We start from the raw sequence: 130,306 nt of genomic DNA, 5'->3' as shown, positions 1-130,306 counted from the left end.
AATTTGTTAATGAGTTGCTTATTGATTTCTTATAAGCTTATTATGATCTGTAGGTGTGGTTGGCCGAATATTGTAAGGGGTTAATACATAGTTTGTATTTGAATAGTTAGATTAGCGTGTTAGTAATCCAATTGTAGGCGGTTCGTGTGTGGATCTCGTCAACATATCGTCGCAAACAGGTGTGTAACTAACACCCTCTTTCTTAGTCTAGATCGGCAAAAGCCGAAATGCCGAAAACCTGTATTTTGTAGATTTGCGAGTGTGCGAATGCTCGTGAGGTAAATCGATTAATGTTTTTGGTAAGCTGCAAAATTTGGATTGTAAAGTGCATGATTTCTGTGCCCTCGATATTTTTGGGCTTAATGGGCCAAAATTGGAATGATGGGCCAACGGGCCCAATTCGGTAAGAACCCTCGGTAGTGATTCTGTTAGTACGTGAAAGGTAGGAATATGCATGAAAAATCCTAAAATAGATAAATTACTGAAATACCTTTAAAAGTGGAAAATTTACAGTTTTACCCCTAGGAGATAAATTACCGAAATACCTCTAGGGTTAAATTGACTTAAATACATGTTTGACTGTTGTTATTTACTGCATGCCATGTTGTTATTATCTGATGCATGGGATTGGGATATTGACGGAGGAAGTCTTGAAAGTGGCTTGTCCACGTCTTGGAGGCTTTGCCTCAATTCTATGATAATCGAGCAAAGAATCTTTGCAAGAATGTGGAGTGTTAAATTTGGGTGGGTTGAGCTATTCCCACATGGAGTGTATGGCTGAATACGGGTGGAGTGTAGTGGTTGGTGGGTTAAGTAGTCTCCCAAATGGGCTTGCATATGTTTATTGATGTTGCATGTAATTTTGAAATGGGCCTATGGGCCATCTTTATTATCTGAATAAGGGCTAAGGCCCGCTTATTATAATCTGAAAAGGGCTCGCCCAAGACCACTTTACTGAATGGGCTTAGGCCCAATAGGCTTGAGTGACTTGGGCTTTGAATGGGTTTTCCTTACACACCGAGTTTCCCCAAACTCACCCCTTTTATTTTCATCCACGCAGAAATCCCCAACCATAGTGGGCTTGGGTCGTGAGGGAATTCGAGTGGCCACATTGCGAAAGTTTGATTTTCTTCCGTGAACTAGACATCCTTTTAATTACGTTTGAGGTTTTGGGCTTTTAAATGTAATAAGGCCGCTTATTTATTTTTGATGGTTTTTAATATGTATTACTAAGGTAGGTAATACTTATTTTAACTGTTGAAATTGGATAGCTTTAGGGCGCGTTTTCAAAAACAACAGTTGATTTCAAAATAACACGACAATAAGCAAAGCTTCCGCAATGAAAGTATTTTCCAAAATTAATCACTTTTCCTAAAAATGACTTAATCAAATCGGTTTCCTAGAAATATCCATGACGTTAAGGTGTGGCAATGGCGGTATGCATGTCAGGATTGGATCCGAAGGAGCTTGGTACTTAGCGATCAGATGGACTCACCACCTCTTTTCCGTTTCCTACCGGTGCATGCTTCCATTCACTTTAACCCTTAATGAATTAATCTTTTGAACATCAAGTACGATTTTCTGGACTTAGAATGGAAAATTTTTTTTTTAACGTTTTTGATATGGCATGCCGGATCCGGCCATAACCTCTGGGCCGGGTTTGGGGTGCTACAGATGTCAATTATTGATGCAAGGTTTGGTGGTGGAGGTTACAAATGGTTCACGCCATGGTAGTAGTACCTAGAGCCACTAATGGTGTATTCAGATGTCTAATAAAGCATGAGCAGAGTTTTGGTAATAGTGGATGGTTTACCTTCCTTGATGGAGAAAAAGGCTTTTATAAAGAGTTTGGTGCATGTTGTGGGTTCGTCAAGTACAAATTCTACCACCTTCGATGGGTTGTCAAGTCATGGAACATCCGAGTTAACTTGATGTGACCGATCAAAATATAACTTTATTCTAAAGAGTTGCTATTGAAAAGTGATGAATGGACCATTGTTGATCTTCTTGAAGATTTCCTTTAAGCTTTGATTAGTCTTCCACATTAAATCCTAAAGCAAAGTGATTATACATATGAAGATCGCAAGGTCATTCAAATAATTTTCATAGTGGTAATGACACCATATATCTCAAAACATAGGAACATGTCAAACTTATGTTGATTCACAAACTTGATAGGACATGTTCAAAAACAGAGCAAACCTACTAACCAATCATCAAGCTCACTCATGAAAAGACGTGTTAAAACTTGAATGGGACAAACATAAACAAACGGTTCTAATACAAGTGGACATGTCCACCAACATGAATCTCCACCACAAAATTTGCATATAAAAACCAGTCACCAACAAAACACAGTTTGAAATGGAAGGCTTTTAACCTTATTACAACAACATTACAAAACCAGTAACCAAGTTGTAATAAACCATTCAATTTTATTTGAAAAGATTGGATTTGTGTACTAAACTGTAGTACTTTTGCTCTTTTGTGTGGGAGTTGTCATAATTGAGAAATGCTGGTGACCATGTCTTTATGTGAAAAATAAATAAAGCCTTATAGTGACCCAAGAGACAAATTCTTTGTTGCAATCCTTGGAATCTAGGAAAAAATCTCAAAGAGATAAGACATTAGGGATGGGAGGGTGGTCCAATTTATATGAATGATTCTCGTTAAAAAGAGTGTCTTCACCAACATCTTAAGATTAGAAGATTAGATAAGAAATTTTGGATGTGACACTATGTAAATTAAGATATTCCATCATTTATAATCTCTTTTTATATCTTTGAGTAAACATTACATCTATTTAATGATTGAATTATTCGTTTAGATTAGACTTTAGATAAATGGTTTTACATTTAGGGATGAGTCGACTTAATCAAGATTATCATTTATTAAATCTATATTTGCAAAGTGTCTTTTGTAGTAGACTAATTATAGGCTAGGCTATCCAACTCAAGAGGGTTTGGGCAAAACAACGAGGCCCGTTTTCTAAACGGGTCGAGCCACGAGTAAGTTTTTTCTGGAAAAAAACCTTCTACTTTTTGTTGTTGTTTTCATTGTTTTTGTTGTTGTTTTGTCACTGTTTTGGTGTCGTTCCACTATTATATTGCTATTATTTTGTTGTTATTATTTGGATATTGTATATCTCTTGTTTTATATTTTAAATGTATTTGTTTGTTAAGTTGCACCTATGTTAGTGTTATTTAAGTATAACTAATTTTTTTTAATTTATTTTCAATTTGTTGGAAAATATTTATTTTAATATTTTTAGTGCATTTGATGAATTATATTTTTAAATTTGTTTTTATATAAAAATAATAATATGAAAAAATTAATCTTTAGAAATGGGCTAGGCTAGAATTTTAGCATTTTTATCCAGGTCGAACTTGTGCAAAATTTTAGGCTCATTTTTAGGTCAAAATCGAACCTAAAAAATGGGTCTAAAATTCTATTAAGGCTTGGCTCGAACCCAACCCAACTCGACCCATGATCACCTCTATTTTGTAAGATAAAATCATGTTGCAAGCCCACATTTATATAAACAAATATTAAAATAAAAAAAATAAATATAAAATCCCTTTTAAGTAGATGGATGATCATATAGAGTAAAGAAAATGATGAGTTTCTTTGAAGAAGTGAGAGAGATTCTATTCCACAAGCACAAATTGTTGATTCCTTGTGTTCTATATGCCTATATACTAAAGTGAATAGCTCCATTACACTTGTGTTTTTACTTATTTTTTTAAGAAATAAAGTGCTTTGAGAATCATATTTCCTTTCTATAAGAAACTAAACAACTATGTAAAAATATTCAAATCAAGAAAAATAAGGAAAATTCAAGTGTTCACTTGCAAAAATCATTGATAAAAAATCGTTAAATTCTACTATTAGTTGTACTTTATGAAAGTTGTGATTTCAGGGGCCTAGTTAGGGACTGGCAGTGGCCCCGTCCATTCTTAAAATAAAAATCTTTTCATTCAAATCTTTTAAAAAATTTAAATTAGTAATGGTAAAATTGTACTTTGGCCCTCTCAAAATGATAAAAATTTACATTTAATCCTTTAAAAATTATAAATATATAGACTGTTAAAATGGTGAAATAATTTTTTTTTTGCTATTGTAAAAGTTACAATTTAATTTCGACCCCTCTAAAAAATTTTCTGACTTTGTCCCTGTGTGATTTAATTTTTGTACTTTAACTTGACCGTTTTTAATTGTTGTACTTTTAAATTTTAAAATTTCAGTTATCACCAAATAGTAACTATTAAAATTCATTAAGTTAAGTCATGTTATTTCCAAAATCTGATGTGGCAAACATATTATCATATATGTAATGCCATGCCAGCCTGTTATTTCCACATATTACTCACTAAAAATCTAGTTAATGGATTAATGAATATCATTTGCATCAAGATTGAACTTTCAGATTTTGTAAAGTATTGGGGCTTAGAATGATCCAATTGAAGAATATAGACTAAATCTACAACAGTATGCATAGTACATGACTAGTAATTGAATTTACAAACTGTTATTGTTTGGCTTAGGACTAAAATTTCAAAATTCGATAAGTATAGGAACTAAAATTGACCAATTTAAAAATACATGAACTAAAATTAAGCAAATTAAAGTATGGGGACTAAATCTGCAACTTTAATAAAGTACAAAGACTAATAGCCGAATTTAACCAAAACAAAAATATGTCAAATTGGGTATAACTTTAAGAAAATGGAAAGTTGAAAAGGACCTGTTTGTTATATAAATACAAAATTCTCTTTCCTATATAATTTCTCAAATATATAAAAAGATCATAATCATTAATCGAGTGACAAAAAATTTCTGTTTAAGTCTTCACTTAACAATAGAGAAATTACGTCATGAATATGAACTTAAATCTCTATACATGTAGGTCATATTGTTGTCTCGATCTATTCACTATGCTACAATTTGTGTTAATAATTTGGATTAATTAATAACATTATAAAATAATGATCAAATTATAACAAATTAAAATACATAAACTGAATTTCAAATTTTAACATATTAAAGGGATTCAATTTTGAATTTTAACATATTAAAGGGACTAAAACCAGTTTTGTTTTCCATTTCAATTAACTGGAATATGTACATAAATTAAGAACTCACATAATAAATGTGAAATAACAATAAAAGGAAAAAAAAAAAAAGAAGAAGCTTTTTATATGGTGAAGAACTATTTTCATACAAGGATATCAGCCAACCTCATCAGCAACAAGTACATCAGCATGTCCCCCTGATGAATTCCCATGTTGTCGGATTCCGGTCTCCATCACCACTGGTGCAGCTTCGGAACAAGTCACCGCCGGCTCAAGCAACGATTGTCGGCAAGTCGGGCACGACGAGTGCGACAACAACCAAGTATCTATACACCTAACATGGAAACTATGGTTACATTTAGGCAACACCCGAACTTTCTCTCCATCCATGAACTCACCGAGACAAATTGGACAATCCGTAGCCTTCAAATCCATCTCAAAACCGTACACGGCCACTGGAATTTGCCGCAACGCGCTCTTTTTCAACCCGGTAGCCGCCAAGCGCGCTGCAGTCTCGTCGGGAGTCTCGAAAGCAAACCTCCGGCTACACCGTAACGCGCAACGAACGATCGAGTTTAGCCCTAGAGCACATATCAACGCACATAGCAAAGCTGCTAAGATGATGACCATGTTGGTATCGAAATTGGCTTCGTTGGTGAAAGAACTACGGGGTTTGGTGCCATTGTTGTCGAGGAGAAGCCGGTGAGGGCGGTGATAAAGCGGAGCCACCATTGCTACAACCCAAATTAAGCCACTATGAGCTGATTATAGATATATATATATAATATAACCTTTTAAGCTTTGTTGATGAACATAAGCAAATAGGGTTGTTCTTCAATGAATCGAACCATAAAATTTATTGGAAGAAAATAATTCATTGATTTTCTTTTTTTTTAATTTTTGATTGTTTTGGTTTCAATTTCCTTTGAGTGGTTGAAGGGTATTAAAAGCTGAAAAACATGAAATTGATGGTGATATATAGAGCAACTGGGGGCTTATACATGAATGGTCTAATTCCGGATTTCATCCTTCTATTATATGAAAACTTAAAAGTTAGTCCCTCTGTTTTAATTTGCCGTAACTTGTTTATCCTACGAAAATTGAGAAGTTAATCCAATTGTCAATAAACATTTGAGCTCGAACTGCGGATATTTGACAATTTCTTACATAAAAATTGTTTTTTTGGTCATATACATACAAATTGTTGAACCGTTAATATTTGTAAATTTTTTTCACGTAAATTGGTGAACTGTTGATTTTTAAGTTTGCGATATAATAAAAGGTGTAATAGAGTTACACCTGGTTGGACTAACTTTCCGGTTTCTGCAAAGTAATAAGAACTAAAATCAAATAAATTAAAGTAAAGGGATTAATTTATTAGTTTTTGTATATTTGAGGGATGAAATTCACAATTTATAGATATATGTGGGGGTTTTTGAGCTATGGCTTTGTCTGTCAGGATTCCTACCATGACAGAGACACGCCATTAAAAAGCATCTTTTTTGGTGATTTAAAGTGAAGGGGGAAAGAAGGGGGGGGGGGTGTTTCAATCTTTTCATAAGTTGTATGGATGGGTGAAAGGAAAGTGTAAAAAGAAGTTAGGGTAAATATATTATTTAGTACCTCAGTTTTGCTTTGATATTCGATTCAGTACCTAAGTTTTCTCAATTTGATACGGTAATGTCTAGGGTGAGATCTTATTACAGTGGGATCTCGAGAATCTTTTTTAAATCAATTGTTATGGTTAAAAGACAGAAATGAGGAGACTGTAGTCGTTTAATCAAGCCACGTCAAAAACTAGAAAATTATGCTAGTGACTTAAAATATATTAAATCGATTACCAAAGACATTACTTTTCTCTTAAAATAAGTTTCTCTCATTTAGTGTTGAAATGATTGAATTGGTTAAAAGGAAAACTCGTGTTCCTTAATGCAAATCCTACCTGGCATAATCAACAATAAATTGATTTTTTTTTCCCTTTTTATTTCATCAGTTGATTTAAAAAAAATCCCACTATAATGAGATCTTTAAATAGATGTCACTATTTTTCTTTTGTCTCATTTAAGTACTTGAATTTGGTTTTGATGTTCAATTTGGTACCTAAACTTTTTTTTGTCCCAACTAAGTACCTCTATCTTTTTTTACTAGATCACGCATGTCAAATATTCATTAGGACACATGATGTCATTTGATATTATTAACAAATTAAACATTGAAGTCAAACTCAAATATCATATTAAGACAAAAAAAACTCATGTACTAAATCAAACATCGAAGCAAAACTCAGATGCCAAATAATATATTAACCCCAAAAATAATTTATGGGTTTTCATTATGACTCAGTTGAAACTCTTTGAATTCCATAAGATCATCATCACTAAATTAACATGCCTAAAAAAGCAATAAAAAAAAAGTAGGCTGCAAAATGAAGGTCAAATATGGGACTATGAAGATAATGATAATGATTTTTGGGCTTTCTTTATCAATTTTTTTTTAATAATTTAAGTTCTAATTATACCTTCTCCGCAATTAATAAAGAGGAGAATAATGTACTTCAGCACAACTAAACTCATCTCGTCTTACATCGATAACCATACCCATACTAATCGAGCTAAAATTCAATCAACTTATTTTATTAAATTTTACTTCTTTTTTTTTTTTGATAAAATTATCAAAGTTTATTGGTTAGTAATTTTCTAGAAATAGTTGGAATTTCATTGCTTGTTCAGATAGAGAAGATTTAGATCATTGTATATCAAAATGGGCCATAGAAAGAGACAGGGCAGAGGTTATCATAAGTAGAAAGTTGAAAAATAAAAAATAAACCTAAAAATCATTATTTAAATTTGAAAAAAAATTGTAACTGAAATAATTCGAATTTCAAGTTCGAATTTAAATTTATTTTGATTTAAAAGATTCATGTTTGAGATAAGTCCGAGTTTAAATAATTCGAATCTAGGTAATTATCAATTCAAGTTATAATTTAATAAAGAATATTTATTGTTTTAATTTAATTTTAAAGTTATCAATATTAATATAAAAAATTTATTAATTGTAATTGTAATTTTGGTTTTTAACTCGGTTGGATTAAGGTAAAAGGATTGAAAAAAATTTAGGAAAATTTCAAATATGTGGAGTTTATGCCTGTATTTTTTTTATTTTTCTTCTTCCAATTAAACTCTGTTTTTTAGTTTCCACTTCAACTTTGATTAGTGTAAGTTATTTTAATATTATTTGACCTACAAATTTAGCCTATAAATAGGTCATTTTTTCACCCTAGAAAAATAACTCATTACACATTTAGGTATTAGCTTTTACAAACTTTCAGAGAATTTTGTATTTGCGTTTTGAGGGTTCTTATTTTGGGTTTCGTGGTTTAGTTTTATCTCCATCTTTTATACTCTTTATTTTTGTCGTTTTAGTGAAATTATATTTACCCATGGTTTTTTATCTTCTTCGGAGGGGTTTTTTCACATAAAATATTTATGTTTGATCTTTTTAATTTCTTCATTATTTTACTTGTTTGTTGCTTAAACCAAGTTTATCCTCAACAAACTGGTATTAAGAGTTAGTTCGATTTTCGCGATCAACACGTTCAAAGATGACAGCAACAAGGTTTGATATTGATAAGTTCGATGGCATCAGATTTAAATCAGTAGCAAGTTTGGATGATAGCAATTTTAATTCAGGGCGATTTTAAGAAGGTCCTTACAGAGAAGAAGCTTGCAGACATGGTTAAATCAAAATGTGATAGGTTAGATAAAAGACTCTATCAATGATTCAATTATGTCTAACAAATAATGTGTTGCAAGAGGTTTTGATGGAGAAAACGATATTCACCTTATGAAAAAGGTTAGAAACCCTCTACACGACTAAGTCTATGACTAACTGATTAGTACTGAAACAACACTTGTACACATTCCGCATGAACTAAGGTGAGCATTTTGGAGATTACATCAGTCAATTTATTACTCTTTTAAATTATTTAAAGAACGTTGAGGTTTAGATTGACAATGGATATTAGGCTATGTTATTATTGTGCTCTTTACCCCCTTCTTACAAGTCTTTCAGGGATACCCTGATTTATGGCAGAAATAATCTCTTATTCGAGGATGTGAAAGGTCATCTGTTGAGCAAAGACAAAATAGACAATGAGTTTATTTCGGATAGCAAGTTAGATAGGGTTTTGGTAGCATCAATGAAGCAAGATAAGAGATGCCGCTATTGTAAGAAGCTAGGTCACATCAAAACAGACTGTTACAAACTGTGAAATAGAAGGGCTACTAAGAATAACGAGGAAGATTTAGCTAGTGCTAATTTGGCCAATGACAAGGGTGATGATTTCTTATTAGTGTCAACAAGTGAAAGCTCTGAGCTTACATCCGAGTGGATCCTAGCTTTGGGTTATTCTTTCCACATGTGTCCCAATAGGGACTAGTTCTCCACATACAGTTTAGTTGAAGTTGGAGTTGTGCACATGAGGAATGGTTCACCCAATAAGGGAATCAGTATTAGTACTATTCAGATCAGGATGCACGACGGGACAATTAGGACACTATCAGATGTCAGGCATGGACTTGACTTAAAGAAAAATCTCATCTCCTTAAGAATTTTGGACTTGATGGATTATAAAATTAATATCGAGCCAAGTGGCATTAAGGTATCTCGTGGGGCTTTCGTTTTGATGAAAGGTAAAAAGATTGGTAGTCTTTATGTTTTGGAAAGATCAATGGTGACCAGTGAAATAGGACGTCCTTATTCTACTAAAGAGTTGAAGTCGACTCGTTTGAAGTGGAGACAACTTGGTCATAAGAGGGAAAAAGGTATGACCATTTCATATAAAAGAAGTTTTCTTTTGAATGCAAGTTTTGAAAAGATAGGGTACTGCATTCGTGGAAATTAGACGCAGGTTAGTTTGATTTAGTAGTGCATAAGTCGAAGACTAGAAGACTTCCAGCTTTTAAGAATAACTTCGACTCGGTTAATATCCTGCAAAGTTTAAGATAAGCCCATGGTGGGCTTTGGAAAAAAAAGGTGTTGTAGAAATATGAGTCAAGGTGGAGATTTGTGGAGTTATGTCTCATATTTTTTGGTTTTTCTTCTACCAGTTAAACTTTGTTTTTTAGTTTTCCACTTAAACTTTTATTAGTATAGATTATTTTATTATTAGTTTCCCACTTAAACTCTTATTAGTCTAGGTTATTTTAATATTATTTAACCTACAACTTTAGCCTATGAATAGATTATTTTTCCACCCTAGAAAAATAACTCATTACACATTTAGGTATTAGTTTTTACAAGCTTCCAAAGAATTTTGTGTTTACGTTTTGAGGGTTCTTATTTTGGGCTTCAAGGTTTAGTTTTATCTCCATCTTTTGTACTCTTTATTTTTGTTGTTTTAGTTAATTTATTTTACTCGTGGTTTTTTATCCTCTTCAAAGAGGCTTTTCCACATGAAATATTTGTGTTCAATCTTTTCAATTTCTTTGTTATTTTACTTATTTATTGCTTAAAAATAATATTTAGAAATTTTTAAAGGCTTTTTGTAATTTTTAGAGGGGTTTTTAATTTTTAAAAATGGTCGGTTAGTGTTGCTTGACGATGGGAGTTTACGACTTTGAAAGATTGGTTAAGATTCGATTCACGTATCTATGATGGTAGTAGCACAAAGAATGATTGTAAGAGATGGGAAGGACTAAAGTGTCGAAACAAAGGTGATAAGTATGAAGTAAGAACCATACGATATACACATAAAAGATTCTTTCAACGGCACATTATATGGAAACACCAATCTTTCCTTGAATGATTGTAAGGACATATGGTGGAAAGACTGCAAATGTTTGGGAGTTGAAGTAGAAAAGGACCTTGGTTGTTGATTTCTTTTAGGGCATTATGAAGGTGTGTTGGATGGTTTCTCCCATTCTGTTTTGGGGGGTTTTTGAAGGGAAAAAAAAATACGGAATAGGGATAGAAGATGAAGAAATAAAAAACGAAAAAAAAAAAAGGAAAAAAATTGCAGCTACCAAAGAGGTAGAAGACGACAATGGGAAAAGGAAATTTCAAAGGAAAAAAATAAATAAAAAGGTTTTTATAAATATAAAATGAAATAAAAAATAATTAAAGGGAATAGTTTTTAAGCCAAAAGAAGTGGCACGTGACAGTGTGTGAGTGGTCAACGTTGTCACATTAGTAAAAACTTGACGCCGTTAGTCTCAAGTATTAATATAGTGGACAGAAATAGAATTTGAGTCTTAATTTAGACAAAATAAATCAATAAGTATCAATCTAAGAGAAGTGAATAAATTCGAATATTAATTTTATATTTTAAATTTTTGATATTTATAATTTTAAATTTTCAAACTCTGATCTCGATAAGACAAATATTAAATGAAAATATAATTAAGATTAGTTTTAGTTGTCTTTTCGTTGCATTATTTTTAGATTTTCAAAGATAAATAATGACAAGCACAATATAAAGAGAGAGGGAAAAAGGGTGGCCAAGGAAATTTCAATAAAATAAAATAATAAATATAATTAATTATGGAGAGCAAAAAGCTTTTTTTTTAAATTCTTATTCTTTAGCACCAAATCTTTCTATAATTAAAAGTTGAAAGCAATTCATATTCATTTAAGCCCAATTCTCATATTTATTATTTAGATAATGACTTTATTCTTTTGTCCAAAATTAAATAAAATCAAATTTAATCAAATCAAATCTTATACTAATTTTATAGTCCATTCAAAACTTATTCTATTTGATCGATTGAGTCTTAATTTCATTAGTATGGTTATTGTTGTCAATATAAGAGGACGTGGGTTCGAGTATACTGAAGCGCCATTATTCTCCTATTTATGGGTTAAGGAGGGACCATAGGTAGACCTGTTCATGAGCTAGGCCACCCGACTCAACCTGAAAAGTGGAATGATTTGGACAAAAATATAAGCATAAAAAATGGGTTTGGGCAAAAAATAAGTCCGTTTAAAAAACGGGTCAAGCTTCGGGTAAGGTATTTTGGGCTCAGGCCTGACCCAAATTCACAAAATGACCCCAAAAATTCTATTGTTTTAATGCTATTGTCTTGTTGTTTTCTCCTTATTTTGCTACCATTTCACTATTATGTTATTACTATTTGGATATTGTATAATACTTATTTTATTGTCAATTTTTTTACTATTTTAGAGGCATTTGCTTGTTAAGTTACATCTATCCTAGTGCTATTTAAGTATACGTTTTTTTAAATTTATTTTTAATTTGTTAAAAATATTTATTTTAATTTTTTAGTATTTTGATTTATTATATATATTTAAAAATTATATTAAAAAATTTAATATAAGCGTGTTGGGCCAGGTTGGGTTTGGGCAAAATTTGAGGCCCATTTTTGGGCCAAAGCCAATCAAATTTCATGAACACCTCTAGCTATAAGTAGTTCTAAATATTGTATAAAAAACAAATATAATCAAAACTTATAATGAAATTATTAAAAAATTTCTTATAATTATTTCACCAATTTTTTCGTTTATGAATTTAATGAAATCATATATATATATATATATTATAGCAATTTGATGTTTCGAATAAATATTCTTACGTGACATATCTAATATTCTACCGTTTGTCATTATATAATATTATCATATATAATTATTAATTAATTAAAATTTAAATCAATTAATTTAAAAATACAAACTCTCCATCATGCATTAATTATCTAATAGACATAATTATGATTTCTTTCTATGTTCGAGATTCGTGGTTGCTCTCTCAAAATTTTAATAAATTCAAAAGTTAAAATTAGTTAAAAATTATTTTAATATTTTCAATATTTTGAAAATATTTTTAATTAATATGTTTACAATTATAAATTAAATTATTTTTAAAAATATTTTACACAATAATTTAAAAAAAACTTTTAACAAACATATTTAAAACAGATTTAAAACTTTTTTAAAATTATTAGAAATTTTACTTAAATGTTTAAAAAGTGATTAAAAATGTTAAAAACATACCAAAATTTTTACTTAAAATTTATAGAAATTTAAAACTATTAACATGATATTTGCAAATTATATATATCCACATATATTTTCAATAAAATAGTTTTTTTTCAAAAAATATATAAAATGTATTTAAAAATCATACAAATAATTATATTTGGAATAAATTTCAGCAATTTATATATTATTTACATATACATTTTAAAAATTAAACTAATGTTTATTTAAAACATCGTTATAAAAATTATAAAATAATTGAATATTATTTTAACTTATACATATAATCAGTCCATGCATCGTATGAGTATTTAAACTAGTATATTCTATAGCCATATGATGTTGCAAAAATGAAAATAAATAGTCATGTTCAGATTACAGTTTTTGACACATGACACTCTCTATTTGAGTAATCGAGTCACTTATTAACAATTTGGATGAATTACTCTTTTACTCATTGCCTTTTAATTTTTTTAAGTTATTCCATACCTTTTTTTTAATTTTTATATGTTAAATATAAAGTTGATTTTAAATAAATTCTCTCTTTATTTAAAATTTTACTTAATTGAATTAACTTTTAAAGTTATAATATTAAAATTAATGAATATTAAATTGCTGAGCTTAAAATATAGTTTAAAAAAGACGCATATGAATAACATTTATCAAATTAAATTTATATTTTTCAAATATAATAAAAGTTAATTACCTAAACGTTAATGTCATTATAGGTTATTATGATATCTACTCTTTTTGAAACAATATCTAAAACTACCCATAACCCCTCCTCAACCCTTAAATCACTCAAACACACGTCCTCTTGCGTTGGCCACAATGCTAATGCCAATCGAATTAAGACTCAACCGCACCTTCATTGATTAAATTAAAACAAAGATAATTACAAAATTACAAAAATCGAATGTTAACAATTTTAAGATTAAAACAAATTAATTTAGTAATATATAAAATAAATAACTTGTAAGAAATTAGTAACAAATCGACTTTAATATGGTTTTCTTATACACTTCATGTTGGGTTAATTATTTGTTTTTTGACTAAATTATAGTGTAAAAATTTAAAGGTTACAATTTGCTCAAAATTTTGTACTTTTCATATATTTAGAATTTAATCTCCATACTTATATTTTGAAAAATAAAATAAAATAAACTTGGTATCCATGTAACAAAAAATAACATGTAACATACTTGAATTTGAATAAAGTATTTAGACTAACTAATGACAATATAAAAATTGAGGTATCAAATAATGTCAAAATTAAAGTATATGGATTAAATTTCAAATTTAAACTAATATATAAGGATCAAATTGAAATTTAACCATCTTATAATCTAAAAAGTAAAAGGATTGAAATTAAAATTCATCCATAATGTTCTTAAGTCAAAAAAGAAATGGATAGGTGTCTCTTGTAGACGACCTTGGGGCCTTGCTTTTATATATAATTGTATAGATTAATTTCTTCATTAAATTGAATTTGGGTTGAGACTCATTTGATGATAATGAGAAATTATAGAAAAGAAGTTTTTGAATTTCATTATAAAAATGACTTAATTCAAAAATCACCCCTTGAGCTATATTTATTTTTTTTTTAAATGATATCTAATTTTTTTTTGTCCAACGTGTTATTTTGGTTTAGTCTTAACCTCATAAATTAACTCCGACAATAAAAAAAAATTTCCTCCAATCAAGAGCTGCCACATCCCTATACTACAATTTTTTATATTCATTGCAAAAAAAAAAATTATTATTTATAATTTAAAAAATAAAAAGGTTTACTTTTAAATCTGATTTACTCCCTTCTCCAACCCATATTTCTCCATCTCCCTCGCTATCTAGTGTTTCTCTCTCAAGAAATTTGACCAATTTCTTAACATTGATAGCACGTTTGGTTCACTAAAATAGAATAGGGCTATAATGGAGTAGAGCTGTAATCAGTAATTCAATTATTTGGTTGAATGAAATTGAATAGAACTGTAATAGTATTATTGTGTTTAGTTTAATGAAATAGATTTTGTAATAGCATAAGAAAAAAAAACTGAAATGACCAGAGTACCCTTAGTAAAAAAAATTAGGTAGATGATTATTGTTATTAAATTTTAATAGAATTATTATTAAATATAATTTAATAACATTCTTAATGCAATAATTTTTAAAATATGAATTAATAAAAATATATATAATATTAGAAAAATAATATATAGCTTACCTTATTATTTTTAAACTATATTGCATATTTAATGTGCTAGGATATCATTAGTGAAACAAATAATTTAATTATCCTCTAAATTAAACAGCAAAATATTAGAAATAATAAATAGCCAGAGAATTATATTTTACATCCAAACATAATGTTCATACATTAACAAAAAGTTGCATGATGTCATAATCTATATGTTAAATTTTACAGCATAAAAAAGTTACAACAGTCTGTAGCATTCTATCATGTCATTATACCATCCAAATATTACATATACAAAAAGTTACCAAAATATCATCAATACAACCATGATTTTTAATGACTCGATCTTATGTGTGTAATACCCCTAACCCGTATCCGTTGCCGGAACAGGATTTTGGGGCATTAGCAAGATTTACATATCATTTAACAAAAATTTCAATTAAATACTTACCGATTGAATGAATCATCATATTGCTATTCAACCAATAGCTTGGCACTTGTCTAAGTATCAAACATCAACATTGTTAGTATACTTGTACATATTTCATATAATTTCAACATTGATATACCTATTTTCTCGACATATCACACTTAAGTTTAATAATAGTCTCAACTTACATAATTTTCTTGTATCAACATATCAAAGATAATCATATATGTACATGTCATGAAACATATTATTCTCTTACCGTTTCTTCATAAGCATATATCATTCATTTCGTTATATCAATATTTCATGCACCATCATTTCTTTATATCTTATGTATATTTATTTCGGTAATAGTTCATATTAAACTTAACATAAATTAAATTCCATGTACCTATACTTATTTCATTTATCTATCTTTTTAATTATTTCATACAACTATTTTGTACATATATTTCCATATAATCATTCATCATCAGATACATATTACCTGAATATCAATTGTTCAACTGATGTCATAGCATCTCCCATCCACGGTCTTATTTATCTTCGACATGATGACATAGTGTCTTTCAACTATGGTCTTACTCATTTTCTGTCATGTTGCCATGGTATCTTTCAACCATGGCCTTATTCATTTCCCGTCATGTTGCCATGGTATCTTTCAACCATGGTCTTGTGCATTGCCATGGTATCTTTCAACCATGGTCTTATTCATTCCCGTCATGTTGCCATGGTATCTTTCAACCATGGTCTTATTCTTTTCATGTCACGTTGCCATGGTACCTTTCAACCATGGTCTTATTCTTTTCATGTCACGTTGCCATGGTATCTTTCAACCATGGTATTACACATTTCATATCATGTTGCCATGGTATCTTTCAACCATGATCTTACACATTTCATAACATGTTGCCATGGTATCTTTCAACCATGGTCTTACACATTTCATATCATGTTGCCATGGTATCTTTCAACCATTGTTTTACACATTTCATTTCAGAAAGTACACTCCCGCGAACCTCATCCTTATAGCGGGATTACCAGTCCAGGCTAAATCCCCTATAATATAAACTCATAGAGTATTGTCGAGATTACCAGTCTAGGCTAAATCCTCTGCAACGACAATTATTCTAACGAGCTTGGATCTGAATTACTAGTCCAGACTAAATTCAGACCCTAATTCGGATTACCCGTCTGGGCTAAATCCATTTTCCACATATTCTTCGGGAGGACTATATCAGAATAGGATCGGTCGTCTGGGCTAGATCCTTTTTACCGTCAATTCCTTTTTAGAGATCCATCGAATTTTCCTTTCATTCAACCGGGATTTCTTTCCCCCTTTTTATCAAATATATCGATGTTTCATCAATTTTCATACAATGAACATTCAAATCATATTCACATCAATAACATACATTTCAAGCATTTAAGAATATAATTCAAGTTACACGAACTTACCTGGCAAAATTGCAGAAATACTAAGATTTAAGGGCATTTTGGTAAATTTTTCATTTTTCCCCGATTTTCACCCAATCTTAATCCAAATTAATAATTTCATTCAATTTATTAATTTAATCAATAAAACAATTCGTTTCCTTCATTTTGGTCATTTTTGACATTTTTACAAAATTTCCCCTACAATTTTTCTTTTATTCAATTTAGTCACTGAGTCTAAAACATACAAATTATCCATTTTGAATGTAAACCTGTTAAAGGTGGCAACAAACATCAGTATGTATGTTACCCGGATGAAATACTTCTCTCAACTTTTCATCCTTTTTACTTCTACTCGTTTGGTTGCAACTCTCAAGTCCTTGAATTTCAAACTTACTCCATACTTCATCCGAAATTATTACTTTGCTGTTGTAACTTCAACAAGAGCTTCATATTTCATCCGGATAACTTGGTTCTGTTTTTCTTCCTGTGTGAAAAACCCAACAAAACCCTTGCTAGCTGAAAATTCATATATTTATTTTTCCTCCTCCTCCTCTCCATTCCACATCATTAATTTATATAACATGCTACAAGTAACATTATCAATAATTTCATTATTTACTTATATGTATATTCAAAACTGTCTATTTGCATCATATTCACTCAATTATTTATATCTTGAGCTACAGAACTTGAAATTAAGATCCGATAATTTTCCAAGAAACTAGACTCACATATCTTCTTACCATAAAATTTTCAGAATTTTTGATTTAGTTAATAAGTACAGTTTATTCTTTAAAGTCACCCTTGTTCTGCTGTTTGATAGTTCCGACTCTTCTTCACTAAAAATTAATTATCTCCTCGTACAGGATTTAAATGATGTTCCTGTTTATTTTTATTGAAAATAGACTCATTCATAATTCTAAGCATATAAATTTAATTCCCTAGTTATTTTTCTCCAATTTTTGATGATTTTCCAAAGTCAAAATAGGGGAATCCGAAATCATTTTGACTTTGTCTAACTAAATTTGTTATATCTCACAATTTACAATTTCATTACTTACACCGCTTCTTCCATGAAAAAATAGACACAATAAAATTTAATTCCATATTTCATTCAACTTCTAATTCGATTTCCAAATTTTTTGTGATTTTTCAAAGTTAGATCACTGTTGCTGCCAAAAACTGTTTTAGTGCAAGATATTAATTACCATGTTTATAACACTCTTATTTTTTTTCTCTACACTATTTCCCTTTCACTTTCTCTTGTATTCTCTTCACTAACATATCAAGAACATAGGACCATATGCAAGGAAACTCTACATTAACATCAATCACGTGCTTTTTCAATAATATCAAACTTAAAAATATATTGAAATGATGATGTTCTTACCTTATTTTATCGATTTCAATCTTCATCTTGATTTTCTCTCTCCTTCAGCTTCCATTTCTTGAATCCAACTTGATATTCTAACTTCTCGTTGTCTCCTTAACATTTTTCTCTCTTGGTAGCTATGGAAATTCCTTTAATTTTTAGGTGAAAATGGTAAATTTTTGGTAGAATGACCAAATTGTAAAGAAATGAAAACTTCAATTCTTCTCCTTCCTCTCACGTTGGTTTTGCATGGGAAAGATGGATGAGAATTCCTCATCTTTCTTTCTTTATATACTAATAAAATAATAATAAAATATCTTATTAAAATATTAATAAAATATTATTTATCTAATTAAATAATTATAAAATATCAAAATATATCTAGCATCATTATTGCCTTCTAGAATTCTCTCTCTTCCAATTGACCATTTTGCCCTTTGTGATCTTTTAAAATTCCATTCGAGTCATCACTTAATTTGGTAAAATTGTAATTTAGTCCCTCATAATTCTTCACCTATTCAATGTGGTCCTAATTCATCAATTTTCCTTGATTACTAGATCATTCCACCCTTAAAATATTTGCACTATTAGTCTTTCCACTTTTTCATATTTACACTTTAATCCCTTAAATTTTGAGTATTTACTCTTGGGCCACAAAATTTTTTTCACTTTTACAATTTAGTCCTTTCTTGAATCAAGATATCATAATTTACTTCTCAACGTTGTCATAAATCAAAATTTCCTTTTTTGTCACTTTATTTCCCTATTTTATTATATCAAATATAATATCTTACTGTAGAAATTTTTGGGGTATTACAATGTATATATGGAAATAAGTTGGTTATAATAAGGGAAATTGCAATGTCTGAATTGATCAGTTTCTATAAAAAAGAGGAAATCCATATTAGATATAATTTTGGTCAAAACAAAATAATAAAGACAGAAAATAATTCTTACACTTATATATAAGTTCCACACAGTATTAGCCTTTTTTTTTATTTTTGGTATATAGCCTAGGTGGAAGGCAAATAAGGCTTCGTAGATTACTAACTCTGAAAAAGTTTAACAGATAAAGTAAAGATAAAGTAACAACTGTTTAACAGAAGTTTCTAATAGGCAAAGCACAACAATATGGAGGAGAAGTTGATGTTATGGTGAAAACCACTTCAAATGCATTCAATCCGCTAATAACTATACATTAGGAACCAAGTCCTCAATAATGCACCCTGTTTCAACAATGACAACTAGTTTCAGTTATATAAATAAAAATTCATTTAATGGAAAATATTAACCCTTGTCTACCTAATGACATTGATCATGTTAAGATGAAAGTTAAATAGTGTTTATAATACATTTATTTTTTCTAGAATTTGATAAAAATTGAATTAAATGTAAAAGAATTTCCTATAATAATTAACCTATGCTTATAACTAGACCCTTAATTTATGGACTAGATTATCTCCACTCTATTTTCTCTACAAGCTTGGTATATCAATCTCACTATTCTTACAATTTCACTACAATCAATATGTAACAAGATTTATATACTAAAGGGAAAAAATTGCAGTAAACAGAGAAAAAACAATTGATTCATAGGTAATATGATTTGATAATTAAACACTTGCAGTGACCCTAAATTGAAAAGCCATATATTTGTATTATTAATTTATGATAAATCATAGTTTCTACCTCTAATCATTCAATGATGGATTGTAACGCCCTAAATTTCTTAACTTTGTTTCTAAGAATTCTGACACAAAATGAGCATTTGCTTTATTGGTTGTGTGTTTGAGGTCTTAGGTTCAAGTCATATTCTTTGAAAAATCCTGTTATTTTTTTTACCCTAACCTTATCTCTATTGGATGGCCTTATATTATATTTTTGGTAAACTCATATCAGAATGAGTTTGCTAGCTCGTGTGGTAAGGAGTTAGCTTACTGAAGGTCAAGTGTTCAAATCCTTGTGTGAGCATAGATGATAATTTTTGTTTCGGTTGCCTGATAGAGTTTAGGTGGAGTTGAAATCCTGAACTATGATAGTTGGATATGGATTGAAAGGTAGGATTTTATGGGATAAATTGGTTAGTGGATTGAGTAGGGTTAGTTTATTTGAATCTTTATTTTTTATTTTAAATTTTTTCTCTTTCCCAAAATTTTCTTTTGTTTTGACGCACCTTTCTGTTCTTTGAGAGGAAATTTCTTTCTTTTCTCTTTTGGATTTTATCACAATCCCGTAGTTTAGTTATTATACCTTGGTGTTCTTCGTGTGGTTTGGTAAGTAGAGGTGGTGAGGTTTTACGGTTTTGGGGTAAAATTCAAAGCTGTTGTTAACTTGCTTTTCTTTCATTAATGTGGTTTCTGGGTTTTGGCAGTAGTGAATCGTGAGGAACGAAACTCACCTCTAACAGAATCATATTCGGAATCGCTTAGGGAATTAGGTACGTATTGAACCCTTGAATTTTACTATTTTTGGTTTCTTTGGTTCGGTTTAATTAAGGATTAAAACTAATTTTTGAAGCTTGTAATGTCTAATTTTAGGTTCTAGTGGGCTCGAGACTGCAGTGGCATCAAAACTGAACCAGGTATGTAACGAAAACACAAGAAATTGAAGTTTGGCGAAAGTTGAAAAAAGAGCCTGTCGACGCCACACGGGAGTGTGCCCGACCGTGTGCGACACACGATCGTGTGATAGGCGAGTGTGTGGTTGTATGGGCTACACGGGCTAGGCCGAATTGAGTGTGTGGGTTATGGGTCGGGCCATGTGGGCCACACGGGCAAAGCTATTTTGTGCGTGTGGGCCCACACAGGCATGTGGGTCCAAAGTTCTGAAATTTTCCCTACGGTCGCATGAGTCACTCCAATCGACTGTGGGCTTTCCGTAGGGTCGGTAAGGGCTAACCAAACCTTAATGCCTATGATCTATTATCCTAATAGACTAATCTAAATAAGAAAAACTGATATGTATGTCTGATTATTCTGTATAAGCATGTATGATATCTGTACACAAGTATGCCAGGCATGTTATTTATGTATATATGTTATTTGATATATGTATCTGTATATGGGGTGGGATTTGTATATGTGGAGGAAGTGTTCTGTACAGTGGCCTTTCGCCTATTTTTCTAGCAGCTTGCTGCATACTATTCTGTTATGTGTCGTATGGACACTATATGGTGTGTAGGGATGAGTGAGTGTTTTATACCCCACATTGTGTGATGGGATGGTCGGAGATAGTATGTAGAGGATAGGGGTACGATTCTGTATATTTATTCTGATTATTTGATTCTGACATTTGTTTCTATTAAGGACTTAAGTTCATATCTGCATCTATTCTGCATATGAGTTTGTGTGTATATTTGCATGACTATCTCTGTTGGGTTACACACTGAGTTTCCAAAAACTCACATCTATTTTTCTGTTATGTTCAGGTAATCCTCAGGCATAGTTGGATCGGTGCAACGAAGTCTCAGAGGTGACCACTAGTCCACAAACCAGTTTATCTAAAAGTTTTATTTTAATTCTGGATTATTTTGAGAGTTTGTATTTTTTAGACTCTCTGGATTGTTTGGTTTTAAATTTGGTTTTGGTTGTGTTTGGACTTTAATACTGCAAAGTTTGACAACATCATGGTTTTATGCAAACAAATGATTTTCTGAAAACACAAACTCGATTTTACACTTTGATAATATCAAACTTGCGCTACAAAATAAGTTTTCTGAAGGAGCAAATTAACAACATTTTCATAAAGAGAATAAAGATATGTTTGATAAAATGTGGATTCTTTTTAGCAACAATTAAATACTAGAAATTTGACATAACAATATTGATTTCAAAACCTCTTCTTCATAACACTCCCGAATCAAGCCATAAAGTTTAGGCCGGGTTTGGGGTGTTACATGGACAAAATTTTTGGTTCACATACATATGGAACAATGAAGAGAAAATGTTGAACATTTCTATTATAATTATCTTTTTAAAGGGAAAAATGGGTGATTAGAGTCAATCTGTATTCATAGTGTCTTTAAGGGAATGAAGTATGCATCTGAAACCAGTTTTCTCTGTTAGCTTTTCAAGGATCTTAAGGTACTGATCACATGTGGTACGATCTCTGGTCGACAATCCTCTATATACATATCTAGAAATATTCATAACAATCATATATGAACTACAGAACATGTGTGCCTATAATGAAAGCAGTTGTTTCCCTAAGAGCTATAACATCACTAGGCAAAATGTTCAACAATGCGAACAATAAACCTAGTAAGAGATTTTGTCAAATAGTGCAAATTCATCAGTTGTAGATGTTTCTAGCTATTCATTAGTCACTAATGATGTAACATTCAGTGCAACAACAGTTGTGTACTAACAACTACTAAAAGATGAAAAGCATAAAAGCATATTCCATGGAGGATTAAGCAGATTAGACCAAATTTTATTTTGTTCAAATACTTTCAATCTCGTTTAAAAACTTTGAAATAGACCATATCATTGAATGAAATATACAAGTGAAATGCTAAAAGAAGAGAAAAAAACTCACTTCATAAGAATATAATAGTACTGGGGATCTAAAGAACGAAGCATTCTTCAACATCTTTTATGGTCATTAATGCTTTATGCACACCTATCCTGTTCACAGACAATAAATGCCAATGTCCAAATTAAAATGAAAAAATTGGACAAAAAAAGCTTTCTTTTTAGGGTACCAAACCTTGCATCATTTGTCTTGGGGAGGATAACCCTCGCGTACAGTTTTAATAGCTTTAATAGTTTTATACCTGAGATAGAAACAAACCAATTCTACAGAATTAAAGTTTTTTTTTCCTTTCAAACTTTTAAATGGGAAACTCGAATTCGTATTAGAAATTTCAACTGTTTAATTAAGCTCTCAATCTTCATAGATTTGTTTTCTATTTTTGTTAGTATATCATCAGTGTTATCGGATCTCATAGATTTCTCCATTTCTGCCATTATCGCTAATTCGCTTCCTTTCTCTGATCAATCACCTGCCAAACAAAATTTTTTCTTGTTTCATTCAGGACTCTTCTTTAGAGTTAGAGGGATGGACCCAGTATATAAACAACCTTAGATTTCTAAGCAAAGAAGAAAATAGATGAAATTGTAACAAGGAAGTGAGATTGAGGGGAACAATAACCTTACCAGGATCAACTTGGGGGAAGCTTCGAGGATCAACTCTGTCGAGTATCTATATTGAATTGTTTAATCATGTTGAATTTTTATCAAATTCTGTTAAAACCTAATTATTGATTATGCTATAAAATATTCGTGTTAAAATTTTCTATTGGTATCAATTTCACATTTTATCTTTAAAATAACTCTTATTTAAAAAAATCACATTTTTTACATTTAATATATTTTTTAATTTCAAAATATATGGTGAAAAGAATCGTAATATAATTGAAGCATCTAAGCAAACAAAGAATCTAACCCATATATAAAAGATTAATAAATAAATTATGAGGGATGATAGTTGATAAAAAAAATTGATTATGATGGGTGGAAATGGCTACAAGGACCTAAAGTTATTTTTTTAATTTAACTCGAATAAATATATTTGATTCGATTCGATTCAAATTCCATCTCATTCGATTCAATTTGAGAAAATTTCAAATCGAATTAGGATGATAAAATTAGATTCATCAACTCGATTAACTCAAAATTTTTCATTCAATACAATCAATCGAATGCTTACATCTACTTGTATCACATTTTTTAGTCTTGTTTATGCATATAGTCTTGCTTCTAAAAGTGATTTTATGGATGGTTTTGTCGCCGCCCTCTCCAGTTTAGTGGATGCTCGATTCTTTTGCCGATTTTTTCTTGCCATTTTGGACCATTCGAGACTAATTTCCGTATTGTAGGAAGTGCTTGCAATTACTCTAGATATGTCGTTCTTGAGTTGTGACATGTCTAATATCAACATGTTATAATGTTCTATTGATGCGGAAGGTGAAACCTTTGCGGTGTTAATGGAATTTATCCCTCTACGTTTATTACAGATATTTGTGGTTTTTTCCTTAAATTGTATAATCCATTAATGGAATGTATTAATAAATTTTCCTTTAAAAAATTTGGCTTGATCTAATACAATCTAACTTATTAAAGTGAATTTAAAAAAAGAAAAGAAGAAGAAGAAAGATTAATATTAAAAATATCTAAATTAAAAATATTTATTCAAGAACTCCATTTGAGTCCCAAAATCTTGCATTGTTTTATAATTAAGCTATGATTTATATTAAAACGAAAAATTTCATCCATTAGAGGGAAAAGTAAAATAAATAAATTCATTTTTCTTGGGTGAAGCAACTAAACGACATCGTTTAGAAAAATTTCTGAGACATTTCTCTTAGGCTTAAAAAATTATCAGATTGAAAATCAATCTGAATCGAAATATTTAGATAGTTTATAAATTATAAGTTTAAAATTGTGGTTACTAAAATTGAATTAAATTTTATTTAATATATAATTATTTTTAAATTTTTATTATATAAAAATATTTTATTTTAAAATATTAAAAAATTTGAAATTTTATCAAATAATATTAAAAATATAAAATAAAATTTATTTTATTAAAAATTAATATAAAAATTAAAATTAACCGAATCGAAACAATTGGAACAATTTAAAATACCTAATCGAACCGAATGGATATAACCCTAATTTGTTACATAATTTTTCTCAAGAAGAAAGCTAAAGAAAATTAAAATTTAAAACAGTAAAGCTATTTTTATTTTACTCACATTTTATTCTATCTTTGAGATCTCAAATCTAACAAAAGGAACACCAAAATGCAGTATCCTCCGCTTTTAAACCCGAACCCGCTTCCACCCATTCCCTCCAAACCCAATGCATCATCCACCACCCAAACGGCGTTGTTTTTCCCCAACTCTACCCCATTCTGTGGCTCCCACCACAGGCGAGCCCATTCCGAAGTCCAATTCCGGATCCCGGACGAATTGGATCTCGGCTCCGACACTTTCGAAGGGTTGGGATCCGAGGATGACGTGTTTTACAATTACGTGGATATCGAGAAGCTGGGAGGATCATCGAAGGGACCGGACGAAGGAGGAGGTTCCGGGTCTGGGATTTCCGGGTCTTCGAGTGGTGGGTCGGGTCAGAATCAGAAAGGAGAGGAAATCAATGGTGGGTCCGGGAAGGGAGAGAAGAATGATGGGAAAGGAAGGCATAGGTATAGTAATTCAGTTGATGGGTGCTCGACAATGGAGTTGATTGAAGCTAAGAAAGCTATGCCTCCTGATAAGCTTGCTGAATTGTGGAATATTGACCCAAAGAGAGCCAAAAGGTTTGAGAATTAATTATAGTTTACTCCAACTTTTTTGGTTTTTTTTTTTTTTAAAGTGAATTTGGGATTTGGGTCATTTGGAGTTGTAGAAAGAAGTTTGAAATTTATGGTTTTTAGTGGGAAGTTTGTGTTTTTTGTTTGATTTCGATAGATTATTGCGTGAAGCTATTAGAAGAAAGTAATAGCAACTTGTATTTTAGTTTATAAAGTTTGCGGCTTTTTGTGGTTGGTTTTATCCTTATTTTTTCATGGCATTATGATTGTCTTGTTGAATTGTTCTTTTTTATATCGTACTAGTGAAGTTGACTTTTTCTCTTTTCTTGGGTGCGCATGCATGGGGGTATCGAGCACTTTAGGAAGCAAATTCAGAGTTGGAACTTGAAAATAACATTTCCTATTGTGGGGAGGGTAGTGTTTGAATGAAATTCAGAGTTGGTAAAATTAATGAAAAATATGAAATCTTTTATGATCTAATTGATGTTAATAATATGAACTTTTATGATTTAATTGGCGAAATATATTAGTTTTTATGATATAATTGATATCAATTTTAAGTGTTTTTCCCTTCCAATTCTAGGTGCATTTGTATGGATCATGCATACTTTTTAGCTCATCCCTTGTTATATGAGTTAGTATTGAGTAGAATGAATGAAATATATAAATTTTTTAAGATCTAATTGATGTCAATAATATGAATTTTATTATCTAATTAATGAAATATATGAGTTTTTATGATATAATTGGCATCAATTGTAAGTGTTTTTTCCCCTTCTAATTCTAGGTGCATTTGTATGGATCATGCATGCTTTTTAGCTCATCCCTTGTTATATGAGTTAGTGTTTAGTAGGGTGAATGAAATATATGAATTTTTTATGATCTAATTGATGAAATATACGAGTTTTTGTGATATAATTGATGTCAATTATATAGACTTTTCCCCCTTCCCATTCAAGGTGCATCTGTAAGGATGATGCATGCTTTTAGCTCATCCCTTGTTATATGAGTTAGTACCTAGTAGAATTAATGAAATATATGGATTTTTTATGATCTAAGTGATATCAATTATACGGGGGTTTCCCCCTTCCAATTGTAGATGCTCTCGTATGGGATCATGCATGCTTTCTTTTTGGTACTGTACAATTAGAAGGTTAGTACTTACGTACACACGGTAAGGACATACTCACACCATACATGCATGCGCTATGTCCAAAGGGAGCTTCCTAAATAAAGGCCTACCGCTTGCTCCCCCGAAGGGTTGAACCCGGATGGGTTCTTTGGGTGAATAGCCCTCGTTCATATAGTTGTTTTGTTGACAATCTTTTTTAACATCGTAGTGCTTCAGTTGATTTTTCACACCCCTTGGTGAAGCAAGTTTTTGTTATTTTAGGAAGTTCAGTTTTGCGGAACTTCTTAAAAGTTAGCATTTTTAAGAATAAATTCAAGTGAATTACATGGTGTCATCTATATTTATGTTGCTTTTTTATAGAGTATGTTTTTGGCTTTTTTTGGGTTAAAATATGCTCCCAGTCCCTATGCTTCACACATTTGGAATTTAGTCGCTCTATTTTTATTTTTAGAAATTTAGTCCCCTACTTTCGAAATTAAAATTTTAGGTCCAATCGTTAACACTATTAAAATTTTTCTGTTAAACGTGTTGGTGTGATATTTCTCTTTTTCTGCACATTTGACCGCCATTAGTTTTGTTTGAGTTTTGGGCAAATCAGCTGTTCTTTCTGAACTCTGGAACTTGCAATAACAGGTCTAGTAAGGTCATGTGTGCAAATGTTATAACCTTTCCTGGTTCATATTTCTTAGTGTATAAAGCTTCTAAACTCGTTTTGTTCATATATTAATGCTAAGGTGTATCTTGTCTTAAATGAATAAGCATTTAGTGATGTGGCTGAGCTAGAGCAATCCGATCTCTCCACTCAATGCCCCTCAACCCCTCATAGATTTGATAATGTTAGATTGTGTGGTGAGCTTGGGTTCACACTCAGGATTCTGCTAAGAAATTACATAAATTTTGTAGGATCATGGCAAATAGGCAGTCAGCTGCTCGCTCTAAGGAGAGGAAAGCTCGATATATAACTGAACTGGAGAGAAAAGTCCAAACACTTCAAACGGAAGCAACTACTCTTTCTGCACAACTAACCCTATTCCAGGTTTTTCTTGAACACTTACCTCTCTCATTGCACAGGTTTGGAGCCCGTTTGTGGTTGCTATTTGCATTCCTTCCTATGAATGTCATATCTACATATTAAACAACCAAGGAAAAGTATGTTAGCATCCCGTAGTTTCGATACGAAAATACATTTACTTTAAACTAAACGAACTGTATTTTCTATCAACCTATGGGGGTGAGTGTCTTTTACAATATTTGGGGGTCCTACTTTGTAATCAAATAAATTGCTTTTTCGCAATTGGGGTTTTCTATCAACTAAACGAATGAGGATACTTTCCATCTTATGTTACTTTCGTCTTTTGTTTTTTTAAACTAAAATTTGAATTTTAATAGTTCGTGTTTAATTCCAGAGAGATGTAACAGGCTTGACAACTGAGAACACCGAACTTAAGCTTCGGTTACAGGCTATGGATCAACAGGCTCGACTATGTGATGGTATATCTCATCCTGACTGTTTTATTTACCCAATTCTCCCTAAGATTGCATGCTTATTGTAAGTGTATACTCGGCACATCTTGGAAATGCCAATTTGTTACACAAGTTAAAGCTGTTTATTATACCATATTTACTCAATGATAGGATACAATACAAACCGGAATCGAACTAGTTTAGTTGGATCGAGATATTTAGTCATGTTTTCCTGTTATCTGTTTCCGATTACAGCTCTGAACGAAGCACTGAAGAAGGAAGTAGAGGGACTCAAGATTGCTACTGGAGAAGCAACGACACCCACAAACACATTCAATTTGGGAATGCACCATATACCATACACCCAATCTTCCTTTCTCCCTCCCCAGCCTCAGCATATGCAAATCGACACCCTAAACGTACAAATGCCACCATTTCAGCCCTTACAATCTAACACATTGACAACTAATCCGTCCATGGTAGGTGCCACGAATTCATATGCCTTTGCCGATATGATGCAACAGGATCCTCTAGGCCAATTGCAGGGGCTTGATATCAGTAGCGGTGGTTCCCACTCAGTGAAATCTGAAGGACCCTCGATTTCCACCAGTGAAAGCAGTGGAACATTATGATATGAAAAGTGTTTCTCGTCTGCAGCTTGCCCTGCCTTATTTGTTGGATTGTTTATAGGCTGACCGACCTTTATTGACATCGAGAGGTACTATTTGTTTGAATTCAATTCTTTTAATGAATTCATATTCATTGTAGGATTAGAATTTTTTGATCCATAGGAAGTAGTGGGTTAATGCAGCATCTTGGACCAGCTGCTCTGGTTGTATTATTTGTTAAAAGTTTTGTTTAAAAAAGTTGCATTGCTGGTGAATTTCTTCAAATGGCTTTTGTTTGTTTTCAGTTCCTGAAGCTTACTAACTGTTCCTTTATTAAAGTTCTCAAATTTTCGTAGCGAATGGTTGAATCGAGAATTAATGATTCGACAGTGATATATGAGTGAAATCAGCTAAAACCATTTTGAACTGTGGTGAAAAAACTCAAATTTGGGAATTGAAATATCGGATTATTTGTTTTTAATAAAAAATCTAATTTTTACCGAATGAGTCATAACTCGATTGGCATGAGCATTATTGTCAATACAAAAAGATGTAGGTTCGAGTGCCTTAAAATGCATTATCCTTCTATTTACGAGTTGAAAAGGGGTTACAAGTAGTTTTAAGTATTATAATGAAATTATTTAAAAATCTAATTTTTAATATATTTATTTATTTATGATTTTATTTTATTTTACAGTATTTAAAACCAACTTTATCAATTCAAACTTGAATTTAGTAATAAAAATTCATTTAATTTAAACTTGAAATGACTCGAATTTAAAATGAAAATAACTTCAATTTAAATTAATTATATGATTTTTTAAAAATAATTTAATAAAAATTTAAGTTAATATTATGCAGATCCAATTTGACTTAACTTGAAATAAACCTGAGTGGTTTAATTGATAAGTCAAACTTTATTTCAAGGAATAATATAATTTTGACCTCTGGACTTAGCAATTAGGTTTACTGTGGTATTTACACTTTTTTTAATCCATTTTGGCACTTAAACTTGACAATTAGAATCATTTTGGTCCCTAGACTTGACAAATATAAAAGTTTGATGACATGATAATCTAATTTATATAAATTTTTAGGTGATAATGTGATATAATCTTAGAGTGTCACATACAATGTTTTAATAATTAGACTAGTGATTGAACTAGTTAGGCAACTAATTTCCAATTCAATCAGTTTGATCGATGTAATAGATGACCAACAATAATTAAAAAAAATTAAAAAAAAATTATTAAATCAGTTCAACATGTTCAACCTAATTTTTCTCGCAGATTTTTATTTTTAGGTTTTGAGTAGTTTTTGATTCAATCGGTTTAACTATTTTTTTGAACTAATATACCAATTTGTTCTTGGTCCAATTGGTTTGATCGATAGATCCAATCATATTCTGAGAACACTGATCATATCATTAAATTTTGATACAATCTAAGTTTAGGGACTAAAATGGATTAAGTTGCCAAATTCAACTGCAAAAGTGAACCAAAAAAAGGGTACAGCACCAAAGTGGACTGGTTGCCGAGTTCAGGGACTAAAATTTATATTATCCTTTATTTCAAATGACACTACTTAAATTTAACTTTTGGGGTACAATTCAAAACAACAAAAAAGTACAAAGGACTGAAAAAGAATTTAGGGTTTTCAGACTTCAGTGGAGAGATTCTTCGCCTTTAAATCTAAAACATTTTCTTGTCCAAAAGTCTAAGCTTTGGTCAGCCGGCAGAAGCAGAGAGCCTACGCTTAAATCTCAAGCAATGGTTAGATTTCGTTTCATCACTATTTTCTGCATCTGGGTTTTTACCAAAGCTTAAATCTTTTTCACAATACTGATCTCTCTAATTGAATGCTTTTTTTATAGACATTCAAGCGTAGGAATGGTGGCCGCAACAAGCACGGCCGTGGCCACGTCAAGTTCATCCGCTGCTCTAACTGTGGAAAATGCTGTCCCAAGGTACTTCACATCTGGTTTTCTTGTTTGGCTCCCTAGGTTTTCCCATGTATATGTTTCTATTGAAGTTATTTTCGGGGTTTGAAATGTAATAGGATAAGTCGATCAAGAGATTTCTTGTGAGGAACATTGTGGAGCAAGCTGCTGTCAGAGATGTCCAGGAAGCTTGCGTCTATGACAGTAATATTTTTATTTCATTTCATTTTCTTAATTATATTTGAACTTAGTTTCTTATTCTATGCATATATTTGGATTTTTATTGTTTGGTGATTGATTGGTTAATGTTCTGTAGCCTACACTCTGCCTAAGCTGTACGTGAAGATGCAATACTGTGTTTCGTGTGCGATCCACTCTCATGTTGTGAGGGTACGATCCCGTACCAACAGGAGGAACCGTGACCCTCCTCAGCGCTTCATTAGACGCAGGGTATGTCTTTTTTTATCAATTATTTGATGCTTTTTACAATGTTCTATTTTGATGTGAATAGAAGTTCCCCATTGCTTGCCTTGTTTGTTCATCATTTTATTGTATCCTATGATAAAAGCTTAGTAAGCATACAATTTAAGGGTATGCTTTTGTTATTGTGTAGTGTAGGGATGTCGGTGGAATGTGTGCTATTGAAATCCTATGTGTATATATATCAACCTATGGCCATTGTTAGAGTAGTGTGATAGGAGGGTATTTTTGGCAATTCATCAAGGACATACGCATCTGCCCCTTACAAGTTTTTAGTGATTTATGGATGAACCGGTTCCTGATACCTAATAGCTATTTGAATTACTTAGTCTGTTGCCTCTCTTGGTGACTTATTTGATCATTATGGGATGGAACACACCTTGAATCTAATAATACTGATATATTGGAGTCCTTCATAGGCAGGGTAGAATTGGAAACATTTTGCTGGTTGGCCATCATTTGGAGAACTCTCCGTAGTACTCTATAGCATGCAATTCTTAAAGGACTTAACCCTGCTCGTTCTGCTGATTATTTATCATTCGAGGGATTGAAAATGCCTCAAAACTTATATAAGAGATACGTGGAAGTCATTGGGAGATATTAGAATTTGGCTACACCCGAAATCTAGAGAGTCTTACTTTTCAAATGGTGATCCATGAGCATCTTTATAGTGGTTCTTTGCATTTTATTTAGGGACTGCATGTAATGCCCCTTTAGCCGAAATTTTAAGTGCTTTAGGGATGAATCGGTCCCTCATATGTAATATCCATCTGAATCACTTTGTCAGTTGCCTTTTCCCATGGCATGCTGATCATTATAAGATGGAAAATTTCTTAGATGTTATTATTCTTTTGACTTTGGGTCTTTGAGCGGTTTGCTTCTGTGACACTAATTGCCTGTTCTATGTTAATTTGCTTGTTTTCATTGTTTCTTAAATAAGTGATTTTTATTTTACCAGGATGACATGCCAAAGCCTGGACAGCCTGGTCAAGCTTCTCATCCGGGTGCTGCGAATCCACCTCGTGCTTAAGGTTCTTTGAGTTTCGAATGGATTTGTATTTCTGTTTTTTGTCTTGCTATAAAATGGTTACTTGAGTTATGTGAAACTTGGAGTTGTGTAGGAAGTTTTTGATCAAAATTTAATTGTGTCAGACACATTTTTGTTAAGCTATGAATTGTTGAGAAAACTAGTTGGAATCTCATTGTTTCTGCTTCACTTGTTCTTAAAACATCTCTTACCATTTGACATATTGCTCTTTATTTGACATGAAACTGTTTTACCCATGAAGTGTGGGTTGTTTGGGTATGATTGACCCCAATCAAAGTCGAAGCTTGAGCTTGACTGCACACTCAAAGTCGAATGCTTTGCTTGAACTCCACTTGGTAAGGAACATGTCTATTTCTTCTTTTCAGTATGAGCTTGTTTGAGTTTCAGTTTAACTCCATAAATGAGCTCAGCACGATAAGATAAGAAAAATGTTGAGCTATTTGAGCTTCTAGCATCTCTCCTACATACTTAGATTCACATATCTATGGTTCGGAATTTTCAGCATCAGTATAATTCCTTGGAAATCTGATGCGTCCTTTGGCCATGACCATGGAAGTCTGCCTCGATTTCATTGGAGACATAGAATGGTACTTGCAGCATAAACTGACTGCTGGTTTTTAGCAACAACATAAATAAACTTTATTCTTAAATGAAAGTATAATCCTATATGCATGGGGGCAAAGACCACAATAGATTTGATTTAACCAAATGGTAATTAGGGGTTTTCTTTCTAACATCCATTTCAGCACCATTATTTTGCCATTGCAGTGACCAAGGATTGTAAAGTAAAGAAACGGAATATGTACATGCATACATGCACACATGATGTAAATATATGTTATGAAAACCATATTATGCCTTTGATCAAGTTTACCCCATGAAACTGCTTTAGAGTTTTCCATAATGGGGGCCATAGCTGCAGATGGAACAATAATCCCTATCATTTATATGAAAACTGCAGAGAGCACTAAAAAAGAAAAAGAAAAGAGTAAGGACAGGCTTTTTTAGTTATAACCAAGTTTTTCGGAACCGGATTAGTGGCTGAACTCATTTAGGTCATTAAGTCATTGGTTTGGACTATTCAATTAAATAAAATTATTAAAAAAATATAATAAAAGATATTAAAAATTGATTTAGTTGATTTTTTAGTCCGATTGAACTTGGTCTCATTTAAAAAAATAAAAATAAAAACCATTTGCAAACGTATACTTCTGGCCTCAGTTTTTGTTCTATTTGTATTTTTGAAATTTAGTCCATCTATGGATTTACCGATTGTAAAATTTAAGGGTTACAGTATCACAAGTAACATTGTTAAGTGATTTTGTTAAATTTAAACATTTTTCAATTACATTTTTAATTTTTAGAACACATCGTGGAATATTAAAATGATATAATATTGATAGTTTGAAGATGTACTTATAACATTTTGAAGTTTAGGGACCAAATTGGAATTAAAGTTATAGTTTGGGGACATCTTATGGAATTAACTCTTCATGAAAAAAGAATAGAGTACTAAAGTTCAAAAGTCTTAACAAATACAGTGATTGAGAGCATAATTAAACCCTTTTGGTAATCACTCTCTAATTTGGATTTCTAAAAGAAAGGTCAAAATGTACTTTCATACCATTTAAATTTTAATTTATAAAATTAAAATTTAAAAATTAACCTCCTACTTTTCTTATCTAAAACTCGATCATATCGTTAATATTATGAGTATTTCTCATTAAAATCTGTGAACTTAGTGTATTGAATTTTAATTTATAAAATTAAAAATTAAAATTAACCTCTCCTACTTTTTTATCTAAAATTCGATCATATCGTTAATATTATTAGTATTTTCATTAAAATCATCAACTTAGTGTATTGATTAGACTGTCTTCGTATAACGTTACATATGATTAACAAAAAATAAACATATTAAGTTGATAAATTTTTGACAAAAAATAACAACAATGATGATGATTGTACTAGGATTTTTTAATTGAAAACATAGGAGAATTGAATTTTTAATTTTTGAAGCACAGGGACTAAATCTTAAATTCTGAATAAGTACAGGGACTAATAGAAGATTTTAACCTAAAAGAAAATGTTCTTTGGGTCTAGTTCCTTGAGAGCCCCTTCTTCATTTGGCCTTAGCAACAGCCATCGGCAATTCCCCGCCGCATAAAACGATGAGCACCGCCGCTACCGCCACCGCTACCGCCACCGCTACCGCCTCCGCACTCACCAACCTCATTTTGAAATCCACCAACAGACAGTCCCTAATCAAGTCTCTCATCTGCCCATCTATCCACTGGACTCCACTTTTAGTAAACACCATCCTTAAACATCTATGGAACCACGGCCCGAAAGCCCTCCAGTTCTTCGACGTCCTCCTCCAAAACCACCCCACCTACGTCCACTCCGCTTCCTCCTTCGACCACGCCATCGACGTCGCCGCTCGTCTCCGCAACTACACCACCGTCTTCACCCTCCTCCACCGTATGCGCTCTCTCCGCCTCCATCCCACTCCCAAAACTTTCGCCATCATCGCCGAAAGGTATGTCGCCGCTGGAAAACCCGATAAAGCACTTAAAATCTTCTTGTCAATGCATCAACATGGTTGTTTTCAGGATTTGCGTTCTTTTAATACAATTCTCGATGTTCTATGTAAAGCTAAACGTGTTGAGAAAGCATGGAACTTTTTTAAAATACTTAGAGGAAGGTTTCAAGCTGATGTTGTTAGTTATAATACAATTGCAAATGGTTGGTGTTTAATTAAGAGAACAAATAAGGCTCTTGATACTTTAAAAGAAATGGTGGAGAAGGGTCTGAGTCCAAACTTGACTAGTTATAACATAATGCTAAAAGGGTATTTTAGAGCTGGTCAAATCGAAGAGGGTTGGAAGTTTTTTCTTGAAATGAAGAAGAGAAGGTGCGAAATCGATGTGGTTACTTATACCACTGTAGTTCATGGTCTTGGTGTTGTCGGAGAGGTTAAAAGGGCTCGAAAAGTTTTCGATGAGATGGTTGATAGAGGCGTATTGCCCTCGGTTGCAACTTACAATGCTTTGATTCAAGTTTTGTGTAAGAAAGATAGTGTAGAGACTGCCATTTCGGTTTTTGAGGAGATGTTGAGGAAGGGTTATGTGCCGAATTCGATTACTTTTAATGTGGTGATCAGGGGGTTGTGTCATAAAGAACTAAGGGAAAAGGCTATGGAATATATGGATATGATGAGGGATAATGATTGTGGACCGAATGTGCAGACTTACAATATCGTGATTCGATATTTTTGTGATGCCGGTGAGATTGAAAAAGGTTTGGAGTTGTTTGAGAAGATGAGTAGTGAGAATTGCTTGCCAAATTTGGATACATACAATATTCTTATAAGTTCAATGTTTGTAAGGAAGAAATCTGATGATATGGTGGTGGCTGGGAAGTTGTTGATTGAGATGGTTGATAGAGGATTTATGCCTCGAAGATTAACTTTCAATCGGATTTTGGATGGACTTTTGTTGACAGGTAATCAAGGTTTTGCAAAGGAGATTTTGAGATTGCAGACCAAATGTAGCCGTCTTCCTCGACAGTTTAAATTGTGAAGCCTATTTCTATCTAAGTTTGGCATATCGATCCTTTGGATTGTTAATGTCATAGTGAAAAAATTCTTGCTGATTTTGTTTCACTTTCAACACTGATTGGAGGACCGTGAACTCGCTGCTCCTTCACGTGCATTAGCGCGTTTTAGATAAATTCCTTCTGTGGTGCAAAATTCATGGCATCTTTTAACAAAAACCTGTTTCATTTGAAATTTTGAATGCTGTGGGGAGAATATAAGGTTGCTTTGAAGCAATATTGCCATTTTTATTAAGGTATGTTCTGGTGACAAATTCATGAAGGTTACAAATCCATTTCTCTATGAGCTTTCGTTCTAGCTCATTTAGAGATGCTTGAACTGAACATTGATAATGATAAGATTAGTTTTTGAACTGTGATGGTTTTTTGTCAGGTTTGCGACCAGGTCTAAGTGCCTCGCTCTTGCTTTAGCTTTTACGAAGTTTTGCAAGCTTAATAAATTTTTGCCGATTAGAGGTGTTTATTCCATTCATTTGTGAATGTCAGGTACAGGTCTGTGTCCAACACTGTAATTTTTTTTCCAAATGTTCTTTTAGTGACCGTTTATCTTTTGAATATGATTGAGGTTTACTGAAGGCATTATTTTTCAATTTAGCCTCATGTTGTGTCCATATTGAAAACATTTTCGTGATTTCTTAGGTTGCTGCATCTTCTCTGGTTGCATGCAGCATGGTTAGAAGTTTGAAGGTTGGTCTAGTTATATTAAGTTTTGATAACTGTTGTCTGCAAAATATCCTATATATGAATCATACACCACCTTGTTTTATTTATTCTATTTATTGTGAAGATTGTATTTCCTTGAGTAGTTCAACATAGTTGTGTAAATGTATCAATGTAAATACTTAAGTTAACGGACAAGGTAAAGGAATTCTTATTTTCAACAATGTATCAGAGCATTTTCAACAAATAGTCCGTAGAAATTACATGGTTCTATTATAGTTTGTTGTTGGTCATCATGTTCATTCTTTGGAGTAAATATATCTTCGATTTTGTTTATCATATTATTGTATTCAATATGCAGGTTAACACGACTGAGAAAGATTACCAAAGAAAAAAGAACCAAGTTCTTATCAAAGATTCATGGTCGGTATGCTCTCTTCCTTTGAGTGTGTTTGTGTGGTGTAGCAGAGGTTCGGGATCCCATGTGCTTGTTATATTCTATATAATACCAGGAAAAATATCGAGACAATGGTCAAACTAATGTCTGTTATTTTCTTTGTGTTTGAGTTAACATGTAATCATTTCTGTTCGTCTTTGTCTTGAAATCTTATCTCCTGAGTTTTGTTTTGATATTTAGGTTGCCTATCGGCTTTTATTGAGGGAAGACAGAAGGGAAACAATGAGAAGCTAAAGATTACACAAAAAAATTAGATTAAGGTTAGGATTTAAGCTCATAGCTCTGCCTGGACCATTTGATTAACTTGTGACAACATGCGATTGAAGATGAACTGCAAATTTTAGGATTTAGGCTCACATGCAAGATTGAGAGATGATATCTTTGCTTGCAGTGTGCTTAAGTCATAGCCTTTGCACTGATAGTGTGAGTAAAGGTTGGATTTAAGTTCATTGCATCTTGAGCTATGGATGATGATGGTCCATGGTTCATATACAAAGTTTGCATATTACCAATTATTTAATATGTCAAAATTTCCCTTTCAATGTTATCATCCTGACCTTGATGCTGAAATTGCATTTTTCCTTTTAACAGGTTTTATCCAATAATAGTGTCATTGTCCGAATAATTCAATCTGTATTTCTCCTATTCTCCAATGAGACCTTGGTTTAATAGCAATGTTAAGGCTTGGGATCTCAAGGTCGAGTCTCTGTGAGGGTTCTCTTTCAAATTTATTTTGGTTTAGTTAGTAATTCAGTTGAGGGTTCTCTTTCAAACTTATTTTGGTTTAGTTAGTAATTTAGTTTAGTGCTTGTAATGATGGATTCTATTAGAACTGTTGTGACTTTAAAAAAAATTGGCTTGTGTTCGAGGATGAGTTGAATTATGATGCCAAATTTTGGTTTGATGCCATAGATTGCTATTTTTGACTTTTCTATTGTTAATTTGATTTTATTTGTGGATTTGTCTAACGTTTGGAGACTAATTTATTGTCAATCCTAAGAGTAATTTCAACAAAAGATTTTATTTACCAAATATAAAAAAATTAAAATATTAACTTTGTTAATTAGGAAATGATATTTTTAAACAATAAATATTAATTTTACTCTAATTTTGCCAATTTTGTTTCTCTAATAACTAAAGTAGGAATGATGAAATGATGAAATAACTTGATGACTTTATACAAACCGTAAGTGAAAAAGTAAGTATGTAATTTTAAAAATAATAATAATTATAGGTGGAGAGGATAAAGAAATTGTATTAAATCTTATTAAATTTGTGTTTAACATTTAGATATGTGTTTTTTTAATTCTTTTATTTAAAGATTACATAAAAACATAATCATAATAATATCAATTATTGTTTAAAAGAAAAAGTATACATATTTTCTAATTGAGTTGGTACTTGGTTCCGTCTAGAAGGAAGTTGGTTTCACAGTGTCAGGAGGAATAATGTAAGATCGAGGTGGAACTTGGATTCTTGGATTTAATAAATAATTGGGGAGTTTGCTTTGTTTTTTATGCTGAGTCATGAGGTATTCTGGAAGAGCTGTCTCTTCTAATTGAGTGGGGCTATAATAGTGTATAAATTCAATTTGATTGTCTTGAAGCGGTTATGGCTATCCAGGAGAAGTCTTCTGAAGGGTCCAATTCAAATGTTTAAGCAGGAACTGATCATTAGACACATTTCTAGAGAGGATAATCAAGGAACTTATCATTTGGTCAAATTTGTCCAACATAAAACTTATGATTTATGCTTGTTTGAGACCTCCTTGTTGGAGGGGTTGATCTAGTTTATGTAATTAGTTTATTTATTTTACTTTTCACCAAAAAATTAAAATATTTAAGTAACATATAGAAATTAATGATTTTAAATATAATGAAACAATTTTTATATTTGCTATCTATTAATATTTTAACTAACAATATTTTTAAATGTTATAATGTTTAAGGTCATTTCGATTACATTGAGTTTTAAAATTAGACTCCATTTATTTCATTGAAAATAACTTCGAAAAATGAGTTTTAGAAAATGATTTACTTTTCTAGAAAAACTAATATTTTCCGTGTTTGGATGAATTTGTGTAAAATATTTTCTATTGCTTGATGATTTTTTGAAAATATTTTATAAAAGTTGTTTTCAATTTAAAATCATACATTTGAGATTTATGATAAGTAGTGAATTGATTACTAAGTGATATTAATGTGAAATTATTGTAAATAATGAATCTTCATGATGTTAAGGATTAATTTGTAAACTTTGTGAAAGTTATAATTGAAACAAGAGAAGCGATATGCATGAAAATTTGTTATTTGAAATAAGATATTATAATGAATTATTTTATTAAAGTGCTTATATCGTGAAAAATAAATTACATTGCAATAGGGACTAAATTGAAAAATATACAAACATTTAAGTGTGAAACCATTTAATATGTGAATAAAGAAATTATGATAAAAGTTTAATGAATGTGTTATGAGATGATGAAATATGCATAAAGTTTTGTAAAAGTGAAATTATGGAAAAATATGGAATTTTTATGATAATAAGGACTAAATTGTTAAACTTGAGAAAATACATAGAAATTTGATATGTGAAACAAAATATTGAGATAAATTATATGATTAATAAATTATATGATTAAAGTGTAACAAGAAAGAAAATTGATTGAATATGGTTAATTAATAAATATTGAACTTTTATGATAAAAAGGACTAAATTGAAAAATTATGAACGTTTATAAGAAAATATTTGATAAATGAATAATATAGTAGAGAATTTAACATCCTAGTGTTTTGACTCGATGTTCGAGTCAAGTATGAAAGTTTTAATGTGAAAAAGCCTTATCGGTTTAAAAATCTTATGGAAAAAATTTAATAAGATATTTTATAAGGATAATTTTATGTTGATTAGAAAATTTTTACGATAACATTTTATTTTACATAAATATACATCGAAAAATATTGAAAATATTTTCCACGAGCCTAAACTGCAAAGTGAAAAGAATTTCTTTTAAAATTATTGTTGAAAGATGAACTTCCTTTTGGTCTAATTTTATTTTTAATTTAATAAAATTTAATTATTTAATAATAATTAAATAAAAATAAAATAGGATGAACATTCTTTGACAAGTCTTGATCATATCAATGTTGGGCTTTCAATAATTCTTCCTTAGGATTTACTATTATTATACTTACACATGGCACATTTCTTACTATTTTTTATCTCATAGGATAATGCCACGTCATCATCCCTCCCAATATAGGGGGAGAGTTAGGTGTTGGTTCCTTCTCCATTTCTGTTTTTAGAATGGATTAGGGTTTTTGATCATTGATTGATTTGTACAAGCATGTCTTTTTTAGCTTTAGATTGAGACAAAGAATCAAAGATGTTGTGCTTCTTATTGTTCTTGTTCTTGCCTGAATCCATTGCTGTAAAAGCAGAAACAGTGTTCAGGCAAAGCAATATAGAGAAAGAAGAACCAATTTGGAAACTTCCTTGAGGTAAACGATTCTCTCTCTCCCCTGAAAGCCAATTTGGTAACATACTTTAAATTGGCTCTCAAATTTGTAATAGCTTGATGTTTTTGTGTTCAAATTAGTGTTATTGTACCCATAAAAAAGGACAAACAAAAATGTTCCTTTGATTTTGATATTCATACTTTGCTTATTTGATTAGGTTCCTTAATCCTCATTGCTTTACTGTGCACCGATTTACCTTTCGCCATAATGTCATTTGTGTTGGTTAAATTTATTACATTGTTATTGTGTTAATGTAAGATGTAAGATTCCCTGTTTTAGTTCCTGGAATTGGTATATTAGCTTAGATTTAGTACATTGTTACTGTGTTAACCTATTGAGTTTTTAATATGAGCTTAATTTCATAGAGTATTTGAGTAGGAATCTTGAAACTTGGTCCAAACATGGGGTTTAACTTAGTTGTTTATTGTGAGTAGTGAAATTTAGTGGACCAAAAAGGTAAATAACCCAAGTCCTTCAAATTTGAGGTTTAACTTAGTTGATCCTTGTGAGTAGGAATTTTGAAACTTAATGGACCAAAAAAGTAAATAAAACTTGGGTTTAACTCGGTTGATTCTTATGAGTAGGAATGTTGAAATTTAGTGGACCAAAAAAGTAAATAAAACGAGTTTTTAAACTTGGAGTTTAATTTAATAGGTTCTTGTGAATAAGAATGTTGAAATTTAGTGAACCAAAAAAAAAATAAAACTTGGGTTTAACTCGGTTGATTCTTGTGAGTAGGAATGTTGAAATTTAGTGGACCAGAAAAGTAAATAAAACAGATTTTAAACTTGGAGTTTAATTTAATAGGTTTAATAGGTTCTTGTGAGTAAGAATGTTGAAATTTAGTGAACCAAAAAATAAATAAAACAAATTTTTAAATTTGGGATTTAACTTAATTGATTCTGGTTGTTACTTTTAAAATATGATATAAAATCGAAATTCTAGCATATGCTATTATTAGAAGTATTTACACATACACATGTATGTAGTGGTGAATACCTTGTTTGGTAGGGCAACAAATTTGTGTCAAAGTTGTGCTTAGACTTCCTTCATTTGGTTTATTAATATGATTATTTGAACACACTCGTATTTCAATTTACGTTAATGCCTTATTTGGGAAGGCAACAATGTATTGTAGCAATTGTGTCTAGGTTTAGTCCATTTGATTTATTAATATGATCATTTGAACACACTAGTATTTCAATTTATAATAATGCCTTATTTGAGAGGGCAACAAAGTATTGTGGCAATTGTGTCTAGGCTTAGCCCATTTAGTTTATTAATATGATTATTTGAACACCCTTGTATTTCAATTTATGCTAATACCTTTGGGAGGGGAACAAAGTACTCATGGTAGTTGTGTCTAGGTTTAGCCCATTTAGTTTATTATTATGATCATTTGAACATGTCCGTATTTTAATTTACGTTAAATTAAATAACACGTATATTGAATAAATTCTTAGAAATTATCGGTTATGGATTAAGAAAAGTTTAGATACGAAACGTATTTCTCAAATAATTAAGATTAAATCGATCGGAAAATTAAGAATAGACTAAAAAAGTCAAAAGGGTTTTAAAAAAATTTGAAAGTGGACGAAGTGGTACAATTTTTTTTTTTTTTTTTTGCATTTTCCATATCACTTGTTCACAAATAAGACAAGTAGTTGTTACTAACACCAGAGAATCCCATTGAAATAAATGCACTTTATGGTTATATTTAATAATAAAAAAGGTATTTACTTTTATAGTTAACCATGTAATTTGACTTAATTATAATTAATGGCCAAAAAGGAAGAAATGGTTAAGAATACTTTAACTGTGCTATTAATATAGGCTATGTTTTTATTCTAATATGGCAATATGCTGACCTATTATTATGACCTTTTAAACATTTTGACCAATTCTCTCTTTGTCTCATTAATGACGAAGAATACATTTTTTGTTAAAGGAAACTCAGCAACTTGGTAAAAATCCATATGGTGTTTGCTTTATTTTGATACTTTCTATTATACTGCAAGTTGTATTCACCTTTTGTTCCTCCCCTTAATTTTATCCTTTACATTATTTTTCTCTTTTTTTTCTAATCCCATTTTTGGTGCTTCCTTTAATGGGGGTGGGGGGAGATTTTTTTCTATTTATTTCCATATTTGAAGGGTCTTGGCCAGATATTTCTCTTTTTGTGGAAGGACCTAATACTGTTGACTTTTCGAAATTCTTATTTCTTCAATTATTATATAGATTGATAGTGAGGCTTTTAGCGTATACAAATAGAATAAGATTTTTATTACATTTCTATTTAATTTAATGATTAATTTTACTAATTTGTATAAGCATATCTCTAATGGTACATATATATCTGTTCCTAATCACTCACACAAGGATTAGTCTAATCAGTAAAGAAACTGATATGTTACTCAAATTCAAGCAGATAAGGATGTATTTAAAATTTTTAAAATTTTTTTATATATTTGGAAAGTAGCAAAATTTATTAAACACTAATAAAAATATAATATTTTAAAAATCAGAACAACATAAAATTTCCTTCTTAGTCAAAATTTAATCTTTTAGGGAAGTGCTGGAAGAGTGAATCATGAATCATGAATGCACCTAAGATTTATATAATTTTTATATATGTCAACTCATGGTTTTAATATGAAATTTACAACTTTAATTGTGTAGGGGATAGATAATTTTCCTTATTTTTCTCCTATGTCTCTTTTTAATACAAAAATCGAATTTTTTTCATGTTACCAAACAAGTCCCAACATTATGCTTAAAATTTCAGTTACACCCCAATTTTGATTCTATATAAACATATTTGTGCTTACCAGAGTCATTCTGAAGACGACAAAAAGATTTCAGGGGTACACACTAGATGTCAAAACCAGTTTGCAACATATGTTTCAACTACGTCTGTGGCTGTTTTTCTTTTCATCTTTGTGCCATCTTTGCACATGCTTCTACTTTGTCAACACTTCTTGATGTCTTTTTTATCATTTAAACGGAAAAACTTGTCTTTGTTCTTCTGCCATTCTTATGTTCTTTGGCTTTCCTTAAAACCCCTTTAATTATCTCATCATCTCTCTCAACACCATGCCATCAGTTTTTTTTCCCTTCAATTTTTCTCTGTAATTTCAAAGTTTTGTAGATGTTGGTTTTCTCTTTGGTCTGGTTCTGAATTTTGTAGATGGAGCATTTGAAATGTTGAATGTTCTTAGGTTGTTTTAGAGAAAGCTGATCTTTTTTTGTTTCAGAATGGAATATTTTCAAGAGTGTGTGTCACCTTCTTCCTCTTTGTCTTTGTCTTCTACTTCATCTTCTTCCCCTCTCCCGCACCCTTCATCACCTTCATCTTCTTTATCCTTCTCTTCTTCTTCTTTCTCTTCATCTAATCCCCATCCATTGTCAATTGATACTGAATTATGGCTGTTGTCTGAGCAAAGAACCCAGGAGATACTTTGTATCATTCAACCTTCTTTGGTTTCTGAACAAAATCGACAAAATATTATTGCTTACTTTCAGAGGCTAATCAAAGGTTACTATGGAATTGAGGTAAACTTAATTTTCCTTCATATTTTTAGCCGTGGTTGTGTAAAATGGTCTCATTTCTGTGTGTTGGTGCTCCTTGTATAACTGGACAAATTCTAGAAATTGTTGGTTCTTGCTTTGTCAAATGCCTTTTTAGGAGAGATGACTTTTATGTGAACGTTACACCTAGGGAAGTTCAATTCGAAAGTTTTCCACATTGAAGCATAATAAACTAGCCTCTGAAATCGGTGCCTTCATAAAAGATTGCTCTGTCAAATGCCCTTTTAGGAACATCTTTTGGTTTCAATGCGTAATGTTTCTCTTCAAGCATAATAAATTGTATGTGCTTGATAGATATGTGTTGTACCCATTTTAATGTTTAGCCGGAATAGAGATACCAATGGCTGTGAAACCATGTTATGAGTAAATTTTGCTGGGTTCTTTCATGCAGTGAGCACTGAGCATGTATATACTCTGCTTGTGAGCATGGATATCAAAGTAATTTACTTGATACTTTAAAAGGCAGAGAGTATCTGACAAATATTTCTTGTCTCATACAGTTGTAGCCTGAAAGCAACCAAAAGTGAAACCCAAAATCACAGGGATCTTTTAGAAGCATAATAAACCAAGACTTATTTTGTTCAGTCTTTTGGATAAGATTTCACTAGCTTAATGCTACTTAGTGTGTATGTTTTATGGTCTGCCATCTTTTGGTAAGAGAAAGGCAGCTTGCATAGCTTTGGATTCAGGTGCTGCGATCCAATCGTTGTTCTGCCTTGAGGGATTTGATACTGAACCATCTTCTAAGAACTCTTGTATATACACAGGCATCAATGTTTTAAAAAATTGTAGTGTCGTCTCAAGATTGTTTTTTGGTTGGACATAGTCATATAGCTATTTGTTTCTTTAACTTTTAACACAATTTGGCATCAGTTCTGGAACCTAATAGGCAGTCCTTTTAGTATCATTTGCGAAGCACATTTGGATTAAAGGCATACACATATGTGCAAGCTTTTTATCAGCCCTGATAAATGTATAAGTTGCTCCAAAGGCACCATGACCTTGTATGGCTTGAGGTGTAAATAGAAAAGTGCAAATCTAAGTGAAGAAAGGTGCATATTCCTATAAAAATCTAATAAAGACGTGGCAAAAGTTAAAGGAAATGCATAACCACTATAACTTATGGGTGTTAAAGCAGTTGACTCCCACCACTTGGCCGAGCTCAAGTGGTATTGATAAGATTCAAGGTATGAGCCATAGTAACTTCTATAGGCTCAAAAGAAAATAATCATTGGAGTGGTCAAGGTCAGTTCGTTTCAGTAATTATATACCTTTACATTTTTCATTCCATTGCAGTTTTACCGTCCCACACACTTTTCAGGTGTTCCCATTTGGCTCAGTTCCGTTGAAAACCTTCCTTCCTGATGGAGATATTGATTTGACTGCTCTTAGTCATCAAAATATGGAGGAAAATTTGGCAAGATATATCTGCGGTATCTTACAACATAACCAGCAGAACTCTGAGGTTCTAGTACAGGATGTTCAATATATTCGTGCACAGGTATAACTCTTTCTGATTGATTTTATTCTTTTTTTTTTTTTGTGATACCTTGTAATTCAATTAAAGATATAGTTAACTTCCACTTTGTTACTTTGCATCTTTCTTGAATTTGGCACTTATCATTTTTCTTTGCTTCCCATGGCTGTTTAGTTGCCGCCAAGTTTGAAAGATGCCCAGAGGTATGAGAAATTTAAGAATGAGATATGTAGGATTGCTCGTCATAGGTTAGCAAGTTAACGTAAGAGATGATCCCATGCCTTGGATCTAAAACTTGTGTAGTATATTCCATTTATGAGCTTGATATCGTTTCATGTGTATGAACTAGATAATAGCAGCTGTCGTCAAGTACATCTAAAGGATTGTGTTTTTCATCTGATTTGTTTGTTTCCTTAACTTCACTTTTATTGGACATAGCATCGAAACTGCATCCCAATGCTAATCGATTAAGGTAGCACCCTTTTATAACTTTTTGTCACGTGTAAAAATTTAAAAGACGTTCCTGAAATGTAGATAACGGAAATTAGGGTAGCAAAAGACTAGGTGCTTAACTGATATTGAATAAAACCACCTAAGTCATATGCTGTTTGACACTTGGCACCAACTTCTATTTGTGCTATTATGCTGCTAGTAAATTTTCAGCTGCATCTTTGTCGTTGTTCCCGTGCAGTTAAATGGTATTTATTGCATATTAGTATTTGTACGTAAGCAGCAAATATGGCTTAAAATCATCTTGAGCTCATTTCGGTTATTTTGGAATTTGATTTCAGGTTAAAATAGTGAAATGCACTGTGAATGACATACCAGTGGACATCTCTTTCAATCAAACGGCTGGTCTATCTGCACTTTGCTTTCTGGAGAAGGTATCATCTAATCCTATCCGACATTGATATGTTTAGAATCCGTTTCCATTCCAAACATTGTGGATGTGGTAATCATAATTCATATAATTCACATGATGCAAAAGATGATTCAAAAGTATAATTCTAAATGGTACATTGTTTCATTTTCTGGCATTAAATTCTAAGTAGTTTGATGATCTTCGTTTGGTATGTGGCGTTTTATCCTTTTTGTTTTCCATATCACTACTAGCCGACAGAAGTGAATTTTAGCTTTTCCTCTTTTTTTCCCCCTTATATTTCATTCATTTCTAAATCCTTTAAGATTTTACCAGATTTAAGAGAAATTAATGTTTCTTTAACAATTATATTTGTTTGTTTGTTTTCATTTAATAGAAATTAATGCTTTGGATTTAGTCTAAAATCTCCCATTTCACCTTTTCGCACACTGTTGCTTAAATTTACTGCTGCAGCCTTGAGGAATCCCCAATCCCATCTCCATCACTTTCCATGCATTATTTCCTATAGCAATATCAAGGGTGGCAAGTTTAATTGACACATGACTTCTTTTGAACTGTTTGTTTTTCAGGTTGACCAGCTAATTGGAAAAGATCATCTTTTCAAACGCAGTATTATTTTGATCAAGGCCTGGTGCTATTATGAGAGCCGGATCCTTGGTGCACACCATGGCTTGATTTCTACATATGCATTAGAAACAATGATTTTATATATCATTAATGTCTTTCATTCATCCTTATTTGGTCCACTAGCGGTAAGTTATTCCCGATTAGCATTTTCCCTTATTGTCTGCAAAAATTTGGACAATGAGATCTTTCTATAATTTGTTTACAGGTCCTTTATAAGTTTTTGGACTACTATAGCACATTTGATTGGGCAAATTACTGCATTAGCTTAAGTGGTCCGGTTTTGGTATCTTCCCTTCCAGCAGTTGTGGGTAAGTAGTGCATTATTCTTGGTTCATATAAATCTAATTTGTTCACTTATCATTTCTGTAATCTTTGCAGCTGAGAGTCCGGAAAATGATGGAGATGAACTTTTGCTTAGTAGGGACTTTTTGAATCATTGCAGAGTAGCATATTCCGGTTCAATGCAACCACTTGAGATTGCGCCCAACGTTTTTGCCGTCAAGTATTTGAACATCATTGATCCTTTGAAAGAAAGCAACAACCTAGGCCGAAGCGTAAGCAAAGGTATTTCCAAAAAGTGAACAGGGTTTTGATAGTTCTGAATTTTTACCAAAATCATTAAGCATTTGTGTTTTTCCCTTTCAGGTAATTTCCATCGAATTAGATGTGCCCTTTCCTTTGGGGCCCAAAGGCTCAGCGAAATCCTGATGCTACCGGGTGAAAACATGGGTATGGCACTTGAAAAGTTCTTTGTTAATACTTTGGATAGGAACGGGAGAGGACAGAGGCCCGATGTACAAATTCCTGTGCATGCCTTTGGTACTGGAAAATCCGAAGTTTGTGATCTTAGTGGAGACTATAACGGTTACTATAACGGACTACTATATAGCCAATGGTATCATAACTATGCATTGAACCTTCCTTACCATCCAACCGCTTTATCATCGTCATCATCTTCTCAGACACATAGATACAGTGCGTGGGATGCCTTACGGCGGCTTGTTAGGTGCAAACGCAACAGTTCTTACCGTAAGGGCACGAATGTATTTATCCCAAGACCACCATACTCTCATCCTAGTGCTCTTCAGTTACCAGCTGCTACATATGGTGCGACAAAGTCGAGAGGAACGGGCACTTTTTTCCCCGACATGGTATGTTGTTTTCAAATGAGAGATCTACTTGTTTGCTAATTGATGACCTGAACTGAAAAATTAAGATGGTTGAATATTTTTTGCAGAACCATCCGTCTTATAGAAAGATGCAAGCAAGCATAAGTACTAGAAATTACGTGTCTTCTAATCCCGGTCTGGTGCAAAACCCTCCGAAAGAAACTGATCCCATTGGAGACAACGGTGGAAATGGTGACAGTCATGATTTTGACCTTTCGACCGAACAATTCCCTCATCTTCCAACCACCGAAAGGACCATGATAACCCATCAATCTATTCCACCTGCACCAAAGAATCCACAGGCTGAGAATCCCTCCCAGTTCTTACCGGTTCTCCAATTTGGTAACATTTATGAGTCTTCATCCCCAATGGACACATATTCACCTCTATGCGTGCCTTCAATTGAAAAGCAAAAGGACTTAAGCGAGTTTGACAGGTAAAGCATCATAGAAAACTCGAGCCATTCATCGATTTTCATTTTTCCCCTTTGTTAACTGGTAACCCCGTAGTGCAGGACTATCACAGAACCTTTCCAACTGAGAGATAACAATGACTTCCCTCCTTTAGTATCAATGTGAACCGAGTTTTCAGAGAGATTGCAACTGCAAGTTGATTGAACGAACAATTGACATATCCGAGCTTAACATGTTCTCATGAGATTTTCGCCGCTGCTGGTAGTACCATAGGTTGTAGACACAGTTTTGTAAGTTAGAGGGACATAACCAAAGATGGACTTTGTTTTATCAAACAGTTATAAATCCTTCTTATATTTCAATTGCGATATAAATTTAAAGTTTGATTAGCAATTTTGATGGGTGCATGATACTGTGTATGAAGATGAGTTGTGGGTAATGTGGACATGAATATACACGATGAGTTCCCCATGCATATGCAGCGATGATTACATGCATCTTTGGTTATGTGTTTTCATGCTTAAGTGAGTTCTCCCACCCCATGTCTGTCATCCATTTTAAACTTTTTATTCGGATCATAATTTAAAATTTTGATTTGATTAACCTGAATTTAGACATGATTCAATCCAATTTTGGTATAAAAAATCAACCATCTAAACTCGTTTAACTTGAAATCATAATAATCTAAACTTTGAAATAATCTAAATTTAGAACAACTTGAAATGATTTTACCAAATAATACAAAATGACTCATTTTGAATGGCTAACTATGATGATAAAATTTACAATGAACTCAAAAGAGTCGATTATTCGAGTTTAAAATAATTTAAAATGATTTGAAAACTGTAAAAGCTGATAGGATCCAAGTACACACCATTAAGGAAATAAATAGCTTGGAATTGTCAATTGTTAGGTCTATTACATTAACAAACAACCCGAACAAAATAATATTCAGTATTCAACAATCAACCAGTAAAAAATTAAATGTTGATATGTTATTTAAGTGTCAATCTACAAGTATCTTTTATAAAATTAATGAGCATTAAATTTCCATCCATGTTGGGGTTATTTAGCAAAAATAAAAATTCAAATATTAAAAGAGATGAAAAATTAAATAGAGAATTAAAATGGTTTTTTTATAAAATTGAAAGGCAAAATAATCATTATGTCAATCTTTTATTTTACATTTTCCTTTTCAAAATTTTATCTCGAATAAAGTTTACGATATTGAATCCAATTTTCATGTAAAATTACTTTGATTTCAAGTAGGGTTAAAAACTAGTTAAAAAATAGAACAAAACTAGTTCTTTTTAGTAGTACGAATAGTTGCTTTCTACGATATTTAAAGTTTTTGAGGCTAGATAAATTATGTGTGGCTCCTTTCCAATTCTTTGTCTAATGACAGTTCTCACACTGAAATTACTTGCGTCACACATAATTTCGAATAGAAAGTCTTAATTTGATGGTTAAACTATGGGAGCAAAAATTAATTTTTGCTTCAAAGTACCGAATGCGACCTTATATGCCTAATCAAACTCAAATGTCTTGCCAAGAAGCGACAAATTGATTGTGAAATCTTGGAGAAGTCTTTGATAAAACATCTATAAAAACCCACATTGCCAACGAAAGAACAAATTCCTCATAATCGTGGGGTATGATAGTGAATTAATAACTAAAATATATTCTTAAAAAAATTATTAAATACAAAATTAAAATTCTGCCACATATCATATTTATTTATTTAAAAAATTTTCAAATATAATTTAAAACACATGGCAAAATTTCAACCTCGCTTGTAGAGTTAAAAAATTTCACTTTCGATCTTCCAAATAATTATCCGCTTTAGTGTATATATACTAAAATAATTTAAAAGGAAAAATGATAATTTTAAAGATGAGCAAAAGTGGTAAAAGTACCACAGAGGTTCTTATACTAGGAGTCTGATTATATTTTGCCGACTCTACTAAAAAAATGGACAAATTAATCTTTATATGTTAGATGAAAGAGAGAATCAATCATTCTATTAAAATTTTTATTTATTTCTACTATTAAAAATTGATCTTTGTGCATCAGCATGAGCTACACGTGGCACGTCAAATATAGTTGTTTGATTATTCTGTTAGCCATATTAGTTTTAAACAATAAAATTGGACAAAATTTTTAACAGAAAAAATTAATTTGCTCTTTGATCTAATATATATAAACTAATTTACTCATTTTTAAAGTAAAAAGAACAAAACGTAACCTGACTTCAACTACAAGAATTTTCATGGTACTTTTACCAGCAAAATATTTAAGAATAATGAATCCTCAAAACTTAAATACACCAAGTGTATAATAATGAGGAGAAGGAGAAGAAGGAGAAGGAGAAGTAGAAGAAGCAATCTAAAGGAGTGACTGGTGAGTAATGATATAATCAAATTAATCCAAACTCGAGTGGTAGGAAATTTGACTTTGAAATTTGAAATCGACTCACCGAATTTGTTATAATTCCCTATATAATCCGAGAGTCTTCCAAAGCCTAGTTTCTCTTACCTGCATAATATGAACAGTAAATCAAACAGCCAAGATTTTGTGATTAAAAAGAATGATATTACAAATCAAATAATATATATTGTTAGCAACTACAACTTTGTGAGAAAAGATTCGATGTTATTTTAATGTGAAACCAGTCACCATAAGAGAAAAAGAATAAAAAAAAATATACAAAACTTTATATATATTTTTTCCTTTTTCATCATTTATGTTGTTTAATATGGCTTGTGATTTTATTGCATCCCAGATGAAGATGTTCGGTTTATCCTCTGTGCACCCAATTTGGGCGCAGCAGCTTTAGTTCCTCTCCCTCTTCCGGCCGATAACGGCTTCGCCTTCGTCGTAGGAGGGGGAGCTGCAATGGCTGCCCAAGGATCATCATCCTCAACTGCTCCACTTGTTTTAACTTTCAATGATTTTGAAGCAATTTTCGGAGTCGGAACCGCTATCGAACCCCACAAGTCATCATCTTCGTCTTTCGTCGCCACCGCCTTCACTGTACTTTTCGATCTCAAACTTGTAGCTGCTAATTCAAAAAAAAAAAAAAAAAGAAGATTCAAACCACATACATACATATATATCAATCGAACCACATATTTCTACACTAATATATACATGAGAAATGATGATCAAAGAAAATCCTTCAAGCATTCATGGTTCAGGTAAACTACACCTAATATCACTAAACTATTTGTAAGTTCACATTTTGGTCACTCAACTTCAAAAAGTTACAAAATGACTATTAAACTATTTGAAAGTTTTTATTTAAGTCACTAAACTATTCGAAAATTTAAGTCATTGAGTTAAGTTTCTTTTTCTACAAAATCCGGCTAGTGAGCTCTAAGCAACGATTCGATGATCGGTATGGTTGATCAGTGCCTATCAACAAGTAGAAGAACATATTTTAGATTCAAATTGATCTGACAATCAGTGTTGGAGTTCAAAGAAGACAATTATTTAATTTTTGGTTCGTAGATTTGTGACGTACAAAACTGTTTCATGAAACAATACTAAACTATAGAATAGAAGGGAAAAGTGCAGGCGGTGCGAACGGAAAAAGCCATACAGTAAAGATTTCAACAGTCCAATGACTTAGATGAAAATTTTTGTATGTTTCAATGACAATTTTGTAACTTTTTGAAGCTGAGTGACCAAAAAGTAAACTTATTAATAATTTAGTGACATTGGTGTAATTTATCCTTACATCCTTACGGTTATTTACACACTACTTGGACTAAATTTAAAATATTTATTATGAAATTCTCCAAGCATAAGATATTTGTATTCACTTCTTGTATTTTTCCAGCCCTGGACCAAAAGCATTAAAACTAGAAACTTAACTCCTAAATTCCATAATTGAATGAACAATATTTACCTTGAGGTTTAGGTTGTGACACAGGACGTTTCTGAGCTGCCTGAATGTTTGCAAGGGCTGAAGATGGTTTTGGCTCTTCGAGGGGTTTGATATCATCCCATCCGTCTTTGTCACTATATTGTTCTTCATGAACGCCATTCTCGATTTCACCCCACCCATCAGTTAAAGTAGGGGATGGAGGTGCGGGAGCATCGGCAAAGTCCGAACTGGAACTTACACGGACTGGTGCCATACTTGGAGTTTCTATTAGTCCTAAGATTGTCAATGAAATGGGTTTTATCGAAAAAACAACGCATATAATCAAGCAAAAGTAAAGACCAAAAGTAAATACCTGAGCTGGCTGCAGTAGTGGTAGTCACAGGTCGGACAGAATTGGAAGCGGCAATTGGAGCTTGGTCCAAAGGTTTACCTTTAAGAGTCAAGGAGCTCATGGCCCATCTGCAAAGTCATAATCTTAGTCATCAACAACAAACCTACACCCTTGGTAAAAAGAACAAACGTAACCCAACTACAAGATTTTTAAGACCTGCCCTTATAAATGATTTAATTAACAAAGCTAGCTGACAATGCACCATATTCCAATGAAACAAATTGGAATCTAAAAATTTTTCATAGCGACTTTCCAGGCTCCTCTTGTGGTAGATTGCAATCAATACGACCTCCCTACGGTAAACATTGTCAACTTACTCCAATAAACCAGCATTTCCCGGCATTGATGAGAGCCCTAAACTTCCAGCGTGAGCAGTATCTCCAGCATTACTCTATAAAGAATCACAGAGAAAAAGCATCACTATAAAATAAAATAACATAACAAAGACAATAGACCGTAGAAAGAATAATATAAGGATGAGAAATAGACCATAGAAGCACTAGGATATATTTTAAATAAAAAATAAGTATGCGTAACTAACTACTATATGTTGCCTACATGCTTGAAGCACGTCAAATTTGATGTTACCATCCAAACATAGCCATATACTGGTTGCCAGCAAATGGCTTAAACATGAAGACCATAGAATTAAAATTTAATAATTCAAGGATGTAAGCAGCCAAATCAATTAATTGCAGCATCATAGCATGAAGCTTTTGCCAGGTTCAAATCATTGTTTAGTATTAAAAATCTATAAACCAAGAGCTGCAAACTGTTTCATTGAGGATGTAAAATTCAAGTTGATTTCATTAGAATCAGCAATAAAAAGAAGCATAAGGTAAAGATAAATGCATGATATAAGAGTATCATTTAATTTTGTCCTTGATGGCACAGCGTAGTAGTCAGGTCACGTTTGCCTATATTTAAAGGAAAAGAAGTGGGAGAGGAAAAAGCATCTAAAAGCTCACCTTCTCATTAGATTGCTTCAGTATCTGCATAAATTGATCAACTGCTTGAAATACCTTTGACCTTACATCACTATTTAAAATACAAGAGAGCACACTTTTCATGCACACTGATGAATAAAAAGGCAGAAATAAATAAACTGATCAACAATAACATAACCTGTCAGGATCAATGGTAAGTACAACAATATTTGGAAGAATCCGAGTTGCAATCTCAGTTGTATCATAATAAGAACTGGTGGCACATAGAGCCATAACTCCTGCCATAATGTAGTTTCATATTAGTTTGTTTGATGCCACCTAGAAAACCAAGAACATAATTGCTTTGAAAATCAAAGGAACCATTTCCAAAACCAAGAATACCAGACATTAGCAATACACATGTATACCTGCTCCTCGGGCAGGAGAGAAGGTATCACGCAATGCACGGACTGTGAATGCATTAATCAAAACTCTCTTCCGTGTCTGCAATTTTAGGGCAAAGGAAGACACTTTTCAACAAGAGGTAGTTAACTAAATTTTAAAAGGAAACAGACAAAGTGGAAGAGAAAGAAAGGATCATGCTACCAAATAGTAATATCTCAAATGTAAATGTAAGATAATGAAAACACATGAGGATTGCCCTAGAACCTACTAACCCTGTCATTTAGATAGCTTGCAATGTTTCCCAGTAATATGGTGGTATTTGTTCTAATTGCAGGCTCTTCATCAACCTGCACAAAATTGCCATGATGTACAGAACATAATGAAGCAAATGATTTTGTTATGGGAACAATGCTCAAAAAATTAAATGAAAACTTTATGTTAATCACACCTGTAACTTCGAAAGATACTTCAATAGGGAGCCTGACAAATTACGTTGTGAAAGCTGCAATGAGAAGAAAAAGCAACCCTTAGAAAAGGTTGAAATCAGAAATCTACAGTAAAAATAGAAAATTTTCACAAAGCTTCAATATTATGGAGAATGAAACAAGATTGAAAGATGGAAAGAATATGGAAACATATGGGAATTAAAATCACAAGTTTGTGCAGAACTCAGCCTAGAGTTTCTTTAGGTTTTTTTTGACATAATCTGTTCCGGAGATACTTTCAACATGAATAAAACCATTGGACTTTGCACACAATAAGTCCTTCAACACATTGTCATCCTCCTTTGTTGACATTCAAAAAATAGGTGAAACCAGTGGCATATAACAGGGAATTTACTTTTCAATTTTTCTATTCTTGTGTTGACAGTTGACACTATTGTGAAGGTCCTAATTTTAGTAGTGATTAGTTGGAAATGCGTTCCCAAACCACTCTATGGAGCACAATGAGTTATGGAAAGCAATTTCCAAATTGTTTCCAGCCATCTTTTGATTAACTATAAAGTCAAGCTGTGAAAAGTTTATGAACCCTAAACATTTCCTCGTATACTAAGACTTTGGCTTGGACGCATGGAAAGAAAATCAGGAAGATAAAAAATTAAAAGATTAGAAATATAGAAATATTGAAAATATATATTTCTTTTTATTAGTGTGCTTGGTAGTAAAGATGGAAAAAAGAAAACAAAAAGTAACTTTCTTTAAATACATTGCTTGGTAGAGTAGGCAAATGGGAGGAAACAAAATGCAAAATTTTAAAAATACATAATCCTATGAAAATGCACACAACATCAAGAAAGTCATTTTCTTTCCATTTTCACTCTTCTCTTTCCATCCTTCCACTTTGCCATTGAACCAAGCATACCCTAAATGAATAGCATTGCGAGCTTGTAAAGAGCAAAAGAGTAACTTAAATATGTCAACATCAAGAAAGTCAACCAACAGAATTGCACCAATAGCTGGCAATGAGAAAGAATCTCTTCAAAGTGATATAACTCTAGAAAGAATTCACTACCTTCAAGGCTTAGGCTGAACAGTCAAACTTGACAAAAACAAATGACAGAAGTATAAATATCTATTGTAACATTTTGCACCAAGGTACCTCCTTCCATTAGAACAATCACAATTTTCTTCATTGCTAAAAAGATTTGTGCCACCCTATGTTAGCCCACTCCTGGGTTCAAGGGTTGAAGCTGGTGTTTGCCCAAGATGACTATATTCGTTTCTTTGTAAGCTCTTCATTATAATTAGAGGATTATATCCACAAACATGTGCCTACTTTTACTTGTCAAATACATGACTGACAGAGGCACATTAGGAAAATAATAGGATCAAGTAACACAGCTGCTGCCAACAATAAAATTAATGTACCTTAGGAGCCATTATAAGCATGGACTTAAGAGTTAATTCCCGGAGAATTGATGATGTGTCCACAAATCCGGTAGCAACATGGGGGTAAACCTAGTTATAAAAATTGAAATGAACAGTCAAAGTTTATTCTAATATCAGGAGTTCCGAGTTAAGCAACAAGAATCTGCCTAAATGAGGGAGAAACATGAAAATTACTTTGCCATTATTTGCTTACTTGCTCATCAACAGCTTGAGCTGATAAAGATTCTCCATATTGATCAATATGCTGTAGGAGAGCAACTCGAATGGCTCGGTCATTAGAAGCAAAAAGTTTTATAATTGTAGGCAGTACCTGGAACGAGAAGCCTAATCCAGTCAGCCAAGGTTACATGATTAAACACACATTGGACTTCTATAAGCATAAAGTAAACAGCAATGAACAGGAGTTTGACCTTCAGGGTATATTCTTCAGCTGAAAGCCAAGAACCAATCTTCAACAGTGCAGTCAAAGCAGGGGCAGTAGCCGAACCATATTCAAGGGCAGAGGTTAATAAAGGAAATAACTGCAGAGAAAATTATGAAATCATAAATTGTCATGAAATTGTGGATGATTTTCTATATCTAAAAAAAAAAAAAAAAAGAAGTTATAGAAGATTGGTCTTAATTGACTTATCACACTTGACTTTCAAAATAAATACCTTCTTCAACACAATTTGGCGAGGAAGCTGCTCTGTTAAATTAGGAAGCTTGCGAAAGAAAGTATCCTTCTCAACACTATCTTTCAAACTGAGAATTTCCATGAAATGTATTGTGTCCACCAACTTATTTTGGAAATATTCTGGAGGAAAAAAGCATTATAGAATGTGGCATTGCCACAAAGCGAAAACAAGACAGAAGAAAGAACTTTAGAAACAAATACTGGTGGTGTGAAAATATACAGAAAAGATTATATTCTCACATGCATAGAAAAAAGTATAAGATGACATAAAGCAGGAGAAATGAAAAGAAGTGCCTCATGAAACAGATAGCTCCATGTGGAACTTTCTGAATAAAAAAAAAACTATCAAATAATGAGGAACTGCAAGATCCCTGTTTCTAAGCAGAAAGCATCCAACATTACTTTCAAGTGAACCATCTGCCTTCATTACCACAAGTCATACTCAAATCCTTCCATTTGCATCACCTTATTTTGGCTGACTTCTCACAACTCAAATTCTGATCTTCATTTGTCTTATTTCTTGGGGTAGATGGATCACTTTAGAACATTTATTTTATCTACTTAATCAACGGGTTGTTTCTCTTTTATCTTCCAATGCATCCCACAAACTCAAAGTAGTAATAACCAAAAATAAAAGGCTAAAAGTGAATAGAAACTTTCAAGTGTCTTTCAAAAAGTAGAATCAAATGTCAACTAAAAAGTACCAAAACCTAGATATAACAAAATGAAGATAACATATCCATTAAAATGGTTTAGATTAACTTAGCAAGGATAATAAATGAACCACCCACTGACCCAAAAAACTGCATTACAACCAAGAAATAACACATTTACTATGTTGCAAGAAGAAGGAGCAGTCTATGACACTCCAAAGAGGTCAATAGTTAGGTGTAGTCAGTCAAAGAATTAAAGACTAAATCTCATGCTTATAAAGCAAACTGCTTTATTAGACTTCTGAGACTGTTGCCAAAACTACAATAGACTCAAAAAAGGGGGCACTCAGCCACTCACCACTGTTCTCTATAAGTTTTGATGCATTCAACCTGCGTGAAGGTGTGGAGCTCAAGAGCCGCTGATAATCTGGAAGCAGAGACTGTGAGAAAAGAAAGTAGTCAGATAAATATGAGAAGAAACTTGCAAAGGATCAACGCCACCCTACATACACCATGAGTACTCAGGAACACAAACTCTAATATTAGACATTAATTTGAAGTATGTTGCAGGCATCTGGGTTCAAATGGTTTATTACATGCAATATAATAACAAGAGCTACAAACCTTTGGTATAGAAGCAGTGTTTCGCAGCTCCTCAGTTTTTCCCAACTTCATGCCAGAGAAAATCTCATAAATAAGACATCCTATCAAATTATAAAAATGTTCAGATTGTATAGAGAATTGCATGGTAAAAGAAACAAAGAAATCAGCAAAATAACTGAAATTGAACCAAATCATGGATTTCTTTCCATCGGTCACTTTAGACAAGCATATATGAATATACTTTTTTGAATGTCATTGTAATGCACAGTGTATCAATAAGACAGTTGAAATTTTTTTTTTGAAATTTGAAAAGAGAATGTAAAGCTACGCATTCTCGGTCAACACAGGCATCTAAGAGACAAGAATAATAACCAGTATCAACTCGAACAAAAGTCAAAAGATACCCATGCCAAGAAGTATCCTCCTCTTGAAATGAAACATTACAAGGAAAGTACACCCAAGAGATCAATGTGGCAAGAAATATGATCAAAGAATTAGCACAAATTAAGTGATCACCCATTGACCCACCCTCATGTAATTCATTACACCAACATATCAAAAGAAACAATAAAAACTTACCCAAACCCCAAGAATCAATAGCCCATGGTGGAGATTTTCTGATTGCAACCCAGTCAGACTTCGCCAGCTCCACTGACTTGTATTGTGATCCAACAAGCCATTCATACGGCTGATTAAAACAAACAAAGAATCAATTACCTATGCACAGGCAGTTTTGACAAAAAAGAATGAAAAAGTTTCTGATAAATATGCACATAACATAATTTTGTACAATAATAGAATGAAACATTTCAATCGGAAAACTTTAAGCTGAGAAAAGAAATAGAGAACCTGCAATTATTCTGAACTTAATACATGAATATACTGCCAATCCCAGAATCTAATGACTAATAAAACTAAATAGGAAGGACTATGTTTATGAGTTACATCTCTAATGATCTATTCAAAAAAAACTTGGCTATTTTTTAAAAAGATATTTAGAATTCAAGAGTAATGTTTATACGTTGCATCTCTAATGATCTATTAGAAAAAAACTTGGCTATTGTATAAAAAGATATCTAGAATTCAGTAAATGAAAACCTACATGAATTTTAAGATTGCAACAATATATGTCATATTGAGATTCAAAAATAACTTAAACACTTTGCTGACATCCAAACACAAGCATTACCAGCATTGGTCCTGTAGCAGTTCCACTAGTCCCATCATACTCAGATAAAACATCAAATGCATGTAGCTTCCAGTCCAAGGTCTGCGTTACAACAACACTTTCCAGACAAACATTGCCGTGAACCTGTACCATCCAAAGCTAGTCAAAAGAGTGATCTTGAAAGAGATAAGGGGGGATTAAAAATCCAGACTTATCAGCAGCTTCTACAAAAACACTCTAGATCAATGTCCTACACAGCAACAAAAAAACACACTCAAAACCAAGTGCAAGCACATTGAATAACAAATAAGATTCAAACTCTGCAATCATAGAGGACTAAAGAGAAAAGCTGGCACATTCTTCTCATGCAAACTGGGTGGCATAGTTTCTGTAAATGCACTATATTTCAAAATGATTCCAGTCAACACCTTACTATCGGTGTATGCATGATTGTACTACATTTAGAGTGAAAAGAAAATCCAAAGAAAAATAAAATTAGAAAATAATAGTAATAGGAACAACTTGTCTATCTTTAAATGATGATTGGTTCGATAAATATGATGGGAACAAAAAGCGCAAGCACTCAGTATGACTCTTTTATGCTAAATCCACTGAACCATATTCAGTCTATTTTAAATGTAGTAATGCAAGAAAAAAAATCCTTCGCTTACCTCGGAAATTATGTGTCTATTTGTATAAATGCATGGGTGACAGAATTCATGAATGGCTTATGCAAAGTGTCAATCTCTTAACATATGTTAATGCAACACTGACATTTTTCCAGCAATCACGTCAGATAGATGCTAAATCTAGAGTCACAAATTTGTCACACAGATTATTATTAAGATAGCTAAGCATTTTTCAACTTTCAACAACTAAAGATCTAAACTTGCAGCCCTAGTTTGAAATACTTACAAGTTTGCAGTCATTATTTAAAAAGCTCACAGCTTTAGCTATTTGGTGCAGACCCCAGGCGTAATACTCATCTCTACCAACAAAGAAATCACACCCCAAAATTATTAAGGTTTTAAACAACATACAGTGTTTTCAATCTCCCATGTATGATTGCATAAAAAAGGAAAGGAACTTTTCAAATATGGCATAGGTGAATTCCAATGTCAGAAACTAAAACATGTTATGCATTCTCGGAATCAACAAAAAAAGAAGAGCAAAGACGAGCACGGAATTTAGCAAAGTGGATATACCTTTGTGTACCTTCTAAACTTAGTTCCTTGATCTTCTCATATAATGGCATAGCAGGCTCTGTGACAATATAGATGGTAACTTTTGTACCGGAACCATCAACAGTTTCAACCTCAGTACTATAAAGAAATGACAAGATATTCGGATGCCTCACCTGTAGAAGGATCAAAAATACCATCTCAATGATCAGAATCCAGCAACTATTCTAACACAAGTGAGACTAAACTTTTGGCTGTTGTTTTTACTACCCGCTTTACGCTTCTAAAAAGCAAAAGAGAAAGCCAAAAAGGGTGTGCTTTATATTGAAAGCAAATATAAATTTAGAAGAAATAACACCTTAAAATCTAATCTAGCTCGATCACTAAAATGCACTCTAATATAAAAAAAAAAAACATAGTGATACTAAAAAGAAATAATGGATTATCATCGCAAATGCCATAAACAAGGAGAAAGCAATTCAATTGGGAAAAGAATAGTTACAGTTCGAAGACGCTTGACACCATTCCGACCAGCAGCTAAACGGCCGTCCTGCGGATTACTACCGGAAAGAGAAAATATAGACACAGGAGATCCATCATCCTGGAAGAAAAACGTATTAAAAATAAGTGATTCAAGTACAAGATCCAATGTGATTATGTGTTAGGTAATGTGATTAAAGATTGAATTTGATTCGATGGTTAACAGTAAATGGAGAATTCAGAAAAAAGAATACCTTGGAAGTGCCGCGAAAGTGAGACCAAGAGGACCAAGCGGAAGGGTAAGGATCCCCTATATTGTAAGGTAGATCCTTCTGGCCTCCCCCTGATCCGCCCACCACTCCTTTCAAGAAATTGAACATCTTTTTCTCTTCGATTCTTCTGAATCAGAGATGATGATGATGATGATCATGCATTGGTCCGTTAAGGAAGAAATGGAGAAAGGAGTGTGCCAGTTTGTTTAAATTTCATTGGAAGGGTAATTTTGACAATTTCAATTTATTAATACCAATTTTAAATTATAATAATAATGTCCAACAATTTTTGTTCCGATACAGGTACATTTAGGCGTACCACCAAAAGTGAACATACGAGGAGAATGTGGTGAGTATGAGAAAGTCTAATTCACACTATTGTGTGGAGACTCGAAGGTATAAGTGTGTAAAGATGTTAAGGGTGCAAAAGTGAATACTCGTGATGAAACTTATTTTGTCCCTTCTAAATGATAGTATAGAGTTATTACATTTAAAGTGAGATTTGGAAGCTTAAGAGTCGCGTTCTCAATAGAAGAATAGTTACCTTGAAGAACAAGTGACTTGTTCACAAAAGTGAGTAAGCAAGCCCGTTTTGGAGGGAACAGATAGTTTATTTACAAATATAAGCAACCAAGATTTTTCAAGGAGAACAAGAGGTAAGGTGGAAGTAGGCCTCCCAAAACATTGATAACTTGGTGACCTTCCAAACGATAGAGAGCAAAAGAGTCATTCAGGGGTGTCTTTCTGGTCATTCATCATGTTACCAAGTGCCCATAGGAGGAAGAGGTATGAAATATGCATTGCCGACGAAGACTTGAATGAATGGTCTTGACAAGGAAATCTAGGCGTGTTGGAATGGTCCTTGAGTAAACCAATATAGTGATAGCAATATCCGAATCACTCGATAAATTCTAAACCAATTTATTTTAGATGGAGCAAATTGATTTTGAAAAGTGATGCAAGGTAGGGTGGATTTTCTTTTAGATAATGTGTATAGAATAATTATGGTAATTGTTTGTCTCACTACACTCTACTCTGTCTCATTATATGAAATTATCATTTTATCTTCGTGTGTATATATCACTATTAAAATGATAAAAATGTAACGATTTGTTCCAAAAAATACTCATGTTTTAAATTAAAGAAGAACAAGATGATGGGGCAGAAATAGATATATTCAACATACATGGAGATGGTTGTGATTTTAATAGCATTTAATGAGGGGATAAAAAAGTAATTTCATTTAAAACACTTTCACAAAAGCTAAAAGGTACAAATTGTCTTTTAGAATTGGGATAAAATCTAAGTTTAAAATCAAGCTTTGGTTTAAAATACTGCTTATTTACCAATTTTTTTTTTGTTTTTTAATCATGGTTTGAGTTGAAAAATATTTTCCAACCTCAACAATAAAAAATACCGGTATATATTATTTTGATAAAAAACCAAATGATCATATATTATATATGCATGCAAATATATGTCAATTAGATCCATATAAATATATTTATATGTAAATATAAATTTTAAAATTATTAATCAGGTTCAATAATTTAATTCAATAGCTTTTAATTTTAAATATAATTATAGAAAAATTAATGTGTTTAAGATAAAAAATTAAAAATTAATTTAAAATATTAAAATTTTGTACCGACCGGTACGGATTGGTACAAACCAATTCTAATCGAAACAAGTCGAAACACATTGAAATAGTTAAAATACACCAAATTTTGACCGGAACAAAACAAAAATTATTTGATACTAATTTAAAATCGAAACGGTACATACCAATTAATACGACCACTATGTTACCAACTTCCATGGATACAAGAGTAGAGACAGAAGATTTTGGATCCAGATAGATAATTTGATTCACAAATTACATAAGTGCATGCACTTAGTGTAATGAACCGAAAGTTACGGTATCGGAAATTGAGTCTTGAGTCTCATTTCCGTGAAATTTATTCATGAATATTTATTAGAAATATTTATGAATTATAGTTGAATGGTTATTTAGTGTTTAATTAAGTGAAGTAGCTTGAATTTAGTTTAAAGGATTAAATTGCATAAGGAATAAAAGTTTAATTATAGATTAAAGAAATAAAAGGGACTAATCTAGCAATTAGACCCTAAGTGCCATGTGTGTGAATGTATGATATAACATGTGTAATAGTTGGTATATATGTGTAATAGCTATAAGATATTTTATGTTATAGCTATTACAAATGTTAATTTATATTTTTATAGGTTAATAATAATATAATATAGTATAATGAATAAATAATAATGAGTAAAGAAACATAGAAAGAGTTACAGAGAGCAAACGTGAGAAAGAAAGAAGGAAAGAAAGAAAGAAAAGAAAAGGAAATTTGAGGATTAAGGCCCTAAAGTTTAATTGGTAAGTTGTTTTAGCTCATTTTCTTATGATTTTTATGTTTATGGATGCCTAATTCAAAGTTCTACATGTATGAGGTTAAAATGAAGAAAAATAGAAAATTTTAGATATTGATTTAGTTGAATAAATTGAGGTTTTATGGGTTAAATTGATAGGAATTGAAGTTAGAAGTGAAAATTGAGTGATTTATTAAAAGAATTCTAAGTTAGGTTTAAATAGGGATTAAGTTGAATAGAGCTCAAAATTTATGTTTTATAATGAATTTTATGAGTTAGAAATTGTTAATGAGTTGATTAAAAGAGAATATGAAGCTTAAGTTAAAGAAAAAAGATTAGTAATGGAAAAAGGACGAAATTGGAATTTTGTAAAAGTTTGATAGAAAGTGAAAATGTGTTTTATGAATTAGTATATTGATGAATTTTAATTGTATGATTGTTAGTAGCAAACGTAGCATCGGATCGTCATCAAAGAAGGGAAAAGAGAAAGTGAACGAAGATATCGATTAAATTCGATAAATAGTGGTTTGTATTTCTATAAACCGAGCTTAATCGTTATTGCTATATTTGATATTTATATTGTATGAAAATGTGAATGAGGTAAGTATTTTTACCATATTGAAATGAATGTGATTTTGAATACCCTATTAACAGTGTCGGGCTAGTCGGATATAGTTGACATGTCATAGGAATTGGAAGTATTGGGATATTCCGACATTGAGTCGATGAGACACTATGTGTCGACTACTGTTAAAGTTCCGGATTTGTTCTGATGAAGTACTTTGTGTACTATAATGTTAAAGTTCCGGATTTATTCCGATGAAGCACTATGTACTTATCCCGGAGTGTGGGTTGGATCCGTGTATCCGTCAGTGTCCGAGTTATGTTAATAAGGGTAAATAAAGTAAAGGTTATTAAAGTACTGATTGATATTGAATAATAGCAATAATGTGTTTGAATTACCATGTTTTAAAGTTGATTAAGCTATTGTTTATAGAAATACCACTGAGAGTATTCTCAGCGTACGGTTTGTTTCGTCTTGCAGCTAGGTATGAAAGTATAAGGACTCAAAGATACAAGCCGATCCCCAAACTCAAATTGGTGAAGTTTCTATCTTTTGGAAAATGGCATTGTACCTAGGATGTCTTTTGGTTATATTGAAAGTATCTAAGTTGTTAAATGATATTTTGGTATGTTTTGTAAATGTTACCAAAACCTTAAGAATGGTATGTTTTGATATGTTAGTGAAGAGTAATAAGAGGAATTGTTGGTAAATGTTGTAGAAAGAAGAAATGAAGATGTTATAAACTTAGTTATCAACATTTTATACTAAAACAGATTTGGACAGTAACAGTAGTCCAACTTTGAAAATATACCAAAAATAGTATAAAGTGAATTAGATGATGAATAAAATATGTAATTGAAGCTTAATGAATCTATTTTTATATGGAAGAAACAAAATTGGTAAAAGAGTTGTATTTTATGAGATATTTACGTTTTGGTGAAACAGGGTTAGAACAATTTCTGGATTCCCTGTTCTGACTTTAGAAATTCACCATAAATTGTGTATTAAGAATTAGGACTCAAACTTTATATGTATGGATTCATTATTGAGTCTATTTTTAATTTAAAGAAATGGCATAGTCATTGGATTTCTGTACAGGAAGAAATTTGATTCGAAGTGCACAAGGGTCAGAGTAGCTGAACCCTGAAATAGGGGAGACTTCTTATAATAAACTGTACTAATTGGCCTGACCAAAAATTCTAGAAAAAATTAGTAAGTAGATATATGAGTCTAGTTTCAGGGAAAATTTACGGAATTGGATTTCGAGTTTTGTAACTCGAGATATGATTTTTTTAGCGACTGTGACGCAGATGGATAGTTTACTACGAAAACTGTTTAAGTGCTAAGATAAGTTTTGTAATGTCTCCTGCTTGACTCCGGCAACGGTCTCGGGTAGGGGGGACGTTACAATATTGATTGGTATCAGAGCTATTTAGGTTTAGTCGGTTCTAGGACTAAATCGAATGTCAATGGGAATCTAGAGGTACATGCCATTACTGAGTCAAATTTGAGTTGGGATTGGATGCTGATATGTTTGTTGAATATTTTTGTTTTATAGCATTAAGAATGTCTGATAAAAGCATTGAGGATACTGATCAAGAGATGTATAGTGAAGATGATGAACCGTATAATGTGAATGAATCGGAGTCTGCAACTCCAAGTGTGAATCCAGTAGGAAATCAACCAAATGTTGGAAGTGACAATACTGAAGTCTTTAGAATAATCGCCGATGCCCTTCAAAAAGCAGTAGGAACTATGCTTGCTACGTCCTCTATCCCTACTACCCGAAGAGCTCCAATTAAAGAATTGAGAAAATATGGAGCTACAGAATTTTTGGGTGCCAAGGGAATTGATTCGACTACTGCTGAAAATTGGTTAAAGACTACAAAGAGAGTTCTGAAGCAACTTGAATGTACACCACAAGAAAGCTTAGTGTGTGTTGTCTCATTACTGCAAGAGGAAGCTTTAGTATGGTGGGAATCAGTGATTCAGAATGTACTTGAGGAACAGATAAGTTGGGACTTCTTTCAAAAAGAGTTTCAAAATAAGTATTTGGGAGAAATGTACATAGAAGACAAAAGACAAGAGTTCTTAACACCTGAAACAAGGTGAGATGCTTATAGTGGATTATGAACGAGAATTTCGAGATTGAGCAGATATGCCATCGAGTTTGTACCGATCGAAGCCGACCGATGTAAAAGATTTTTAAGAGGATTACGTGATGAATTTAGACTACGTTGATGCCTCTTAGAATCACCGAGTTTATGGATTTAATGGAAAGAGCTAAGATGATTGAACAAATTCTTGGAAGGGATAAAAAGTCCAAGTTGCTCATTCGATGAAAAAACGTCCGGAATGGTTAGTTCAAGTCCGCACCCTAAGCGGTCAAAGGAATCACGAGGTAATTGGAGATTTAGTTCTCGATCGAAAAGGAGTGATCGAGGTCGGAAAAGACAGACTCTCATGTTTCTTGGCGATATCCAAGTCCGCCGAATCTGAAATTCCAATATGTGAGCATTGTGGAAACCGACACAAAGAGGAGTGTAGAAAATTGATGGAGGTTGTTTCCGTTGTGGAGCTACCGATCACTTTATTAAAGATTGCCCAAAGATATCTGGAACAACACCGATGAGTGCAAAGATCTGAATTTGCTTCCAGAGGTCGGGATCAGCCAAGTAGTTCGTTTGCTAGAGGTGGTACTAGAAGAACTAGTGAGAGTGCTACACAACAATCTGAAGCTAGAGCTCCAGCTCGGCGTATGTTGTGAGGACTCGAGAAGAGAAAGATGCTCACGATGTGGTGACAGTATATTCTTATTGAATTCAGATCCGTTTATGCTTTAATAGACCTGGGTCATCACATTCATATGTTAATCTGAAAGTAGTTGAGACAAAAAATTAGAGTTTGAATTGTCTAAAGTTATAATAGAAGTGTCTAGTCCATGGGACAAACTACTTTAGTGAACCATATATGTCGAAGATGTTCGTTAATGATTCAAGATAGAATATTCCTGTTGATCATTGATTATGCCATTTGGCGACTTTGATGTTATTTTGGGAATGGACCGTTATCGAACATGGAGTGATTTTAGACCGTTATAAGAAGAAGTTTATTGTTCGTAATGAAAGTGAAGATAGAATTGAAGTAAATGGTATTCGGACTAGTGGATCAATTCGTATTGTTTGACCATTAAAGCTAGCAAGCTTCTTCATCGAGGTTGTAATGCTTTCTTAGCATATGTGATTAATTCGGATTCAGTTGAAAGTCGATGTAGTAAAATTGATTGTATGTGAATTTTCGATGTATTCCCGAGGAATTACCGGATTACCCCGATCGAGAGGTAGAATTTGTGATTGAAGTCTACCTGTCATGATCCGGTATCGATACCTCCGTATCGTATGGCACCTACTGAGCTAAAGGAATTAAAAGTACAGTTGCAAGACTTATTGGACAGAGGTTTTATACGACCTAGTACATCACCATGGGGAGCTCCAATGTTATTTGTTAAGAAGAAAGATGGGTCGATGCGATTGTGCATTGATTATCGACAACTCAACAAATTGACTGTCAAGAACAAGTATCCACTTCCCCGAATAGATGATTTGTTTGATCAACTGAAAGGAGCTTCCGTATTTTCAAAGATTGATCTAAGGTCGGGATACTATCAGTTGAAAGTAAAAGAGTGCGATATATTGAAGACGGCATTCCGTACGAGGTATGGGCATTATGAATTTTTAGTGATGCCATTTGGACTGACAAATGCCCCTGCTGCTTTTATGGATCTTATGAATCGGATTTTCAACCATACTTGGATCGGTTCGTAGTAGTTTTTATCGACGATATTTTGGTGTATTCCAAGTCGAAAAAGATCATGAGCAACATCTCCGATTGTTTTGCAAATACTACGAGAAAAGCAATTGTACGGAAAATTGAGCAAGTGTGAATTCGGTTATCGAAGTTGTGTTTCTTGGTCATGTCGTATCGGCGGATGGAATTAGAGTGGATCCAAAGAAGATTGAAGCGGTTATTCGGTGGAAAGTTCCTAAGAATGTATCGAGGTACGAAGTTTTCTCGGATTGGTGGTTACTATCGAAGATTCGTCAACGGATTTTCAAAGATAGCCTTACCGATGACCAAGCTACTACGAAAAATATTCCATTTGTTTGGAATGAGCAATGTCGAAAAAGTTTTGAAGCATTAAAACGAATGTTAACAGAGGCACCGGTGTTGACTTTACCGAATCGAAAGAGATTTTGTAGTGTACGGTGATGCTTCATTGAGTGGATGGATGTGTCTTGATGCGAGCGGAAAGTCATTGCTTATGCTTCACGGCAATCGAAACCGCATGAACGCAACTATCCAACTCATGATTTAGAATTAGCAATGTAATTTTGCCTTGAAGATTTGGAGGCACTATCTTTATGGTGAAAAGTGCTATGTTTATCTGGATCATAAAAGTTTGAAGTATCTACTTTCACAAAAGATTTGAATCGAGACAAAGGCGTTGGATAGAGCTTCTAAAAGACTATGATTGTGTCATAGACTATCATCCAGGAAGGCTAATGTAGTAGCCGACGACCGAGTAGAAAAAGCTGCGATTGAATTACGAGTAATGTTTGCACAACTTAGTATCATGAAGATGGAAGCCTTTTGACCGAATTAAGAATAAAGCCAGAATGTTTGATCGAATCGGATCAAGACAGTTAGAAGATGATAAGTTGTTAAAAAAGAGATGATTCGGAATGGTACAATGAAAATTTTAGCATTGATGGAAATGGTCGCTTAGATTTCGAATCGACTTTGCATTTCGAATAATTACGAGTTGAAAGAGTTAATTCTTGAGAAGCTCATAATAGTCCATTTGCATTTCATCACGGAGGTATGAAAATGTATCGTGATTTGCGTGAATTGTATTGGTGGTCGGGAATGAAAAAGGATATAACGAATATGTGGCAAAGTGTTTGACTTGTCAACGAGTGAAGGCGAGAACATCAAGTTCCATCGGGATTACTTCAACCCATCAATATTCCCGAATGGAAATGGGACCGAATAATGATGGACTTTGTGACGGGATTACCGATGTCTACAAGTAAAAGAATGCTATTTGGGTAATAGTTGATCGACTTACGAAGTCACTCATTTCTTAGTTGTGAGAACCGATTGGTCGTTAAAGAAACTTCTTGAGGTTTATGTCCGGAAATCATTAGATTACATGGTATTCCAAAATCAATAATTTCGACGAGAGATCCAAGGTTTACGTCAAGGTTTTGGAAGCAATTACATGAATCTTTCGATTTTCGACTTCATTTTAGTAAAGCTTTTCATCCACGATCGATGGTCAATCTGAGCGGTAATACAAATTTTAGAAGATATGCTTGAGCTTGTATGATTGATTTTAAGTCTAACTGGGAATATTATTTGTCATTAGCCGAATTTGTGTATAATAATAGTTTCTAGTCAAGTATACAGATGGCACCGTATGAGGCTTTGTATGGACGAAGATGCCGATCACCCGTATGTTGGATAGAACTGAATGAGAAGAAGATGATTGGACCTGAATTGGTTCAAGAAACGGAAAGTACTGATTAAGAAAATTCGGAAAGATTGAAAACTTTTGATAGACGAAATCGTGCAGATTTGAAACGACGGGATATTGAATACTCGATCGGGGATAAAGTATTTTTAAAGGTTTCACCTTGGAAGAAAATTCTAAGATTTGGTCAAAAAGGAAAATTAAGTCCTCGTTTTATTGGGCCTTACGAAGTTATTGAGAGAATTGGACCAGTAGCGTATCGATTGGCCTTACCTCCTGAACTACAGAAAATGCACGATGTCTTCCATGTTTCTATGCTAAGAAGATATCGATCGGATCCTTCACATGTTATTACGACCGAGAATGTAGAGATTCGACCTGACTTATCGTATGAAGAAGAACCAGTTGAGATTCTAGCACGAGAGGTAAAAGAATTACGTAATAAACGTATTCCTTTAGTAAAAGTGCTATGGCGAAGTCACAGTGTTGAAGAAGCTACATGGGAACCAGAAGAAACGATGAGATCTCAATACCCCCATCTCTTTTCAGGTAAATTTCGAGGACGAAATTTATTAAGGGGGAGAGAATTGTAATGAACCGAAAGTTACGGTATCGGAAATTGAGTCTTGAGTACTGTTTCCGTGAAATTTATTCATGAATATTTATTAGAAATATTTATGAATTATAGTTGAATGGTTATTTAGTGTTTAATTAAGTGAAGTAGCTTGAATTTAGTTTAAAGGATTAAATTGCATAAGGAATAAAAGTTTAATTATAGATTAAAGAAGTAAAAGGGACTAATCTAGCAATTAGACCCTAAGTGCCATGTGTGTGAATGTATGATATAACATGTGTAATAGTTGGTATATATGTGTAATAGCTATAAGATATTTTATGTTATAGCTATTACACATGTTAATTATATTTTTATAGGTTAATAATAATATAATATAGTATAATGAATAAATAATAATGAGTAAAGAAACATAGAAAGAGTTACAGAGAGCAAACGTGAGAAAGAAAGAAGGAAAGAAAGAAAGAAAAGAAAAGGGAAATTTGAGGATTAAGGCCCTAAAGTTTAATTGGTAAGTTATTTTAGCTCATTTTCTTATGATTTTTATGTTTATGGATGCCTAATTCAAAGTTCTACATGTATGAGGTTAAAATGAAGAAAAATAGAAAATTTTAGATATTGATTTAGTTGAATAAATTGAGGTTTTATGGGTTAAATTGATAGGAATTGAAGTTAGAAGTGAAAATTGAGTGATTTATTAAAAGAATTCTAAGTTAGGTTTAAATAGGGATTAAGTTGAATAGAGCTCAAAATTTATGTTTTATAATGAATTTTATGAGTTAGAAATTGTTAATGAGTTGATTAAAAGAGAATATGAAGCTTAAGTTAAAGAAAAAAGATTAGTAATGGAAAAAGGACGAAATTGGAATTTTGTAAAAGTTTGATAGAAAGTGAAAATGTGTTTTATGAATTAGTATATTGATGAATTTTAATTGTATGATTGTTAGTAGCAAACGTAGCACTGGATACGTCATCAAAGAAGGGAAAAGAGAAAGTGAACGAAGATATCGATTAAATTCGATAAATAGTGGTTTGTATTTCTATAAACCGAGCTTAATCGTTATTGCTATATTTGATATTTATATTGTATGAAAATGTGAATGAGGTAAGTATTTTTACCATATTGAAATGAATGTGATTTTGAATACCCTATTAACAGTGTCGGGCTAGTCGGATATAGTTGACATGTCATAGGAATTGGAAGTATTGGGATATTCCGACATTGAGTCGATGAGACACTATGTGTCGACTCATTATTAAAGTTCGGATTTGTTCCGATGAAGTACTTTGTGTACTATAATGTTAAAGTTCCGGATTTGTTCCGATGAAGCACTATGTGCTTATCCCGGAGTGTGGGTTGGATCCGTGTATCCGTTAGTGTCCGAGTTATGTTAATAAGGGTAAATAAAGTAAAGGTTATTAAAGTACTGATTGATATTGAATAATAGCAATAATGTGTTTGAATTACCATGTTTTAAAGTTGATTAAGCTATTGTTTATGGAAATACCACTGAGAGTATTCTCAGCGTCGGTTTGTTTCGTCTTGCGAGGCTAGGTACGAAAGTATAAGGACTCAAATACAAGCCGATCCCCAAACTCAAATTGGTGAAGTTTCTATCTTTTGGAAAATGGCATTGTACCTAGGATGTCTTTTGGTTATATTGAAAGTATCTAAGTTGTTAAATGATATTTTGGTATGTTTTGTAAATGTTACCAAAACCTTAAGAATGGTATGTTTTGATATGTTAGTGAAGAGTAATAAGAGGAATTGTTGGTAAATGTTGTAGAAAGAAGAAATGAAGATGTTATAAACTTAGTTATCAACATTTTATACTAAAACAGATTTGGACAGTAACAGTAGTCCAACTTTGAAAATATACCAAAAATAGTATAAAGTGAATTAGATGATGAATAAAATATGTAATTGAAGCTTAATGAATCTAATTTTATATGGAAGAAACAAAATTGGTAAAAGAGTTGTATTTTATGAGATATTTACGTTTTGGTGAAACAGGGTTAGAACAATTTCTGGATTCCCTGTTCTGACTTTAGAAATTCACCATAAATTGTGTATTAAGAATTAGGACTCAAACTTTATATGTATGGATTCATTATTGAGTCTATTTTAATTGAAACAAATGGCATAGTCATTGGATTTCTGTACAGGAAGAAATTTGATTCGAAGTGCACAAGGGTCAGAGTAGCTGAACCCTGAAACAGGGGAGACTTCTTATAATAAACTGTACTAATTGGCCTAACCAAAAATTCTAGAAAAAAATTAGTAAGTAGATATATGAGTCTAGTTTCAGGGAAAATTTACGGAATTGGATTTCGAGTTTCGTAACTCGAGATATGATTTTTTTAGTGACTGTGACGCAGATGGATAGTTTACTACGAAAACTGTTTAAGTGCTAAGATAAGTTTTGTAATGTCTCCTGCTTGACTCCGGCAACGGTCTCGGGTAGGGGGGACGTTACACTTAGGGACTGCCTCATAGCTATAGAGACATTGTAATTGGGTGGCTTGATGGTGTAGTGATGTTCTTGGAGGAAGTGCATGTCCTTAGAACACAGTTTTCCCACCTACATTTTTTCATGTAATTCTGGTGGAGAATAGGATAGCTTTTGAATTTTTTTCTGTATTCTATTATATATATTTTAGATTTTTTTAATAATTATTTATAATTATTTTGATTTTTTTTACATTTTTTCACTTATTTAAAATGAATTTGGGCAATTGGTTATGGTCCATTTTATATAAATAAAAAAATATTTGCATGCTACGTCAAGATGCTGTCACGATCAAATCAGTCAACTGATAGTTTCCGCTAGTAAAAGGGGTCAATTAATTTTTTTACATCACTAAAGGTTTAATTGGATGTGTTTTTTTTCATAATGACTAAATTGATTTTTAATTTTAGTATTCTCTTGACCCTTTAGCATAAATTATATAATATATATAACATAATATAATCTATTATAAACATAGAAAATGGATCGGGTCAACCAGCTCTAACATTGAATGTTTAAGGTCAAGCTTAATTCATTTTTTAAACAAGTCTAATGTTTTTCTTTGTCCAAATTCATTTTTCGAACCTAATATCTTTATCCATATCTTTCTAAATTTTGAATCAACCTTTAAGTTTAATCTAATTGCCCGACTCATGAATAAGTTTAATACAAATACTTCAAAATTTATAATAATAAAACATTCTAAAAAACTCTAAAGTACCCTTGCCCCTATTTAAAGCTTTTGCTGTTGAAATTTAGGCGTAAAAATTCCGCATGCCATCCCACAAGTAAATTTTCCCAAAATGTCGTTTTTTTAATAAAAAATTATTGGATAAGTCTATATCTTTTAAAATTTATGGGATTAGATCGAAATAACGAAAACGCTAATGAATTTGTAAAAAAACACTTCTAGTTAGAAGTATTTTTTTATTAATATACTAAAAACACTTCCAAATGAAAACGTTTTCATTATTTCGATCTAATTTTATAATTTTTCAAAAAAAAAAACTTAATCCAATAATAGAAATTCAACCCATCCTATTATATTGTAATTGAAATCCACGTCTGATATATGCAAATTTACTTTTGTTTTGATGATGGAAACTAGTTTTGTAGCACCCCTAAAACCCGGCCCAGAAATTATGGCCGGATCCGACGTGCCACATCAAAAACGTTAAATTTTTTTTTTTTTCATTCTAAGTCCAGAAAATCGTACTTGATGTTCAAAAGATTAATTCATTAAGTATTAAAGTGAATGGAAGCTGTGCACCAGGTAGGAAACCGGAAAAGAGGTGGTAAGTCCATCGACCGCTAAGTACCAAGCTCCTTCGGATCCAATCCTAGACATGCATACCGCCATTGCCACACCTTAACGTCATGGATATTTCTAGGAAACCGATTTGATTAAGTCATTTTAGGAAAAGTGATTAATTTTGGAAAATACTTTCATTGCGGAAGCTTTGCTTGTTGTCGTGTTATTTTGAAATCAATTGTTGTTTTTGAAAACGCCCTAAAGCTATCCAATTTCAACAGTTAAAATAAGTAATACCTATCTTAGTAATACATATTAAAACCATCAAAAATAATTAAGCGGCCTTATTATATTTAAAACCCAAAACTTCAAACGTAAATAAAAGGATGTCCAGTTCACGGAAGAAAATCAAACTTTCGAGCGGGTGGCCACTCAAAATTCCCTCACGACTCCAAGCCCACTATGGTTGGGGATTTCTGCGTGGATGAAAATAAAAGGGTGAGTTTGGGAAACTCGATGTGTAAGGAAAACCCATTCAAAGCCCAAGTCAGCTCAAGCCTATCGGGCCTAAGCCCATTCATGTAACAGTGGGTCTTGGACCGAGCCCTTTTCAGATTACAATAAACCGGGCCTTAGCCCTTATTCAGATAATGAGATGGCCCATAGGCCCATTTCAAAATACATGCAACATCAATAACATATGCAAGCCCATTTGGGAGACTACTCAACCCACCAACCACTACACTCCACCCGTACCAGCCATACACTCCATGTGGGGATAGCTCAACCCACCCACCCAACACTCCACGATTCTTGACATTGCCGCTCGATTAACGATAAATTGAGGCAAAGCCTCCAAGACGTGGACAAGCCACTTTCAATACTTCCTCCGTCAATATCCCAATCTCATGCATCGATAATAACAACATGGCATGCAAGAAAATAACAACATCAAACATGCATTTAAGTCAATTTAACCTAGGGGTATTTCGATAATTTATCTCCTAGGGGTAAAATTGTAAATTTTCCATTTTTAAAGGTATTTCAGTAATTTATCTATTTTAGGGTTTTTCATGCATATTCCTACTTTTCATGTACTAACAGAATCACGTACCGAGGGTTCTTACCGAATTGGGCCCGTTGGCCAATCATTCCAATTTTGACCAATTAAGCCCAAAAATATCGATGGCACAGAAATCATGCACTTTGCAGTCCAAATTTTGCAGCTTACCAAAAACATTAATCGATTTACCTTACGAGCATTCGCACACTCGCAAATCTACAAAATACCGGTTTTCGGCATTTCGGCTTTTCGACTTTTGCCGATCCAGACTAAGAAAGAGGGTGTTAGTTACACACCTGTTTGCGACGATATGTTGACGAGATCCACACACGAACCGCCTACAATTGGATTACTAACACGTTAATCTAACTATCCAAATACAAACTACATATTAACCCCTTACAATATTCGGCCAACCACACCTACAGATCATAGTGAGCTTATAAGAAATTAATAAGCAACTCATTAACAAATTTTTGTTAATGTTTACCACATAATCATAATTTCACTGCAAGCTGTCTTCCTAAGCAACAGTCACTAAATCATTTATAACTGGAGCTACGAAACTCCAAATCAAGTGCCGTTAATTTTCCCTGAAAATAGACTCATATATCTTCTATCCATAGAATTTTCAGAATTTTTGGTTTAGCCAATAAATACCAGATTTTTCTCAAAGTTTCCCATGTTTCACTGTTTGACTAATCTGACCACTCTTCATTACGAATCAAATTTCTCATTGTACAGAATTCAAAATATGTTCTAGTTTATTTCATTTGAAACTAGACTCATTAAGCTTTAATTACATAATTTATTTAGCTTCTAATTCATCTTCCACAATTTATGGTGATTTTCCAAAGTCACGTTACTGCTGCTGTCCCAAGCAGATTTATTACCAAATCACTCTTTCACACCTAACTTACATGCTTGTTATTTAAACATGTATATCACCAATCAATCATCACATATCTATGATTTTACTTAAGTATAATCTCTATTTCATCATTTTAAAGCACAACATGTTAGCAGATTTTTCCCTTTAGCATCTAAGGCACATGCATGCTCATTTGTTTGGCTCAACTTCACCTATCTTCCATTTTTCATCAAAAGAACATGAAACAACAACCAAAAACTAAAATATGCTTCATGAGTTAAGGTAGAATCAAGAAGAACTCATGAACCTCAAAATAGAAGCAAGGTACCATGAACTTACCTTCAATTTTCTTCCCCAAGTGACCGAACATTCAAGAGCTTTCTCCTCTCCTTTCTCTTCTCTAACTTTAGGCTATGATGAACAAAGATAGACAAAACTTTGTTCTTTTCACCCCTTTTTCTTTTAATAAAATTTCATATTTCATCCATTTAATTCTTTAATACAAAAGACATGAAATGCCCATCATGGAACATTTACCTAAACCATTATAATGGAACATTTACCTAACCCATTATCATGGAATATTTACCTAATCCATTTTCATGGAACATTTACTTAACCCATTATCATTGAATATTTACCTAATCCATTATCATGGAACATTTACCTAACACATTATCAATTTGTACCATGAATTATGGATATCAAGTGCTCATATTGTCTACAACAACATGATGGCTAGCCACTTCATGTAAAATGGGAGGTTTGTCATGCAAATCCTCCTATTTTGCACTCCTATTTATTTGGCCATTTCAATTTAGCCTATAGCATTTTCAAACATTTTCACATAGGTCCTATTTCATAATTTCACTCAGAAATGACAAAATCAAAGCATGAAATTTTGCCAACATTCACAAAATTCCCGAAAATTGGGGCGTTACAAGTTTTGTCCTTTTTATTGCAGCAAAAAATGTCTGTGCTCTATCCTTTTCCATTTATTGTCTGACCCACATGTCTAATTCTCAGCTTTTATTTGTTCACTTAATATGCAAAGAAATCCCCCAAAAAATTCAATTCCCCCATTGAAAGTTTGAAAACTCATATTTTTCAAGGACCCCATGCTGTTGATATAACATGCAAACAAAAAAAAGAGAACCTTGCCTTTTTTTCATTAGGGTTGTAATCGAGCCAAACTATCTAGCTTGCTTAAAATTTGTTGATTGAAACTTAACTCGAGTTTAAATAGATATTATTAGGGATGAAGTTGGGACAAGTACTCCGTTCAAAAATGAGTTTTTTTTTTGTCCAAATACGGTCTAATTTTAAAAAATAAAATAAAATAAATCTGGACTTAACTTTGGTTTGTTTATATTTGATTTTTAAAAAATAATTTTTTAAAAATATAATACACTAAATGCACTAAAAAAGACTAAAATAAAAGTTCTCTAAACACATTAAAAATATTTATATTAAAAACACTACCATAAATATAATAAATATTTTATTGTATTAAATATAAATTTTAAAATTTTATATCTTGAGTTGGTTATTTACTTGGGTAAGTTTTTTAGGTCTTAAGCAATGAGTTTAATTGTTATTGAATTAGTTATTTAATATAAATATAAATATATAATTAATATAACATTATTTTATAACATAATATTCAAGCTGGGCTGGGCCAAGGCAAAAAAAACTACCCAAGCCCATTGTTGGGCTTTATGTTTTATCTAAACCCTCTCATTTTTCGAGTGGGCCTTTAAGCCGAGCAGGTGGCCCAACCTATGAGCAAGTTTAGGTAGGAATAGACCTGTTCATGGGTTGGGTTACCGTCCAAGTCTGAAGGCCAGCCCAAAATTTGAGAGGATTTGGAAAAAATATTAGACCTGGAAAATGGGCTTAGGCAAAAAATATTAGGCTCGTTTAAAATATGGGTTGAGCTTAAGTTTGAACATTCAAGGTCCAAGCCAGCCCGACCTAACCCGCTTTTAAGTTTGTAATGTTTTATATATTATGTAATTTATAACACATAAAAATTAAATTTATAGTAATATATAATACTATAGTGTAAACATTAAAAATGTTAAGATAACTAAATATAAAATTTTAACAAATAAAAAAATTTATAAAATCCTTCAATATTAAACCAAAAACAATATAAATATATATTTTTAAAAATAATTTGGGCAAGCTTAAAATGGACTTGGATTAGCTATTTACAAACACAAGTGGGCTTAGGCAAAATTTTAAGTCCATATTTTAGGACAGTTCGGGCTTTCGCAATCATAAAGTGTGTTAATATCACGTTTAGGTCCAACTCGAATCCGGCCCACAAACACCTTTAGGTAAGAGTAAGGGAAAGCAATTTTTGGTTAAAATAAAGAAAATCAACTAAACCAACTCAATCAGTTTAATCGATTTTAATTTGGACGATTTTTTTTGGTCATGAGTTTTGTTTTGTTAATTATTTCGGTCAATTATCATTTTTTAAATTTTTAAATTTTCAAACTGACCCTACCAAAAAAATCTACTTAATTTAATATATTTTTAATTATTTAAAATATGTTTTTAGTTTATAAAATAAATATATATATTATTCTAGTCCAATAATTAAAGTCAGTTAACCAACCAAATAGATAGACCTAAAGTCGATTCAATTATGTTGCTTCTTGAGCTTTAATTTGGTCGGGTCATTCTTTTGTAGATTATAATTGATTAAATCGATTTAATAAAAAAATTTAACCAAACTGATCAAAAAGACCGAATGTTCACCCCTAACTAGGAGTTTTGGCTTCCCTTAGTTAAATGGTATAATTTCTCTTTTAATTCCACTTAAAATTAAGAGCTCAATTTTAGTCCTTTTTAGATTTGGCCAAATAGAAAACTTTCTTTTTGGTCCACACAAAGAATTATTTATTCAATTTAGATATTTTAACTAAAAATATCTAATTTTATCTCCACCATTTAATTCACTTTTGAACTTATCCTTGAATTCAATTTTAGAAACTCGGGCTTAACCCAAAGTTAAATCCAACTAATACTATTATTTGGATAAGAATGTCTTACAATCACACACAAAAAAAAAAAAAAAATCCACAAACAAAGTTTGAAAGTTACATACTTTTTTGAGGGGACCCTTGGTGTTGATATAACATCTAAACCAAATAAGCAAAAGAAACCCATAAACTAAATAATTACAATGACTTTACTTATTAGTTTACGGGCCATTTAGATGGGCATTTACTCCTCGAGTGGTACACTTAACTTTCTTTTTATATCACATTATAGTATCGTTAAAGTATCTAATCTCAGTGTTACCGTTATTTTTATATTAATCGCAGGTAAACGCATTGTCTATTAGTGGCATATCTAGGGGACTGGCAGGGCTCCGACCCCCCTAAAATGAAAAATTATCCATTAGACCATTTTGAAATTTTAATAATCTAAATTAGTAAATGTAAAAATATACTTTAGCCCCTAAAACGATAAAAATTTAATTTAATTCTTTAAAAATTATAAAAATATAATTTATTAAAAATTAAATTTTAATTTTAGTTCACCTAAACAAATTTTGACTTCACCCCTGTAACCCATCAAAAAAGGGCCCTTAATAAACAATCTAACCACCAAAGGGAAAAAATGAATGGATGGGGTTCCTCGTATTTACACACCTAAAAAAGTTGTTGAGATTTTTAATGTTTGAAATTACTATGATAAAAAAAAGTGAAAGTTATGAAAATTAATTTTGAAAATTAACATAAATTTAAAAATTTATTTCACCTTAATAATACTTTAATTTAATAATTTTAGAATTTGTAAATATATTATAAGCTAGTATTTTTATATTTAAAATAAAATATGAAATATAATTTTCTAGATATTATGAAAACATGTTAATATGTGATTATTTTAATTGATATAAATGTGCTTTTGATTATCATTTAAGGGATGAAATTAAAATTATTAATTTTAAGAGGTTAAAATATAATTTTCATCACGTATTAATTTATAATTTTATCTTTTTAAATGACTAAATAAATTTTTTAATTTTTGAGGCCAAAGTGCAATTTTAATATATATTAAATTATATATTATTATTTATAAAGAAATTAGATTGCAAATTTTCCATTTAGTAAGATTTCTTTTAGTATATCAATAGCAAAATTCAACAAAAATACTAAAAAAAGAGTAAATAATTAGAAGACTCTAGCGGCGAGCGTAGTGGAGACAGCCCTTCTAAATTGGTAATTTTTAATTTAGGCCTTTTATAATTTATAAAAAATTAAATTAGTAATGATAAAATTACTTTAGCCCTTAAAAATAAAAAAATTTAATTAGCTCATTAAAATTATAAAGATATAGGCTATTAAAATGATGGAATTATTTTTTACTATTATAAAATATACAATTTAATTCTAACCTCTAAAAAATTGAAACTCTCCTTAGAAGACTCAAGTTTTAAATTTAAAAGGAAAAATAAAGTTTAATTTTTAAAATAAAAGAACTGATTATTCACTCAAGTACAGGGACTAACAACATAATTTGACCGTCGATTACATAATACAAATAGGGAACATGGCTTATAGTATTAACTGTACAAAAAAGCCAAAGTTTCACTAAGCAAAATCAGTGTCATCAAACAGCAAACCATTTTCAAGCTCAACAGGTTCTAAATCCAGACAAGTGATTTCAGTGCATGAATACATGTTGGACACCACATCAATTTCAAAACCAACACCACCCATCATTACATCCGTCCACATGGTCATCGAATCCAAATCCGTAACATCGCTTGGTGTCGTCGCTTGTTCCTCGGATTCGAGTTTTAATATCGGACTCGGACTGTCGATTCGTGGTGTAGCCATGGATGAGTACTGGTCTCTGCAAGTGTGGGTACCAATGTATGTGATGTGGTACATTTGGGCATCATCTTCCATTCTTTGAACTTGTTTGATAGCACTACAGCCTTGATCATGCTTGTGACTGCACCTGAAGTAACTCCTGTTGATCACAAATGGACCAAATTATAAGGAATAGTTTCAGGGACGAAGTTAGAATTTTATTTTTAGAGGATTAAAATTAAATTATAAAACTTTAAAAGGGTTAAAGTATAATTTTATCTTTATACATGCTTGTCATTTTAGAATTTTAAAAAGATTAAACTAAAATTTTTTCTATCTTTTTGAGAGTCAAAGTGAATTTTTATCATTAAATTAATGATTTTAAAAACTTCAAGGGACTACCCATTGGTGCCGTCCCTAAATAGCTTGGATTAGGAATTATTTAGCATTGTTGAAAAAGTTTGAGCTAAATAGCACCAAGAAGGTTTCTTCTAGTAGTTGTCGTTGCTTAAAAATATAATATCAAATTCAAACCCCACTTTGGCTTAAAAATTCATTTGTTTTAAGGAGAAACGTAATTTTCCACGATATCATTTATGGTTATTAACACGTAATTTTGGTAATTTTTTATCTTAAACTTCGAACCTAAAATTCTGAATCTTGAATTTCAAATTCAAACCCAAATCTCGAATCTTAAACTCAAACTTTGAATCTCAAACTCTGAACCTTGAATTTTGATCTCAAAACCGAATTCTGAATTATGAACACTGATCTTAAGTTGGGTTCAAGGTTCAAGTTTTGGATTAAAGTTCGGAACTCGAGATTCAAGTTTGAGTTTGAGATTTGAGTTCAAGTTAAGATTTTAAGGGATTCTAGTTGTATTTTTAATATCACATTAAACAAAATATCAAATGTTTGCTTTCATTAACTTTATGAGTAAATGAATGAGTGAAACAAAAAATGAGTTTACCTTGGATGTTTAGAATGTAAGATATTTTTTTGTCCATATTTTCTCCATGCATGCCCATCTTCTATTTTATCAGACACCACTATCTTTGTTTGAGCAAACCTCCTACAAAAATAACATCCAATTAATACCAAAAATAATTATGGAAGAATTAGTGCTATATTCTCATGAGTAGAAACACGATAATTAACCATTCTACCATATCTCGTGGTTAATATTTAAAATAAATTACGATAAAAATACTCAATTATAATTTTTTTTTATCATCCAATAATAAAAATATATAAAATGAACACTTAATTATTTAAGTCAATTAATGAAAAAAATACAAAATTAAATAAGGGTAAACTATAAAAGTAGTCACTTTTGTTTGAAATGTTACGTTTTATTCACTTACGTTATCGTTTTGTTATGAAGTAATTACTTTACGTTAAACTTCATTACCTCCCTAATAACAGTCTTACGTAGCAGTCCAAATGAGTTTTAAATTCTAACTTTAATGTCCAGTTGCTAGGATGAAAATAAATTTTTAATTAAATAAATTTAATTTAGACGGTCACATAAGACACTCAAGTTAACATTTAAAATCCATTTGAATTGCCACGTAGGACCGCCGTTACGGAGGTAACGGTGAATCACTTCGTATCAAAATAATAACTTAAGTGACTAAAATGTAATCTGATACAAATAAAAATGACTATTTTATAATTTACCCATAAATAACTAGGGGACAATTTATTTAATTATTTGGTTACCGGGGGAAAAAAAGAAGAATCTTTCTTACTTTCTCTTGTAACAGCCCCTCTTATCCTTAACGAATGCTGAAAGTGATCTCTTGCTGCTCTCACTAGAATCTTGAGACTTACAATCATCATTACAAGTTGCCTGATTCTGGGAAATCACTTCATCATGATGACCAGCTTCAGCTAGCATAGAAAGTGTTTGATTAAATGACCACAAGATCTTTTGCACAAGCTCCTCAGCTTGTTGAGGGGGCTTGTTGTTGTGGAGTACAATAACTTGAAGCTCAGTAGCACACTGTTGACCTTCCACAAGTTTTTGTATTACCCTTTTCTTGTTGCTTGATAGTGTTTCAGGTTCAGGCCATGGATAAAGAGTATCCATAGTTCTTATCACCCCCAGAAAAAAAAAAAAAAAAACTCTATGGCTTTTATTTGTTGCCTCACTCCCAGTCTTAGTAAGTGTATGTGTATATATATATATATATATATATATGTGTATGTAGGTGAAAGGAGCAGAAGAGATAAGATCATAAGAAGCCTTTAATAGAGGAGAAAAAAGGTACAAGAGATGAGAAATGAGGAAAGGGGGAAGAATGTCAAGGGAAATTGTAAGGAAAGGGTGTGTAATGCATTGATGAAGTTTAATTGCTGACAAAAGCAAAATGACGTTTAATCAATGATGGAAAGCTGATGTCAAACGTCTTCACTTTTTCCCTATTCTTCTTTTGTTGTATATGCAGGATTATAATTTTGCTATTAGATTTTGTAATTTATGTAAGTTATGAATTTAGATCTAGTATTTTCACCATAATTTAGTCATTGAAAGATTAGACAGAATCTACCAGTCCAAATCAAAGTTTCCAACAGTGAAAGGCCAGTTTTTACATTTTCATAATTTTAAAAGGGTAAATTATACTTAATGGTTCGAAGACGCTTGACACCATTCCGACCAGCAGCTAAACGGCCGTCCTGCGGATTACTACCGGAAAGAGAAAATATAGACACAGGAGATCCATCATCCTGGAAGAAAAACGTATTAAAAATAAGTGGATTCAAGTACAAGATCCAATGTGATTAAAGATTGAATTTGATTCGATGGTTAACAGTAAATGGAGAATTCAGAAAAAAGAATACCTTGTAAATGCCGCGAAAGTGAGACCAAGAAGCCTCCCCCTGATCCGCCCACCACTCCTTTCAAGAAATTGAACATCTTTTTCTCTTCGATTCTTCTGAATCAGAGATGATGATGATGATCATGGATTGGTCCGGTAAGGAAGAAAGGGAGAAAGGAGTGTGCCAATTTGTTTAAATTTCATTGGAGGGGTAATTTTGACAATTTCAATTTATTAATATTAATTTTAAATTACAATAATAATGTCCAGCAATTTTTGTTCCAATACAAGTACATATAGATGTACCACCAAAAGTGAACATACGAGGAGAATGTGGTGATGTTGAGAAAGTCTAATTCACCTTATAGTGTGGAGACTTAGAGGAGATAAGTGTGCAAGGATGTTAAAAGTGCAAAAGTGAATATTGAAGACAATATAAAGGTTAGAATGCTTGAGGATCAATCATTTCTTCATCGTGTTGTGACATATTTAATGTAGAGGTTCTATGCTTTGAGATGTTGCCATTATTGCAAAGCGCATAGGGAGAATACTCGTGATGGAACTTATTATGTCATTCCTTTTAAATGACAGTATAGAGTTGTTACATTCAAGTGAGATTTGGAAGCCTAAAAGTCACGTTCTCAATAGAAGAATAGTTACCTTGAAGAATGATTGACTTGTTCATAGAAGTGGGTAGGCAAGACCGTCTTGGAAGGAACAAATAGTTTATTTGCAAAGATAAGCAACCAAGATTTTCTGAGGAGAATAGGAGGTAAGATGTAAGTAGGCCACTTGAAACATTGATAACCTGGCGACCTTCCAGACAGTAGAGAGCGAAAGAGTTATTCACGGGTGTCTTTCTGATCATTCCTCATGTTGCCAAGTGCCTAAAGGAGGAGGGGGTATAAAAAATGCATTGCCGTCGAAGACTTGAACGAATGGTCTTGACAAGGAAATCTAGGCGTGTTGGAATGGTTCTTGAGTAAACCAATATAGTTATGGCAATATTCGAATCACTCGATAAATTCTAAACCAATTTGTTTCAAATGGAGCAAATTGATTTTGAAAAGTGATGCAAGGTAGGGTGAATTTTCTTTTGGATAATGTGTATAGAATGATTATGGTAATTGTTTATTTCACTACACTCTACCTCGTCTCATTATATGAAATAATCATTTTATCTTCGTGTGTATATATATAACTATTAAAAAGAAAAAAATGTAATGATGTGTTGTAGAAAATACTCATATGTTTTATACTTAAATAATTTTTGAATAAATATATTTAAATATTTACTTACTTTTAAAAAGATTAAATATATTAAAGATAAGTAACAAAATTAAATTGAAGAAGAACAAGGTGGTGGGACGGAAATACATACATTCAACATATATGGAGATAGTTGTGGTTTTAACTGCATTTAATGAGGGGATAAAAATGTAATTTCATTGAAAACACTTTCTCTAAAGCCAAAAGGTACAAATTGTCTTTTAGAATTGAGATAAAATCTAAGTTTAAAATCAAGCTTTGGTTTAAAAAACTGCTTATTTACCATTTTTTTTTGTTTTTAAATTATGGTTTGAGTTAGAAAATATTTTCCAACCTCAACAGTAAAAAATAACGGTAAGCCCACCGGTATATATTATTTTGATAAAAATTCATCATATATTATATATACATGCAAATATATCTCAATTAGATCCATATAAATATATTTATATGTAAATATAAATTTTAAAATTATTAATTAGGTTCAATAATTTAATTCAATAGCTTTTAATTTTAAATATAATTATAGAAAAAATAAAGTGTTTAAGATAAAAAAAATTAAAAATTAATTTAAAATATCAAAATTTTGTACCGACTGGTACGGACCGGTACAAACCAATATTAATCGAAACGAATTAAAACATATCGAAATGGTTGAAATACACCAAATTTTGATTGAAACAAAATAAAAATCATTTGGTACTGATTTAAAATCGAAATGGTACATACTAACTGATAAGACAGATATGATATCAATTACCATGGATACAAGAGTAGAGACAGAAGATTTTGGAGATGTTGGTCATCCAAGAGACGTTGGATCCAGATGGATAATTTGATTCACAAATTACATAAGTGCATGCACTTAGGGACTGCCTCATAGCTATAGAGACATTGTAATTGGGTGGCTTGATGGTGTAGTGATGTCCTTTGAGGAAGTGCATGTCCTTAGAACACATTTTTCCCACCTACAATTTTTCATGTAATTCTAGTGGAGAATAGGATAGCTTTTGAATTTTTTTTTTCCATATTCTATTATATATATTTTAGATTTTTTAATAATTATTTATAATTATTTTGATTTTTTATGAAATTGGATAAATGATTACAATTCATTATATATAAAAAAATATTTATATGTCACGTCAATTTACTACTACGATCAAATCAATCAACTGGCAGTTTTCGCCAACAGAAAAGGTCAATTAATTTTGTTACATCACTAAGATTTAATTGGATGCACTTCTTTTTTTAAGAGTTTTCTTGACCCTTTAGCATAAATTATATAATATACATAACATAATATAACTTATTATATACATAGAAAATGGATCGGGTCAAGCAGCTTGGACCCTGAATGTTTAAGGTCAAGCTCAATTCATATTTTAAACAAGTTTAATGTTTTTCTTTGTCCAAATTTATTTTTTGAACCTAATATTTTTATCCATATCTTTCTAAATTTTGAATCAACCTTTAAGTTTAATCTAATAACCTGACTCATGAATAAGTTTAACACAAATACATCAAAATTTATAATTAAAAACATTCTAAAAAAAAAACTCTAAAGTGCCCTTGCCCCTATTTAAAGCTTTTACAATTGGAATTTAGGTGTAAAAATTCCGAATGTCATCCTACGAGTAAATTCTCTCAAAAAGTTATTTTTTAATAATAAAAATTATCGGATTAGTCTGTATTTTCTAAAGATTATGGGATTAGATTAAAATAACGAAAATACTAGTGAATTTGCAGAAAAATGCTTCCAGCTAGAAGCATTTTCAACATATTGGCAGAAAAACGTTTCTAGCTGGTAGCGCTTTCTGCCACATTAAGTAAAAAAATTTACAACTGAAAGCTCTTTTTGCCACATCAGTAGAATAGCTTCAAACTGGAAACTTTTTTGGTCAATACGCTAAAACACTTTCAGATGAAAATGTTTTCATTATTTTGATCTAATTTTATAATTTTTCAAAAAAGAAAACCTAATCCAATAACAGAAATTCAACCCAATTGAAATCCACGTCTGATATATGCAAATTTACTTTTGTTTTGATGATGAAACTAGTTTTGTCCTTTTTATTGCAGCAAAAAAAAGTCTGTGCTCTATCTTTTTCCATTTACTGTCTGACCCACATGTCTCATTCTCAGCTTTTGTTTGTTCATTTAATTTCCAAAGAAATCCCCAAAAGAATTTAATTTCCCTATTAAAAGTTTGAAAACTCATATTTTTCAGGGACCCATGCCGTTGATATAACATGCAAACCAAACAAAAGAGAACCTTACCTTTTTTTCCTTAGGGTTGTAATCGAGCCAAACTATCGAGCTTGCTCAGATTTTGTTGATTAAAACTTGACTCGGGTTTAAATGGATATTATTAAGGATGAAGTTGAGGCAAGCACTCAGTCCAAAAAATGAGTTTATTTTTTTGTCTAATTTTAAAAAATAAAATAAAATAAAATTAGACTTAACCCGTCTCGTCTACACTTGATTTTTTAAAATTAATTTTATTTAAAGTTATTTTTCAAAAAAATAACACATGAAATACACTAAAAATTAAATATAAATTTTAAAATTTTATATCTTGAGTTGGGTTATAAAATTTAAAATTTTCATGATTGAATTTTCCTATCATATTTGAAATTTCATATTTTTAAAAAAAATTGTTTTAATTTTGTTAAATGTAACTTGATTGTTGTTAAACTCAATAATAAATAATAAATTAAGCCTAAAATTTATATTTATTTTTAAATGTAATGATAATTTCTTGGAGGTGGTTTTGATAAAAAGTTGTTAAAGTTATCTTATTTTAATATATTTCTTAAGAACTTCAAACTGAAGTATTTTAAAACTATTTATTAATTTTAAATATTAAATTTTATAATTATGAAAATATATTAAAATGCTAAATATAGTATCCAAAATGACACTAAACTAATTAATTTTTAAATCAAAAGTAGTTCAATATATGGTTTTTATTCTAATCACGTTAATTTTGTTAAATCAAATATCGTAGGTTCACTTTTGACAATAATAACGTGACAGTAATCTTTTATAATAATTCAAATAAACATTGCTAAATTATTATTATTTAAGATGTAGTTCAATATATTTTAAATTAATTTTAAATTTAATAATAATGTGAGTGATGCAATAATAATTAAAAAACATGACAAGTAATTCAATATTGTTTTAAAATATAAAATATATAATTAAACTTGGGAAATAAAAAAAAGGGGAAAACAAGGAGGGGTTATGTTGCAATATTTCCAATCTTTTTTTGTTGGGTGATTTTAGCCATTTGTTGGCCGGCACCACACCCACAAAAAAGTTATTTTTTAATCAGATAAAGGGTTCTAGCCATCAGTGTCCCAACACCCCAAATTTTTTTTCAAAAAAATACATGGGTGCCGACCATCTAGTGTCCAAAACCTCAATAATTATTTTTTTAATAAAAAAAGTGGTGTCAGCCATCTGTTTTTCATAACTCAATTTTACTGTTTTTTTTAGGTCATTTGGGCGAATGTTTTTGAACCAAGGTTATTTTTTTCAATATTATTTTTTGGGTTAAATGGGTAAAATAGCCTTCTTTTGTTGTATATGCAGGATTATAATTTTGCCATTAGATCTTGTAATTTATGTAAGTTGTGAATTTAGTATTTTCACTTTGATTTAGTCATTGAAAGATTAGACATAATCCTACCGATCTAAATCAAAGTTTCCAACAATGAATGTAATGGCCAATTTTCAGTGAAATCAGAATAGTAGTTTGTGGACCACAAATATAAGGTCATAAAATTTATTTTAATATTATTTTAATATCTACAGCGTGTTAGAATTATGGTATAAAAATTTTGTTAAGAAATTTTACCGTCTGTATGCTCAATTTGTGAAAAATGATTAAATCACGTAAAGTACGAAAGTTGGGTTCTATTAGCAAAAGGTGTTAAATAGCTATAGAACTTTAAAGTGGAGGTCATTATTTGGTAATTAGACCACTAATTGAGATAGTGGATGTGCATGACATGATATTTATGAAAATTTTAAAGTTAGGTAAGGGTAATTAAGTAATTAGTCAATTAATGATAAAAATAAAATAAAACAAAATACTCATCTTCCTCACACATATACCAACCGAAAATTTCAGCATAGAGGAGCCATAGAATCTTGAAAATTTTTCTTAAGAAAAGCCATTGCATGTAAGTGAAATTGGTGTTCATTTTTGTTGATTTTTATGTTTTTGGAATCGTTGTTGCTTAACCTAGCTAATTAAGGGATTAATTTGCAAAATGGTTAAAAGTTTAGGGTTTTACCATGAGAGCATGCTAGTTGTTTTTGGAGTTTAATAGAAGAAAATAAATCTTTGTTGTTAGTTAAACAACTTTTGTAAATAGATTTTTAATGAAATTGTCAAATAGGGGCAAAATAGTAATTTTATCATAACATGAATTTTGGATTAAATTGAATGGATTGAGAATTAAATTAATTAAATTTGATTATTTAGATCAAGAAAAGCCACGTTCAGAATTAGATCGATGCAAAGATAAAGTAATGGATTTATCGGTCGATTTTCTTCGTACTAATTCGAAGTAAGTTCGTATGTTAATAAGCATTAAATTATATGTGTTTTAAATGTTTTTTTTTATAATTGTAATGACATGACTCTACGGAAATACTCGACAAAGATTCGACAACTTATGGATTGGATTTCAATTGAACCTTAGGAATAAATAGGATACAAATGACATGTCATTAAGGGTTACCGTGTTTTGGGTGCTGGTCTCATACGTCCTACCAGTGGCTGAGTTTCTGGCATGTGTTGCGGTTACTTTACAGCTTGTGTGAGCAGCATCTACGTCTTGACTGACAGCTTGTGTGAGCAGACCCAGTGATGGCTCGAGAGTGAGCATCTATATGAGATATGAGATAGAGGTGGTTTTGACCACATATTGGCACTTAGTGTGCGAGATACCCGAGTATCCTATAGTATTCCAAATGGTTCAACGGGTACAGTGATGATTTAAGATTACATAAGTTCTATTCGAACTAGTACAAGTATTTATGTGAAATACGAGAAGTGATTTATATTTTATATATAAATACATGGCTAACATGATTACGATTGTGTGATAAGATTTAGTCCAAATTAAGTTGCATCTATGCTTTTATTTTTGTTTACCTAAATTGTGGATGATTTGGTGAGTTGTATTTATTAGTCATACGTACTTACTAAGCTTAATTGCTTACTCTGTTTTAATTTCTACGTTTTATAGTGATCGGAAGCTCGCTCTATTTGAAAGTTGTCGGAGATCTTGTCTCACTATCAAACTCTTATTTTGGTACTTTGGACTTTATATTTTGGGTTAAATGGCATGTAGGTATTTTGGCTAATGTGGCCTATATGTTTTGATATGTAAATAGGTGTAAATGGCCATATGATATGTTGTGTATAATTGCTATGTGAATGCTTTGTTTTGTGAATTGGTATTTAAGGTACCGAATGGTTGAAATTGAGAATGTATATGTATGCTAAGTTAGGCACAATACCTCATATATGAGCTTGACCATTTAGGTATATTTTGGAAGTATATTTAATATGTTTTAAAGTGGTCATTTGTTTTGCTTATAGATATCATGTTGTATGTGTGGATATTACATTATATAAATTTGATATTGGTTGGTTTTGAGTGCCTATTTATGTTATGGTTATATGTAAATTGATATGTGTAGGTTGGTACCAATATGGGTGAGGAATATGGCTTAGAAAATGGCCTATTTTTGTCTACACGGGCGTGTGTCTTAGTGGTGTGTGACACATGGCCAGGTGACACGACCGTGTGTCCCCTGATAGTGCTTTAGAAACCAAGTCAGTAGTTTCACGCGGCCAAGCAAACGAGCGTATGAGGCCAATTCGAAAGGTACACGGCCTTGTACATGGGCGTGTGGTTGGCCGTGTAACCCAAGTCAGTGAGTTACACTGGGTTGGACACTGGCTGGGACACAACCGTGTGTCCCCATTTCGAATGCCCACAAGGCCTGAAACACGGGCGTGTCTCTTGGCCGTGTGAGACACACGGCCTGGTCACACGGGCATGTGTCCCCTGCACTTTGAAAAATTTCAATGTTTTTCTAAAAAATTCCTTGAGTACTCAGTTTAGTCTCGAACTACTTTTAATGTCTATTTGGGGCCTTGAAGGCTCATATTAGGGACTGTATGAATGTATTTGAATGATAATTGATTATAAAATGTATGATTGTTTAAGATATAAGTCTGGTAATACTCCGTAACCCTGTTCCGGCGTCGAATACTGGTTAGGGGTGTTACAGTGAAATGTCATTTTTATATTTTCATAATTTTAAAAGGATAAATTATACTTAATGTCATTAAACTATTATTAAGTTTTACGTTTAGGTTACTCAACTTCAAAAAGTTACAAAAATGGTTATTGAACTATCCAAAAGTTTTTATTTGAGTCACTGGGCTGTTAAGGCATTCTTTATTCGCATTGTCTATACTAACCAAAAGCTCTTCTTCCTCTTCTTTTCTACGGTTAAGTTATTTTTCATGAAACAACTTTGAATATTACAAATTTGTAAACCAAAATCCAAACAGCTTTCTTCTCCTCTTTTCGACACTGACCATCAAATCGACTTGGATCTAAGGTATGTTCTTCTACTCGTCAATGGGTACTTATCCACTGTACAAATCATCGAATTGTCGTTTGGAGCTCATTAGTTAGACTTTTTTTTTTAAAAAAAAAGCTTGATAACCCAGTGACTTAAATAAAAACTTTCAAATAATCCAATGACTTAGATGAAAACTTTTGAATAGTTTTACTAACCATTTTATAACTTTTTGAAGTTGAGTAACCAAAACGTAAAATAACTAATAGTTTAGTGACCTTGGATGTACTTTACCCATTTTAAAACTTTAATCCTGACTAAATTGTATCTATCAAATAGGTTGAAATATGCTCCAAGTCCTTGTACTCTTCATACATTTGGAATTTAGTCCCTCTATATTTAAAGTTTAAAAATTCAAGTTCAATTGTCAACACCATTAAAGTTATTTTTTTTGTCAAATTCACTAGTGAGAAGTTTTGAAATAAAAAAACTACTCACTTAGTAGCCATGTACCAAAATACATGGCATTGTAATGAACTTGAATTTAACAGAAGAATTTTAAGAGTGCTTGCAATTAGACCTGAATTTTGAAATATGAAAAGTAAATGAACTAAATTCCTTTAAAAAAAGTATGACTAATTTTAAATGTACGAAGAGTATAGGGGCTTAAAGCTTATTTAACCTATTAAATATTACTGCATGTGTAATATTTTACCAACTTACTATTTCCACATATTACTAAAAAAATTAGTTAATAGATTTAACGACTATCGTTTTCGTTAAGATTTAAAATTTCAAAATTTCAAAAAATATAGCAACTGAACTAAATCTATAACTTTATGTAATATTCAAGACTAATAGTAGAATATAACCAAACAAATTTAACTACTATCGTTTGGTCAAGACTAAAATTTAAAATTTAAAAAAAAGATTAAAATTGACCAATTTAAAAAGTATATAAACTAAAGATGATCAGATTAAAATACGAATACTAAATCTATAACTTACGCAAACGTAACAAAATTTGATCAATCATAATTTGCAAAAACCGTAATAAAAAAATAAAAAATAAAAAAGCTGGAATCTAATAACCATAATGCAGCTTAACTATCAATTTAATGGAGACTTAAAAGGCAAATATTTTATCTTGATATTTCGGGGGGACCATTTGTCTTTTTGCACTTACTTTTGTTTGATGTTTGAAAGTATGGGACCCAAAATAATTCTATTTCAAGTCATGCTTCTATTTTAAAATAAGTATAGAAAAATCATATGTTTGTATTTAATATTCGAAATTTTTTTATACAAAACTTAAAATTATCTATAGTCTCTCCCTAACCCTTAAATGGGAAGATAATGCAATTTAGCGCACTAAAATCCATGTTTTTCTGCACTGGCAACAATACTGATGCCAACTTTACTTTGAGGCAGTGGTACTTCTTGTTATATACTATTAATTAGATTGAATATTTTTACTGACAAGTGATTAAAAGAAGTAAAGGTGAATTTTTCTTTCAAGTATTTGGATCAAATTCAAATTTCAAAGTTGACATTATTAGGAGGGTTTTACTTGAATATTACTCTTGATCCAAACTAGACTAGGCTCATACTCTAAAACAGATAAAGACATTTAGTCCTATAAAAAAAAGTTAAGAGTGAATTTTTTATGGAATTTAATTAATTAGAGTGATTATAATGCAACAAATAGTAAAGAAATTGTTAGCTCTAAAAGATCAACTCGAAATCGTCGATAAGGAGGTTGAATTGGCCTTTGAGAAATTTTGGTGGAAACAATTAAAAATATGCAACAAAGAATATAAGGATTTATAATGAGTCTGCCCCAATTGCCTACTTCACTACCTTAGCTTACTACATTTAAGGATTTCTCAAATTCAATAATTTGGTAACCTTTGAGGGCAATATTTAACCTTACAATCTCTTTTAAGATTTATCCCCCAAATCTTAAAATATAACCAAAACCTTAAGAATTAATCCTCTCTCAAAAAGAAACAAATAAGCAAACAAAGAAATAATCCTTACAAGATTAGGATGATTGTCAATTAAACACAAATACAAAGAAGAGCACTTGAGCTAAATGAATACAATGAAGGCTCACAAGTGCTTACAAGAAAAGGTATGAAAGAATTAATCTCTAAGTTGTTTTGATTGATCTTTAAGCTTTGCACATGTCTCTTGTTATTGCTAAACCTTTGGAAGATATTTATACCATTTAATTGATTTTCAACTGTTGTGGTTGTTGTAGAAGTGAATATAGTTGTTGAAGATGAAATACCAGGTCATTAATTTCACCTGCAGTAACGAGTATCGATACATGCTAAAAGGGTATCGATATTTTTTGTAATTAATGTTGATTTTAGTGACCGTTGAAGAAGAAACATCGATACCTGGGAGATTTATCTTGTAGAATATCGATACCGGACCGATACCTAACAAAGGTTACAAATTCCAAAATGCCAATTTGGTATCGATTAACAGAGGAGTATCGATATCTTGTAGAATATTGATACTTAGGAAAAAAGTATCGATACTTTTTGTCTTAGAGCAATTCTAACTAGTTTGAAAATGATTAAAACATATTTGAAAAAGTTTGACTCAGTTGAAACCATTTAAACTTGATTTTATCCAAACATATTATCCAATAAGGCTTAGTTTAATAAAACTTTAGTAAAATTATGGTTTTAGTCTTTAAATTAAATCTCAAATCGAGATTTAATCTTTATAATTGACATAATTTATTTTCTCTCCTTTTACAATGTTATTAGTTATTTATTAAAAGCATCATTTTCATACTAGTATTTTAATTAAGATAGGTAATTGTTGGTAATAAACTCGTGTAAGCAACGAACAAGAACGAATAAGAGAAAAGGAAAAATTGAATAAAGAGGACACACAAATATTTACGTGGAAAAACTCCTCAAAAGAAGATAAAAAATTACGGGAAAAGATAATTTCACTAAATCGACAAAAACAAAGAGTATAAAGATGGAGATAAAAACTAAATCCCAAAACCCGAAAATAAGAACTCTCAAAACTTAAACACAAAATTCTCTGAAAGCTTATAGAAACTAATACTTAAATGTGTTATGGATTATTCTTTCTAGGGTTATAGAAGACCTAATTATAGTCTAAATTCATAGGTCAAATAATATTAAAATAATCTACATTAATCAGAGTTTGAGTGAAAAATTAAAAAAGTATTTAACTGAAAAAAGTAAAGCCGAAAAAATTGAAAAACACGTTGCCACGTTGCAGCGTGACTTTCTTCTCGTCGTGAAAAAGTATGGTCACATTGTCAGGATAAAACTTATCTTTTCATCGTGACATGAATTACTAGTTGATACGAAGAGCTCACACACTGAAATATGAACCATACTCCATACTAATGACTAAGTAATGATTTATAATAATAATAAAAAACAAAATTTAAATTACATCAAATCAAAATATAAAAACTATATTTTAAATTTAAGGTACAAAACCATAAAAATTCAAGGTAAAAGAACTTTATACAAAAGAACTTTAAAATATTATATTAGGATAATGGTTTCCAAGGTAGATGTAAATGGATTATTGGTTCAATGGAATTAAATAATATACTTTAAAATAATGATTGAAGGTGCCCGTGAAGAATGAGCCATGCCTTCAACAATAATTAAACATATCTTTGTTAGATTGATTTGTCAAAAAAAAAATAGCTTTGAAGATTCCACTCAAATTTGAGTAAATTTGGGTAAAATATTAAATTTGAATAAAATTAATTTTAAATAATAAAACAGATGATGTCATACATGATTATAAATAGATATATATATTTAAAATACATGAGAGATCAGTAGATGTTTGGTCTTAATTGTATGACACGTAGCTTTTGCTTTTGCTTTTTTGGGGGGACATGAGGTCACTAAAGAAAAGACTAGAGATAAAAGAGGAAGGAAGAAAAGCTAGGAATGACAAAAAGGTCTAATTTCGTTCTCAGTCCCTATATTCTTTACTTGTTTGAAATTTAATCTATTTATTTTTTAATAAAAGGTCAAATTTTATTGCTAACTCCTCAAGACATCGATTATTACGACATCATGTGTTAAAAAATACGTTGTATAAAGTAGATAGTCTGGTACTAAAAATTTAATCCTTCTACTTTTAATTTCAAAAACCAATTTGCTCTCTTTTTAATTTTAATGGTTGAAGTCCAATCGATAACTTCATGAAAAAACTTTAGGTAAATTAGATTACGTAGCATTTAAAAATAAAATTACTCACGGGATCAACCTGTTTGAAGCCACGTAGAAGTCATGTAAGTAAAAAAAAAAAAAGTGATGTTCACTCCGTTTTTCTGAATAGTGCTAAAAAATCTTACAACTCCAAAATCTAATTAGAAACCTTACGACCCTAAATTCAACATTTTTATTTGCTTATTTGACATTCCACATGTGTAATATTGGAGTAAATTTCTTTATTTTAAAGTAGTACATAATCCAATTTATTAGAAGTCCTTCGACTATATTGTTCAAATTCAAGTATTAAATCAAAAGAGTGCAGTGACTAAATTTAGTGGCGAAGTTAGGGGGCTAGCAGGATCTCTGATCTCTTAAAATGGAAAAATTTTCATTTAGGCCCATTTAAAATTGTAAAAGACAAAAATGTCCTCATAATAATATAATTTATTTATACATATAAGGGTATTTTCATAATTTTGTTAACTAATTTCATAATCGATTGATCAATAACACTAACTCAATTAGGGTTTCAACATGAATATATATTATTCATCGAAGATGAATTTTTTTCCTTTAAAGAAAAATTATAAAATGTAATTACCAAACATTAATTTTTTCCTTTCTTTTTCTTTCAAACATATCTCATTATATATTAAATATATATATATATATATATATATTAGTAGGAAGGAGTCTAAGGATAATTTAATAATTTTATCTGTGTTCTGTGGAGTATACGTTGTATTTCAACATAAATAGTGTGTGATGTCACAGCGAGGAAGAAGCGTCTTCTCGATGATGCGACCACCACGCACGACCAGTAGATTCGCCATGTCCTAACGACGCGATGAAGGATGTCCCGATGTGGCGACGTATTCCCAAAGCTTCTTGATTTTGTTCTTACGGTTAAACTCTGATTTCTTTTTCTAATTAAACTCTGATTATTCTAGGGATGTTATAGTCAAATTTGTACATGAAATTTAGCTTATAAATAAATACTTTTCTACTCTAGAAAGATTTAACCCATCACACGTTTAGGTATTAGCTTTTACAAACTTTCAAAGAATTTTATGTTTAAGTTTTAAGGGTTTTTATTTACAAGTTTAGTTTTTATCTCCATCTTTGTACTATTCGCTTTTGTCAATTTAGTGAAATAATTTTTACTCGTAATTTTTTATCTTCTTCGTAAGGGTTTCACTACAAAAAAATTGTATGTTCGATCTTTTCAATTTTTTTGTTACTTTTATTTTTTTGTTGCTTACACGGGTTTATCCCCGACATTATCAAAAGCAAAAAAAAAAAAAAAGAAGTTATATTTAAAAAGTGTTAAAAAATGCATTTTGAAAGCAGCTAAAAGCTTTTTTTTTTTTCTTAAGTTTTGGATGATAAAAGCTCTTTATTGACTTATATGTTTTTGTCGTTAAAAAAGTAATTTTCAAAAGTAAAAAAAAAGGAAAAAGAAAAGTTAAATACTCTTTTAATATGATTTTCACATCAGAATGTTTTACCTTTTTAACATTATTGTTTACTATAAAACACAACTTTTTGACCTAAAAATTATGCCAAAAGCAGTATCAAATGCAAAAAAAGGCTTAAAATGTTTTCTTTTTTTGGTCAAAGATGAGTCATCGCTAACTAATTCTAAGTTAGCATGATTAGTCATGGTTAATCACCGCTTTAATATTAACTTAAAAAGGATTTAAAAAAAAATCTTCAAAGAGTAGACTCGATTTACGTAATAGATTTACATTTGAGAGTATAATTTAATGTGAAGAAAGATTAAAACCTTTATAACGTTCGTTCTAAGATAGTATCACCTTAATTTTTAATATTTTTATTAAATTTTTTAGTGTCTAATCAGTATGGAGTCGAAATTCTTTTTGAGGATCGAAATTAAATTGTATTTTTATGATAATAAAATATAATTTTACTATTTTAATAGTCTATATCTTTATTATTTTTAAATAATTAAATTAAAATTTTATTATTTTTATGGGTTAAAATATAATTTTACTATTATTAATTTAAGATTTTATAAATTATAAATAGTGTAAATAAAAAGGCCCTGGCCTCTGCAGCTGCTTCTAATTAACCTAAATTATTCTAGATTTGATGGCTCCATAATTCTACCGATTATGAGGAAGATTACCTCAATCTAAAGTGATGTCAAAATAATTATAAATTTAAATAAATATCAAAATATCAACAATTAACTAAATTTCGACAATAAAATCAATCAAAAATAGTAACAAAGATAATTACAAAATCAAAAAATAAATAAAATAAACATACAATTAAAAATCATATAAAAATAATCTCATGGCAAAATTTCAAGCAAAATTAAAATAAATAAATAAACAATTAAAAGCGAATTGAAAACCAATTAAATTATAAAATATAATAATTATTTTAAAAAGAAATTTTGAAAATTTTAATTGTAAAAAATAAACAAAATCAAATCAAATCAAATAAAGTAAAATAAACTAAACTAAAAAAGCTTAATTTTTAGATTTCAAAACAACGTGAAACTAAATCGGATTATGTATCGAATTATTTGTCCAGATCAGAAGGCTCATCTGAAAAGTAGGAAGGTTTGGGCTAAAATATAAGCCTAATAAATGAACTTGAATAAAAAAAAATAAGACTCATTTTTCAAATGGGCCGAGCCTCAGGTAGGATTTTTTGTCCAATCGACTGGAATCAATTCTTTTGTTGTTGTTTTGCTATTATTTCGCTATTATATTACTATTGTTTTGTTGTTATTGTTCGGATATTGCATAATTGTTATTTTATTGTTAATTTTGTTATTGTTTTAGAGACATTTACTTGTTAAGTTGCAACTATCTTGATGTTATTTATGTATAGACTTTTTTTTTAATGTATTTCTAATTTATGGGAAACATTTATTTTAATGTTTTTATTATATTTGATGTATTATATTTTTTAAACTTGTTTTTAAATAAAAAATAACTCAAAAGAATTAATACAAATAGACCGAGCTTGAGTTTAATATTTTTAATATGGACTAGATTTAGATAAAATTGTAGACCCATTTTTAAGTCGGACCTAAGACTAGAAAACAAACCTAAAATTTTACAATAATCTGACCCGACCCATTATCAAACCTATGTGAAACCAAAAGCGATGTTAAATGTAAAATAAAGTTTTGTTTTTTTAAGTCAAGATGAGTAGTTTCATACGTGGGATCGATACAAAAAGGAGATTATGGAGATTACGGAGATTATGTAAAATAAAAATAAGTAACAAAATAGAGATATTAATTACTCTTAATAGGAAGAAAATGAGTTAATATGATTTTTAGTCCTTAAATTTGACAATTAGGTAAATTTTGCATTTATATTATTATTTTTTGTTGCCGTATCTACTGAAGTGAGCCCAATGTAATCTTTCGTATTTGGTAGGCCCATTAAGGTCGTAGACATTAGCCACAAGTTTTAAAACTACTCCATACTAGAACGAACCCTCAGCCTCTGGTTAAGGAAGTTAAGAGATACTCTTGCCGGTGGACTTAGTTGCCAAGTTCAAGTACTATAATTGTCAAGTTTAGGGACTAAAAGTTATATTAACCCTAAAGAAAAAGTAAAAGAGGGGAGGTGACATGGAAAAAAGAGATTGGACTCGGGTGTCAAGCTGATATCCACCGTTGATGAGAAAATCAGAGAATCAATCGTAGGGTCCAAAACAATCCCTAGACAAAGATTGAAAGCGAGCAAGCCTTGAAATGTAAAACTTCCAACATTTGACATTAGCTCAGATACGGATCATCATTTACTTCAAAAAAAAAAAAAAAAGTTAGGGTTTTAATTTGAAATCGGATTCGGTAGAGATTAAGCAATGGCTGGAGAAAGGGCCTTGTTCAAGTTCCTTAAGCCTGGGCAACGTCTACAGCCCGCCGACGTTCAAGCTGCCGCCATGTGGGGCGTCGCTGCCACTACCGGCGCTCTTTGGCTCATTCAGGTTTCTTTTCTTTTTTTTTCAATCATTTTTTCTTTATTGCTATTAGATCCATAGAAAAATCGATTTCATTGTTTATCATCGGATTTCCCCTTCTATATGTTTTAAATTATTTTTTTGGATCTGTCTCCGTGTTTAGCTTACCTTGAAATTTAGACCTTGGAATAAATCTTTGCTTCTATTGAAGCTAAATAGTAGAAGTATGATTAAAAAAAAAAATCCATTTTTCGCCCATACTAGTGTAAAATGAGAAACTGGACCTTAGAAGATTCAAAACTCCAGCTTTAAAGAGCCTCGGTTCAATATGTTCCAAATATGGCCTTTTTTTTTTAATGAATTGATAATGTTTTCTCAATCATCTTGTATTTTTGGAATAATAGAAACATTTCCCCCCTTAACAAATAACATAAAAGTTTAATTTTAGGCTTTTAAATCTAGGTATGTTTTAGTTTAATGGGTTTGTGATTGAACATAGATTGCTTTAAAACACTCTTGTAGTTCAACTTTTTTCCTTTTTGAATTTTGAATTGGTTCAGAACTGTTTAATGTCATTATATACTTCTGCCCGTTTTCGCTTTTTATACTTTTAACTAATGCTCAGTTTTTTTCTCCTCATGGAAGTCTCTTGTGCCTACGTTTTGTTGTCCTTTTTCATGCAACACCATTGTCTCTCCAAAAGCATCATCTATGATATCATGGTTCCGATTAGATGTTAATCTGTTTGTTTAGGTTTTTTGTATGCATAGTGTCATGATCCTAGGGAGAGGTCATAAATCTCACAATGGTTGTATACTAGAATTGGTCTTGGGATTTAAGTGTTTACAGCAGTTTAACTTGTGAGGCACCTTTTGTGGAAAAATTGAGGCCCACTGAGTTGAAGTGGACAATACTTTGTAGGTTTCTGTGGACCACAACACACAGCTTCCCCTCTAAAACACTTGTAAACATCTTATCTATAAAGACTTAAAAAGGGTTATATATGATTGGTTTACATTTGTGAATGTATGTTCTATAAAGGTTGTAGTTTGAGCTTGATTTAAACAATCGGTCAATTAAATGAAACTCATTGAGATGTGATATTTGGTTGATTAATTAAGTGGTTGGTTGTTTTATGAGGGGGAGAACTTGGTGTGCAGAGTTGTGCCTGTCGTTGAAGCTGTGATTAGAGATTGCAGTTGTTTGACAAGTTTGTGAATCATTAGCTAATGTTTGAAAACTTTTCATTCCAATTTCGGCAGCCTTTTGATTGGTTGAAGAAGACCTTTCTGGAGAAACCAGAGTCGGAGTAGAAGCAAATGGGACATCTTGCAACTCATTGCGGTTTTGTTTATCGGGTTTGCTGATGAACAAATCATGGAAAGAATAAAAATAATAATGTAGTAAGTGTAATTTTTTGTGGTTTATTGTTAAGAGAACAAGCCTCTTTACTTTTGGTATCAATTACTGGGAAGTTTTGAACCTTTCACCTTCAGTTTGAACTGTTGTCTCATTTCTACTTGAGTTTATGAATTCATGCATTCATAAAGAGGTTTAGTTGAGATTCTGATTGGAATGTAAATCAAAAGGGAAATGAATGGTATAAATAATTGAATTAAACATTATTGAAATTCAGATGCTTATTTTAGCAACTCATGATGTTTGAATGGAGTTAATGTTTTTCTAGGTAGTAAGTTAGAGTTCATGTTCTCTATCTAGTAATGAGAAAACTACAAAATATATTTTTTTGCATTGAAAGAGCAAGTTGTTGGATGAATGTTGCGGAAGCTTTGGTTTTGTGGGGAGTTAATATACTATTTGGCAGTTAAGTTTGGCTTCAATTTTCAAATTGGTGCTTGAATTTTTTTTTTCCAATTTGGTACATGAGTTTGGCCACAATGTTCATTTTGGTACCTGAGTTGAGTTTGGCTTCAATCTTCAATTTGGCACCTAAATTCTTTTTGTCCCAACTTGGTACATGAGTTTGGCTACAATGTTCATTTTGGTACCTAAGTTTTTTTGTTTTGATACTTGAAATTTTCTCTGTCTCAGTTAAGTATTTGAATTTGACTTCAATGTTCAATTTGGAATTTGAGCATTTCTTTTTTATCCCAATCAAGTACTTTGGTTTTTTACTAGGGCATATGTGTCATAATATTTATTAGGTACTAAATTGAATATTGAAGCTAAACTCAAATACTAAATAGTATATTAACCTTTTTTTAAAAGGTGAACTTACTTGCCAGTAGCCAGTATGCTAGTGCCTCATTTTGGCTATCGATGGTCGATAGTTTGAAAACTTATTCAAAAGTTCCAATGTGGGTTGTTGTTCATGAATCGAGTAGGGTTGGACTCATTAATCCTATCAACACTAAATGGTTGCTTAAGTTTGGTGTGACTCGCAATATGAATCAGCTAATTAATAGCTTTGATTGGCTAGGCCTAAAACGTGCATTCGATCCTACCAATAAGCTAAACCATGTTGAGCTACTTCCAAATGAAAATGGGAGAAGTACCAAGCGGAGTGATCTTGAACCGTTGATGCAAGAACGATGAACGGAAAATTCAGGGGTTAAATCATGAATGAAACATTATTATTTTTTAATACATTAGAAAAACATCAAGACTGTCGTTGATAAGACTTGAGAGCCTGAAAAACCTTGGAACTGGTATCAAATATCTGAGCTCTTCTATTGTAATCCATAGAGTCCCTTCCCTGATCATCCCCCATAATTGCTTCAGTTTCCAAACATTCCAACAGCTCCACCATTCCCTTCCTTCCTTTGCACCTTTCACTCACCCTCTCATCTCTCATCCACTTCTTTTTCTTCTCGTTTCTTCTCAGCCAATAACCCTGAATCCCAACCCATACACCCAACTATTACTCCATGGCTTTGCATACCTCTAAGAGCTGACGATGGTATCCTTAACAGACGACGGCAGTAGCTCATTTGGCTTGATATTGGGAACTTTTTGGTGATGGTGTTGATGGGGTGTGTTCTAGTGTGACAAAGACAAGTAAATTCCATGTTGTGTGGCTCTAAATTGAGCTTATGAGATTACTTGGGTGTGGTTTTTATATAGAAAGAGATTGGGAGCTGAAAATAAGGGCCGGTCCACGTATCCACAATGAACCACTATTCTAGTCGTGGTTGTAGAGTTGGGATATATATGTGTATATATATATAAAAAACATAAGTCTACTGTATTTTGCTCTTTTTATTAAAAAATAAGTAAATTAGTTCATCCATATTAAACAAATAATAAAAGATCATTCTATTAAAATTTTACTCATTTCTACTATAAAAATTCGTTTATGTACATAAACACGAGGTACATGTTAACCAATTAATAGAAAAAATTAATTTACTCTTTAATTTAATATATAAAATTTATTTATTTATTTTTCAAATAAAAGATAAAATATAACCTAATTCCTAATACATAAAAATTCCTAATACATAATTTTTATGATAATTTCATGAATATATGTACAGAAGGCACACAATTCAAAGGATAATCTTTCACTAATAGATGTGTTGTCTTATTTTACTGCTCAAGATGGTCCTAAATTCCTCGCACAAAGGCACACGATTCAAAGGCAAGGCATCCCTTTGTCTATACTCGATGGGGCTTTGTCCATTTTTAGTTTTAGTTAATGGATCAGTCGGTGGACATTCTCACAGCTTGTTCATTGCAAGGTGAAGGTGAAATAAGAAACATCTAAGCTTTATATTTGGAGGCTTTTTTTTTTTTTTGTGTTTAATGTTGAAATCCGTTCAAGTTTAGCGACATAAAGAAGAAATATAATAGTCAATTATAAAACTATGGAAAGAAAAAAAATAGGCTTAAAAATGTCGCTCAATTAGAATGTGTTAGATGACACTTCAACTTAAGAAATGTAACGTGACATTTATATGTATTAACAGTAAAAATAGATTTAAAAAAATAAAATTATAGAAAATTCTAAAATAACTTACAAAATAAAAATATAAAAACATTACTAGGTCAATTACCGGTCAACGGTCGTTCAACACCCGCTCAACATTTGGTCAATATTGATCAATGGTTCGTCAATACTAGTCAAAGTCAAAGGGTAATTTCTATTTATTATATTTTTATTAGTTAAATTATTTTTATTTTTTAGAATTTTTAATCTATTTTTGTTTTTATTACATATGGATGCCATGTGACATTTTTTAATTGGATTGAAGTGTCATGTGGCACATTGTAATTGGGCCACATTTCAATCGATTTTTTTAACGGTAATGGGCTTTTTTTAACAGCAATGAGTTTTTTTAAATGGTAATGGAATGAACTGAAAACAAAACAAAATTTCAAGTATCAATCTAAGTAAAAAATAATTGAAGTACCAAAGTAAGAAAAATAATATACTTTAAGGACCAAATGATGCTTTAAGTTGAATAAATAATTCATAAGCTTCACAATTTATTTATTTAAAATTATTCTATCCAAAATTTTTATTCCATTCATATAAAATGATTAAAAACTCCACAAACTAGATTAAAAGTTAAGTCACTAACATATGTATTTATTATATGTAAAAAAATACATGTCAATGCATTGACTCTATTTGTAGATTTTTTTTTTATTTCATTGATAGTTGACAAGATAATAATCCTTTATCATCTTCCATATCTTTCAAAGTTTTCTCTTAGTTTCTATAGCTTTTGAAGCAACAAAGTCAATAATTGCAAAAATAGAGGAGTTTTGTTAAGAGCAGTGGCAACTGTGAGTAGCATTGTGTAATAACAACAATCAACAAAAAGTACTTGTTTACGCAATTCAGATTCCTTATAATTACAAGGTCTTATCTAGAGAGATAATCCATTATCATTTAACCTTGTACAATCTGCAATTTAAGTCTTATCACACCCTTATATAGCAACATCACTATTACACAAGATCTAGACCACCCTTAGAATGTTGATTATGAACAAAACATAAGAAACCAAACACACAAAGATCATCAAATAAAGGAGGGCTACCAAATAACATTTCATAGGGTGTTTTATTGTAAAGTAGAGGTGAAGGAGTTGGATTAATGAGATGAGAAGCAACCAACACACATTCCTTCTAAAAAGATATAGGCAAATTTCTCTGGAAACAAAAAGCACAAGCTACAGTTAAAATATGTTGATGTTTCCTCTCTACTCTCCTATTTTGTTGAGGAGTATCGACATAAGATGTTTGAAAAATAATGCTATTTGCAAGAAAATAATCCTGGAAACAATTAAATTCCGTCCCATTATCACTTCTAACACATTTTACTTGTTGAGAAAATTGACGATCAACCATAACAATGAATGACATGAAAACTTTGAAAACCTCCTTTTATTAGCCAATGGATATACCCAAACAACCCAAAAGAAATCATCAACCAATGTAAAAAAATAACGAAATCCACAATATGAGAGAATGTCACAAAAGCCCCATAAATCACAATGAACTAACTCAATAATATGAATGGCTTTCTGTTCACTAATTGGAAAGCTATTTTTAGTTTACTTAGCACTATGACGAATTTCACATGTTTTATTCAAATGATCTTCAGAGTTACTAACATAAGGAAGTAATTTTACTATTTTCTCGGAAGGATGACCCAATCTTCTATTCCAAAGTTCCAAAGAGGATGAAACTACAATCGAAACAGCTTTGACCGTTGAAACCTGCTAGAAGTAGTAAAATTCATCTCGTCTCTCACCCGCTCCAATCAACTTCCTCGAATAAATGTCCTAAATAGCACATATGTTAATAGAAAATTGGACAAAATAGTTCATATTATCATTTAACTGGGAAACCAAAATTAAATTGCAGTTTAATTTAGGAACGTAAAAAACGTGATTTAAGTTAATTCTATTCGTCAATTTAAACATTCATTCTTGGGTAGCCACCACTGTTTGGTCATCAAGGAGTCCTACGAAACATGCTACAACATCTCTCACATTTGTCAAACATATAAGATCATCCGTAACATGATTTGAACACCCCATATCAATAATCTAATTATTCTTGGGCTTATCGAACAACACCAAAAGAGACTGTCATTGCTCAGCGTTAAAACTAGGAAGTGTCATCTCCCTAATGGTGGAGGAGGAGAAGACTCGCTACCAGTCATTTAGAACGATGAAAGAAAAAAATTGATAAAATATAATATCCCATAATAATATCCTATAATATCCCATTAGGAATCAAATTGTTAAGAGATAATATCCTATAATATCTGTTAGAGTTATGTAATCTAAATTCTTGTTAAAAAAACTGTGGCAAAATAGGGGGATTTATGGGTACGATATAAGCTGTACAAGTGGAATCCATATAGAAGTACACTTTTTTCTATTTGATATTGATTAGAATAAGGTGTTTTAACCTTATTACACTGCTTCTATTTGACATTGATTAGAATAAAGTTTTTCAACCTATAAATGGAATGTAGTCTAAATTCCTCTTGTATCATTTGAATTCGACATTAGTAAGTTTTCTTCTCCTCTACTCGTGGCTTTTTCTTGAAAGGGTTTCCACATACAATCTGTATGTTCTTATTTTTCTTTCTTTTGTTTTGCGATCGTTATATATTATCATTATCAACGTTCAACTTTTACAATATCCCATTAAAAATCAAATTACTAAACTATAATATCTCATAATAATAATATAACCTACCATGTTCTAACTTTTGGTTACCAACTTCAATATATTGCAATATAGCCTCTGATCTATGCAATGATCATAGAAGTTTTGTTCTTCAATACTTCTCTTCAATGAAATCTTTCTTGGTAAACTCCAAATATTTGTTGACACATATTGTAAGGAATGTTTAACCTTTCCTTTTGAAAACCTTCCCACTTTTTTTTTTCTCTAGCCTTGTTAGTAGCCTCGTTTGTCATAGAGGGAACACCAACTTCATTCAACTTTTTATTCTTATATTTAGAAGTTAACAGAACATTTGACCTTTCTTTTCTTGCACATTATAGGCTTCGTATTTAAAACCCTATAATTTAAAGGTTAATGTATGTTATTCAACTTCAAAAAGTTACAATACGAGTATTGAATTATTCAAAAATTTTCATTTAAATTATCGGGCTGTTAAAATCATTATAGTATGATTTTTTTTCGTTCACACTGCTTACACCAATTGAAAGCTCTCATTCTTTTTATTTTTTATAATTCATTTTTTTATGGAACAACTTTAAATATTACAAATTTGCAAATCGAAATTCAAAAAACTTTCTTCTTCAATATCTAACATTGACCTTTAAATTAACTTGAATCTAAGGTATGTTTTTCTGCTCGTCGATGAATACGAATCCACTTTACCCATCATTGAATCGTCACTTAGAGCTCACTAACAAGACCCATTATAATCAGTAACTTAAATAAAAACTTTCAAATAGTTCAATAATTTAAAAACTTTTAAATTATTTAGTGACTATTTTGTATATTTTTTAAAAATTAAATAATCAAATAATATTATTAATTTTTAATAACTATATTAATGTGCTCCAACGCATTTAGACTTATATCTACCTGTATTGACAACAATACGAATATTAATTGAATTAAGACAATATTACTTTTATTAATGCCATTTGAGAAAGTCTAATCAGTGCTTTTCCCAAAAACGTATAGCCGCATATATTAGAATTAAAATTTTTCTCTATGGACCATTCAAAAACTGCCACGTAATTGCAGATGGAAACGTGTATTCGCATGGAATCGAAGCAGTTTTAATTCGAGCCACCTCTCCTATTTTATATTCTTTTTCATTTTTTCACAGAACGCCTTCTTCTCCGCGTTGCCTCTGCAGTCCACTAAAGGTTTCTCCTTTTCCTTTCCCTTTATTTACAGTTTTTTTTTTTATAAAATTCTTCGTATTGTTGTTATTTCTTTGGTTAGTGGTGTTTCTTTTTATTTTTTTGTTCGAAAATCTAATATTGAACTTTGAATTGCTTTTCCGATTCGTCATTGGGATCTCCGTTTATGATTGCCCTTTGAGCTGCACAGATCTCGTTCTGCTTTTGTTTTTTTTCTTTAAATTTTATATTTTTCATGTTGAATTATATAGACTGTCAAATTGAATAGGTTTTGATAGGTCAATTTGGGGTTTAATTCAGATATTAAAATTTTTGAATCATTTTGGGTTCTCATTTTTTTTCTGGTTGGGTTATCTTTAGGAATCTTAGGCTTACTTTTTCGGTTCATTTTGGATTTGGGTTATTTGAGTTTAATTATTTTTTTAATGTTAGGATGATTTCAGATTCGGGTAATTTTGGGATTGGGTTGTGCTAGTTCCGCTTTTTGCCTTTTTGTCAGGTTGGCTTGGTTTGGATTCGGTTAATTGGGTTGGGTTTTGATTAGGGTCAAAATTGACATTAAATTATAAATTGTTGAGGGGGATCGGCTCCTCTGCGAGAAGTCCTCGAAGTGTCGGGGAGGCCGACCCTGTCCCTCAATAATAGAAAGTATTGTCTCTGGGGAAGGGTTTTGTCCCCCCTCCACCGAGAGCCGTGTATGGCTCATGGAGGGGAGTGCCTCGGGAACGGGGCCGGATCCTCAAGGACAATATTTCGAAGACTTCTCCTGGAGGAGCTGATCCCCCCTCAACATAAATGTTACTGAATTACGTAATACTATGTGTGAAGCAGAGTTTTCTTCTGCTTTAACTTTTGGGTTAAGGTAAAGCATTGTGTTGACATGAATTTTGAGCTATAAATAAAATAGGAACAAAACTTGCCTTAGTGTGTATCCTAATTGTTAGATAAAAATGTATCTTATGAATCAGATAAAAACTGAGTATTATAAATGATGAAGTGAATATTTAGGAAGATGGTTTGAACATATAGCAATTATTGAAGTAAATTTTGCTTTATTTTTGCACTTGTAACATGAAGTTGAATATTGTCATTAAGTAGAAATTTTTGATTTTTTTAGTTGGTGAGGTTTATTTTCAGTTTTAAAACAGTGAAACTAAAGAGGTGGTGTCTGTCAAATAAAGATGTGGTAATGCATTAGTTTTAAGCTCATTTGGCTTGTTACAGTGTTTGAATGTTGCAACATAGTATACATTTTAGCTACTTAAATTCCAGTGTTCACCACTTCTTTGCATGTTGTTCTAAGACACAGTTGAATGTTCTCTTTCTTTCTTTCCTTTTTTAAAGAATTTATCTGCCTCTTCTGCATTAATGCTTTTCTTTCCCCGACATTCATACTACGTTAAGGTGATTAATAGGACTACCATTTATAGCTGGAACTGACTCTGTGTCGCCTTGGGCTACAGATTTGCGAACCAGATCTTAATGAATTCAAGAAGCACTGTTGCATCCACAGTTTCCTGCCAATCGGGAAACAAGAACGACTTTCTCTTCTGGATTTTGGCTTGCTTGCTTCCAAGTTTCCTCGGAACCCTTGTTGCATACGTTAACTTTCAGTTGTTTAAGGCCATTGTACGGTGCCCCTCTTCATCTATTCGCATCTTGGAATCTTTACAACTATAGCCTCAAAGGCTTTTTAGAGTAATCTGCGTCATTTCTTAAAAGCAGCATGGTTTCCTCACACTTATCTAGTTTAAATGGGTCCCGCTTGCACAAAGGCTTCCAGAATCAGTTGCTTTTTTCCACCGGACAACCTGATACACCGACCTCTGATCATCTTGAGTTTGATTTCTCTGATGTGTTTGGACCTGCTTCAGTTCAAGCCTCAACTGAAATCAGCACAGAGAATCCCAAAAATCTGATTGTGGCAACTGAATCAAATGAACTGCTTTATGATGATCCAGCTGTCATCTGTAGCCGCTCCCACTCCTTGGTTGGCCCCTCAACTTATGTTAGCCAGTCATTGAAACATAGCAAGCTTACATTACGTGAAATAGGGGATTCCTTGGAACTTGTAGAAGGAGCTAGGGAAGAGGCTCAAGAAGAGCTTAGGAAACCATCAATTGATGATGTTATTCCGGAGAACCCTCATGGTCTCGTAGAGAGCCAACACCAGTCTGTAGGACTCAAAGATTTTGAAGTTTTGAAGGTTGTTGGCCAAGGTGCTTTTGGAAGGGTTTATCAAGTAAGGAGGAATGATACCTCAGACATATATGCAATGAAGGTCATGCGCAAGGATAAGATTATGGAGAAAAATCACGCTGAGTACATGAAATCTGAGAGGGATATATTAACAAAAGTGGATCATCCCTTCATTGTGCAGCTCAGATACTCCTTCCAGGTAATGATGTTCTAGCAGAATAATGTTTTGATATTTCTGGTTGCTTTATTCTCTTATGGTATTCACAAGTTTAGATGCTGCCATGCTATAGTTGTATATTTTGGCAGTCCAAACTTTTTGTACTCCCATATTTAGTATATATGCTAATTTATTCATTTAACATTTCCTGCAGACCAAATATAGACTGTACCTTGTGCTTGACTTTGTTAACGGGGGGCATCTTTTCTTCCAGCTTTATCGCCAGGGCTTATTCAGGTACGGCATTGTAAGCTGTGACAATTTTTTGTATTTGTATTGTATTTGTATTTATAATTTAAATTTTTGGAGTGGACCAACATTTTTCATTTTCTTCTTCAGGGAAGATTTGGCTCGCATATATACTGCAGAGATAGTATCAGCTGTTTCTCATCTCCATTCTAATGGTATAATGCACAGGGATCTCAAACCTGAAAATATTCTTCTAGACGCAGAGGGACATGTAAGCATTTGCAAAATGCTGTGTGTGGGTGCAAATGTTGTTTTTCATGCTTATACCAGAATTTGAGGTTCCCAAACTCCAAAATAGTGTTCTGTATATATTTGCATGTGACCTGATGGTCGGTTTCTGTGGTGGTCACAACCTATGTGATTGCATATGATTGTTCGACTCTGTGCATTGCCGACTCATTTTTAACATTGATTGCATTGATTGATTTCTAAACTACTTTCATGGTGGTTCGTGCTACCTCTATTTTACCAGGTTATGCTGACTGATTTCGGCCTGGCAAAGGAATTTAATGAAAATACAAGATCCAATTCCATGTGTGGAACTTTGGAATATATGTCCCCAGAAATTGTACTTGGCAAAGGCCATGACAAGGCAGCTGATTGGTGGAGTGTGGGAATTCTATTGTATGAAATGCTTACTGGGAAGGTTGGTATTCTTGATTTATGATCTTGAGTGCGTGTCATTCATCGCTTTGTCATTCTTAGCTTATTTTTGTTTATTGTTTACTGTTTTGCAGCCACCCTTTAGTGGTGGAAACAGACAGAAGATACAGGATAAGATAATAAAGGAAAAGATAAAGCTGCCGGCATTTTTGTCTAGTGAAGCACACTCAATCCTCAAGGGGGTAATTTCAGTTTCTTACGCCTTTAATGTACCGTTCCATGCTTTGAAAAGTCCAATACTTATCTAGCTGTAATCATTCCGCCTGGTGATTCGGTTTGAATTTTTCCTGCCTCTAGATGACAAATCATGGTATAGGTTGATTCTTCAAATAATTAATGTGGAATTTTAGATATAAATGAATTTTGTTATTTCCTACAGCTGCTGCAGAAAGATGCAAGCAAGCGGCTTGGCAGTGGACAAGGTGGTAGTGAGGAGATCAAACGGCATAAGTGGTTCAAGTCCATTAACTGGAAGAAATTAGAAGCTAGACAGATAAGGCCAAGTTTTCTCCCTGAAGTTGCCGGGAGCCAATGTATTGCGAATTTCGAGGAGTGCTGGACTAACATGCCAGTTCATGATTCTCCGGTTGCTAGCCCAACGTTCGGGGAGAATCCATTCAAAGGGTTCACGTATGTGAGGCCTGCAGCCTCATTTCTTAACAGAAATGCTTGATATCGACTTCGGAGGTTCCCTGTTCACCTACTATTCCTATTCCCAAGTGACTGCAGATGGCTGTTCCACTGGCAGCAGGCATCTGTTCTATCATTTAAGTTTGATGTTTGTCCAACTTGTCAATTATGAACTTTCGTATTTTTATCTTGTCATGTTTGTTTCGCTAGTTAAAACATTGCTGTCTGCTCTTAAAACATGTTTGTTGAGAAAACACCAGACAAACTTGATGTTGTTTTAATGTTTCCTGATATGAAAAGCAAATATTTTTAGTTTCACCTAGATTATTTAGATTATTTCCTATTTACTTAATTACATGGTTAATGATAGTAAGACAGAAATATATAGCAAAAACCCAATTGAAGATTTTACTTCTCATGTGTGTATATATAAAGGCAAATTATGATTTTGGGTTTTTTTTTAATGCTCGAATTTGGAATCTAGTACTTATTCCTTAATTACACATAATTTAGTCTTCAATGTTTATAATAGTTAATTTCAATAGATAACGCCATTAACATATTAAACTAGTGAAAGGGTGTTTTTAAAAATTCATGTAAGAATTATGATGGGGATGGTTACTAGACTTGATCATGGGTCGGGTCACTCGGCTCAGTCTGAAGGTTCGTTCAAAAAATAAGAGAGTTTGGGTGAAAATGTAAGCCCGAAAAATAGACTTAGATAAAAATGAGGCTTGTTTAAAAAAAGAGTCGGGTTTTGAGTGCATATTTTTTGTCCGGGCCCGGCCCGAATTATATAATAAATATTTTAATTTATTTTAAATTTTTAACTTTACTTTCACTTTCACATTCGTGCCTTACTGCCCTTATTCCTAATTCCAAAATCAAAATCCCTAACTCACCACCACCTCCATCGGCAGTACCACTCACCAGTCACCTGTCAAAATTAATATGGGGTTGGGCTCGGGTTTAACAATTTTTATTATACTTATTCTCTCTATTTTTATTCTACTATAATTTGTTTTTACTTTGTTAGCCCATTATAAATTTATAATTATATAATATATTAACTATTTTTTTCTTTCTTTCTTACTTAAACACTATATCCCCTTTATTTTCTTCCCCCTTTTTCCTCTCATTTACCATCCTTACCTTTGCCTCTGTATTTCAATCTCTGCAAAAAAAACCCCAGCCCAGCATCATCATCTTCATAAAAGCAAATCAGGTATGTTAAAAATCTCATAAATTATCACGGTTCTTTTTATCTGTTTACTAAAGTTCTATTCTTGTTATGGTTTTTTTTTTCTGTTTCTGATTCTGGGCAAAGTAAAGTTCGGAAGTGTCCTGTTTTGACACGCTTCAATATCTGTCCGGTACTTATCCGGCCGTGTCGACGGCGTGTTCATGTCGGACACCCGTACGACACTGGTACGAGGGGATTTTCCCCGTGTCGGTGCTTCCTAGCTGGTAGCAAATTTTATCATGTTTATGTTACTATTATTTATTTGTAGTTGATTAATTTTTTATATTTTTTTCTGCTTTTAATTTGAATTAATGAATTTGGTTGTTATTAGTTTCTCGATGGAATTAGGGTTTTAGGGTTAAATTTAGACTGCAGTCTTTTCCATTTATTTTGCTGGCTATTTTGATTTTGTAGCATTGCACCATATTCATAAGTTGCTTCATCTGCAATTAGGTTTTAACCGTGAAGTTCTGGTGATTATTTGCTTTTCCTTACCTGAAAATGTCATCATTAAGGAATGCTATCAACAGACGTGCTCACAAGGAACGAGCTCAACCGTGAGTCTCAGCTTTTTTTTTTTCCCTTTATTATAGCCATGCATTCTACATAACTTTTCCTTATTGTGCATTTGCTTTCGTGTTGTTCAATACTTGGTTATATTTTAGGTCATCGAGGAAAAAATTTGGGCTTCTTGAGAAACACAAGGATTATGTCGTCCGTGCGAAAGCATTCCACAAGAAGGAAGAAACGTTACGGGCAAGTTTATATGTTTAGTGCATTCAATTTCTTGCTGTTTATATTATAGTATGTGCTCACTAATTTCTTCCTCTTTTTTTGTGCTCTTTCTGTTGATTTGCTCTACAGAAACTCAAGGAGAAAGCTGCATTCAGAAACCCAGATGAATTTTACTTTCAGATGATAAAAACGAGAACTGTGGATGGAGTTCATAAACTTGAGTAAAATACAGCTTTCTTGTTTATACTGTTTTCTATTCAGGCTTGTAAATGTAGAAAGCTTATTTGGTCTTCTTTTCTTGTTTTCCGAATTCTTTATTTGTATAGGAGTCTGGCTAACAAATACACTCAAGAAGAACTCATGCTAATGAAAACTCAAGACATAGGATATATACTACAGAAATTGCAAAGTGAAAGGAAGGTACCAATGAATGATTTTTGGTTTATCAAGGGGTATATGATATTTCCTACATGGTCATGGTGATGAAAACTATGTGCAACTAATCATCGCTACTATTTTATTCTGCTGCAGAAAATTGAGAAGCTAACTGCAGTGTTGCATTCTGTTGATAATCATCCATCTAACAGACACATTTACTATGCCGAGGATAGGTTTGATTTCTTAATATCAGTATATCACCCTTTTTTTTATTCCTTGTCTCTGGTTGTTAGCTAGAAACAGAAATTGTGAGCTGTTGTTGTACAAGACTAGTATAGGGTGATACCCTTTCAAGTAAAAAAGTGATTTACCTTTAGTTTGCCTTCTTTGAAATTCAACCGTAAAGTACCTACTTATCTTCTATTGTTCTACCAGATTCTTTAAATAATATCCATCATGAAATTTGATTTTTTAAGCTCTTTGGAAGTTTTAGTAACATTTATCATATTAATTAGTGATACTTCTGTAGTGTCAGAAATGCATCCATGATTGGCCAAAAGAGAAAAACAAAAAAGAAATATAGTTGAAATTGCTTGCTTTTGTTTTCATTGATTAGAAAAAATACTCTGATTTTGCATCCGTGGTTGCTTTCATTGGTATGGTTGTTGGACCGGTAAAATTAGTTGAAATATAGTTCTTGAGCCCTAAGATATAGAACAGGTATATGTTCTCATTATCTTCACAAACTGGGAAAAAAAAAAAAAAGGAGACCTTTTGATGAATCAAAGTAAATTTTATACTTATTGATATTATGTATTGTTTTGAAATATAAGAAATACGTATTCATATATTATCTTACAGGGAAGAAGCTAGAGAATTACAGTCACAAGCTTCAGAAAGCAGAGTTACTCCCCCTTCTGGTGATTTCCCTGATCTTATTAAAAGGTTAGTTAATTGACAACATTTTACATGGTGTGTTTGATAAATAACTGGAATGGCCATTGACAATATGTTCACTGCCATAAGTTGTCTTCATCTTGATCATGATTTCCCATCTTTACACATTTTTGACTTTTCACATGTAGGAAGACAGCTGCTTCTTACAGGGAATTAGAAGCCAGGAAGAGTAGAGTGAATCAGCTGGAGAAGCTATATATGGAAATGTCACTGAAGAAGGAATTACAGGTACGGGTAATATTTTAGGGTTTAATTGCATCAGATGTCCTCAAACTATAGTCCAGAGTCTAAACTATTATCCAAATCCAAACTTCAAATCATAGTAATTGAGCTCTGATGGACTTGTCAACTTAAGCATCAGCAGAGGCGTTAAATATTAGCTTTCATTTTGATGTTGAGCATGTTTAAAACACGAAAAAACAAATTTTAAATACATGTGTACTTGTTGGATTGATAGTTTGGATTTAAAGTGTTCAAAAAATGGAACTCACTTTAAATCCATGCTGTTCTTACGATAAAATTTGAGCACGTGTTTTAAATATGCTTTATGTCAAATCTAGTGCAATCAATCCAACATTTTAAGAAAATTTCAATATAATGTGGACAATGCATTTAAATTTTAAAATCGGTTTCATGGTACAGAAAAAGGGTCGGAAGCGGAAACTCCGTGAAGACGAGTTAGTATGTCCAACCTCCAAGCTAGTGTATAAATGGAGATCAGAAAGAAAGAGGTGACAAAGATGGTTGTGTTGGTGAAGGAGGCAATTTGGCTTTAGCAGCTTTCCCCATGTTTTGAGAGAGATCTAAGCCATAAATATTGAAAGTTTTGCATTGTTATGATTTTCAGGGGCATGGGACCAATTATATATGATGTGAGAATTATTATTACTTAAATGAGTTATTTATTTATTATGTCTGAACTCTATTGAATTCAATTTAATCCTAAATACTTTATATTACATTATTTTTATATATTATGTAATTTAAAACACATTAAAAATAAATCTATACTAAATATATAATATTACTTTAACGTAAACATTAAAATAAAGTTAAGATGATTATATAAAAAATTTAATAAATAAAAATATATAAAATTATTAAATATTAAAATAATATAATAAAATATTTTTTTAAAAATTAAAAATAATCGGAAGGGCCTAAAATGGGCTTGGGTTAGTTTTTTGTAAATATGAACGAATTTGAGAAAATTTTTAGGCCCAGATTTCAAGTTGAGCCAAGCTTGGGTAAGTATAAAATATGTTAATATCATGTTTAAACTCGGCTCATGAGCACCTCTATGCTATTGGTAGTTTTACGCATTGTGCTAAAAAGAGCAGATATGATCAGAATCTATAATGAGATTATTAAAAATAATTTATTATAATCATATTTTTTAAAATTTAATCAACTTAAGCTATGGATTATCGATTATTAAAATATACAAAGCCGAACCAACTGACTTAATTGACTCACAATTATTATTTTTAATTTATTTCAAATACATTTATAATATAATATAATATATAATTTTAATTACCTAAACCCAAAATTTAACTACCCTACCCTACCCAACCCAACCAACAATCCATTAATACTAGCCCAAGATTTATTTATTTTTACTTAAACACAAACCCAATTACCCAATGGATTTAATTAAAGATAAACTCATTAAACAATTAGCAAATTTATATTTTTATCGCTGAATTTTAAAAATTATAAAATGATCACTAAACTATTTAAAACTTTTCATTTAAGTCACTGGACTATTAAAATCACTGTTGTACGGCCTTATTTATTTGCACTACCTATACTAATCGAAAAGTCTCCTTCTTTCCCTTTCTCTTGAACATCATGGATCTGCAAACCAAAATCTACACAATTCCCTTTTTTGATCTTCAACACTGACTATCAAATCAGCTTGGAGCTTGCTAGCTGAACTTTTGAAAAAAACTTAATTAGCTCTGTGACTTAAATGAAAACTTTCCAATAGTTCAATAACAAATTTGCAACTTTTTAAAGTTAAGTGACCAAAATAAAAACTTAGTAAGAGTTTAGTGACCTTGAGTGTAGTTTACCCTTTAATAATTCAACCCAAGCCCAATTCAAAACAATCGGTTGCTCCCAAGCTCATATCTGTTTGCAGATACCAAGCCTTAGCTCTTTCCCACCCAAAATCCCAAACCCACCCCTCTTCCCACCGGGTACCTCCATTCACGTTGTCGATTGCTTCCTTTCACGCCGCTTTCTTCATCGTCTCCATCAATTGCTTGCTTCACTTTTCACTTAGTGGCTAGCTAATTTTTTTTCAAAGGTCGGTTGAAGTTTTCAAATTTGGATTAATTGTTTACTCTGTATTTAAATTTTGAGTTTTTTTGTGTATTTGGCAGTAGGCGTATGAGGCTTCAAAATTTACCTTTTTCTTATTAAGTTGAATTGTGATTGTTTAACTTAATGCTCTGTAGTTGGTGTTAAAATTGATTTTTTTACGTTAAAAAAAATCATTGTACAGGAAAAGAAAGAATTAAAAAAATTAAGTCCAATTGTGCTGGGAATATATGTAATCAATAACTTAGGTCTTTAAATAGAATTAAAAAAAAAAACCCTCTTTCGTCATTGGCTGGTAGCAAATTTTATCATGTTTATGTTACTATTATTTATTTGTAGTTGATTAATTTTTTTTGGATTTTTTCTGCTTTTAATTTGAATTAATGAATTTGGTTGTTATTAGTTTCTCGATGGAATTAGGGTTTTAGGGTTAAATTTAGACTACAATCTTTTCCATTTATTTTGCTGGCTATTTTGATTTTGTAGCATTGCACCTTATTCATAAGTTGCTTCATCTGCAGTTAGGTTTTAACCGTGAAGTTTTGGTGATTGTTTGTTTTTCCTTACCTGAAAATGTCATCATTAAGGAATGCTATCAGCAGACGTGCTCACAAGGAACGAGCTCAACCGTGAGTCTCAGCTTTTTTTTCCTTTATTATAGCCATGCATTCTACATAACTTTTCCTTATTGTGCATTTGCTTTCGTGTTATTCAATACTTGGTTATATTTTAGGCCATCAAGGAAAAAATTTGGGCTTCTTGAGAAACACAAGGATTATGTCGTCCGTCCGAAAGTATTCCACAAGAAGGAAGAAATGTTACGGGCAAGTTTATTTGTTTAGTGCATTCAATTTCTTGCTATTTATATTATAGTATATGCTCACGAATTTCTTCCTCTTTTTTTGTGCTCTTTTTGTTGATTTGTTCTACAAAAACTCAAGGAGAAATTTTTGTAAAAATTTTTTGGTTTATATAGAAGCTTGAAACGGCGCCATTTGGGTGAGTGTGCTTAAACCCTAAAACGATGTCATTTTGCCCTTAGAATCCGCGTGTTGACCCGACCCGCCAGGGAGGATCCGCGTGTTTTGGCGTTTGGGGTTAATTGCGTTGCAAGACCTTCTGCTTTTCTATTGTTTTACAATCAAGTTTTTTTTTCATTTTAATTTTGACCCATTAATTTATTTCAATTTCAATTCGATCCTCCCTAATGCTATGCGTTTCGGAGAAGGGAAAATATCTCATTTAGTCCCTCCTTGTTATTCGCGCCTTCGGATTGGTCCTTCCCTTTTTATTTTATTTTTGATTTGTCTCAAACATCTGTTTTAAAGTTCAATTTTAATCATTTTTCGTCATTTTGCTATTTTATTATTAAATTAATTAATTTCATTATTATTATTATCATTATTATTACTATTAGTATTATTTTTTATTACTATTATTATTATTATTATTATTATTATTATTATCTTTTTAATTTGTTTTATTTAATACCTTATTTAATTGCTTTTTTATTTTAAATTTTTATTTGTTCATTTATTTACCTTTTTTAGTTTTTAAAATTATTATTTTTCCTCTATTTTGGCTATTTTATTTTATTATTTGTGTACATTATTATACCAATTATTATTTTATTTCCTCAATTCCCCGATGGAGTCGCTAAGTCGTCAAATCATTTTTTCATTTGAAAAACAGGAGTCGACTTAAAAATAAAAATGGAGTGGCCACCAATCTTTTTTCGAGGTGTGATCGGATCACCTTGAGATTGATCATTTTAATAAAACATTTTGATTTATTAAAACAATGATTTTGGGTCTACAAAATTCAAGAAAAAATGGTTCAGTAGTTGATTACGCACGAGGAAGGGTTAGCACCCTCGTAGCGCCCAAAATTGGTACCTAATTGATTAATTAATGTCTTAATGTCGAAAATTTGAAAATATTTTAGAATATGATCCTTTTATTTAAAACGAACACTTGAATAAATTAAATTGGATGCTAAAATCCTCGTATTTCAAAGAAATAAAATGTCATACCTAGTGAGTTAGGATACGACATTTCATATTTTCGAAACTGAGCTTGTCTTTTGATTTTTAAAACTCATGCAGTTAAGTTTAAAAATGATATTCAATTATTTGGGTCAAATGAAAAATCGGAACCCAATAAGTTAGGGCACGATTTCTCAAAATTCCAAACATAGAATATTGCTTTTATTTTTTTTAGAAATCTTTATCTCGAGATACAAAATGTCATATCCAGTGAGTTAAGACACAACACCTCGAATTCCTGAGAATAAGCTTTTATTTGAAACTTATACGTTTTGATTGAAAAAGGGTACTCGGTTACTTAGATTCAACGAAGAAAATTAGAACCCAGTAAGTTAGGGCACAATCTTCTCGAAGATGCCAAATACCGATTGCCTTATTTTGAAAACTTTTGAATAAAATGATTTTAAAACTTAAACGATATTAAAACACGACCTTTTAAGCGAATAAAATGCGATGGAATAATAATGTACAACACAAATTAATAATTCATAAACAAAATGTTATAATAATGAATCACAAATAATAAATAAATACAAAGTAAGAAAATCTAAAATAAAATATAAAACAGTTCTAAGCAAATAATACATAAAAAGGATTTAAGATGGATGTTATGAAAGCGATCTAAAGTATATAAAATAATTTAAAAAGATTATTATCCATTCAAGATAAAATAATATATTAAACTCTTTAAAAATAATATATAAACAATTCAAAATATATAATGTGTAAAAAAGTTTAAAATACATAATATATGAAAATATTAAAGTAAATAATGTATAAAAAATTGAAATGAGCGTTATATAAAAAGTTAAAATAGATAATAACAAAAATGTAAAAATAAATAAATAAATAGATTTTTAATAACAAGAGTAAAAAACATATATAAGAAAAATAATAATGAAAATAAAATTAGTATATAAATAGAAATAGAAATATAATAATAGTAGAAATATAAATAGATAAATAAAAATTATATAAATAATAATAGTATTAGAATAACAAAATAAATATAAATAGAAACATAATAATAATAGCAATAATATGTTAAATTAGTTAATTTGATAATAAAATAGCGAAAAAAAAAGGATTAAATCGAGATTTGATCCATTTTTCTTCCTCCATCTTCAACTCATCTGACACTCGGTGAGAAAGAATTTCAACTTCAATGGGCAAAACCGCCCAATTCCATAAATCAATGAGAAAGGCGTTGCCCCGGTGAGGGTCCTGTCAGACATTTGATAAGCATTGACGATAATTTCTTATGCCAATCTTTATGAGTCGATTATTTTCCCCACGATCCTTTTTTAGTTGCCTCTACTGCATCATTCGTTTTGGGGTGATATGGCGTTGAATCTTCAACAGACTGCAAACTTCTGATATCGTGCTATTGTCCAAATTTAGTGCACTATCAAATATGATTCTTTGTGGCATTCCATACTGGCATATGATTTCATCTTTTCAAGAACTTGCTGATTGTTGACTTTGTGACATTAGCATATGAAACAGCTACCACCCACTTGGTGAAGTAATCGACGACCACAAAGATGAATCAATACATGTTAGAAGCTTTTAGCGAAATCGGCCCAGTGGCATCCATGGCCACATAGAGAAAGGCCACGAATTCCACCGATTCCTTGTAAGGTAAGATCTGCTTCTTATCTTGTTCTACCATCCTTAATAAATCAAGTGATAAATTATAGTCTTGATCATCTTTAAAATCCTAAGGTTCCTTTGGCCACATAACTTGCTCAAAAGGAGGTTCTGAGTTAATAACAGTGTCGCTCATAACATTGATATCTGGAGACTTGTTGCAGATATGAAGGAAAGATCCAAAGAACGAAATAATCTAAGAATAATTATTGGTATGATTATGAATGAAATGAAAGAATATTTGCTCAGAATGAGGCAAAAAGTTGCATTTTATTGAAATGAAGATGTTGGACATAAGTCTATTGCACAAGAGGATTCTTATCGCTCCTAGGCTTAAAGCAATAAGCGTGTTTTGAACATTGCTCCGAATTAACTCTAAAAATACAAGGATCTCTTCCATAGTCTCATTGTTCAAAACATTCCCAAGTATGCAAAGGTTTGGAAACTTTTCTTCCCCGGTTCCTTCTTCGGATATGTCATTCAGATTCCCCGATATTCTTTCCAGGATTTTGACTTGTTCGAGGCATCACAACTCTTTTGCTCCTACTTTCAAATATCGTATTTATTGTATTGTTAGAGCTATTAGACTCTGAGGAATCGTCGAACTTCACAATTCTCATTTCAATTAACCTTTCGACCAACTTTTTAAATGTAGTGCAGTTTTCGATTGAGTGTCCCGTTATTCCTGCATGGTACTCGTATTGAGCATTCGTATCATACCATTTTGGGAATGAAGGTTGCACGGGTTCCGAGTAGAACGGGGATACCACATGTACGTCAAACAGATTCTGATACAACTCCCTATATGTTATTAGGATGGTGTGAACTGGAGCCTTTCTGTATTTGGCCTCGAGTTGGATTCTTGCCTTGAAAGGCCTTGATAGCTAGTGGTTATAGCTCTCGGCTAGCCTACGTTTACCAATTTGGAGGGCATGCTTACGAAGTTCACTTTATTTTCCTTATTTCTCGGGGTTGACCTTTTAGCACTTTCTCTCGCATTTATCTTCCCACTTCTTATCGTATTTTCAATCATTTCACCGGACATTACCATATCTGAAAAGCTCAGAGTAGTGCTTCCCAACATATGGTTAATGAACGGGGCTTCCAGAGTATTGATGGAAAGTATCGTGGTCATCTTTTCCAGAAGAGGCGGCTAGACTTGTGTTGCTACCTCTCTCCATCTTTGGGCATATTACCTGAAGCTCTCATTTTGCTTTTTTTCCATATTTTGTAGGGTGATTCTGTCGGGTGTCGTGTTTGTTACATGGCTATACTGCTTCATAAAAGCTTATGCTAAGTCCTTTCATGAATTGATTTTAGCACGGCTCAATTGATTGTACCATTTAGCTGCTGACCCGATCAGACTGTCTTAGAAGTAGTGGATTAACAGTCGGTCGTTATTAACATATCCTGTCATCCTTTGACGAAACATTATGATGTGAGCTTCAGGACAACTAGTCCATTGTACTTTTCAAACTCTGGAGTTTTAAATTTTGGCGAGAGTACTAGATCGGGGACCAAACTCAGATCTTTGGCGTCAATCCCACAATAGTAGTCAACATTCTCCATTGCCTTAAATTTTTCCTCCAACCATCTATACTGATCCTCGAGTTGTTTTGGCAGTTCCATCTTCGCTTTTTCCATTTCTTCCAAATCAAGAACTACAGGAGTGGTTGGATTGCCCCTCAGATTGGAGCCTAAGCCTATCGGGTAATCCACTGATGAGGTATCGGCCTGATATTGCTGGGATCTGATAGCAATAGGTACACCTTGCGGACATGTCTGAGTATTTGTCGGGGTGAAACCCAGAAGGTAGAGAGCTTCCTTATTGTCCTTCCTAGCATTGATCGTAGAGCTTTTTCCTTTTTCTAGCCTGTTAGTCAGCAATTGAGACAACTAATTCATCATATTCCTTTGGGACTCTAACACTTAGTCCATCATATCTTGTCGGATCTTTGCTAGTTGCTCATGCATTTGCATTTGTAACTAGTCTTGCATCTCTCTTTGAAGTTGTTCAAGTCTTTCCAATCTTTGGTCCATATCTTTTGTCTTAACACAGGTACCGTAACGATGCTTGGTTGGTAAGTTTTTGACGGTTTCCAGATTAACTGAAATAATTTTAATTAATTAAGGGTCTTTTATGAACTCTAATGCATATGATGCGATGTAATGCAAATGCATAGGATGAATGCAAAAAAAAAAGAGAGGCGTTGATTTTGAATTCAATTTTATTAGAACTAGTTTTCTAGAAAATGAATTTCTTTACATAAAATGGATTACATATGTGACATTGCCCTCATAGTCCAAGTGAAGACATCGGTTTTTTTCTTCATATCCAAATGTTATGGTTGAAACTTGCGAATATTCCCAAAAGTTGTCTCTATTATTTCCTTTTTGCTTGATCTTGGCCGCAGTTCATTGTTCACTTATCCCCGTGATGCTCATTAGCTTCTTTAAAAAAGTTGAGGCATGATGGCTCTTGAATAATCCTTGTTGGGTTGAATCCTCGGGCAATAAAACAAAATCTTGTTTTCCTCCGCGGACTATCATCTTTCCTTCGTTGTGTCTACTTAGACCATATCCGAACGGCTGTATTATATTTCATTTTATCAAGAAATCCGTTTTTCCATGACAAGCTCTTCTATTTAGCAATCGAATATGAATCAATACTTCCTTTTTATGATGATATAATGCAATGCAATCATAAACAAAACAAAACATGTTAGCACAAGAGAAATAAACAACAGAATAAAGCACCTAATTGGGTGACCACTAGGGTTTGGTTCGATTCTACCTAGGGTAGGCTTCTAGGACTCACCATATGTGGTTCTGTTCTAAGGCAAGGGTACCTGAACTAGCAAATTCCTCGATCTTCACCCATTATAGGCTCATATGGACCGAGTTCAGTTCAGGGGGATACATTTCCCTATGGCCATGTGGAGATGAAAATCTCACGAAGACATAGGTACAGATGTATCCCGGAAGCAGTCCACTAGCCCATGCGGAGATGAAAATCGCGTAGTTTCTCACTTCCACTTAAGAGAGGTAAAATTGACCGATCATGCGATGCAATATGAATAAAAATACCGACACTCAAACCAACACAACAAATATAAATCACAATGATGAGGATCGTAACAAAGACGGGTGAAATACAAAGAAAAGATCTCTATGATGAAAATGCAATGTGATCGAAACAAAAGCAAATGCGCCAGCACAGAAGAAATAAACAAAACAGGGCACCTATCCAGGTGACCACTATGGTTTGGCGTGGCTCTACCTAGGGTGGGCTCTTAGGATTTTCTACATGTGGTTTGGTTCTAAAGCAGAGGTGCCCGAACCGGCAAATTCCTCGATCCTTACCCATTATAGGCTCATACGGACCGAGTTCAGTTTAGGGGAATACATTTCCCTATGGATGCACGGAGATGAAAATCTCAGGAAGACATAGGTACGGCTGTATCCTGAAAGCGATCCACTATCCTGCACGGAGGTGAAAATCTCACGAAGGAATAGTTTTTCGCTCCTACTTAAAAGGGGTAAGACCAAGCGATCCTTATGCAATATGATGCAAGAATACTCCACTAGACTCAAACTACAGTAATCATACGAGATAACACAAACAAATGCAATAAAAGGATCGTAATTTTTCAAATCGAGATTTTCAATTTTCAACAAAAGGACAAAAATTAACCAATTTGTAGCTTGACTCTCTAGTGTCCTCAGCGGAGTCGCCAAGCTGTCGAAACCATTTTTTTCATTTTGAAAAACGGGGATCGACACTTAAAAATAAAATATGGAGCCGCCACTTTTCTTTTTATTTCAGATTTGCCCCAAACTTTTGTTTTAAGTTCAATTAAGTCTTTTTGTTGTTTCGACTATTTATTTAAATTAATTAATTTTATTATTATTATTTTTACTATTATTTATTATCATTATTATTATTACTATTATTATTTTTTTACTATTATTATTTATTATCATTATCAATATTACTATTATTATTATCATTTTATTTTTATAATTTTTTAAAATTGTTTTACCTAATATATATATTTATTTATTTATTTGCTTACTCTCATTTTTTAAATTGAACCTCTTTTAGTTTCTATTTGCTTATTTATTATTGCTTTTTATTTAATTGGTTTGTTTTATTTTTTATTTATGTTGTTTTTACCTTTGCCCTTATTGTCATTGTTTATATTATCGCATTCATTATTATTATTTTGTTACACATGTTAGCACTGTGATTTATTATTACCGTTTTTATGTTATCAAGCATATTATGTCATTATCACAACAAATAATTTTGAAAAAAGGTAATGTTCCGTGTTTGGAAATTTGAGAAATTGTGTCCTAACTTACTGGGTTCCGATTTTTCATTTGACTCAAATGACCGGATATCCTTTTAAAATTAAAATGCATTAGTTTTGTAAATTTCAAATAAAGCTTATTCTCGGGAATTCGAGATGTTGTGTCCTAACTCACTAGATGTGACATTTTGTTATCTCGAGGTAAGGATTTTCAAAACAAGGCAACATTTTGTGTTTGGGAATTCGAGAAATTGTGTTCTAACGTGATGAGTTTTCGATTTTCCGTTGACCAAATAACCAAATATCTTCTTAAATTTCAATGCATGAGTTTTAAGATGATCATGGTATCGAGGATTTGAAATGTTGTATTTTAACGTGCTGGATATGACATTTTATTCCTTCGGGATATGAGAATCTTAATATTCAAATCGAGTTATTCAAATATTTTTAAAAGGAGTTGTATTTCAAAATCTTTTCAAATTTTTGACATTAGGACATTAATTAACCAATTAGGTACAAATTTTGGGCGTTACAATGGTGCTAATCCTTCCTCGTATGCAACCGACTCCCGAACCCGTTTTCTTGTTTTTTGTAGACCAAAATCGATGTTTTAATAAAACAAAATATTTTACAAGGTGATCCGATCACACCTAAAATAAAAAAGGATTGGTGGTGGCTTCATATTTCATTTTTAAATGTCGATCCTCGTTTTTCAAAATGAAAAAAATAAAATGTACAACGCAACTTAATAATTCATAAACAAAATGTTATAATAATGAATCATAAATAACAAATAAAAGGTATAAAAGACGTTCAAAATAAATAGGAAAAAATAATGTACACAAAAGTTTCAAAAATAAAGTAATACTCGGTATTTGGCATCGAGAAGATTGTGCCCTAACTTACTGGGTTCCAATTTTCCTCGTTGAATCCAAGTAACTAAGTACCCTTTTCAATCAAAACGTGCAAGTTTCAAATAAAAGCTTATTCTCAGGAATTCGAGGTGTTGTGTCCTAACTCACTGGATATGACTCTTTGTATCTCGAGATAAGGATTTCTAAAAAAATAAAGGCAATATTCTATGATTGGAATTTTGAGAAAACATGCCCTAACTTATCCGGTTTTTCATGTAACCCAAATAATTGAAAATCTTTTTCAACTTCACTGCATGAGTTTTAAAAAGACAAGCTCAGTTTCGAAAATGTGAAATGTCGTATCCTAACTCACTGGGTATGGCATTTTATTTCTTCGAGATAAAAGGGTCTTAGCATCCAATTTAATTCATTCAAGTGTTCTTTTTAAGTAAAAAGGATCATATTCTAAAATCTTATCAAATTTTCATCATTAAGACATCAATCACTCAATTAGATACCAATTTTGGGTGTTACGAGGGTGATAACCCTTCTTCATGTATAACCGAATCCCGAACCCCTTTTCTCGAATTTCGTAGACCAAAATCATTGGTTTAATAAATCAAAATGCTTTATTAAAATGATCAATTTCAAGGTGAGCCGATTACACCTCGAAGAAAGATCGGTGGCGACTCCATTTTCATTTTTAAAGTCGACCTCCGTTTTTCAAAATAAAAATGGTTTCGACAGCTAGCTGTGGGGCCCAATTTTAGCTCGGGGCCCAATAAACAAACAGTCCAGTTTTAAGTCCAAATACAACAAAACCCAAACAGGCCCAAAAACTTAAATCCTAGCCTAAAATTTATAATAGATTTTTGAAGGTTGTTTTATAGCCTTTTTTTTACAACTGATTTTTGCAAGTTTGCAGGTACGTGTGCGTACATGCCATTGACGTGGCGTGGTGGAGAGGCGCACGACGCGGAAGGGTGGCGTCCGGCGCGCAATGGTGGCATAGGCAGCAGGCGTGAGCACGAGCGGCGACTTCTAGGGTTTTCCCTTCTTTTTTTTTGCTGAAAAATTTTTAAGTTTTTGGGCTTGTAATTTTGGGCTAGGATTTAGGTTTTGGGGCCTTTTTGGGTTTTGTTGTATTTGGACTTAAAACTGGACTGTTTGTTTATTAGGCCCCGAGCTAAAATTGGGCCCTACAACTGCTCCTCTTTGCTCATTATCATGTAACGAGAATAAAGCAAGACTCCAAAGGGGACAATTTTGCCCAGTCTTGCCAAGTCTTGACTTCTTTGGTGCTCCTCTTCTTCAAGTAGCCTCGGTTGCAACTTCAGGAAGGTGAGACTTATATCTTCGATTTACTCTGCTAAAGTTTCAAGGAGAAGAGATTTTTAGCTTCGATTTGCTCCACTGGAACTTAAAGGGGATAAAATTTGGTAATCTTTAGTCTGCTCCACTGCAACTTCAAGGAGATAAGACTTGCTACTTCGACCTGCTCCACTGCAACTTCGGGAAGATAAGGTTTGTGTATTTTGATCCGCTCCACTACTGCTTAGGGATATAAGATCTATAATTTTCCATCTGTTCCACTACTGCTTAGGGAGATAAGGCTCGCCGTCTTCGATCTGCTCCATTACTGCTTAGGGAGATAAGATCTGAAATTTTTAGCCTGTTCCCCTACTGCTTAGAGAGATAAGATCTGTAATTTTCAGTCTGTTCCCCTACTGCTTAGGGAGATAAAACCCACCGTCTTCGATCTGCTCCACTACTATTTAGGGAGATAAGATCTGTAATTTTCAGCCTATTCCCCTACTGCTTAGGGAGATAAGGCTCACCATCTTCAATCTGCTCCACTACTGCTTAGGGAGATAAGATCTGTAATTTTTAGCCTGTTCCCTTACTACTTAGGAAGATAAGGCTCACCATCTTCAATCTGCTCCATTACTGCTTAGGGAGATAAGATCTGTAATTTTTAGTCGTTCCCCTACTGCTTAGGGAGATAAGGCTCACTATCTTCGATCTGCTCCACTACTGCTTAGGAAGATAAGATTTGTAATTTTCAGCCTATTCCTCTATTGCTTAGGGAGATAAGGCTCACCATCTTCGATCTGCTCCACTACTGCTTAGGGATATAAAATCTATAATTTTTTAGCCTGTTCCACTACTGCTTAGGGAGATAAGGCTTGTAGTCTTCGATTTGCTCCACTACTGCTTAAGGAGATAAGATCTGGAATTTTTAGCCTGTTCCCCTACTGCTTAGGGAGATAAGGCTCACCGTCTTCGATTTGCTCCACTACTACTTAGGGAGATAAGATCTATAATCTTTAGCCTACTCTACTACTGCTTAGGGAGGTAAGGCTCACCATCTTCGATTTTCTCCACTACTGCTTAGGGAGATAAGATCTGTAATTTTCACCCTGTTCCCCTACTGCTTAGGGAGATAAGGCTCACCATCTTCGATCTACTCCACTACTGCTTAGGGAGATAAGATCTACAATCTTTAGCCTACTCTACTACTACTTAAGGAGATAAGGCTCATCTAAATTTATAACTTCAACCAATCTTGCTACATCGTCCTCTAGGGCACATACCTGTAGAATCAATTTCATGAGCCTATGCTTATGCCTAATGATTAGGATGCCATGATCAGAATGAGTCAAATGCTTCTATGAATGATATTTGTATGAATGTAGAATGTCATGAGAATACCTTTTTGAACGTTTGGGTTATCATTGCTCATTATTCCAAGGTTCTATCATTGATGTGTTATTTTGCCTTCTTTACTCAGCTTGGTATCTTTGATAGAAAATTCGAAGAAATAATCACCATTTGCTCAGCTGGTTTACTCTACTGCATCTTCAAGGAGATAAAATTTGTGGTTTCCTCTATCCATCCCACTGCAACTCAGGGGTATAGGATTTGTACCACCTTCACTCAATTGATCTGGGTAACATGACCAGATGTGTATGCAGGAATGTAGAATGTCATTTGTTCGAGAATGATCCCATTTTAATCATTCGTTGAGGTTGTATCACTGACGTAATATCTTGTCTCTTCGTTCAACTGATATCTTTGACAAAAAATCTGAATAGATAGTCACAATTTAGGCTCTTCTTTCTCAAACATTTCCAACCCTTAGGTTTGGTGAGTTCTAAACAACAATCCTGTTTTAGGTTCTTGTGCTATTTAGAAACTTTTTTAGAGTAATATGCATAACTTCTTTTGTGAAAGTATTATTAGTCCATTAATCATTATTTCAATGAAAAATGCTTGAAAAAAATTATCAAAATGGACAAGATGAAATTTTATTGAGAGCAAAGCTCGAAATGGAAAATTAATCAAGATAGCAAATTTTACTAAGGTACAAAATGAATAAGATGAAAACAGGTGCCCCAGATATCGCAGTATGAGCTTCTCTGCACAAAACTTCTCGAGGACCATTTGAATTCATTGTATGCTTAGAAGACCTAAAGTACTTTGTTGATGTCCCAAGATGTAGCATCCTTCCTTCTTGTCAATTCAATGAAGATAAGACTACCGCATGCCCCACCTTTGATCAAAATTTGAGCTGCCGTTTTTCGGGTTTTCAACTCAAAACCTCTTTGGTCTCTAGGCGCCCTTTGCAAGTTTTCACCTTGGCCTCTCCTTTTTTTTTTTTTTCAAAGCGCCTTTTGCGGGTTTTCACATTGACCTCTCCTCCCTTTTTTAGGTGAATTATTTCTTGACTGAATTTGAATTTACAGGATTAGACAAAAAATTTTAACATCCCTCTCGGTCAAAATCAGCGCTCCTCTGGAAAAGGCCTTCTTTACCACATAAGGTCCTTTCCAATTTGGCATCTATTTCCCTCTGAAATGCTTTTATATGGGGATGATATTTTTCAATACGAGGTCTCCTTCATGGAATTCTTTAGGGCAACCCTTCTTGTCATAAGCTCGTACCATGTATAACTTTTAAGTTGATCACATCGAGATTTGATCTATTTTGCTTCATCCATCTTTAGCTCAGCCGACACTCGGTGAGAAAAAATTTCGAATTTAATAGGCAAAACCACCCTATTCCATGAATCAATGAGAAAGGCGATACCCCGTGAGGGT

The 130,306-nt window shown here is 32.0% G+C and overlaps 9 protein-coding genes, 1 long non-coding RNA gene, 1 other non-coding gene and 1 pseudogene across 21 annotated transcripts; 8 read left to right on the top strand and 4 right to left on the bottom strand.

Moving 5' to 3' along the window:
* Positions 1 to 4,994: 4,994 nt before the first annotated feature.
* LOC108485788 (RING-H2 finger protein ATL73-like) lies at positions 4,995 to 6,040 on the bottom strand. The gene has a single exon (XM_017789633.2). The coding sequence runs from the start codon at positions 5,802 to 5,804 to the stop codon at positions 5,229 to 5,231; it is 576 nt and encodes a 191-aa protein (XP_017645122.1). The 5' UTR covers positions 5,805 to 6,040; the 3' UTR covers positions 4,995 to 5,228.
* Positions 6,041 to 22,495: 16,455 nt separating this feature from the next.
* Positions 22,496 to 23,464, bottom strand: LOC108485094 (actin-related protein 2/3 complex subunit 5A-like; annotated as a pseudogene).
* A 1,672-nt stretch (positions 23,465 to 25,136) lies between these two features.
* Positions 25,137 to 29,300, top strand: LOC108484621 (transcription factor RF2b-like). The gene is made up of 4 exons (XM_017788476.2): positions 25,137 to 25,817; positions 27,847 to 27,979; positions 28,350 to 28,434; positions 28,663 to 29,300. Exons 1-4 carry the CDS (start codon positions 25,303 to 25,305, stop codon positions 29,037 to 29,039), a joined length of 1,110 nt encoding a protein of 369 aa, XP_017643965.1. The 5' UTR covers positions 25,137 to 25,302; the 3' UTR covers positions 29,040 to 29,300.
* A 1,274-nt stretch (positions 29,301 to 30,574) lies between these two features.
* Positions 30,575 to 32,663, top strand: LOC108484556 (40S ribosomal protein S26-3-like). Its single transcript, XM_017788376.2, has 5 exons — positions 30,575 to 30,787; positions 30,889 to 30,981; positions 31,074 to 31,158; positions 31,271 to 31,404; positions 32,393 to 32,663. Exons 1-5 carry the CDS (start codon positions 30,590 to 30,592, stop codon positions 32,462 to 32,464), a joined length of 582 nt encoding a protein of 193 aa, XP_017643865.2. The 5' UTR covers positions 30,575 to 30,589; the 3' UTR covers positions 32,465 to 32,663.
* LOC128294595 (small nucleolar RNA snoR99) lies at positions 32,164 to 32,266 on the top strand. The gene has a single exon (XR_008284903.1). It is a non-coding gene; the product is annotated as a small nucleolar RNA snoR99 (small nucleolar RNA).
* A 1,876-nt stretch (positions 32,664 to 34,539) lies between the features above and the next one.
* On the top strand, positions 34,540 to 38,125 carry LOC108484585 (pentatricopeptide repeat-containing protein At1g74900, mitochondrial). 7 transcript variants are annotated; one of them, XM_017788423.2, is made up of 6 exons: positions 34,540 to 36,333; positions 36,471 to 36,583; positions 36,737 to 36,784; positions 37,119 to 37,180; positions 37,395 to 37,474; positions 37,806 to 38,125. In XM_017788423.2, exon 1 carries the CDS (start codon positions 34,654 to 34,656, stop codon positions 36,061 to 36,063), a length of 1,410 nt encoding a protein of 469 aa, XP_017643912.1. In that variant the 5' UTR covers positions 34,540 to 34,653; the 3' UTR covers positions 36,064 to 36,333; positions 36,471 to 36,583; positions 36,737 to 36,784; positions 37,119 to 37,180; positions 37,395 to 37,474; positions 37,806 to 38,125. The 7 variants fall into 7 exon arrangements, with proteins under 7 accessions (XP_017643912.1, XP_017643907.1, XP_052885394.1 ...); XM_017788418.2 differs by having other exon boundaries at positions 37,119 to 37,184; XM_053029434.1 differs by having other exon boundaries at positions 36,471 to 36,589.
* A 2,220-nt stretch (positions 38,126 to 40,345) lies between these two features.
* LOC108486540 (uncharacterized) lies at positions 40,346 to 49,279 on the top strand. Of its 3 annotated transcripts, none has more exons than XM_017790650.2 (9): positions 40,346 to 40,714; positions 45,642 to 45,821; positions 46,589 to 46,681; positions 47,247 to 47,429; positions 47,510 to 47,612; positions 47,683 to 47,868; positions 47,950 to 48,455; positions 48,542 to 48,909; positions 48,988 to 49,279. In XM_017790650.2, the coding sequence occupies exons 2-9, from the start codon at positions 45,723 to 45,725 to the stop codon at positions 49,049 to 49,051; spliced, it is 1,602 nt and encodes a 533-aa protein (XP_017646139.1). In that variant the 5' UTR covers positions 40,346 to 40,714; positions 45,642 to 45,722; the 3' UTR covers positions 49,052 to 49,279. The 3 variants fall into 3 exon arrangements, with proteins under 3 accessions (XP_017646139.1, XP_017646138.1, XP_017646137.1); XM_017790649.2 differs by lacking the exon at positions 40,346 to 40,714 and adding an exon at positions 42,593 to 44,284 and having other exon boundaries at positions 48,983 to 49,279; XM_017790648.2 differs by lacking the exon at positions 40,346 to 40,714 and adding an exon at positions 43,023 to 44,284.
* A 2,177-nt stretch (positions 49,280 to 51,456) lies between these two features.
* LOC108484331 (uncharacterized) lies at positions 51,457 to 61,655 on the bottom strand. Of its 3 annotated transcripts, none has more exons than XM_053030241.1 (21): positions 61,402 to 61,655; positions 61,170 to 61,268; positions 60,692 to 60,843; positions 60,402 to 60,474; positions 59,508 to 59,630; positions 58,898 to 59,006; positions 58,340 to 58,419; positions 58,074 to 58,155; positions 57,043 to 57,182; positions 56,797 to 56,907; positions 56,580 to 56,696; positions 56,366 to 56,455; positions 54,946 to 54,999; positions 54,770 to 54,844; positions 54,521 to 54,596; positions 54,292 to 54,391; positions 54,135 to 54,204; positions 53,484 to 53,557; positions 53,128 to 53,234; positions 52,797 to 53,048; positions 51,457 to 51,947 (listed from the first exon to the last, which is right to left on the bottom strand). In XM_053030241.1, exons 1-21 carry the CDS (start codon positions 61,525 to 61,527, stop codon positions 51,655 to 51,657), a joined length of 2,403 nt encoding a protein of 800 aa, XP_052886201.1. In that variant the 5' UTR covers positions 61,528 to 61,655; the 3' UTR covers positions 51,457 to 51,654. The 3 variants fall into 3 exon arrangements, with proteins under 3 accessions (XP_052886201.1, XP_017643566.1, XP_052886202.1); XM_017788077.2 differs by having other exon boundaries at positions 51,457 to 51,944; XM_053030242.1 differs by having other exon boundaries at positions 52,797 to 53,039.
* Positions 61,656 to 80,654: 18,999 nt separating this feature from the next.
* LOC108485095 (probable WRKY transcription factor 70) lies at positions 80,655 to 83,251 on the bottom strand. The gene is made up of 3 exons (XM_017788947.2): positions 82,765 to 83,251; positions 81,984 to 82,085; positions 80,655 to 81,173 (listed from the first exon to the last, which is right to left on the bottom strand). The coding sequence occupies exons 1-3, from the start codon at positions 83,103 to 83,105 to the stop codon at positions 80,789 to 80,791; spliced, it is 828 nt and encodes a 275-aa protein (XP_017644436.2). The 5' UTR covers positions 83,106 to 83,251; the 3' UTR covers positions 80,655 to 80,788.
* A 16,200-nt stretch (positions 83,252 to 99,451) lies between these two features.
* On the top strand, positions 99,452 to 101,542 carry LOC108483965 (uncharacterized). The gene is made up of 2 exons (XR_001871165.2): positions 99,452 to 99,938; positions 101,174 to 101,542. It is a non-coding gene; the product is annotated as an uncharacterized LOC108483965 (long non-coding RNA).
* Positions 101,543 to 107,593: 6,051 nt separating this feature from the next.
* On the top strand, positions 107,594 to 112,022 carry LOC108486567 (serine/threonine-protein kinase AtPK2/AtPK19-like). The gene is made up of 7 exons (XM_017790685.2): positions 107,594 to 107,749; positions 109,210 to 110,144; positions 110,317 to 110,399; positions 110,502 to 110,622; positions 110,884 to 111,057; positions 111,149 to 111,256; positions 111,454 to 112,022. The coding sequence occupies exons 2-7, from the start codon at positions 109,473 to 109,475 to the stop codon at positions 111,745 to 111,747; spliced, it is 1,452 nt and encodes a 483-aa protein (XP_017646174.1). The 5' UTR covers positions 107,594 to 107,749; positions 109,210 to 109,472; the 3' UTR covers positions 111,748 to 112,022.
* A 465-nt stretch (positions 112,023 to 112,487) lies between these two features.
* On the top strand, positions 112,488 to 115,937 carry LOC108484449 (probable U3 small nucleolar RNA-associated protein 11). The gene is made up of 9 exons (XM_017788236.2): positions 112,488 to 112,929; positions 113,401 to 113,504; positions 113,613 to 113,703; positions 113,812 to 113,903; positions 114,009 to 114,102; positions 114,214 to 114,293; positions 114,922 to 115,005; positions 115,146 to 115,245; positions 115,660 to 115,937. Exons 2-9 carry the CDS (start codon positions 113,449 to 113,451, stop codon positions 115,750 to 115,752), a joined length of 690 nt encoding a protein of 229 aa, XP_017643725.1. The 5' UTR covers positions 112,488 to 112,929; positions 113,401 to 113,448; the 3' UTR covers positions 115,753 to 115,937.
* Positions 115,938 to 130,306: the final 14,369 nt, after the last annotated feature.

This window comes from Gossypium arboreum, chromosome 6, assembly GCF_025698485.1.
Source record: "Gossypium arboreum isolate Shixiya-1 chromosome 6, ASM2569848v2, whole genome shotgun sequence".
NCBI lineage: Eukaryota > Viridiplantae > Streptophyta > Magnoliopsida > Malvales > Malvaceae > Gossypium > Gossypium arboreum.
Note: the sequence above shows the minus strand (reverse complement) of the source record. Positions and strands in the feature narration are given on the sequence as shown.

Coding starts and splice junctions, on each gene's coding strand:
- LOC108485788 (XM_017789633.2), bottom strand. CDS start 5,804: ATGGTGGCTCCGCTTTATCACCGCCCTCACCGGCTTCTCCTCGACAAC.
- LOC108484621 (XM_017788476.2), top strand. CDS start 25,303: ATGCAGTATCCTCCGCTTTTAAACCCGAACCCGCTTCCACCCATTCCC. Junction 25,818..27,846: donor GACCCAAAGAGAGCCAAAAG/GTTTGAGAATTA, acceptor TAAATTTTGTAG/GATCATGGCAAATAGGCAGT. Junction 27,980..28,349: donor CACAACTAACCCTATTCCAG/GTTTTTCTTGAA, acceptor GTTTAATTCCAG/AGAGATGTAACAGGCTTGAC.
- LOC108485095 (XM_017788947.2), bottom strand. CDS start 83,105: ATGGATACTCTTTATCCATGGCCTGAACCTGAAACACTATCAAGCAAC. Junction 82,086..82,764: donor AGGGGCTGTTACAAGAGAAA/GTAAGAAAGATT, acceptor TTATTTTTGTAG/GAGGTTTGCTCAAACAAAGA. Junction 81,174..81,983: donor TTACATTCTAAACATCCAAG/GTAAACTCATTT, acceptor TGTGATCAACAG/GAGTTACTTCAGGTGCAGTC.
- LOC108486540 (XM_017790648.2), top strand. CDS start 43,988: ATGGAATATTTTCAAGAGTGTGTGTCACCTTCTTCCTCTTTGTCTTTG. Junction 45,822..46,588: donor TTCAATATATTCGTGCACAG/GTATAACTCTTT, acceptor ATTTGATTTCAG/GTTAAAATAGTGAAATGCAC. Junction 48,910..48,987: donor GACTTAAGCGAGTTTGACAG/GTAAAGCATCAT, acceptor CCCGTAGTGCAG/GACTATCACAGAACCTTTCC.
- LOC108484556 (XM_017788376.2), top strand. CDS start 30,590: ATGACACTACTTAAATTTAACTTTTGGGGTACAATTCAAAACAACAAA. Junction 30,788..30,888: donor CGCTTAAATCTCAAGCAATG/GTTAGATTTCGT, acceptor CTTTTTTTATAG/ACATTCAAGCGTAGGAATGG. Junction 31,159..31,270: donor GGAAGCTTGCGTCTATGACA/GTAATATTTTTA, acceptor AATGTTCTGTAG/CCTACACTCTGCCTAAGCTG.
- LOC108484449 (XM_017788236.2), top strand. CDS start 113,449: ATGTCATCATTAAGGAATGCTATCAACAGACGTGCTCACAAGGAACGA. Junction 113,505..113,612: donor CACAAGGAACGAGCTCAACC/GTGAGTCTCAGC, acceptor GTTATATTTTAG/GTCATCGAGGAAAAAATTTG. Junction 115,246..115,659: donor CACTGAAGAAGGAATTACAG/GTACGGGTAATA, acceptor TTCATGGTACAG/AAAAAGGGTCGGAAGCGGAA.
- LOC108484585 (XM_017788424.2), top strand. CDS start 34,654: ATGAGCACCGCCGCTACCGCCACCGCTACCGCCACCGCTACCGCCTCC.
- LOC108484331 (XM_053030241.1), bottom strand. CDS start 61,527: ATGTTCAATTTCTTGAAAGGAGTGGTGGGCGGATCAGGGGGAGGCCAG. Junction 61,269..61,401: donor ACTTTCGCGGCACTTCCAAG/GTATTCTTTTTT, acceptor TTTTTCTTCCAG/GATGATGGATCTCCTGTGTC. Junction 54,392..54,520: donor CTCTCCTGCCCGAGGAGCAG/GTATACATGTGT, acceptor ACATTATGGCAG/GAGTTATGGCTCTATGTGCC.
- LOC108486567 (XM_017790685.2), top strand. CDS start 109,473: ATGGTTTCCTCACACTTATCTAGTTTAAATGGGTCCCGCTTGCACAAA. Junction 110,623..110,883: donor TTCTAGACGCAGAGGGACAT/GTAAGCATTTGC, acceptor CTATTTTACCAG/GTTATGCTGACTGATTTCGG. Junction 111,058..111,148: donor ATGAAATGCTTACTGGGAAG/GTTGGTATTCTT, acceptor ACTGTTTTGCAG/CCACCCTTTAGTGGTGGAAA.